General features: G+C 34.3%; 1 protein-coding gene across 3 annotated transcripts; it reads left to right on the top strand.

Annotated features, from left to right (window-relative positions):
* Positions 1–25509: 25509 nt before the first annotated feature.
* On the top strand, positions 25510–128256 carry Klhl4 (kelch like family member 4). Of its 3 annotated transcripts, XM_046420856.2 has the most exons (11): positions 25512–26152; positions 81887–82054; positions 82443–82579; positions 84857–85053; positions 89168–89380; positions 91533–91719; positions 102825–103049; positions 104491–104653; positions 106685–106897; positions 124559–124730; positions 126675–128251. In XM_046420856.2, exons 1-11 carry the CDS (start codon positions 25731–25733, stop codon positions 126732–126734), a joined length of 2157 nt encoding a protein of 718 aa, XP_046276812.1. In that variant the 5' UTR covers positions 25512–25730; the 3' UTR covers positions 126735–128251. The 3 variants fall into 3 exon arrangements, with proteins under 3 accessions (XP_058427583.1, XP_046276813.1, XP_046276812.1); XM_058571600.1 differs by lacking the exon at positions 124559–124730 and having other exon boundaries at positions 25510–26152; positions 126675–128256; XM_046420857.2 differs by lacking the exons at positions 124559–124730; positions 126675–128251 and adding an exon at positions 123003–123579 and having other exon boundaries at positions 25510–26152.
* Positions 128257–144179: the final 15923 nt, after the last annotated feature.

The raw sequence follows: 144179 nt of genomic DNA, 5'->3' as shown, positions 1-144179 counted from the left end.
AGTAATGTTGAGCATATGGCCTTCCTTTGTCAAGTCTCTGACATAGTTTTCATGGAAGACGTCCATGACTGAAATAATCGTGCTGTCCATGATAACATTTGTTCTCTTCTCTGCAGCTTAGTAACTATAATGTCCATTTAGTTAAATGACCTAAGTCCTCTATGCAATTATTCATGATATTGGTGGACAATACTGTAAATAATTACTGAATTTCTATAAGGTTTACATTATTTGAAATGACTTCTGTGACTTATTTTGCTTTTTTATGTTGCATGCTTTAAAAAAAGTTTACTGCTATAATTCAGCTACCATAAAACTAATGAATTTAAAGTGTATAATTCAATAATATTAGTATATTTAAAATATATATGACATCTTCCAAAGATAGTCAATATAATTTTTACTTCATTCTATGTACATTTAATAGATAGCATAAGATGATAGAATACAACAATTTTGCTCTAAAATAGAGTATGTAAAAATTTTGCTTTTATTAATAATCCCTTTCTTGGAGGTATGTTTTTTTTAGCATCTTACCTTTTCTCCATGTATAGCATCAGTCAGACTGCTGAATTTTTAGATTTAACTTTTACTTTGAGCATATTGGCAAATAAGGCTTTCCACCATGCTTTGCTTTGTTTCATATGTTGATAAATTGTATAGTGAAATATTACCAGCTCATTTCAAAATGGATAATCAACATCTGTCATACATATAGAAACATATATTATAGTACACTAAAATTTGATTTGGATCAGTGACCTAGAGAAGCAATGGGGCCTACTACCAAGGGTGTGAATCATTTATGTTCCTATAGACAGATGTATACCCAAATCATGATGGGTTGACTTATGAGACTTTTTTTTTTGACTTTACAGTTGTTCAAAAGTAATACCCAGGGCTGGGTTTGTGGCTCTGTGGTAGAGTGCTTGTCTGGCATATTGAGGCATTGGGTTCACTCCTCAGCACCACAAAAAATAAATAGATAAAATAAAGGCATTGTGTTAATCTAAAACTAAAAAATATTTAAAAAATGATACCCATTCTATGAAAAACATATTTTTAATTTTGAACTTTTACCATCTGAGTTTTATGCATGCATGATATACTCTTATGACATGGGGCAATGGCAGTGAAGCACAGCTTCCAGTCAGCCATGTGATCACAAGAGTAAACAACCAATATGCTACAATATACTGTGTAGTTAAGCTATAATGTTCAGTAGATTAGATATTGGATGCATTCTAAACTTAAAATATTTTCACCTTATAATGGGTTTATTGGGATGTAACCCTATTGTAAGTCAAGGAGCATCTATAGTTATGGTGTTTGAATAATAAGTTTATTTCTGAGCAACCTATAATTTACTATTAATTCAGCAATTCCAACATTTTTGAAATTATCATGTCCTATATTTAATTCCTTAATGCTCACTGCCTCCTCCTAAGAAGTGCTCTACAATATATGTGTTATTTTTAGGTGGAAGGAAATGCAAATTCACTTTATTTTGAGAACTTCAATATATTCCTTGAGAAAAAATCAGAAGCATAGGATTGTTCTATCCCCAGTAGCACTCAAAAAAGGACAAATTAGGTTATGTCACTATTTATTTCACAGAATGAGAAGGTTTATTTTTTTGTTTATAAAATTAAGTTCTTGAAATCTATAGTATATCTGAATGATATTTGTTCAGAGTTTGGCATTGTCTCAAAAATAAATACATACAGACATATAACAAGCACATTTTTAAAAATTTTTGTCAGGACAGAAAAAAAGTTCTAAATTTAAAAATGCTCTATGATGGGAGAAATTTCCGCAAACATTCTTATGAGAGCACAGTGCAACAAAAGGATAAAGAATAATTCAATCAAAACAATAGTGAGAGTCAAGTAGGCAGGAAGGAGAAGATAAGGGGAAGAGAGCAGGAGAACAAAGGAAGCCTATGACATTATAAAAAAGGCTGCATGCTTCACTTCTTGGGATACCAGGATACCCCTTCTTCCTCCTGGGAGAAGTCTATGTTACCCCCTTTTAAGTAAACCCTGCTTTATATGCTAAAAAAAGAAAACAAAACAATAGTGAGAAGAATATCTTATTTTTAAAAGGTACAATCTATAGCATAAGAGTAGTAAACACAACAAGTTTCACCTAAAAGCTATTTCTAGTCCAAATAAATAAACCAAAGTAAACAGGGAATGGTTTGTACTGAACCTTATGTTCAGTATAGAAACTTATTGCTAAAAAGTTATTTCATATACTGATATGCAAAAGCTATTATAGTAATTATGCATATGTGTATGCTTTTTGCTTGGGTATCTTTAAGAGAACATTAGCTTTACTTTCATTTTCACACACATTATTACTTTCATTATTGTAATGTGATAATTTTCTTCATGAGGCTCTAATTCTTCAGTACTTAATGCTTTTGAAAGCAGCTTTACAAAGAACATTAAAGAAATTCCAATGATAGAGATGGTTCAGATTACCAAATGCACTGTTCAAGAATAACTGTCTCTTGAAAGGTAGGGTAGAAAATGTCCTCTAAATAAGTTAGAGTACTGAAAATTGTGAAAGATAGTTTAAAAAATTGGTGGCGATGATGAAAGGAGACTAAGAATAGAAGTGTGCCTTATGTTGTGGCATATTCTACAACAAAACCCCAAAATAGAATAAATGCTACTATTTAGTCAAAATGTGCTTTATAGGAGTGGGGCTGTCGCTCAGTGGTAGAGCACTTGCTTTGCATGCATGAGGCACTGGGCTCCATCCTTAGCACCACATAAAAATAAATAAATAAATATATTGTGTCCATCTACAAGTAAAGAAATATTTTTAAAAATGTGTTTGATAACATTTATCACCCCCTCCTCTTCTATGCCAAATAGAGAAATAATTAACTCAATTTAGTATTATCTAGTCAATCATAATCCGTACTATTTAAGCATAGTCACTTAGTGTGAATAGATTTTTTTTGAGAAAATAATAATCCATAAGTATTTTTTACTAATACTAAATATGTGTGTATACACACACACATGATTGTGTGCATATATTTGAAATATTATGAAATTTGCTAAAATGAGACATAGAAATATGAGTTGAGCACCAGCCATTGGGAATATGTCTCCAATAGAATTACTTGATATAGAATTGAAACAAACATTCAGTTTGTTAAAATGCAGTATCCGTGAAGTGTGATAAAGTGAAGTTCAGTAACACAATATATGCCTATGTTCTCTATCCAAATGTGAACTTAGTTAAAAAGAAAAACAATCTCTTCTTTGATCTAGTTTTTCTCATCTTCAAGATTATTGATGTCTTGGGCTGGGGTTATTGTAGTGATTGTCATGTGTGTTTGTATGGTGCTTAGCAGAATATCTGATCTCAATCTTATAGTTGCCTTGTAGTTACCAGTACCAATCTCTTTTCATTTGTCTACAAAATATGTCTTCAGAAACAATCAAAATCTACTAGGTTGTCAAAGATACCCCAGTTGAGCACCATTTATTAGAGTGACTATTAGGAAGTGGGAAACTAGGTCAAGATGACTGGTGACACTGTATTAGAACTGGAACTATCATTTTAAATCAACCATTCAACATACATTTATGTATTGCTTTTGATCCAGGAGGCATTTTAGTGAATTTTTTGGGCTACAGTGATGAACAAATAAACAGGGTCACTGTTCACGTAAAGTGGATGATACAACATTAAATAATTATAATATTATGTAGCAATGATTCCCACTAAGTGCTATGAAGGAAGTACCATGTGGAGAAATATTTTAAAACTACCTCCCCTTTTCTCTGATGCTATAGATTGCTTCCCTGAGGAAGTTATATTGAAGGAGAGAACTGAAACATTGATATGTATTAACTAAGAAGGTGGGTAGAATTTATTCTTGCCTTTAAAAAGGCATTTATATTATTGGGACACTTTTCTTAGATCATTTAACATATATAGCATGAAGTTTCCAAATTAATGGGGAACCCAATTATTTCTCTTTAAATATTACATATTGTAACTTTGAGAGAGTTTAATTTTTCATAATGTATTATTTACTATTCATTTTTTTAGAATATTTTCTCTGGATATATATTTCTGTATTAATTTTTCTTTCTTAGTCAGCATTTCAAAGATGTTTTCCCACTGTCTTTGGTCCTTCATTGTTTTTCTAATGAGAGCTTAGTGATCAAGATTCTCTGTGTTTCCTTCTTTCACTCTTTCTCTTGTTTTGGCAACTTAAGTTTGATAGGCCTGGGAATGGTTGTATTTGTATTTATTCTTCTTGGCATTACTGAGCTTCTTGAATTTGTAACTTTATGTCTCTAGTCAAATTTAGAAAATGTTTGTGTATTGACTCTTCAAATAGTTTTGTTGGCCTACTCCCTTCTTCTATACCTTTGTAATTCTAATTATGCATATATTAGACAATTTCATATCATCACACAGATACACATACACAGCCCAGTGTAGTTTTCAAAGTTTTTCTTTCTCACTGTTCTTCATATTGAATATTTTCTATGTTTCTCTTTTGAAATTACCTCTTTCTTCTCTTATCCCTTTTCATTGATAATCCCATCCAGGGAACTTTTATTTTAGATACTGTATTCTTTCCAACTCTAGAATTCCTTAGTTTGTTGTTGTTTGTTTGAACCCAAGGGTGCTCTATCACTGAGATATATTCCATGACACTTGTATTTTGAGACAGGGTCTCACTAAGTATCCCAGGCTGGCCTCAAACTTGCAATTCTCCTGCCTCAATCTCCTGAGATTACAGGCATACATTACCATTCCCAGAGACTTTCCATTTGGTTCCATTTTACGGTTGTTTTTCTTCTAAGATTTCCCACATTTATTTACATCCTTGAAAATAGTTACAATACCTGCTTTAAATTCTGATCTGATAATTCAAACATCTGGTTCATGTCTGCATTGATATTCCACAGAATATTTTTTCTGTTAAATATGTGTCATGTTTTTGTTTTTCATATGTCCAGTAAATTGAATTTTTATCTTGCACATTGTGATTATATATATATATATATATGCATAGATTATGAATTTTTATATTATTTCAAAAGTATTGATTTTTTCATGTTTTTTTTTTTTTGTAGGCTGAAATCAAACTTTGTCTCATTTCCAAGAGTAAAGAGGTTAAATCTTTGTCCAGTTTCTTTAGTCTTAACTGGGCTGCTAGATTCAACACCACACATGTATAGTTAAGCAAAATCTTTGAGTAGGATAAAATTTATATTTAGAATAATAGACCATTCTTTATGTCTGCCTTATTGGGATTTTTCTCTACTTCTGGCCGTATTATGAAGTTAATATATACCCTATTCTCAACTTCTTTAAGGCAATAAGACTTATATACAAGTTGTAGATAACCAGTAGATTTTATCCATTAAAAAAACTGTTTGTCTCATTGATATTTTGTATTTTTAAAATTTTTAATTTCATTGATTTCAGCTCTAATTCTAATAGTTTCCTGTCTTCTTCTAATTTTGGTGTTGGTTTGTTCCTTTTTTATAGGGCCTTCATATTTAATGTTAGATTATTTATTTGTTATCTTTCTATTCTTTTGAAGTATGAATTCAATGGTATAAACTTTCCTCTTAGAACATCCTTCATAGAATCCTAGGGATTTTGATGTATCAATATTTTCATTTACTTGTAAGATTTTTAAAATTCTGTCCTTCTTGTCTATTGTGCACTCATTACTAAAATCTATATTATTTAATCTCCATGTGTTGCATGGTATGTCTTTTCCCATATTTTAACCTTCAGTCAGTGAATGTACTTGCCTATGAGGTGACTCTCTTGCACAGAGAATATTATTGTCTTGCTTTTTAATCCAATTTGCCAATCTGTATCATTGGGTTGTAGAGAATAAACCATTTATATTCAATGTTTTTATGGAAGTAATTTTATTTTCTGCCATTTTTGATTTGTTTCTAATGTTTAAGTTGGACTTCATTCTCCTTTAATTCACTATTCTTCTAATGTAATTCCTTTCCAAGCTGTTGTTTTCATTTCTTCTTCATGAAATATTGAGTATGTTTTATAATGTAGGCTTTCTAGTTATGAATTCTTTTATCTTCTGTTTATCATGGAAGGCTTTTATTTCATTTTCAATCCTGAAGCATAATTTTGCTGTGTACAGTATTCTTTGTTAGTACCCGTTTTCTTTCAGAGCTTGGTATATATTATTCCAAGTCCCAGCTTTTAGGATCTGGGTTGACGAGTCAGTGGAAATCCAGGTTGATTTACCTCTAAATTTGATAATCCATTTTTCTCTTATAGCATTTAAAACTTTATCCTCATTCAGTATTTTAGGCATTTCCATTATAATGTTTCTTAGAGTGGATCTATTATCATTTTGTATATTTAGAATATTATATGTCTCTTGTTTTTGAATTTCAATCTTCAGTTTTGAAAATTTTTCTCATATTATTTCATTGAAAAGATTGTGCATACTTTTTTCTTGTATTTCAAAGCCTATATCTATTACAGTCATTCTTAAATTTGGCTTCTTGATGTTATATCCAAATTTATGGAATATGCTCTTCATGTTTTCTTAACAACTTTTCTTTATGGCCAACCTTATTTTTAAGATTATATACTTGTCTTAAAAGCCTGAAAATCTGTCTTCAAAGTGGTCTAATCTATCAGTGATGCTTTCTGTTGAATTTATAATTTTGTTTATTGAGTCATTTCCAGGATTTCTGTTTGGTTCTATTTCATAATCTCTACCTCTTTATTAAAGTGATCTTTCACTCCCTGTATTTTCTCTCTTATTTGACTTCTTACATCTTCTTTTAGGTCATTGAACATTTTAACTATGAACATTCTAGATTCTTTCTCTTACATTTGCTTTACTGTGGTGTTGATGGATCCAGCAATTTAAGTACTATGAGCTCTTTGAGGTGATTTGTTCCCTTGCATTTTCATATTGTTTGTATGTAAATCTATCTTTTGGGATAGTCATCACTTCTTTTATGCAAAGGACTACTTCATGAGCTTAAGAACACTGGGTTGGGTGACTATTCAGATATTGACATTTTAAGTCAATATGTGATCTCTGATGTTCTCAGTATCAGCACCACTTTGAGAGATTCCACTGAACCCTATTTACTATAATCACTTCAGAGCCAAGCCACATCCTATTCAACCTTATGAGAAACAATAAGCTTTTTGATATTGTTCTCCAGAGATCTTCAAATAAAGACATAAACTTGTAGAGAAGTTCTGGAATAGGTAAAAAAGTAGTTATTAAATTTAGTAAAATTGCTATAACCTTAAATAAGGAATAAAAGGGGAAAAGAAGAAATATTGGGCAAAAAGGAGAGGGAGAAAGAAAAAAGAAAAGAAAAGCAAGCAAGCAAGCGAGAAAGAAAGACTGATGGATTGATTGACACCAAGGTAGAAAGGAGAAATGGATGGGAAGTATTTGAGGTAATAGCAGATAGTGCAAGAGGATGAGTAGGCAGTAAGAGGAGCAGGTATAAACTAGAGGAAAACAAAGATAGGAAGATTGATTCCGATTAATGCTTTAAACCATTAGGTGCAATATATTCAAAAGGATTGAAGGCGCAATTTTGGCTATTAGTGTAACAAATGTCTATCAAGTTAAAGAGTGATTTATATGATAAAAACTGACATTAGAATTATTTATAGTAAATCATGCCCAGGGGAAGAAAATTCTTGTTGAATTTTGGTTTGGATTTCATTAGGGTTTGGGACATTTATCAGATATCCGTCATTCTTCTGCTGAGGATCCCTTCAGAGTTGCTGGGGCATAAGAGCCACTTCACTAGCCGCCATTGACCTACCACTGGCCAGTTCTGGTTTGTCAGCACAGAGGCTTGCAACTCACTGCTTTGAGGATACAGGGTTGTGGCTTTGTTGTTTCTATTGTGTGCAGAAGTTCAGAATGCAGGCTCTGGAGTGTCTCATACTTGCTGTGGTCACTGTGTACTTGTTCCTCTCTACAGGATCCTTTTAATGGTAATGTAGATCCTGGTGGTTGTCTGTGAGTACAGGATCTCTAGTTGTGGGTTTTCTGAAGGTGTTTTGTTTTGCAGAATTGATAACTGCACTCTGGAGTACTGTAGCAGAGGAATTCAGGTAATTTACCTGGGTTCTAGTTTCCACTGCCCCACGTTGTGAATGGCAGACATTGATTCCCTCTGTTGATTATGACTGATACAAGGTCCAGCTATTGTCCAAACAATGCCCTTTCACTTGCCAGTTGTGACTACAAGGTAAGGCTGGGAGCAGTCACTTCCTATTGCCTTGGATCAAGCAATTTTCTGCCTTAACTGATCACATTCTGGCTATGTTTGTGGGTGCCTTCTGCTTCAGTTTCCTGGGTGTCTTCAGGGAATTTCACTTAGCAGACTTCTGCCAGCAGCTGCTACCATCCAGGAACTGGATGTCTATGTCACTGCATATTCAGAGAACTTCCTTCCAGTATAGCTCTATGATTGAGGGGACAGTCCCTGAGCTTCCCAAGGTGCCTCCCTCCAGTGTCAGTGGTCAGACCTGGCACAGTCCTGATGGATCCACTTTCTCCTGTTTGGAGTCAAAGCTGCTTTACTGTTCTATAACTATTTGTCTTGTTTAAGCTGTCTGTTGCTTTCTGCCTTTGTAAGGGATATTACAGAGCCTGTATCCTGAACTCTTACACACAACAGGCTGAGCAAAGTGCCAGGTTAGGTGCACATTCCTGACAGATCCACTCTACTGCAATCCCTGTGCTTGTGGTGAGATGGGGGGAGGTTTTCAGAAATTTTTGGCAAGTATCGCACCCTCTAGAAGTTTTTTTCTAGCTGGATTCTTAAGAGGTTCCAATTTAAGGGACTTCCCACTGGTTTAATTTGCAGCTCTCTGGATGTGGGAACATGCTATGTTGAATTAAGAGGTGACTGGTTGGGAGAGAGCTCCACAAAATGGCTGTGGATCCCCCAGCTCAGGTTTCCTGTCATGATTTGGTATTTAGCTGTTTGATCTATTTGGAGACACTGCTATTCCTGCCATGCCGTCATGTGGGGTCTCTGACCCAGGAAACAAGGCTTGAAGATCCTGCAGTCAAAAGAAAATGTGAAGCATGGTGGGAATACTGGTCATCCTTTATTTGGAGGTGGCCACAGCCATTAGCCAGCCCCCTGAGCTGTTTTCACAGGTCCTTTTTTGTATATAATCCAAAGAAATCACATTGCCAACAGGTTACCTAAGAGGAGGGTGCATACTCACAAGTTAATGTTTATGACCTTGAGTCTATACACTGAATCAGAGTGTTTCTTGCCTTGACTAACCATAACGTAGCTAGTTACCAGCCTTGTCTGCACACTAAACACGTAACAGCCCACTGGAAGTCTTGGTGAGGGAGCCTAACTACAGCCATTTTGGAGCCTGCCCCAACAATCCACCTATTTTAGGACTCCTCACCATACAATCTAGGCATCTGAAACTTTCCACAATGTTCCCTTAGCGAGGAGAGCAAGTCCTGTATCCAAAGACCGGAACGATATAAGCTGCAACATCCTACAACCAGGAAGAAAGCACTACCACCTAATATTACCAGGAGCCCCCTCCACGTGGTGCTTAAACTAGCTTACCATTCCTGTAAAGGATCACTAGTTAGCTCCTGTATGGCTTCTACTTCAGAAGTCATATATGCTAAAGCCTTTCTAATATTTCTGCAGTGATCTGGAAGGTATAAACAGCATTCAGTACTAAGCATGGCACATACCCCTCCCTGAGATGCTGTTAACAAATCAAGTGTCATATGATTTTGCAGCACAACTTTACATATTTGATACATTTTTTTTAAACAGAGACAGAGACTGTATTATGATTTATATCTCAGGCTGTGTGCTCAGCCAAGGCAGCATCTGCATCTCAGCCCCCAAAGATACCCCTTGTGGGAAGAAAAAAGCCAAAGGATAATACCACTATAGCATCCAGAACAATCTGTAACTTGTTCTTATAGTCTCCCATTTAGTATATCTCTGAGGCAATGTTTGGTGTATGGATGCTGCGGGGTATGGATGTGCAGTGCCATAATTCAGTGGGAAGTATGGCCATCCATGAGTGCCACAAACCTACAAGGTGCCATGGGACACTGGAATAACAATCATACCTGTTCTATGACATCAGATTGGATAGCCTGATAAAAGCCTCTAGGGATCCAATCCTTAGAAGATTCTGTACCTTTAATTTTCTGCAAACATCAGGGTACCAGGCTCCTTAATTCTACATTTTCAGCAGGGAGCCAGGCTATTCCATCCCAAATGCGGTACCCCAACCATGGGAGGGAAGCATTAAGTTGTGTCCAGGCTGCTGTCATATGGTTGCCTTAGTTTCATCCAACATTGGAGCATTAGTAAAAGTCTTTTCCAGCCATGTCCATTTGTCTAGTGACATAGTCTGAATTTTCCAGGGCAGTCTAGCAGAAGAACTCACAGGCACTTCAGTGCATACCCAGCAGGTAGAAGTGTTTGCTATTCTGATGTAGGTGTGTGCCCAGTCCACGATGGTATTGGAGGGAACACATCTAAGGACAAAAGGACAAGATAGTTGCTGACACTAGCACAGGTAAATCATGTCTGTCTGAGATAATGCATCACAGCTTTGAATCTCTAGAAAGCACAATGACCACCTGTAGTGGCTTTCCTGGGTGGTGATACCACATTCATACAGGTTGTTCCTGAACTATGGGCTCAGTGTGCACCAGAACCAGGGAACTCATAATTGGGCAAAAGGAAATAACAAATGTGCCCTTTAAAATCTGTGTCCCACTTGAGGGATCTGACCCAGTCACATGTACTCAGGAGGGCATTCACTAGTTACCCATGGCATTATAGGGAGATCACATTCCAAGCCTCTTCCCCATGGGTTAACGGGGATACCCAATGAAGGTAGGGGACCTTTATTGTCCAGGGCCATGTCTAATCCAAAATTCACCCCTTATTTAATCTAGTGGGAGCGGCAAAATAATATTCCCTTGCTTCCCAGACCCAGGCTTAAGTATGACATCTTGTTGTCATCTGGAACTGTATTGGTGCTACTGTGCCATGCAGCAAATCTCTCACAGGAGTTGGTACCCCTTACCAGGTACATTCATTTAGAGCTCTCACAACTGCCCATAGGCTCTGTGCCCACCCCTTCATAGAAGATGGGTTGACTGCACTCCTAAGCCCTTGCTTAAGCAGGCCATCCTATCCCTGTATCATGCCTGCAGCCTGTGGGTGATATGGAACATGAAGCTTCCATTGAATCTGTAACTGATTTGTCCATAGCTGCATATCCTGATCTGTGAAATGGGTATCTGTGAAATGGCTGTACAAGGCCATCAACATGGTCAGGGCATGAATCATATAACATGCTGATTCGCTTGACCACTAGGCCAGGCAAATAACAAGTCTGTAGCCATATCAAGTGCTATCAAGGCAAACGTGATCCCTTCTGACTTCAGTAAAGGGCCAGTGTAGTAAACCTGCCATCTTGTCAAAGGGATGCATTCCTGCATTACCTGGCCATCTGTGGCTCCAAGGTTTTGGGGGTGTGGATATTCTTGAATGCAGACCAAAAATGCCTGGCAAGCCTCTACCAGGACATCCCAAATTAAAGACAGACCCCACTGTTTCACTACATTCTACAGTCTTCACACCTGCATATTGTAGCTGGCAGTGCTACCAAGCTGCCAAGTTGGTTGGGGGGCACCTTCTCTAACCACCACATCCTAGCCAAAGCATCTGCTTCATCATTCCCTGGGCTAGTCAGCAGTGCATGGCCAGTAACATTCCCTATATTAACCTGTTCCTGGTGGCTTAGCTCCCAAAGCTCTTGCCACAAAGCCTCTCCTATTACATAGCACAATTGTCAGTAGATATCACTATGGGGAATGCTTCATTTGCTATCAACATTCAGCTCAGTTTGCTAGCTTCCTTGTCTTATACATGTATCAAACCAGATAATGTCTGTTTCTGACTCCACAGCCACTGCCATCCACACAGGCAGCTGTCCACGACTGGAGTCATCAGTGCACCAAACACTGAACAGTATAGGTGCCTTTTCTCCAAGGTGTGGGCTTATTTCTTGTTTACCTACATAGGTAATAGGCCCTAGCACTTCTGTCTTTTTTGGCCCCTGCTGGGTCTTAATACACTTGGGCTTTCTCCTGGCCTCAACCAGACTCTAGCATATCTGAGCCCTCTTGGCCCTCGCCAGCTTCTATACACTAGGCTTTCCTGGTCCCTCCTGGCCTCCATCACATCTGGGCTCTCTTGGCCCCTTGTGGATCTCAGCACACTTGGGCTCTCTCTTGTCCCTTGCTGGCTCCTAGCATACTTGAGTTCTGTTGGCCCCTACTAGCTCCTGGCACATCTGGACTTTCTGGTACTTGCCAGCTTCTAGTGTACTGGACTCTCTTGGCACCTACTGGCCTCCAGCACATGTAAGTCACAAGGTTATGCAGGATCAGTAACAGAGCATATAGAGGGTCTTGCTTCTGTCAGTTAACAGTAACCCTAAATCTCACAGGCACAACAGAAAAGCAGCCAGAGGTCTCTTGGCCTCTGTTCAAATTATTTTTTCAAGTCCTCCAACTCTCCTTGACAGGAAGAACATGGTTATCTTTGTTACCTGGGTGGGCCCTTCTGGCAGCTGCCCATTGGAATCAACTGTCGCGACCCCTTGCCCGCAAGGAAGACGCAACTCAGGAATCTTCTTTCAGCAGTTTATTCAGGCCCTTGATATTTCTTCTTCTCTCCCTCGGATGCCCCTCCCAGCCTTAATAAAGCATCTCAAGCCCCAATGCGAAGCTGCCACGTGGAGCTTTCTCATAGGGTGGTGAAAAACCACGCGCCAACTCTCCCAAATAAGGAGTTGTTTGTCACAGACCACAGCGGAGCCAGCGCCATCTTGTAATGGCGATCATAGTCTGCAGAAACGGCAGAAGTGGCTCACCACAATCAACAGCTGCTACTTTTTCATTTTCTGTGTTACTACTGGCTGGGCTTGCAGGCATTAATCTTCCTCCTCCTCCTGGGACTCCATCTGCACTATCAGGGAGGCAAAGGTACAGAGATCCTCCTCCAGTGACTGTACTCTGGCTCTCAAGGCCTCTTCCTTGTAACTCCCTCATCTTGGCAGTCTCTGGTAAAGCTGCATCAACTTTTACTCTCAGAGCTCTAAGAAACACTCATTCCATGTCCCCAGCAGCTATGTGTGCAGCTTCTCAGTCCATTTCTCTGTCTCATTAGCAACCCTGTTGCCATCTTGGTCATTGGCTCCATGGTGGTGCATGGGCTTCCCTGCTAAGTTAACAATCTGCTCTGGCGGGTCCATGTTCACCACAGGGAAATAAGAGATCTTCTCTATGCTCACAGGGCACCCATCCATCATATCCCAACTCTACACAGGCATTCATGCTAATAGGAGCTTGGCAAATGAGTGCTACATGCTGCTTGGTGGTCACAGGTCCCTCCCATTCACTAAGGTTAAGGCATCTCTCACCTGTGGAATATCCTGCCAACTACACCAACTGTAATGTGGGTGCTCTGACCCAGGAAACAAGGCTTGAGGATCCAGCAGTTGAAAGGAGATGTGAGGCACAGTGGGAATATTGGTCATATTTTATTCGGAGGTGGCCATAGCCATTAGCCAACCCCTGAGTCTTTTTTATAGGCCCTTTTTTAAAAATATATATATATATTTTATAACTTTATTATTTACTTTTTATGTGGTGCTGAGGATTGAATCCAGTGCCTCACATGTACAAGGCAAGCGCTCAACCACTGAGCTACAGCTTCAGTCCCTTCATAGGCCATTTTGATATACAGTTCAAAAAAATCACATTGCAAACAGGTTACATATGGGAGGGATGCATGCTCACAAGTTAATGTTTGAGTCTATACACTGAATCAGAGTGAGTTTCTGGCCTTGAGTAACTATGTTACATTTTGGTCAGGTCCCTCCCCCTCCCAATGGATATCTAGTTGTTGTGGTTTTATTTTTTGAAAGGATTGTCCTTTCTCCATTAGAATGCTTTTTAATTTGTGTGTGTGCGTGTGTTGCTGTGGATTGAACCCAGGGCCTTGTACATGCAAAGCAAGGACTCTACTATCTGAGCTATATCCCCAGCCCTTAAAATTATTTAATTCTTTTATTTTATTAGATGAACACAATATTATTTATTTTTATGTGGTTCTGAGGGTCAAATCCAATTCCTCACACCTGCTAGCTAAGTGCTCTACCACTGAGCTACAACCCCTGCCCTATTTCCAAAAATTAGTTGAACATGCTTGTGTAGGTCAATTTCTAGGTTCCCTATATATGTATTTTTTTTTTCATTTATACATTTGTAATCCTGGTTACCAGGATTACTTGAATACTGTAGCTATATAGGAAGCCTTACTGTTAGATATCAAGTAGCATGATTTCTCCCACTGTGTTCTTATTTTCAATGTTTCTTTTCATTCATTTTTTAAAATATTTTTTTTAGTTATCCATGGAAACAATATATTTTGTTTATTTATTTTTATGTGGTGCTGAGGATCAAACCCAGTGCCTCACATGTGAGAGGCAAGTGCTCTGCCACTGAGCCACAACCCCAGCCCTCTTTTATCTATTCTTTGGCCTGAGTCTTTCCTACAGAATTTAGAAAACAGTTTGTCTATAACTACAAAAATTTTTGTTGGAGTTTATAATGATTTCAATTAAACTATGTAGCATTAGTGCATGTGTATATCCAAAATATATGTATACATAAACATATTTCCTAATTAAACACATGTGTCAATTATATAATATATATCCCAAATGTACATATATACACTTGTATATACATTGGGTATGTGAAATTTAAATTTTATTCACATATATAATAAATATATGTGTATACACACATATTTATTTCAATTTTCCTTGCTTAAACTATGCAGTCTTAAGATTTTAACTTACTATTTTACTATGCAGCTTTTTTACTCTCCTTTGTGCTCTTTTTCTTCTAACTGAAAGTGAGATATCATAAAGGAAAATTCCTTCCATATCCTTCCATAGTATTCTTTTTGTACATACTATCTTGTGACTGAACAAATATTTTATTCAACAGTTTTTCTTTTTTTAATTTTTTATTTGTTCTAATTAGTTATATATGATAGTAGAATGTATTTTTACATATTATACATATATGGAATATAACTTTTCATTCCTCTGGTTGTACATTATGTAGAATTACACTGGTAGTGTAATTGAAATCATATATGCAAATAGGAGAGTACTATACACTTCAGCATTTTGCTTTTTAGATTTATCACCATGGTGATTAATTTATTTCTAGTTAATTTCTAAATTTTATTTATAGCTATAATTATATTTTATAATTATGTCAAGACATATTTTTGTATTCCCATTCTAAAAGTATTTTTTTTCTAGTTTCATTCAATTAAAAATAATTCTGCAGTAAATATTTTTGTGTGTGTATTTTCATATGTAAGTGTGAAAATTTCTCATGGTCATATTATTTGTCAGTGAAATACCTAGTCATTGGGTATGTGCAATTTCGATTTTATTCCCTTTTGCCCAAATTTTCTTAATGTATACCCCTAGTATAAATGGGAGTAACTTCCTGTTACTCCCATGTATAAAAAGCCATATTCTAGCCACTGTTCCACATTTTAAAGCAATTTAATGTGTTTCAGTTTAATGGACATGAAATTGTATTTAGCTATTATTTTTATTTTCATTTTTGATCACTCACGTTTTTTTTTTCATTTTATATTGGACATTCAGTTTTTATCTTCTGTGTATTATCTCTTCACATACATTACCCACGTTTCAAATGGTTCTTTAATCTATATTTTGCAAAGCAATTGTAAATAGTGTAGATTACCAAAATAGAAAAAAAAAACTGTGTATTTTTGTATGGGGAGGTAAGAGAGAGAGCAGATTTATGAGACTAAAGTTAACATTAAAATGAAGTTTAGTGAAGGTTTTAATAAAACAAATATTTTTTTTTCTAACAGAAAAATTCTAAGTATCAATTATAGTTCCAAGTATCAGAAATAAAATGCTATCCTTTCATGTTTATGACTATGAAAAACTAGCATATTTTTTTCACAGCAGAAATACTGCACTTCTCTACATTTTTTGTTACTTGCTTTGATCACTCTAAACTGGCAACCATGCTTATGGGATTAGTTAGAATAGATAAATGACCTTATTTCCCTGAACTCTTAACTCTAGGAAGAATATTTATCATATTTTTGTAGAAGTGCAACAATTTTTAACTATTACAATTCTTAACAATCCTTCCAATCATCCCAATATTTCTGTTCATCCCATAATATAGTAATTTTGTTAACATAGTAGCCTGTGGATTTTCTTGGTTTGTCATCACAATACATGAAACAAGGATGCATCAAAAGAAATCTTTCTAACAACAAAAAAGCTCTGAAGTAATATTTTTGCAATGAGAAAATTTACTTCTACATTGTCTATTTCTAACTGGCTATAAAAACCCTGTAGATTAAATTGTCTTTCTTCCTATCTCATAAACTAATTAATAGGCATTTATTTACCTTTATAAAAGGGAAATCTGAGGCACAAAACAGCTTTTATGACTTTTTTCATACACGAAATCAGTAAGGGAACAGAGATAATAAGATCAGTTCAAAGATTTCCCTTTAGATATCATTTTGGCTTAGATATGCATTGTCCCCCCCACCCCGCCAAATTCATATGAAACAATGCAAGAAAGTTTAGAGGTTAGAAGACTGGATTAGGATAGTTTTGACCTAATCAGTGCATTCCTTCCCAGATAGGGATTAACTGGGTGGTAACTGTAGGCCAGTGGAATATGACTGGAGGAGGTAGGTCCCTGGGGGTATCCCTTGGAAGTATATATTTTGTCCTTGTTGATTCCTTGTTGAGTGGAGTTGTCTGTCTGCTTCTTGATCATCACATCTTGCTGCTTTCCTTGTCCACACACTTCTGCCATGATGTTCTGCCTTATATCAGGCCCCATTTATGGACTGAGACCTCTGCACTTGTGAGCCCCTGGGTCCCTGGGGCATGCCTTCAGGGAATGTATGTTTTCCTTGTTGGATTGAGCCTTCTTTCTGCTTCCTGGTGCCATGTTCCCAGCTGTGTTCCTCTGCCACACCGTTTTATCTTGATATTCTGCCTCCCCCTCTAGCTAAGAGCAACAGTGTCAACTATCTATGGACTGAGACCTCTGAAACCCTAAGCCAGCCCCAAAATACACTTTCCCCACTCTAATTGTTCTTGTTGGGTCTTTTGGTCACAGCAGTGAAAAACTAGCAGAAGTCTAGGATTATTCTAATTCTAGAATTGATCCAGCAACCAGGTGCCCTCATGAACCTAGGCTGTTCTTTTCAAATATAATTTTATTCCAAATATCTCAAGTAGAATCTGTAAGCCTTTCATGGGACTCATCATTTCTACATGACCAAGGGGGTACTAATCAGATTTGAAAGAAATAAAATTGTAAATTTAGCTCTTAAATTACTTCAATATATACTTGTTCACTCAATCTTGCCATTAATTGAGATTTCAAGTTAACCTGTGGAAAGTGTCAGTTAAGCATATGTATTTTGTGAGCAGGTTCACCTGTTGTCACAATTCATATCTCCAGGACATCTAGAAATGCTGACTAATGCTTATCTTTTAAATTTCTGCATCTTGCACTCTGCATTAATAAGTAATTAGTATAAAATGATTTGAGATATGCTCTACCTGTAACTATTTAGATGAAACAATGTGATATCTAAGCAGATACTGAACAGAATGGTCTTTAAAGCCTCTGACCGATAACCATGAGCTCAGTTCTGTCCTATATAGCATTATAATTTTAAATTATGCTAAAATTATTTGGAGTTTAATTATATTTAGTTCATCTAAGTTTTGGTGTAACAACTTTATTTTGTTGTGTTCTTAATTTTGCTTTCATTTAACAATATAACCTAAAAGCCTTTCCTTAACTCGTACCTCTCTGTACCTCAATTTTCTCTTTGCCCTGTTACAGCCAAGTCTATTTGAGCTGATCAATGATCAACTCATAAAGTTTTTTACAAACTTTTATTTTGCTTTCAACTGACAGTTTATATATATATATATATATATATATATATATATATATATATATATATATTTTTTTTTTTTACAATGTTGTGCTGTGATACATGTTTACACTGTAGAATGAGCAAATTAGGCTAATTAGCATATCCATAACTTCAGCCATTTATCATTTATTTCTGAGGAGAACATTTACAATCTTCTTTTTTAACTATTTTGAAATATACAATGCATTATTTATAGCCACCATACCATGCAATAGAACACCAACATTTATCCCTCTTATCTAACTGAATTTTTGTACCCAATGACCCATCTCCCCTTTCCCAGTTGACCCACTATTTTGAGCCCCTGTTAGTCACTTTATTCTGTACCTCTATTAGTTTGACATTTATTGATTTCACATATGAGCCAATACTGTATTTGTCTCTCTTGCCTGACCAATTCCACTTAATATAACATCATCTAGATTCATACATGTTGTCACAAATGGCAGAATTCTTGTTTTTTTTTTACATTTTTGATGACTGAATAGTATTCCATTTAAAATATATTCCACATTTTAAATTCAATTATCTACTGATAAATTTATAGGTTATTTACATATCCTGGCTATTGTGAATAATGCTACAATGAACATGGGAGTGCAGAGGTCCTTTCAACACTCTGATTTCAATTCTTTTGTGTATATTGCCAGTAGTAGGAGTGCTAGATACATGTGATGCTGAGTTCAATTTTAATTTTTGAGGAATCTTCCTACTGGTTTCTGTAATGGATATACCAGTATATTCCTAACAACAGTGTTTAAAGGATCTTTTTTCTCCACATCCTAATCAACACTTGCTATCTTTTATCATTTTTATAAATAACAGGTTTGAAGTGATATCACATTGTGGTTTTAATTTCATTTCTCTGAAGATTGGAAATGTTGAACCTTTTCTCATATATCTGATTACAATGCTACATTGAAAATTCCCAAGTCTTCATCTCTAAACTTGATCTCAGTATTGAGATTTAGATATAAATTTGTAAAAACAAGCTCAACTTATCTGTGCCAGTATTTCATTATGATATCAAAACAAAACCTATTTCAAATTGAAATAATCATTACACCTCTACTCTTCCATTTAACCTGAAAATTTGTTCCTATTTTTCTGTTTCCCACTTCCTCATCAACCTTTCAGTTAAGTTCAGAGGTCACATATTTATTTGTGATTCATGTCTTTGTGTCAGCATTCATGTTTAATTAGTCATCAGATTTTGTCCATGCTATCTCATGAATTCCTTCATGTTTTTCTCCAACTTCTATTTCCATCAATCTGTCCCAGGCCCCATCATCTCTTATCTACATTATTGCAGCAACCTCCTGATTTTCAGTTTTCCTCTCTTTTCTCTGTAATTCATCCTCTACATAATTGCTATATATATCCTGCTAAAATTCAAATTCAAGCCTTTCTAAAATTTTATTCAAAGTTTTACTATAGTTCTTATTTCATCTTGCCTTTTATTACAGCTATTGTTCATGTATGTTTTTGCATACAGATCATAAACCTTTTGAAGTAAATGAAGTATAAATGTCTGCCATTATGTAGCAATACTTTGTTCATAGTAGGTAGGTAATATTTCCTCTCTTGAATGGTCTTTGCAATTCTATATGTAGTAACTTCTGAAAATTCATGGAATGGAAATATTTACATAGTGAATAGATTTATATTGAAAACTTTTTCTGAAGTTGTTTTTGGTAAACATTTATTCTTAATACAACTAGAAAATCTAAATCAAGTCATTATAGCCAGCATATATTTTGAGGAAGTACTTGCAAAAAACTGATTACCTACCAGAGACAAGTGGCATATTAAGTTGCTTCTATGTGTATTCTTATAAGAATGTAGTGCATGTGCATATGTATATAAACATTCTTTTGAATAAATTTCTGAGCCAAAAACCAAAGTATGTTGCTCATCAGATAAGTGCAATTTTATAGTCTAATTTTCATGTTCATACAGTTGAGATTGATTTAATAGAAATTGTAGTGAGTTCTTTACTTTGTGAGACTTCTAACAATGTGAAATCAGTGTGTATATCTGAGAATATATGCATGACCATCAGCATAGGAATGTGCCTGTGTACCTCTGCCAGGTTCCATGTGCTTATCTGAGTACTATTGTATTGATGGGAAATGGAGAAACTATCTTACTGCTTGAAGTTTTTAATTCTGTGAGACATGATTTAGTTCATGGTATGTGTGTGTGTGTATGTATTAGTGTTCTCTAGAGGAACATAACCAACAGGAGTTGTTATTATAAAAATGGGATTTATTATATTGGGGCTCACAACCAGAAAGTAGATAGTCCACAATGGCCGTCTGCAGGATAGAGAGCTGGAGGAAAACAATAACTGTGCAGTCCAAGATGCTGAAGCCTCAAGACAAGAAGGATAAATGATGCTATCCCAGTCCAAGACCAAAAGCTTCTGGAAACTCCCTGGAGAATCACTGGCTGAGTCCACAGTGAAAGAGTGAAGACGCAAGTCTGAGAAACTAAGTTGATCATAGCAGCAATCAAGAACCTGTTCAAGAAGAATCAAGATGTCATCTGCTGCTGCTTCCTTGCTTTTCCAATTTTTATTCCATCCAAGCCTCTAACCTACTGGATGGTGCCATCCATGCTTAGGGAGGGTCTCTAGTTTATTATCCCACATGCCAGTCATTCCTAGACACACCCTCATTGACAAGCCCTAATTGACACACACAGAAGCCTCTTAAACTTCAGCATATCTTAATTCAATCAGATTGACAGTTGAAATTAACCATTACATGTCTACCTCTTGTCAACTTGATATCCAAACATGACTCCTTACATCATACTTAATATCCAAATAAACACAGTAACAAGGTCATAATTCAACCTCATGTAACTATCCTTTATACAACTGAAAACACAATAGTTCTTTCCCTAGAATGTAAGGAAAACCAAAAACATTTTAGGCATCTCTTAATCCAATCAAGTCGAAAGTTCAAATTGACATATATATATATATATATATATCTGAATCTCTGCAGTTTTACAAACACAATCTGCATTGTACAATTCATGTTTATGAAACACTATACTATCCTATACTCAAAATTGTGTTTTGTTTTTATGTTGAAATTTCTGAACTGTTTTTTCTAGGTATTTTTTACTAAAATTTTAGAAATTAAATTTAATTAAAAATCCTCATGGAAATTAAATTTTTATATTGGTACCTATACACATACATGTTATTGTTAATTCAGTCTAGACTTTGCCTGCTTCTGTTAGATCACATCTTATTTCTTCACCATTAATGAAGTATCTGATATTTGTAATTGAACTTCTAAATGGGGAAAGACCAGTCTCTAAGGGAAAGTGTTCTGTTGAAAATACCATATGACCACACACACACACCAAGACACTTCTGCTACTGTATTCTCTTTTTTTAAGTTTATCATTGTGAAGTGAGGAGATAGACTTCAGCTTAAAATGTTAACAGTTGCCAAGGTTTAATTACATATCATTGAATATAGTTTGTACAGTTAAATTTTTAATGAATTCATTCATGATGATAACTAATTTTGCATAATTTTGATATTCTTTCCTCCATATTGGTTTATAATGTCATTTGATCTTGCAAATGAATTTAAATAACTTAATATGAATTTTTATCTCAGCAAATCAAAATTTTCACACTTTAGTTCTTTAAAACCAAGTAAGAATGATTTTTGTCTATTTAATATTTAGGCATTTAGAAAGGTTAGAAATAAAGGATTAATTTTACTAAATTTTAGAACAATGTATGAGCACATATACAAATTTTTATGATATTGTAAATATTTATGTTGGTGAACATTAACATGTCTTAATTTCATATAATTAAAGATTAGTTTCAGTCAGGATCACTCTGCTAAAAACAAAATAATTTTTAAAAACACTTTTTTTAGGGGTAATATCTTGATCCTCAAAACACTAAACCCAGTTTTGTTCAATTGAAAGATAGAAAAAAATTTAACTCAGGGTAATCAGCTTATAAAATAACCAACACTTTTTTCTCTTATACACTGCATAATGACAGAGATAAACACTTCTTTATATAGTAAGATTTTATAGGCAGCTAGAGATCTGGAACTGAAGTAGACTTGAGAGAATTTTGTAGGAGAAAGATTTAGAAATCACTGATGTAGACATCACTGCTCAAACCTGGGAGCAACTAAAGTTTATATGAGAGCTAATATAAATGAACAAATGTAGTGAAACAAGACTGAAACCTGGTGCCTGCTCATATGTAAATGCCTGGCTGGAAAGGTGAGAGTGATGGATATAAAGGCATAGACAGGAAGAGGGAGATGGCAGATTATATTAGATAAAGAGGAGACTTCAAAAAAGAATGGGATGGTTAAGGGTTTATAAAAGATATGACTTTTGTGGGCAAAGCAATGCAATTTTGCATCCTCATAGCCTGCACATAGTAGGACTCAGTGTTTTTGTCATATAAATTAATGAAAAACTTGTCAAAAGAAAGTTATATTTAACACCAAGAAACACATCATTAGTTACTTAAAAACACTGTTTCTTAAATTGTCTCTTGCCTGCCTACAGTTGTCATTTAAAGGCAGATTTAAATGACAAACTCCTGTTTGTCTCCAAACTGCTGAATTAGAAAATGCATTTGTAATAAGTAACAGATGTAAATTCTTATCTCAGGGAAGTTTGAGAACAGTTGCATTTGAATTTGTATAAAGGGTGAGTGATGGCAGTTACATGTATGGGGATTAAGGGGGGAATATATGCAGAGGATGTATAAAATGCTTCTGTAGGTTGCCTTTAATTAGCTAAATAGATAGAGGGAAGGAGGGACTAAAATCAAGTGGTGATCTTTCAAAGATGTGTATTAGCATACAAACTTGAAATCAGACACCACACATATTTTGATCATTTTAGTGCAGCCTATTATATCTCATAGCAAGTGAATAGTTCCATATTGGGACCATAATAGGTTGTTGACATGCAGCTTTTATTTCCTGGAAGTCTGTGACTATGTTATTTTTATTTAAGTTGTGTAATCAGTTAATTATGGGAAAGAAATCCAGTATTCCCAAGTACATTTGATTAATGTTAATTATTCTGGTGTCTTGGGGGCTAATTTCCTGAATAGGTTTGTTCTCAGAGTACTACAGCAAGACAGCTCATGGTTAAGTTGCCCAGAATAATCAACTGACTTGCAGTCTTATTTCTTCACCTCTATAATCAGTAATTATTTAGACAGGTATTTTTGTTCCCTGAATATCCCTGTACTAAATCACTGCACAGATCCTAACTCTGAGGATCTTTACTTAGAATGCTACCTGCTAGATAGCAAGAAGATAATTCATGTTTACTTGCCAGTACTGATATGCCTTGAGTTTATCAAAAGAACTATTTGATATTTTCTACAATTATTTAAATGCTGAATGCTTGTAATAAACCAAAGAGAGATAATGATACTAACACTGGAGTTAAGAAATTGGTTGGAAAATAGATCAGAAAGGTAGAAATGAAAATAACTTGTTGATAATTCACGTTAAACTGAAGTATGTATCTTATCAGTGTCTATTTAATAACTTCCAAGTATGAGAAAAAAAAGAACAACTGTACAGAACCAAGAGGATGGCTGTGTGTTTGTGGAGAGAGAGAAAGCCAGAAAGGAAAAGAGAGAAGGAAGAATGGTTAGGGGGGAGGGGGAGGGAGAAAGAGAAGGAGGGGGGGAGAGGAGGAGGAAGAGGAGGAGGAAGAAGAGGAAGAAGTAGGTGGAGGAAGAAGAGGAAGAAGAAGGAGGTGGAGGAAGAAGAGGAAGAAGAAGAAAAAGGAGGAGTTGGAGGAGGAGGAGGAGGAGGAAGAAGAGGAAAGAAGAAAAGGGAAGAGAGAGAAAAGAGGAAAGATTTATTACAAGAAATTAATTCACAGGATTACAAAGGTTGGCAAACTTCAAAATCTGCTGTTGGCAAGCTACAGACCCAGATGAGCCAATGGTATATAGTGCCACCCTAAATGCCATCAAACTTTAGACACACAAAAAGCCAATGTTTCAATTCAAGTTAGAATATGGGAAAATAGAATCCATGTTCCAGTTTAAAGGCAGTCCAGCAAAAGATGGAATAGTTTTACTCAGTGGAGAGTCAGTGATTTCTTCTATTTAGGCCTTCAGATCAGATGAGTCACATAATCAGATGAATCCCACCAAATTAGAGAGAACATTCTACTTTTCTCAGTCTGTCAATTTAAATGCTTAACTCATCCAAAAACATCCTTACAGAAATAATTAAATTAATGTTTAATCAACTACCTGGGCACCTCATATAACCCACACAAATTGACACATAAGTTAACCATCACACCTAAAAAACAAGAGGGGGAAAAAAGGGAAAGATATAGTTGCATTTATGAAAAACTCAAGGAAAAATGCCAGCCAAAAAGAAGAGTTCATTTCTCATTCTCTAAGTTCTTTTAAAATCTATTGTATGTTGGTGCTAGTGGAAATAATTAACACTGCACAGATTAGTGATTCTGATTCAGATTTCAATGCACTTTGGCACACTATAGAACAGTGTGGTGATATTAAATTAATGCAAAACATACCCTATTACATCCGTTCATACAGGCTTCTGAACAAAGAAAATTAAACATTAGGGTTGCCTGTAATAGTAAAGGATATGATAAGGAGGTGTTTACATAGGATGAAACCAGAATGGACTATTCATTTTCAACCTTTGGTCACTGAAAGAAAACATCTCTTTAATATAACCCATTTAGAAAAGCACACGTAAGCTTAAAATTCCTACATCCCATAGTGGGGTGTGTATGAGTGTATAGGTGTTTATTTGTTTTTGTGTGTGTAGTAATGGGTAATTGACACTTTCTTAGGTTTCTATAATTGTTCAAAATTTCAAGTAAATGTTTATATAGAAACATTCACATTTTTCGATGAACTTTGGATATAACTACAGATCTGCCTGGGGGGATTTGTGACATGATGCTTTTCCTTAATGAACTACTTTCAAAATTTTCACAAGAGGAATCCAAAATAGATTATAATTAATTCCCCTGTCACATATTCTCCTAGGATAAAGTGACATATTTTCAGAAGTGGGCTACCCAAAAATTAATCTGGCAGGGGGATGGGTGAGGAAATACAGAAGGAAGTGTGTTTTAAATACTTTTCTGTAATTCACTTGCTTAGGTTTAGGCTGCAGCTATTGGGCTTTGGTAGGAAAGAAGCTGGGCTAGACATTTGCAAGTCCAGACAGAGGGCTTGTGAGCTTGAAAATCTAGCAGCTGGGGTGTGTTGTGGTAGCTGCTTTCCTGTGCTAAGCTGATTTACTTGTTTAAGGTCTGACCTCATCATCCTGTCAGTATGGGTTCCCACCTACACTGTTAGCAGCAGCTTTCTGCTTCAGCTAGAAGGCTAGAAGTATTCACAGCGTATCACAGGCAGAGGGGGAGGGGAGAGAAAGCAAGAAAGACTGCTCTCTTGTGCTTTTGTTAGTTTTGCAGAAGAGGCAGAGAAACAAGAGATAACAAAGGCTCGGTTTCCTTTCTGTTAGAGAAGGCTTTGTCTTTCCTTTTGCAACAATGTCTGTGTCCGGCAAGAAAGAATTTGATGTGAAACAAATCTTAAGGCTGCGCTGGAGGTGGTTCAGTCACCCTTCTCAAGGTTCGCCTAACACTGGAAGCTGCCTTCAGCAGGAAGGATATGAGCATAGAGGGACCCCGGTTCAGGGAAGGTTGAAGAACCACTCTCGGGACAGAAACGGACTGAAGAAAGGCAACAGTCCTGTCCACTACAATATACTGACACCAGTGTCGGGACCGGCCGCTGCTCATCAAAGAGCCCTTCAGAATTGGCACCAGCAAAACCTAATAGAACACCTTCAATCAAATAAAAATAGTCCTAAAGGAGGATCAGAGGAGAATTTGATCAAAGAAGATTGTGATAAACATTCACAAAATTTGAAGATGAAGCCTGATAACCACAAAGAAGATTCTAAAGCAAGGTAGGAGTTTTGGGTTATATAAGTGAAAGTCAGACTATTTTAACTTATTCTCTAAAACTTTCAGGTTTAAATAGAAGGTGTTATAATAATCTCTGAGTTTTTATGTAGCCAGTCAAGGTCTCCAAAAAACTCCCTCCTCTAAGTTTATAAAGGAAAACTGTAATAACGCATCTATTTTGATAATTAATGAAATTAATTTTAGGGTAGTGAGTTTATTTCTCCTGTTCCATCCCCACTCCAATAAGAATTGTTCCAGTTCTAAGAGATATTTTTATAATTTTTAATTTTTAAAAAATATCTCTGTGGTTCAGATGCTCAGATAGTTGTGATTCTTTGAGCAAGTGTGATAAATTACGAGAATTCTTCCTGATTTTGTGAGTTAGACTAACTTTGACAAAATAAAGGCTCTGGCTGCTCAGCATATCCTTATCTATTGCTTAATACACAGTTATAATAAGGACTTACAAAATTATGTTATTGTATATGAGGATATGAAAACTTTCTTTGGCATTGACATTCAAGTTATGCTACTTTCACAATTAGTTTGCAATCATGAAAATATTCTGCATAAAGCAAGTAACAAGATGTTGCTTACAAGGCTGAGACTGTAGCTCAGGGGCAGAGTGTCTCCCTCACACTTACGAGGTACTGGGTTTGATCCTCAGCACCACATAAAAAATAAATAAAGATAGTGTGTCTAAACCTACAACTAAAAAAAAAAAATTAAAAAACAAGATGTTGCTTACAACAATGAGATCTTAAAGTAGGAAATGGAATATGTCAGCTATTTAGGACATTAAAATGAAAGAAGAAATAATATATTGTGTTTGGGTATAGTCCAGAAACAAATTGATTTTATGTTTACGTTTGTGTCCATTGGGCCTATTTGAGTTGAAAAAATATATATTGTGCCCTCTAATATTGTCAAATATAATTTAATATAGTGAATTTTTATGTTTCTATTTCTTCTCTTATTCATTATCAGAAATTTTTATATTAATATATTTTAGACACAGATGAAGACCCTTGCAATGTAATTAAGTTTTGAAAATGCTATAGAGCAAGACATATTTTGATCTGCTTAAAATAACAGTTCAGGACTGGGGTTGTGACTCAATGGTAGAATGCTTACCTAGCATGTTTGAGGCACTGGGTTAAATTCTCAGCACCACATAAAAATAAATAAAGGTCCACCAACAACTCATAAAATATTTTAAAAAATAACAGTTTAACAAAAAGCTATGCAATTTTATTTTGAAATCTGGAAACTTGGCATACTGTGTCTCTGTGGAGGATGCAGAGTTACTCCTTGATAAAAGTTGTCCCAAATGTGTTTTAAGAACACTGTCTTGCTTCCATAAATTGAAAAGAGAAACTCTAAAAATAACGTAACATTATGACAAAAGACAAATCAAATGTGCCAACTGACACCTTTATAAGAACTAAGTTTTGTTGAAATGTAAACACATAGAAGATTTTTTGAAATGACTTTAGTTTACTGTGATATAGGCTTCTTAAGAAATGAAGCATGCACGTGTGTATTTTCTAATATATTTTGTGTTTACCCGAGGAAATGCTATGTAAATACTGAGATTGAAAGTTGCATTTGGTACACCTAACAGGACTTTCACAATAATATAAAGCCTATATTATTAGACTCAGCAATTTCTCAAATTATGTATCCTTACTGTGAACAATATTTTTAAAAATGTTGAATTTGGAGATTAATGAAAGCATTTAACACACAGTAGACAAACTGAAATTGTTCGCTGTGCTCCCCTGACAAAATTCTCTGAGTACTCATGAATTGATTTTACCTCATGGAAATGTTTACAAAAAATTAGATGCTATAAGAAAATGCTGGCTAAGGTGTTGAATGCAAAGTATCACCATGTGATATATTTAAAAAAATAGTCTCTCTTTTGATTTTTCTGACTGATGATATTTTTTTATCTTTTAAAAATTATTCTGTTGGGGCTGGGATTGTGGCTCAGTGGCAGAGTGCTTGCCTCACGCATGTGGGTTACTGAGTTCAATCCTTAGCACCACATAAAAATAAATAAACAAAATAAAGATATGTCCATGTGTAACTAAAAAAAAATTAAAAACATTATTCTGTTAATTATCCAGTGGTTTCAGAGGAAAACAAATATTTTCTTAAAAGAGGAAGTGGTTTTGTAAATATGCTAAGTATATCTTAGGCAGAAGGGAAGGACTAAGTTAAATGAAATATGATGCTTTATTACTCTCTCATTACCCAATTTGAATCTCTCTGTCTTGCCCCAGGAAAGACTAAGAAGCAGTTGTCTGATGTCTTGACTCTCTAATGCCTTTCTTCTTCAGCAAGATTGGGGAGCAGGATAAAAGGATTGTGGCAGTAGCCTGTATCCCCAAAATATAACGCCTCTGGTTTTAAAAAGAAAACAGTAATAAGTATGTAGAATTATCACATTAGTTTGAGATGAGCTCTGACACTTATGCAAAGTAAGGATATTTAACTATTCTATATTCTATAAATATTACAGGGAATGAATAAAGAATGGGATAAGTTTGAAATACACAATATAAAATATGAAATACCACAGTTAGTATCTCAAGAGGTATTAAATCTAACATATTAAAATTATATATTGTTTTTGAAATTTAAAAATTCAGGTACATTTCTGTAGCATTGTATTATAAATATGTAGTATATCTGAGAAAAGCTCTACATCCTGATTCAACATTGTTAAGTATGCACATACCAATATGCTTTACTATTAGAGACCTAGGTTCAATTATCATTTTCTTTTTGTCCTAGTTATCTACAGACTCTGCATCTTTTCTTCTCTGTAACTACCTTGCTCAAGTGTTCTTTTTTTAGTTTAACTATAACTTCCAACAAAACATTTTAGTAGTACATTATGATTATACTTTCTGTGACACAATACATGGTTATGAATCCATATATTTATATATTTATTTTATTTTTTTTCATTTTTTGCAGTTGTTAATAAATAAACAATTGCATAAGTACTCAGGTAGATGCCACAATGTTAACACTAGGCAACATTTTTCAAAACTGAATTGGCTAAGTCAAATGTTTGATGATATTGACTAAAATGCAACTGACCTATTTATGGTCCAAGAATATGTCTTAGTACAAAATTTGAGGTTCTCAAAACTGCTTATTTGAAAAGAATTGGCAGAAATGGGGATCATGATCTCATTCTATCCGTTAAGGATTCAGGCTTTTGCATACCCTGCCAACTTTACTGATATATTAGTTTGTATATCTTTGCCAGTGCTGCACTGTTAGAAAAGACTCCAAATTCCCTCTCCACTTGAGCTCTTTTGAATTTTCAAGTGAAAATTTCCTAGGAAAAAAGAGCAAGTATCACTGTTTATGTTGATATCCCAAAGGAAGGTGGCAAGATATAGAATTCATTAGTAATTCATTCCACATCTATTGAGCACCCATTGTGTCAGGTACTCTTCTAGTTTCCAGGAATAAAATCAGATTAAATCAGTTGTTTTCATGGAATAAACATTTTAATTGAGAGGGGCATTAACATAACCAAAAATATAATATTTAAGTTGTAATAATTAGTATGAAGAAAAATTAACTAGAGGGAAGAGAGTGAATGGGATATGCTCCTTTGGATAGGGAAGGCTTTTCTGATGAGGAGATATATGAGCAGAATTATATGAAATGATGGAAGAAGCCAAGATGGCTGACTCAAGAATTTGAAGCAAATGAGAGGTTAGTGCATCTATTCTGCAAAAAAGTTCGTAACTACCATACATCTTGTTCTATACAAATCTTTGCCAATTGCCCCCCACACAATCTATTAATTAATGCCTAAAATATACCTTAATTTACTTAATAAAAGTTTTTCATTTCTGCATTTGCAAACAAGAATAAAATATGCCCTGTCCTTTTGTTCATTAGTGATTTTAGGATCATGTACATGGCCCCTGGCCTCAGAGGTAACTTTTCAGTCATCCTTTAATAATGCTGCCATTTTTTCTGTGGGCATCTTTGTATTCAACCAACAGATCATATGTTTCATTTACAGAGGCTTATGCCCTTTGTGAGACATTGCCACATGGTAGTTTACTTCCTTTTTATGAAAACTTTTCAGATAGAGACAAATCCATTGTGGATCTTCATCCTTCACAGAAACCCATCTGTGACATGGAATCTGGGAAATGTTTATGCATGAGGGAAATCCTGAATTGAAAATAGTGAAACTTACTATAATATTCTTTTCTCATAAAATAAAAATGAGCTTTGTTGCTACTTGAAGGAAGAGCTTTCCAGGAAGAATGAACAGCAATTTCCACTACCTTGATATGGGACTGTGCATGTTATGTTCAAATGCAAGAAAGTCAGTGCATATGGAATAGAGGGTTCAATAGAAAGAATGGAAGAAAGTGATTTTGGAAAGATAACAATAATAAAGCAATAATAATGGAACTACAAAAATTAAAGGTATCATTTATCAACATTTACTATGTGTCAGGCACAAAGTACTTTACATGTCTTTTCTCATGCTTTTAAGAAAAAATTTTGAAGGTGAAGATGGTGATCACATCTATGATTTATCACATGACAATGTCAGAATAAATCTCTTGGAATTATTTTGTTGTTGTTGCTAGTCTTCATACAAGGCAAAAATAATGTGATTTTTTTTCAGATTTAGGCCTACTTTATACTGAATTATTTCATAGAGACTGTTTCAGAAAAATAGATAAGGAACAAACTACAATTTTATTGTTTATAGAAAGATTGAGGTTAAATTTTCTTGCTTGTGCATTAGAACATGTTGTACAAAGTTATATAAGTAGTTAAATTATTTTACTAAATTTGTAACATTTCAACAAATAGTTTGAATTTAATGCAGTGGTTTCTAATGTTTGTTTAGGAATGGAGCTTCATTTGGTTGATCTTAAATTCTCATTAATTGTAGCTTGTGTCTTTGGAGTGAAATACTCTGGCCCTCCTCTCTCATTTGGGGCACACAATTTAAGTTAGGATTTCATAACATATATTTAATATTTGAAAAATTTAGGACTCCCTTCCATTTAAGAATCTGATAATATTTTGTGGCCATGTTTCTTTAAATATTATGATTAAACACCTGTAGTCATTATTTCTGATATTTGAAATAAGTTTTTCATTTCTGCATTTGCAAATAAGAATAAATTATACAAAATATTTTATACTATTTAATATGTGATTCAAGAGCAATATATCACATTATCCTGTTGAAAATTGTGGAAGTATTTAGTTATCATAGTACTTTAGTTTGAAGTTTATTTCTTAAACTTTCATGTCTTCTTTATGACTCCTCTAAAATGTCTGCCCCTTGATGCTAATTTTTTTTATACCAGGGATTGAACCCAGGAACACTTAACCACTGAGCCACATACCCAGCACATTTTGTATTTTGTTCAGAGACAGGGCCTCACTGAGTGGCTTAGGGCCTGACTAATTTGCTGAGGCTGGCTTTGAATTTGCTATCCTCCTGAATCAGCCTCCTGAGCTGCTGGGATTACAAGAGTCCACCATGCCTGGCTCTTAATGCTAATTTTGTTGATTTATTTCTTTTGATATTCTAAGCAAAAATAGTCGCATGTTGTGTGTGTATGTATATATATATGCATATACACATGTGTATATATATTAATGTACATCTTTATCAGTGTCACATTATTTTATCTAAAGAAAATGTAAACTGAAATCAAGGGGGAGGATTAGAGAGTGCTGCATCCTCAATAAATATACTTAATTCAAAACATAATATACTGCAGGATGAACCTGGAATACCTTGCAGTTTCAGAAAAAAAGAAGTGCTGAAATATAATAGTGGATATGTGTCAAATGAACACAGGAATGACTTAAAGAGCCTCCCCCAATAGATAAAACTGGAACAATATGAAAAGCAAAATAGAGTAGCATTAGTTTATGAACCGAAGTATAAAACAAACATTCATGAGTCCACATGGATATAAATAAATGGTTGAATAATTAGAGAGATAAAGATAGGTCTCTTGAAGTGTAATTCCAAATAATTTACTTAGAAACTCTGCTCCCAAGGAGGTGAGGCAGAATACTTAGCTTTAAGAGTGAGTTGCACATATTGACTTCATTTCAAAGAGTGATTACTGAGTTGAAAAAGGACAGGAAAAATACATTTAAATTGTTAATGGTAGAGCACTTGCTTAGCATGTGTGAGGCACTAGGTTCCATCCTCAGCACCACATAAATGAATAAAATAAAGACATTGTGTTCATCTACAATTAAGCAATATCTATTTAAAAATTGTCAATGGAGAAAAATAACAAACATTACATTAATTGTATAATCAGGGTTAATATCAAAACTGTTCAATTACATCAAATATACACAAAATGTACGTAGTGATGAGAATGATATTTTATCTGTCTTCCTCCTCCTCAAAACCTATCACCCCAATTTAATTATGAAAAAAAAATCAGACAAATCCAAATAGGAGGACATTCTACAAAATACCCACTTATTTATCTTGTTGTCTTGTAATCAAGAGGAAAAAAAAAAGCCTGAAATACACTCATGACCAAGAGGAGCTTAAGAAGAAATGGCAATTCTATTTCTAGTTTTTTGAGGAATCTCTATACTGGTTTCCAGAGTGGTTAAACCAATCTGCAGTCCCACCAGCAATGTATGAGTGTACTTTTTTCCCAACATTCTTGCCAACATTTACTGTTGCTTTTATTTTTATGGTGGGGGGGATGCATTGGGGATTGAACTCAGGGGCACTTGATCACTGAGCCACATCCCCAGCACTGTTTTGTATTTTATTTAGAGATAGGGTCTCACTGAATTGCTTAGCACCTTACTTTTGCTGAGACTGGCTTTGAACCCACCATTCTCCCGTCTTAGCCTCCTGAGCTGCAAGGATTAAGGCATGCGCCACCACACCTGACTTGCTTGTATTCTTGATTGTTGTCACTCTGACTGGAGTGAGATGAAATCTCAGTGTAGTTTTCATTTGCACTTCTCTAATTGCTAGAAATGTTGAACATTTTTTCATATATTTGTTGATCATTTGTATTTCTTCTTTTGTTAAGCATCTGTTCAGTTCCTTTGTCCATTTATTGATTGGGTTATTTGATTTTTTGGTGTTAAGTGTTTTGAATTCTTTATATATCCTAGAGATTAATGCTCTATCTGATGTTCAGGTGGCAAAGACTTTCTCTTATTCTGTGGGTTCTTTCTGCATGCTCATTTCCTTTGTTGTGAAGAAGATTTTTTGATAGCATCCTATTTATTAATTCTTGATTATACTTGTTGTGCTTTAAGAGACTCATTGAGGAATTTTGTTCCTAAACTGACATTATGGGCCTACTTTTTCTTTTAGTAGGTCCAGGGTCTCTGTTCTAATTAATATCTAGATTCTTGATCCATTTTGAGTTGAATTTTGTACAGGGTGAGAGATAGGATATAAATTTCTTTCGGCTATGTATGAATTTTCAGTTTTTCCAGTACCATTTGATGAAGAGGCTATCTTTTCTTCAGTGTATGTTTATGCCATCTTTGTCTAGTATGAGATTACCTTATTTATGTGGGTTTGTCTCTGTGTATTTTCCAATGTACATATATGGATACACCACAGTGAATCATCCTATCATGTACATCCACAAGACTGGATCCTAACTAGAATAAGACATAATTCATGTTTATATGTATATGTCAAAATATATTATATTGTCATGTATAATTAGAAGGCATAAAATAAAATACAAAGGAAAAGAAGATATTCTGAATATGTATAATGAGAAACAAAAAAGGAACCTTTGGTAAAAACTTAGAAATCTGAATGAAGATGGACTTTATTTATTAATAAAATATCAACATTGGTTGCTTAACTATAAAATTTTTATTATACTAATATAAGAAATAGGAAACTGGGTGGAGGTATATGGGGACACTCTGTACAATAACTAAGCTATAATTTCACTATTTTAGCAAGTGGTATCTTAGCAAAGAAATTTCCTAAATAAACACTAGAGGACCATCCAATTGTGAAAACTTGGTGTTTTCTTTTTTTGTTTTTTGTTTTTCTTGTGCTTTTTGGCAACTGATTAAAAGGATACCTGCAATATTAAGTCTTATCCAGATGACATTATCTGTGGCTGTCAGTTGGTGTACTAACTTTAAGGGCCTAATGACTAATAAGGTCACAGTAAAGTAACTCCTTTTGATGCCATCTAAAACAAAAATTATTTTTACTCACTGATAATATCATGGATACCAATGAAGTGACATATATTTATTTCAAATAAAAGTGGCCTGCCACTTTTAAAAAAATAATTAGTTGCAATTCCATTTCTGTTTTATCTTTGAGGAAGAAAACAGTGGAACATATAAGACAGGCTTTCTTATATAAAAATGTTTATTTTCTTATGCAAAATGATACATATATCCATTAAGTATATTTCATTTCTTGTGAATCTTTTTCATGCCCGCCTAGTGATATAGCAAGAATATTTTCTAAGTAGACTAAAAACTACCTAAGAAAAGGTAACTAGAAGTGAGAAAATGCAAAACAAATTGTTTTGAGTCATATGAAAACTTACAATGGAACAGGTACTTTTTAACAAAAAGAATTATGGATGGTTTACTTTGGAAACACTGTTAAACATGTATTTCTTAACTAAATACATAAATATAATACTTATACTATAATTTCCATTTGAAAATGCAATGTGGATGGTAATGTTTATTGCAGGTAACAAGTGAATCTATAAGTTTTTATTAATCCTGGTAAATTTTCTCATATTTCTCCATTACTCACAGGGATTTATCACTTACATACTTTCAAATGTATTGTACGGAATGTACCTCTTACCCTATTTACTCCCTGTCTACTCCTGTTGCTTCCTCAGTACCTATACTAAACATCCTACAATGTTTTCCAACAGTTCTTTAACCTAAGTTATTTGTACTTAATCGTGCTACTGCTAAGTTACTAAATGGAAGCTGTCTGCTAAATCTCTTTCCTAATTTTTCCCTGCTGACAGCACAGTTAGACTTAGGTGTACTTTTCTGGGTAATGTTATTTACAGTACTTGTTAAAAGACCTAATAAACAACTGTATGGATAACAGAGTTTTACATAAAAATTTAAGCAACACAACTATTCATATTAGTCTGAAGTCTGCTGCAGCACTGAACAAGCCAGTTGCTTAACTGAGATGTTGGCATTATTTATTATCTTATTTTTTTTCTTCCATTCAAGAAATAAGCCTTACACATTAAAAGGCAAACAAACAAACAAAACAAAACAAAAACAAAACAAAAAAAAAACCTTCTGGCCAGAGAAACCTTGGAACACTTCACAGAAGAGATATTATTTGAAATAAACTTTGAGGAACAGGTAGCATCTTGATACAGATGTTGGATCCTTTATTATTTTTGCCTCCAAATTGTATCAGCAAATAAACTGTAAAATCAAAACATACTATAATTAATTAATTCAAGCTTCTTTTAAAATTTATTTGGTTAATAAAACATCAAGTTACTTATTCTTGCTAGTGATGTTAGTGTATTTTTCCCCCAGAAGGTTTACTTTGATACTCGTCTGTGATCAAAGATATAAAACACAGAGAATTTATCATATCCAGTAGAGTAATCTGTCTCCTCCTTCTTACCTCTATCATTCTGAAAAGAAGATAGTTCTGAGATTTACAATAATAGTACTTACATAAGTAACAAACTGGCTGTGTTTAAGTTTGCATATACCATGCTTGAAAAAAATAAAGTACATTTAAAAGTAAAAGAGTAAACTAAATATATCTCAATATTTCCCTGGTATTTTTCCTTCAGTTAACATGTGAGAACCAAGAAATTGTTGATTTGGAGTAAATTATCCTTTAAAAACATATGTATTTGACTGCATCAAGATATGGTAAAACACAGATGATTTTTATTTTAGAACACTTATATGAATTCTAAAGAATGTTTTCTCTATATATTTGTCTTTATATTAGTGTTTCAATGTTATATGATTTTGTAGTTTTTCAACTTTAACTGAAATACAAAATGACACTATGATTTTATCTCAAGCTCCATGATACCATACAACCAATTTTATAGACATATAAATATAGATATACACACATATATACATTTTTCCTATAAAAGGTCAAACTTTCAAAACCTGTGTCTTGTTTCTAAAGTGTAACTAACTAAATATGTTTTGTTTTCCAGAAGAAATGCTTAAATAAACCTTAACTAGATTAAATATCAAGGCATCTTAATTTTTAAATTTTATTTCAGTTTTTTCCTACTTTCTTGTTTTTTAAATTATTTATGCCAGTAGCTATATTCTTGTTCCCATTTAATGAAAAGTAAAAACGTGTAGTTAGAAGAGGAGGGGCATGTTAAACAATATATTGATTTGGTCCTTATATTTAATGTCAGCTATTCTAAAACTGACTAGAAGACAACTTCAAACCATTTATTTGGTATTTCATTAAGAAATGTTTATGAGGGCACACATTAACTGAAGATGAGTCTGGGCTTCAACAATACTAAACAACTTGTTTTTATGTTTATTTTTCCATTTTTTGCAGTTTGAGATTATTATTTTATGCATGCAACTTTTTTCACATCATATGACTGTGATGTTAAGTCATAGTCCTGTACTTAACATCAAATAATAATATAGGGATTAAAAGGATGATAATCTCGCTTCAGATTCCATTTTATGCCAGGTAAAAATTGTGTTTAAGTTCCCATTATTTTCTTTTTAATTTCCCTTCATTTTTATCTTCATCTTTTTCTTAACTCTCTGTTCTTTTCTATTTAATTCCTTTCCAAAGAGTGGATACACAGAAATAAGAATTGATTTATGGAGGAACATCTCAGCTATAGTTTTTGTCCAAAAGAGTGACTTTATGATGCAGAAGTCAACATTATTGACATGAGAATGATAAAGAAGAGTGTTAATCTGTGCTCCATATGTGTTAGTGTTGACTGTGTCATAAATTCAAGATTGCATTAGAAACTGTGTTCTAACGATCATTTCTATGTAGCTGAGTGTATAGTATGAGGATGATTAAGATTATTAATATTTCCTTTTAGAAGCTACCAAATTTATACTAATAATTTTTGCTAGTTGGGTTAATTTTATTAGCAGAGGAAAATCATAATTTAAAGTGAGTTAATTGGCCTTGAAAAGATGATAAGCTTTTTAAAAATACCTTCGTTTTATTTATTTATTTTTATGTGGTGCTGATAATCAAACCCAGTGCTTCACACATGCTAGGCAAGTGTTTTACCACTGAGCTACAACCCAAGCCTAAGATGAGAAACATTTTAGAAATATATTACTATAGTTAGAACATCTAATATATGCAAAAATGTTCTTTTGAAGTTTCTGTTTAATAAATTGCACTCAGAATCATACTGGGAAATCTCAACTAGGTCACTTTGTTATTTATTTTTTATTTTCTATTTTTAAGTTGCACATGACACAATCTTTCTTATTTATTTATTTATTTGTTTTTATGTGGTGTTGAGGATCGAACCCAGTGCCTCATGCATGCAAGGCAAGCGCTCAACCACTCTGCTACAACCTCAGCCCCACTTTGTTAGTTTTTTTTAAGGAAGAGCTTTATTTTGATGTAGCTAGTGTAATACCACGGTGAAACATAAGGAAAATTCCCAAATTCTGCTATTGTATATCATTCATGAAATTTGAAGCATTAGCTTCACCTAGCTCTGTAACTTTTACCTCAATTCCTTTGCCTTTCTTCACTTAAATTTTAAGTATTTACTGTGAGAAAACTTGGAAAGGACAGAGAACACCATGGACCTCATGTTACACCTAATCTTGTATTCGAGTTATTTTGCTCACTGGACATTTTTGCCAAAACCTTTTGACTTTTTTGTATTTTATTTAAGAGTATAGACCATTTAAATATGACATAAAGCAAACCACATGAGAATAACTTCATTTTCGTATTTTATGAATCTTTATAGCTGCAATAGTCATTAGCATTTGGAAAGAAAGTTACACATGAGGTGCAATAATTTGTAATTTTCATGAGATTAGCAATTTTAAATACTCAAGAATATAGAAATTGTATTATCTATATTATAAATAGAAAAAAATTAATATTAGATATGTAAATATGTATGGTAATAAGGATTTTGAGTCATTTTGAGTTTAGGCTGTTACCGTGCTAGTGTCTGTGGAATTGTCCAGTTCAGAGACTTCTCATTATCATGTAGTATCTGCTGCATTTCATGGACTGCAGTAAGGAGGACATAAAACTAATTTTTCTCCATTCAATCTTCCTGTCATTTTTTAAATGTAAAAGGTAGTCCAGTTTTTTTTTTTTTCTTGGAGAATCCAATTCTTTTAATATGTCCTCAATATCTGGAAAGTTAAGTTCATCTCTTCTACTAAAAGATCATGTTCTTCATAATTTCTTTATCATTTTTCAGCTTAACATAGTGGACTTTTAGGCTTAATTTTTTTCCTGGGCTTCAACAATACTAAACAACTTATTTTTATGTTTATTTTTCCATTTTTTGCAGTTTGAGATTATTATTTTATGCATGCAACTTTTTTCACATAGAAAATTCACATTGTGACAGAGTGTTCTATATAAGTTGTTAATTGCTGTAAACTTCCTCACATACAGCATTGCAAATCTACTAAAATTCTTGTAATCTCCACCCATATTTCAATCATTCAAGAGACATTTTCTTATTGCTAAACACTCAACTTTGGTTTCCTTGACATGAGTAGTAACTATGAGTTGGCTGGTAATTCAAGCTAAACTTGACCAGTGTTTTTAGAGAAGAGACTAGAAAAAAAAACCAGAAAAATGTAAGTAAATACATTCATGTTCTTTAAAAAAGATATATATATATATATATATATATATATATAGATAGATAGATAGATAGATAGATAGATAGATTGAACCCAGTGCCTCACACATGCCTCTACCACTGAGCTAAAACCCCAGCCCCTGCATTCATGTTCTTGAAGTTTACCAGTACAGTTAAGGAAATGATTCTCATACTTTGGCTCAGTGTAATCTAAAAAATATTACTTTATGATTACTTAATGAAACTTTATACTATACAGTCAGTTACAAATGCTCTTTCTTCATTTGCTAAATTGAATTTATGGAGTGGTAATGTTCAAAAGCTAACACTTTCTCTTAGTTGAAACGATGGATGGAATAAGAGAAATTTACAAAAATATTTAAAATCCACCTAATACATCATTGCTTTGTTTGGATTGTATAAATCAGTATAACAAAATGTAGGAAATAGGATGATAAAAACTTTTTTAAGTCTTTGCTGGATATTCTAGAAGCATATTGTGAGGCATGAATGTGATGACTGTTTTAGAATAAGGGTAGGTGAACATTTTCAATAAAGGGACTCAGAGTAAATATTAAGATTGTGTAGTCCATATGTTCTCTATTACAACTACTTAACTTTGACATTAGCTTGAAAGCTACCATAATATGTACATAAATGAGTGTGACAGTGTTCTAATAAAACCAAATTTATGGACATTGAATTTTGAATTTATAATTTTCAATTCCTCTTTTTATTTTAACCGTTAAAAAAGTAAAATGTAGTCCTAATTCAAAGGCATACAAAATTGATGGATGACAAGATTTGGCCCACATGCTATAGTTTGTCAATCTCTTTTATAGAAGCACTCTGTAAGATATGAAATGAATGCTTTCTACAAACAAAAACCATGAGAGTGTTTTCATTTTGACCAGCCTTAGTTGAGAAACTTATAGCTTTGAACCTTGTCACTGACTGATTCTTGCTTATTTTTCAGAAGTGTTTTGATTTTGCACTCTATTTAGACTCAGTTTTATATGTCACGATGCTAACACAACTGTTAAAGAAGCTAAAGTAAATCTGACTGCAAGTTTTTTATACTGATACAAAACAAAATAAGAAACAAGAGAATTAATATAAATTTCTCTCATATCTAGAAAACAAAAATCCCATGAAAGTAAAAATTTTCCCCAAACTATACTTCCAGTTTTAAGTTTAGTTGACATTTAGAATATATAATAAATGCAAAGCACTTTGAAACAGAGAAAGATGTATCAAATAACTGCTTTCAATTGCTTATAATATATGAGAATATAGAATATTTATACTAACAACTGTAATGCAGTATAGAATGTAACAAGTAATATAATAGTAGTATAGCCAATAATCCATAAATAATGTAATTTTAAAGTGAATTAGAAAAAGACCCTTACACAAACCTTTCCCTTTATTTCAATATATTAACTACTGATATACAGTGTGTTTATATGTGGGAGATTTACTTGTTCCTTTGGGCAATAACTGGGTAACTAATAGGTTCATATATAGCTAGCTCTTTCTCTGTACATACAGGGGAGATATTTATTTTAAGGTAAGGTCCAGATACCTAAAGGGAGATAGAATTTATTTGTAAAGCCCTTTAACAATGATATTTCACTCTTGCTTTAAGACTCCTTAAGGTGTATCCCTTAAGTAGGCAGAATGAAATTGAAGGAATACTAGAAAAAATAAACACCTCATGGTCCAAATATGTTTTTCTTATACGTTTTGCCAATTTCCACATTTATTTTTGGAGATTACATCCTCTTTTTCAAGGCTGCCATTGTCCTTTGTTTAACCATAAATAGCCATGGCTTCTCTGCTATTGCTTTGAAGGGGGACACATTCATTTTCAGGCCTCTAATAAAATTTTCCACATAAACTTGGTTTATTTTTAATTTTAGTGTGGCAAGAATGTTTAAAGAGAGACCTGCCGTATTAACAATTACACCTAGAATAATGTCTTTCAGGTTCATTCATGTTCCTGCATATACAGTTTGTTTGTTTTCTAAGACTAAATAGTATTTAATTGTATGTATGTACCACACTTTCTTTATCCATTCAACTGTACTTGGTGATTTAGATGTTTACTCCAAAATAATGAGAGCTGGTGAGCTTTTTTAATATATATCTATTAGACATTTGTATAACTTTAAAAAAGAAAAGTCTATTCAAGTCATTTACCTATTTTAATTATTTTAATATATATTGGTATAATAACTCTCTTTTAGATATAAGGCTTGCCTTTTTTTTCTCTCATTTTACAGGCTATCCTAGCATTCTATTGATTGTTTCCTTTGTGGGAAGAAAACTTATAGTTTAATATATTACCACTTGTCTACTTGCTTTTGGTGTCATATCTAAGAAAACATTTGCTGGATCATGGGCACAAAAATTTTGTCCTTTATTTTTTCTTTATTGCTTCCTAGGGAACTCAAGTGTTATATTTAAATAATTGATCGATTTGAATTAAATTTTGTGCTATGTGTAAGATATTCAGTTTCATTTTTTTGCATGTGGGTATCCACTTTTCTCAGTACATTTATCAAAGGGACTATCCTTTGTTATTGTGTATTCTTGGCTCCCTGTGGAAGATCAGTAGATCCCATATGTATGGGTTTATTTCTGATCTGCCTTTTCTGTTCCGAGGTCTATGTATATGGTTTTATGCTAGCAACATACCACTTCTTAAACTATATTGTTATTTATGTATTTTTTTAATGTGGTGCTAAGGATTGAACCCAGTGCCTCACATGTGCTAGGCAAGCACTCCTCCATTGAGCCACAACCCCAGCCCCAACATGCTGTTTTAATTACTATCACTTTATTTTAAAACCAAGAAACATGCCAGTGTCACCTTTTTTTTCCCATTAAGATTTCTTGGATATAATCTTGAGTATTTTTTAAATCTATATGAATTTTGATTTTTTTCTATGATTGTAACAGTGCCACTGAGATTTCAATGGAATTGGAAGTTAATCTACATATGGCTTTGGATATTATTGACCTTTCAAAATATTAAGACTTGAAATCCATAAGTACAGGTTTCTTTCCATTGCTTTGTGTTTTCTTGAATTTCTTTCATCTATATTATGTGGCTTTGAATATACAAGCGTTTCATCTCCTCGCTTTAGTTAATTCCCAAATATTTGATTCCTACTTATGCTATTCAGAAAAAAAGATTTATTTCATTTCTGGGTAGTTCATTGTTAGTTGCATGATGATTATATATCTTGTAACATTATTGAATATGTTCATTCTATCAGTTTTTGTGGCTTTATTAGAGTTTTCAACATGTAATATCATGCTATCTGCAAATAGAAATGGTTTTGCATCTTTTTTTCCTGAATTAAATGATGTTTATTTATTTTTCTTGCCAATTTCTCCAATTTAGGGTTCCAGTGTGATGTCAAATAAAATAGGGAAAATCTTTGATTTTTAACCCTTGGGTATTATGTTACTTATGGACTTTCATATATGTCCTTAATGATGCTGAGGCAAATTCCTTCTCTGCTTAGTTTAGTAAGAATTTTTATCATAGAGGAATGTTGAATTTTTTAAGTACTATTTGGCATATAATAATATGATCTTATTCTTTATTTTTAAATTTGTTGTATCACAGTAATTGCACATCACAGAACATCCTTGCAACTCAATGATAAATACCATTCATATTTGATATTTTAATGTGATGTTAAATTTGGTTCCTCTGGTGTTTTGCTGAAGATTTTTTCATCTACTAATAGGAATGTTGGTCTTTAGTTTTCTTTATTTATAATGCGTTTATTTGGCTTTTCATATTAGTGTAATACCTCAGAAAGTGAGTTTGTAAATGTTCCCTCTTCATCAATTCTTTGAAAAGTTTTAAGAAGATTCGTGTTAATCATTCTTGAATGTTTGGGATAATGAACCAGTAAAGCTATCTGGTCATGAGATTATTATTTTTTAGTTAGATAGGTTTTGATTGCTGAATAAAACTTCTTTTTAATTATTATTCTGCTCAGATTATCTATTTCTCCAGAATTAAATCTTGCCAGGATTTATTACTAGTTTTTGTAGGCCATTCAATTTGTTTGCATTCACTTGTTTGTGGTAGTGTTTGATGAACTTTTTGTACATCCATGATATAAGAAAAAATATCTCATTTTTCATTTTAGATTTTATTTATTTGAATCTTCTCTTTTTTCTTAGTTTAATTAAGAGTTTATTAATTTTATTGATTTCTCATTGTTTTCTACACTCAATTATATTTGATTCTGCTCTAATTTTATTGTTTCCTTTCTTATGCTAACTACGTGTTTTGTTTTTGTTTTTGTTTGTACTGAGTATTAAACCCAGGGCCACCATGCTAGACAGTCCCTCTACCACTGAATTAAAATCCCAGGTTTTTTTTTTAATTCTTTGAAGTATAAAGTTAGGTTGTTTATTTGAGATTTTTCTTCTGTAATGTACCTGCTAATAGCTATAAAATTCCTTCTTGATATTGCTTTAGATGCATCCCCTATGTTTTGGTTTGTAATGTTTCCATTTTGACTAATCTTGAGATATTTAAAATATTACCATTCCAAAAAACCCCTCTGTAAATGAAGTAAGGATATTTGTATTTAATTCTGAGATAGGGATACGCTGGAAATACAATTCAAACAGAAAAAAAAACAGGAAAGAAACATTGTCAAAAAGATTAAATTCCAGAAATTACCATTACATTTAAAAAAAATTTATTTATAGTTATAAATGGACAGAATGCCTTTATTTTATTTGTTTATTTTTATGAAGATTGAACCCAGTGCCTCACCCATGCTAGACAAGCCCTCTGCTGCTGAGCTACAGCCCCAGCCCTTACCATTACATTTTGAATATTAAAACATTATATTAAAAGCATGTAAAATTGTGATGTAATTGAAATACAGATACTGTGCATAGGTACTCTATCAAAATTATCATTAGGTTTCACTGCATTGGCAATCAAATGACAGACATAAATATTACCATTTTATGGGATATTTCAAATATAACTTTTATAATCATATTATAAAGGTCTGTTGAGTTCTTGATTAAGACCATTGATTGTGTAATGTAAGTGCTATTATAGTGTTCACTTGTTGAAAACACAGCCTTATATTTCTTTTAAAAAAGTAATGCAAGAAGAAACTTTTAAGATATTTAAGCTAGGAGAAGAAAGGCAGTTGTAAAATGAGGTAAAGCATAACTCTATTATTTGAAAACAGCTGGAATTATTTATTATACTGTTTTAACAAGATAATTTTAAGTATGTTCAATAATGTAGCCTAACATGGATGTTTTAGCATTTTTCACATATGCCTACCTATATTTTGAAATCTGATGCAGTATAGTATACTTAGCCATTAAACTCTAACTCTAAATAAGATGACATTGAAAAGCATATCCCTATCTCAGAATTAAATTTGTAGGAATAAACAAACTTCTCTCAATAATAATAGTGAATATAAGTTGCAGAAGCTAGGCCCAAGCTTGTGATCCTCCTGCCTCAGCTTCCTGAATCACTGGAATTACACTAGATGGTACCACACCTAGTGCTGAGGATTTCATTTTGTACATCTCCCTTTTAATCTAAAACATGTTGCATGTTTGGAAAATAAATGATATAGTTAACCATATTTCACTTCTCTAAGTTCCATGAGCCTACTGTGTTCAATTAGGGCCTTATGACTCTTTGTTTCCAGAATGTTTGTTCCCATCATCCCCACTAAGCTTCAGGAATAGATGTAGTCACTCTCCTATATTCAGAGAGCCAACTATATTATTTTTCATAGTATGTCATATTTGTTAATGTTTAATTAACATCATTAGACTTCCAAGACAGAATGTCAGCTAGAGAGATGTCTCTTGTACTTACTAATGTATTATTAGAAGGTAGCATCCTACCTTTTTTACAACAGGAAGCAGTCTACACATATTTATTGACTGATTGATCACACATATACCTGATATATGCCTACAAATTAATTAGTACATTTTTGAGGGTCATGTAACTGTTACCTCCTTTTTTTTTTTCCTTTTGTGCCAAGTATTGAACATAGGGGCACTTAAACACGAAGATACATCTCTAGCCATTTATTTATATTTTATTTAGAGACAGGGTCTCCCTGAGTTGTTTAGGACCTCACTAAGTTGCTGAGGCTGGCTTTGAACTCACAATCCTCCTGCCTTAGCCTCCTGAGCCACTGGGCTTTACCTCCTTATTGAAGAATTTCCCAGTAATTCTAATTTGTACATGATATCTTCTTCCTCTGAAACCTATCTGTTTTGTTTGTACATTTTTAATATTTTTTTTAACTTACCTTAAGTTTAAATAAATTTCTTTAGGAAAGTGACAATGTCTCAGCCTGTTCTCCTTTTCAATGTATTTAGCAGGATAATTAAGCATAACAAGTGAGAATAGTGAAAATTTCTTATTCATATTAGATTAACTCAAAAAAACAACAATATATGATTGACAATTTTAACCACTTAATAGTGTAAAATTCAAGAGTATTTAAGACAGTCACACTCATCAGTAAATGTCACCAGGTAGGGTATGGCTGAATAAGGAAGGTTACTGGGAGCATGACTTTAGGGTTTATATTTTGTCTCTGGTAAGTAAGACCTCTCTATCTCTGCTTTCCAATGGCCATGTCCTGAGCTGCTTTCCTCCATCATACTTTCCTTCCATAATGTTCTACCTCACCTTAGACCCAGAAGAATGGATCTGGCCATCTATGGACTGAGACCTCAGGAATCAGGGGAAAAAAGAAAATTTTCTTCCTCTAAAATTATTGTAGCCAGGATTTTTAATCTCAGTGATGGAATAGCTGAATAATATTCAGAGGAATTCCAAAACAAACCTGAAATCTCTCAAATAGGTGAAGCTCACAAACTCAACCACCTAAATGAGAGTCAGGACAGAATTAAATATAGCAAATCAACCAGAATTGTAGGAAAAAACAAACATCTCTCAATAATAATAGTGAATATAATTTTTCTCAACTCCCCAATTGAAAGACACAGATTAGGGGCTAGGGCTGGGGCTTAGTGGTAGCGCACTTGCCTGGCATGTGTGAGGCACTGAGTTTGATTCTCAGCACTGCATATAAATAAATGATATGAGCATCTATCAACAACTAAAAAAAATTTTAAAACAGAAAGACACAGATTAGCAGAACGTATTAAAAAGCAAGATCCAAATAAATGATATTTTCAAAAGACTTATAGGCAAAGTTTTCTATAAGCTGAAAGTAAAAGAATGAAGAGAGACATTCCATGCAAATGGATTCCAAATACTATTCTCATCCCTGAAAAAAACATATTTCAAGCAAAAATTATACATAAAAATCAAAGAAGGCCACTACATATTGGTAAAGGGAACAATCCAACAAGAGGTTATAATGATAGTAAATATATATGTACTAAACAGCAGTGCTTCTAATTGCATTAAAAATAGTTTTTGACATTAAATCCCAGATGGACCCCAGTATGACAATACTGGATGATTTTAGCACATCCTTGTTCTGAATAGACAAGTAATCCAAATGTAAAGTCAAAAAATATATTTCACATGTAAGTAATACTATAAATCAAATGGACCAAATATACGGATACAGAATTTTTTCATCCTCAAATACTAGAATTTACTTTCTTCTTAGCAGCTCATTTAACCTTTTCCAATATAGACAGTATTCTAAGTCCCAATGTATGTGTTAGTATATACAAAAAATAGATCTAATCCTGTGCATTCTAACAGATCATAATGGAACAAAACTGAAAACTTACATCAGTAAAAGTAATAGCAATAAGGGCTGGAGTTGTGGCTCAGTGGTATAGCGCTTGCCTAGCATGCATACATGAGGCACTGGGTTCAATCCCTGGCACCATATAAACACAAAAACATATAAAATAAAGGTATTGTGTCCATCTACAACTAAAAAAAATTTAAAAAGGAATATATATATATATATATATATATATATATATATATATAAAATAGACTTTGTAACTTATAAATCAAACATAAGGAGATTGAAATGTATATATATATGACACATGTGTGTGTGTGTGTGTGTGTGTGTGTGTATTTTGGTGCTGGGAAGTAAGCCCTGGGGTGCTTTACTACTGAGTTACATACCCATCCCCTTTCTTTTTTTCTTTCTTTTTTTGTGATACTGTCTTGCCTAGTTGCTGAAGGTAGCCTTGAATCTGTGATACTTTTATCTTATCCTCACAAGTTACTTAGATTATAGGTATGTGCCACAATTCCCAGCTTGAAAAATACTCTTTTATATGAAGAATGCCATCATAGAAGAAATGAGAGAAGAAATCAAGAAATTCTTAGAAACAAATGTGAACAGAGGTACAACATATCAAAATCTTTGGTACACTGTGAAACCAGTTCTAAGAAAAAAACGTACAGCATTCAGTACCTACATTTAAAAAAAACAGATCTCAAGTAAATAAGCTTATGCCTCACCTCAAGGCCTTAAAAAAGGAAGAGTGTATTAATTCCCAAATCAGTAGAAAACAGGAAATAATCAAAACCAGAAGGCCAAATTGATGAAATATAGAATTAAAAAACAAAGGATCAATGCAGCAAAGAGTTGGTACTTCCAAAAGATAAATAAGATTGATAATCCCTTAGTGAAAGTAATCACAAGAGAGAGAAGATGCAAATCAACAAAATTAGAGGTGAAAAATGAAATATCATCAGAGACACTTCCAAAATTCAGAGTATCATTAGAAATCATTTTGAAAATTTATATTCTGAAAAACTGGAAATTCTAGAAGATATTAGCAGATTTCTAGATACACATGACCTTCCCACATTGAATTAGGCAAATATAGAAAACCTAAACAGATTAATATCATACAATGAAATTTAAAAAGCAATTGAAAGCCTTACAACAAAGAAAAGACCAGGACCAGATATATTACCAGATGAGCCCTACCAAACATTTAAAGAACTAGCACAAGTTTTCCTCAAATTATTTCATGAAACTTAAGGGGAAGGAACACTCCTAAATTCATTTTATGAATTTAGCTAGTGTGATCTGATACCAAAATGAGACAAAGAAATAAAAAAGAAAAACTGTAGACAAATGTCCCCAGTGAACATATGTGCCAAATGCCTTACTGACATATTAGCAAACTGCATTCAAATACACATCAAGAAGGTAATACTCCATAACCAAGTGGATGTGATCTCAGGGATATACTAGTCCCTTCATATCTGTTCTTTCTCAATCCAATGTTTTTGTACCATATTTACCGTGGGTGCCATGGAAAGAGAAATATACCTACTTCTACTCTACTGGTATTCCCTACATCTTTATTATATCCAATCCCCATTTTTACCTTTTTTCCAGTTCCCACATATGAGAGAAAATATCCAAACCTTAATTTTATGAATTACTTTTTGGTAGACAGAGTAAGGGGAGGAACCAGATCTGATGTGGTATAAATCAAACTCCATGAATGTATGATTTTGTGAAAATGAAAAAGTTAATTTTATATAACTATAAATACTCTGATAAAAAATGTGTTATTCCATCAAATGGACTAAGCTCTTAATGAGGTCAGATCCCTCATGGTCTAATTATGGCCTAAATGCTCCATTTCTGAACCTTGCCACATTGGGGATCATGTTTATAGCACATGAGTTTTGTGGGACAATCTATGTCCAAGCCTTAATGCCAGCTGGGGGGGGAGATGACCTGGGCTCCAATTGCTGGTTCTGAGCTGCCAATGTCACCAACGCTTTCTTCAGTTTGTCAGAGCTAAACTATTCTGACAGGTTCAGACACTGCAATCAACAGATTTTGGTTGTATCTGATGTAGCTTGATAAGATATCAGGCTCTGATCTAGTGCAGCCCCTGCAATACAGCAAATGGGCCTGCTTTGAATAATCACAAGACTGTCTGTACAGGGCTTGTCTCTTTGTTGGCCACATCAAATTCCTGTATATAAAGCACAAGTCCTCAATAAAATCTATACTCAGGACCTGAATCTGGGGGGCATGAGCTGCAGAGCTTGCTATAACAGCCATCTAGGCCAGCCCAGAACACTCCCATTAAAAAATAGTTCTGTGGCACTTAGACCCTCACTACTGTCCTAAACTAGAATTTTTCAATGATCCCCAAATGAAATCTATACTCAATAAGAAAGCCCCATTTCCTCCTCTTATCAGTACCAAAAAAATACCTTTATAAACTAAAAAATAAAGCACAATTTCCTTCTCCTCTTAGTCCCTTTATACTATCCATTGCTATAATTTTGTCTTTTCTAAGTACCTTATATAAATGGAATAATAGAATGAGGTCCCTTTTGTCTGGCTTATTTTAATTAATGTAATGTCTTCAAGATTCATCTATGTTGTAAGAGTTTTCAGAATTACAGGCAGTTTTAAGGCTTCATAACATTTCATTTTATGTTTAAATTAACTATTCTTTATACAGTTCATCAGTTGATGGATGTGTTTTTCTACTTTTTGTTTATTGTGACTAATTCTTCTGAGATTATTTTTGTACAAATATCAAAACATTACTTTCACTTGTTTGGGTATATACCCAGAATTATAATTACTAAAACATACAGAAATTCTTTGTAAATTATTTGAGGAGCTGCCATAGTGTTTTCCACAAAGGAATTGTTTTACCTATTTACCAGTAATTCACAGGAGTTCTAATGTCTCCACATCCCTACCAACACTTATTACTTCTTTTTTGTTTATTTTCTTGAGTTTTCTTCTGTTGTAATAACCACTGTTAATGGGCACAAAGTGATATCTCATTGTGTTTTCATTTGTATTTAAGTATAATGTTGCCTGTTGTTTCTCACAAATCCCCTTTATCAAGTTTGTACTCCTGGTTTATTTTAATCATTATTTTAGCAAATTCTTTTCTGCATCAAGATTGTCATATGTTTTCTTCCTCCTTATTACATTAATATAGTTTGCCACAGTGGCTGAATTTTAAATATTGAATCAATTTTTCCAAGATAAATATCACTTGGTCTTTTTGTGTAATCTTTTAATATATTACTGGATTTGGATTTGTAGTGTTTTGTTGATGATTTTTATATTCATGATGAACTTTTAAATTTTTTTCTTTTTAAATTTTTTTTGTCAACATAGTGGTATAACCCCATATAATAATTGTGAAGTGTTGTCCCCTATTTTTTAGATAAAACTGAGAAGGATTAATATAAATTTTTAATGTTTTGGTAGATTTTACCAGTTAAGCCATGTGATCCTGGCTTTTTCTTTTTCTTTTTAATTGTTTTTATTTTTTTAAATACATGACAGCGGAATGCATTACAATTCTCATTACACATACAGAGCACAATTTTTCATATCTTTGTATATAAAGTATGTTCATACCAATTCATGTCTTATACATGTACTTTTTTGTTATATTACAATTCTTATTACATATGTATTCCACAGTTTTTCATATCTCTGTATATAAAGTAAGTTGACACCCAATTTGTGTCTTCATACATGTAATTTGGATAATGAAGTCCATCACATTCCACCATCCTTGCTAATCCCCTGCCCCCTCCCTTTCCTTCCTACCCCTCTTCCCTATCTAGAATTCATCTATTCCTCCCATGCTCCCCCTCCCTACTCCACTATGAATCCTGGATTTTTCTTTGTGGGGAAATATTAATATTCAACTTTTTGTAACAGGGTTGTCCAGATTTTTAAAAATTTCCTATTGGGTCTGCTTGAAAATTTGGTATTTCTACAGATTTGTACTTTTTATCTAGGGAATCAAATTTGTTGGCATACAATTGTTCATAGTCTAATAATCACTTATATTTTATATGATAAATGGTAATACCATGTTTAATTTCTGAATTTAATGAAGTTTGATTTCCTTCTTCAGTCTGTCTAGCCAAATGTTTGTAAATTTTATTGATCTTTCCAAAGAACCAACTCTTTGTTCTATTGTTTACCATTATTTATTGTGTTTCTTGCTCTTACTGGATTTGTATTCTCATTGCTTTTTCTTTTCTATTTAAGGTGTAAAGTTTTTCTTTTATAATGTATGTGTATATGACTATATAATCTCACCTAGTCACTGCTCTCCCTGCATCACATAAATTTAAGTATGTCATCTTTTTTAAATTCATCTAAAAGCATTTTCTAATTTCTATTTAATTACTTTTATTCATTGGTTAAGTGTGTATTCTTTAATTTCTACATATTGGTGGATCTGACTCTTTTAATTTTATTATTTATTTCTAATTTATTTCATTGTATTCTGAGAACAAGTTTACTGTATTGTCATTTAAATTCATCAGGTCTTCTTTTTCGGCATAAGATATGATATTTTCTGGAGAATGTTCTATGTGCATTTGAGATGAGTGAGTATTTTCCAATTTATGGGTAGAGAATTCTGTGTAGTTATGTTAGATATTGTCGGTTTATAGTGTTTTTCATGTTACTTAGATTTGTTTTGTCTTATTGTTCTCTCATTGAAAGTTGATGGTGAAATCTCAAGCTATTAATATTTAATTGTCTGTATCTGTTCAATTCTGTTAGTTTTTGCTTCTTATGATTTGTTGTTATGTTGATAGGTATGTATATATTTATAATGTTATGTCTTCTTGATAGATTATCCCTTTTTTCCAATATGTAATGTCCTTTGTCCTTGTAGCAATGTTTTTACTTAGGTATATTTGTTTGATATACTAGTCCCTTCATATCTGTTGTTTCTCTTTACATGGAACCCATGGTAAATATTGTACCAAAACATTGGATTGAAAATTCCAGAAGCAATTTATAATTTTTAAATTGTGTTTCATTCAGAGTACTATGATAAAATTTGGACTGCCCTACTCTGCCCCAGCTGGAAAGTGAATCATCCTTTTTCCAGCACATCCAGTCTGTATACCCTGCCCTTCCATTAGTCAGTTACCAGATCAGATATTGTGATTTTTGCAGTGCTTGTTTTACATAGTAGTATTATGTTATATTGTGATGCCTATATCATTCTTATTCTCATCATATAAGCATTATATCATCTCATATAATCATGAGCAAAAGAAGAATGTGTGGACTACAGAAAGATATATTGATAAGGGGAGAGGAAGACTTCATTTGCATAATTTATTACACTATATTGTTATATTTGTTAAATTTTATTATTAGTTATTATTTATCTCTAATGTGCCTAATTCATAAGTTAAACTTCATCATATGCATGTGTATATATAGGAAAACATGTTATGTACACACACACACACACACACACACATATATATATATATATATATATATATATATATATATATATATATAAATGATTCTCTATTGCCTGCTATTTCTGCTACCCATTATGTGTATTGGAATGTATCCCCCATGGATAAGGAGGTATTTATTACTATAATCATGCCCGTTCTTTTGGGGTTTGATTTTAGTTGAATTTTTTTTTCTATTCACTTTCAAACTGGTTGTATCTTTGCATCTAAACTGTAAGGATTCTGACCATGGAAATGTACAGGGAAGCATTCCCCTGGTGAGCAAACTCCTTAGGGGTAACAGACAGGAGTTTGTAGTCTCTCTTAGGATCTAATAATATAGCTAATATATGTGCAATATCTAGCTGGTATGGCAGTGCCCAGAGATGCCTCTGTGTTAGAGCCTCATCAAGCCTCGACCTTGATTCCAGGCACATAGCTCCTGGGAATAGAAGAACTTGTTTGGTAGATAACTACAGTGTTTCACAAAGCTCTGGTGCTCCTGGAGCTGCCCACCTATCAGTAACTTCAGACAATGGACTTTCTTGAGAATTGCACAAAGCTCCTAATATTGCATATTGTAACTATGAAATGTAACTGCAGAATAAGCAACTTTACTGATACTCTAAACAATAATGTGGTTATGGTACTAATGACCTAATGTAACCTATGGTATAAATAAACTTGGCCATTTGGACAAGGAGCCACTCTGCCACCTACCCTGCCTCTGCACCTTGTCTCTGTCTCCTCTTTATTATTATTTCCTTACACTAAATTGTGCCTTTTTTAGAAAAAAAATGTATATAGCTTTTAAAAGAATCCATGCTATAATCTCTGCCATTTAATAGGAGATATTATTCCATTCACATTTAAAGTAATGTTCCCATTTTGCTAATTTCCTATATGCATTATATCATTTTATTTTCAATTTCTCAATTACATTTTTCATTTGTGTTTGATTTTCTCAAGTATGCCATTTAGATTTCCTTCTCATTTCTTTTCATGTATTCTTTTCTCATTTTATTACAGGTTTCTCTGGTGATTATATTTGACATCTGAAAATACATAACAATCTAATTTTAATAGCATTTTACCTTCAGTAGTATAAAAAACACTATTTGTATACATGTCCCTCTTTATAATATTATCATCACAAATCATCTTTATGTGTAGTGCTTTCACTAATATAGGTTTAAAATTATTTCATGAACTTGACTTTTAAATTATATAGATATAAATAAGAATTACAAACTAAGAATACAATAAAACCATATCCATTTAATATTGATAATTACCTTTACCAGGGTTTTTATTCCTTTGTATGTCTTCAGGTTATTATCTAGGGTTCTTACAATTCAGACTGAATAATTTCCTTTTGGAATTGTTGTACATCAGGATTACTAGTGACTAATTCTATTCACTTTTATTTTTCTGGAAATGTCTTAATTTCCTCCTTGTTTTTAAAGAATGATTTCAAAAGTAGAGAATTCTTGTTCAATTATTTTTCTTTCAGCATTTTAAGTATATCATTCCACTGTCATTTGTCTCCAGCCTTTTCTAAAGAGAAGTTTGCTAGTAATCATTTTTAGGAATACTTGTATGTTATGAGTTAAGTCTCTCTCAATGCTTCCAAGATTCTCTATTTGTTTCTGATTTTTGGCATTTTGGTATTATATCATAGAATCTTAGATAATCCTATTGGGAATTTGTTGAGTTCCTTATATGTGTAGATTCAGATCTCTAATCAACTTTTGAAATTGTTTTAATGAATATTTTTACTAATATCTTGTCTGTGTAACCACATAAGCCTTTTTTGGATTTAAATTATGCATTTTTAGTATGCTTAGGGATACTCTTAGAATATTCATATTTCTTAATTATTTTAACTTTCTGCTCTCAGAATAGATCATCTCAATTCAGATTCAGTTTTTTCTCCTGCTTGCTATCACCATTAATCCAATGTAGTAAATTTTTCATTTTTGTTATGCTTTCAGCTACAAAATTTCACTGGAATCTCATTAGAATTTATTTGAGTCCATTTTACAAGCTCTATCACTATATTCATGTTTTGTATTTGGTAGACTATTTCCTCTAGCTTCCTTTAATTCTTTGAATATATTTAAAGCTGTTGATTTAAAGTCTTTGTTCAATGTCTGGTCTTAATCCCAATGTCTAGGCTTCCTTAGACAATTTGTATTGATAATCTACCAACAACATAAGTGGATCATACTTTCTTATTTCCTTGTTTGCCTCATAATATTTTGTTAGAAAATGTCACTTTAAGTTTTAAAATGTGACAACTCTGAAAATCAAATCACCCCTCTCCAGTGTTTCTTTTTTGCTGTTTTTTTTGTGTTGTATTTTTTCTTAGTGAATTTCTTAACTCAATTTTAACTTATAGTTCATGCATGGTCACTGAAGTCTGTATTCTGTTTGCTTTGTGGTTAATTAGTAATTTAACAGAGATCCTTAAACTCCTGGGAAAAAAATGAATTCTATTCCATTGCTCTTTGCAGATTAGCTTTGGGTTGATATCCTCTTTCACCAGTTAGCAAGTCCATTTACAACTTTGTTTTATCCTACATTGCCTGCTTTTACAGAGCCCCTGTGTCACCCACAGTTGAAAGCTTAAGGTTTTCTGACACCTTTTCTGAGTAGGTATTCAGCCCAGACTTTGTGAGATGTGTGCTATATTTCTAAGTGTATGTACAAAGTCCTTTTTATGTGTCTTCTTGCCTCTTCATTCTTACACTGTTTGAATTTTATGCTGCTTGTCCTCTTATCCTTTGCCATAGGAAAATACTGCTAGTGTATTTTCCCTTTAAATGACTTAAATAATCAATAACCAAGTGACTGACCCATTCCTAAAAACCCATTGAGATAGGCATAACAAAGATAAGCCCCTGAGCCCATGCTATAAGGAGCCATCAGAGAGGTCCATATCTACAACCACAATTCTCAGAGATCAATGTCCATACTGTCCTTTGTGTTACCAGCACTTCCCACCAAGAATGTGTGCTATCATCTTCATATCCATCATCTTGGGAGAGAGTTAGAAGCTGTTTTGAAATAATGCCAATTGTCTATGTTTCATAAAATTATATCTCAAAGCTTATGGACAATGCATTCATTCACTTAAATATTAGAAACACTTGGTTTTTAAAATATATATCTTACCTGTTTAATAATTATAAAAATAAAATATCCATTAAAATAAATATTTTATTGGTTATATAACCAATGAGATCCTGCAATCTGTACACGTGGAAAAATGAGAATTCATACCCTATTTGAATCAAATGTATGATATGTCAAGATCTTTGTATTGTTTTGAGCAACTAATAAAAAAATGAAGGTGAACCAAAAAATATATATATGTAAATAAATATTTTATTTCTCTGAAAATGAGAGAGTGGTAGAATATAAATGGTATATTTAATCTCTCTGTGTAGCTGAAGGAATTGTTATTGTTTCAGTATAAAGTATTTCATAAAATCTCATGTGAGATAGTGCAAGAATTTTCAGATTTCCAATGATTAGACTATAAGTAGTGTAGCCTGTTCAATAGATTAAAAGTGATTACCTGGGCAGTAACTATAGGCAGGTAGAGTGGCACTGGTAGAAGTAGGTCAGATGAAGTGTGCCTTTAGGTTTATATGTTTTTCCTGGTGAGCAGAAGTCCCAGCTTCTTGTTTGTCATATTCGGATCTGCTTTTCTTCCCCATGTCCTTTGGCCCTGATATTCTGCCTTACCTTAGGCCCACAGCTAAGGAGTTCTCGGCTAATCATGGGCTGAACCTCTGAAACTGTGAATCAGAATAAAGATTTCCTCATTTTTATTGTTCTTGTTGGATTTTCTGATCACAATGATGAAAAGCTGACTAAAAAAGATTATGATACCTTTATGTGATCTACATCATTCTGGATACTTGTGAACAGAATGCATTTGTTCGAGTAGTTAAGCAAACTTTTCCAGTTTGAATTATTTACATTACATCTTCACATAAAAGGAGATGCAGATTTTTGCATGCTATTTTATAGAGTGTTTATAAAGGAAATATTAGTAGGAAAATTTAATGATGATCTTATTACTATATATTCATTTTCAAAGGCCACTGCATGAAGTTGAATTTATAATAAAATTATTACCTAGTCTCAATGCACCTGTGAATGATCCAGTGAAGCAACTTCCAAATCAGGCTGGCATTGTTTTATTTTTTCCTCTTGTGAATTCAACAGTATTTTATGGAGCCTTTCATTTCATTTCTACTCATTCATTTCTTCCTATGCCCTTCTTACTATGATTATTTCCAAGAGACTACATGAGACTGATCTCTTTCAACACAGTCAAGTAAAAAGGTCCATCCCTTTATTTTACCACCTTCGTTGTGGGATGTCACAAACAAGTTTGTGTGATCTGCAAGCCTACTCCCTTCTATCAAAGACTACATGTTGTTGTTGCAGTAGAAATCCATTAGAATCAATTGGTGTTGATTCTATCCAGGCTATTCCATTATTATTTTTTCTTATTATATTTCAAAACCACCAGAAAAATCTCTTCTGGTGGGACCTAGTTCTCTTGTCCCACCTGTAAGTAAAATAAACGGAGACACAGAGACAAGGTGCAGATGTAGGAAAATGGCTGCTAATCCAAGTGGCCACATTTGTTTATACCAATAGTTTACATTAGGACATTAGTGCCACAACTACATTATTGCTTATAGTATCAGTAATGTTGCTTATTCTTCAGTTACATTCTGCAGTTACAATATGCAATGTTAGGAGCTTTGTGCAGTTATCAAGAAAGTCCATTGTCTGAAGTTACTGTTAGGTGGGCAGATCTGAGAACATGGGAGCTTGATGAAACATTGTAGTTATGTAGCAAGCAAGTTCCTTTACAACCAGGAACTATGTGCCTGTAATCAAGGTCGAGGCTGATGAGGCTCCAGCACAATGGCTTCTCAAGCAGGTCATTGCATACCAACTAGAAGTTGCACATATATTTAGTTATTTTACTAGAGCCTAGGAGAGATTGCAGGGCATTCTAAGGGTGGGGGACAGAGCACCTGTTACTCCACCCCCCCTCAAGAGTTTACTCCCGAGGGGAATGCTTCCCCATATATTTCCATGATCAGAATTGCTACACCACCAGAAGAAATTTTCTTGGTTTATGCTTAAAACATTTCCACATGATTTCTAGGAACCTCCGGGCTTTTAAATATTTTATTCAGAACAAGGAGTGAAAACCTGTATATTTCACAATGTCATATTATGAGAGTAAGCTATGTTCCAGTGTCCAGTAAAATGTTATCATACATTTTATCTCCACCTCTCCTTTCTTTCAGCCTCTCTTTAGGTGATCTTTAGTGCTAAATTCTCAACTTAGCTTAAGAGGGTCGCAAACATTCTTCAAACGTGTTTATTTGGAGAGATTCACTTAGGCATTTCTACTTATACCTTCTGAAACACTCTACCCCTATACAGTAGTATGTGTGTGTAGTCTTTGTGATTATGGAGCAGAGTTTAAATAAGCCCCAAAGTTCAGCCTATACATACTTAATTGAAAATTGTTAGTGCAAGGATAAATTCTATCCTAGTCTGAATTCTTAGTAGTGTCATACATTATTTTATCTGTGATGCATCATACCCATAAATATAGTCACACTTTCTCCACCTCCTTTTTCTGGAAGACAGAAATCCTTCATTTTTCATCAGATCCTGTCCAGCACATTCTATGTACTTGTTTCCATGTTTACAGTATCAGAAATTATAAAAATACATCCAGAATACTACCCAATTAGATTTCTGTGGAGAAAGTTTAATCTATTGCAAACTAATAAAACTAAATACATATATGTAAACTTTAATGTACATAATATTTTATTTTAAAAATGTACATATATGTAAATTATATTCTGAAATTATTCACGGGTTATTCACAAAAACATGAATTTTTGTGTCACTTAATTTTATATGGCACAATATTTTGTCACATAAAACCATGGATGGAGGAAGACCTTATATATATTTCTTCATTTTTTGTGTATATTCAATAAATATTTGTTAAAGGCATGAATACATTTCTACATTTGGTTTAGAAAATAATTATAAGTTAGAGCCTAGTTTATTTTCAAATACAGTATGGTATGGATTCATTATCACTTCCTTTGCAATTGACTTAAAATTTGGCTACAGGAAGGCAAGATACAACTGGTAGGACTTTTAAAATTTGACTTTTTGTGTATTGTTGAAATTATAATTTTTAATCTCTCTGTAAGAGTCTCTTGGGCAACCTAAAAAGTTCTGAGGTAGCTGAAAGACTCTTGCATGTGCTAGCTATTACATTTATTTAGATCCTGGCAAAATTTGAAATATTTTTAGTCATTATTGATTTGCATTTAATCTCCAAAACCACCAAGAAAAAGGCAAATTAGAGAAGAAATTCTAGAAAGATAAGTGTTATTTATCTTCTTTTTTTTTTAGTTATTAAGACTCTGGCCCTCTAGAGAGACTACCTAAATTCAAATCCCAATTGTGACTTTGAGTGGCTTTTCCACCTTTCAGCAAGTTACATATTTACTCTGCATGGCTTATTTCTGCATCAATAAAATCAGTATGATGATGTAGTTAGTTGTTGAGAGGGTTGAATGAGGTACTTTATATCAACTATTCTGAAAAGTACCTGTCATACAGCAATCGATTGAACTGTTGAAATGACAATTATTATTGATATTCACACACTATAGTTCATTCCAGAACAGAAACATTGCTTGCTATGGTTTGAATATAGATTGCATCCCCAAACATTCATGTGTTGGTAGCTTAGTCCTTCCTCAGTATGGTGATATTAAGGAGTTGTGGGATCTTTAAGAAGTGGGACTTAGCCAGCATGGTGGTATATGCCTGTAATCCCTATGGCTTGGGAGGCTGAGGCAGGAGGATTGCAAGTTCAAAGCCAGCCTCAGCAATGGTGAGGCACTAAGGAACTCAGTGAGATCCTTTCTCTAAATAAAATACAATATAGGGCAGGGGATGTGGCTCAGTGGTCAAGTGCCCCTGAGTTCATTTCCCAGTACCAAAAAAAAAAAAAAAAAAAAAAAAAGAACTGGGATGTAGAGGAGGTCATTAGGTCATTGATAGCATATCATTGGAAGGGATTAATGTAGCCCTCATGGGACCAGAGTCTTTCTGTGATTCTCTAGCAACATAGGTCTCTTTCTTCCTCTCACATGTGCTTCCACAGTGACACCCTCTGCCATGATGTCAAAGAGGCCCTCACCGGAGTTGGTGCCATGCTGTTTGGATTTTCAGTCTTCCAAAATGTGAACTAAATCAACTTCTTTTTTTCATAAAGAGTCCAGCATTGAGTTTGTTTTGTTTTGTTTTAAAAAAAGGAATGGAAAATGGACTAATACATTGTCTTAACACAAGGAATTGACATTCTCATTTCTGCACCTCACCTTACTTTCTTTAGGAAAAAAAATACCATCTAGGTTTGTCCAGAAGTCTCTGCTTATATTTCCAGTTGGCCCAAGTATTAACACAGAATTTTCTGCTATAAAACTTCTTTAAATGTGCCATTTCAATTCTAGGCTTTAACTTTATCTAACTTTGTTAATCTTGTATTTGTTACTAATATTAAAAAAAATGTTTTAATGGACGTTCAGTGAGGAAAATAAATTTTGGTGAGTTTAAGGCTTATAAATTATAGAAATGGGCACAATACAGTACTTACTTCAAGATATCAGTATTCCCTTTGATTTATATTTGTTTTAGTATATGCATAAACTGAAGATAATATTATTTCTTAGGAATCTGACTACAGAAAGTGATGGACTGTTCACATATATCATGGTACATTGTGTGTCAGTGCAGTGTTTTGTGTATACTGGCTATTGAATATTTGCTGAATTGAGTAGAACAGTGTTTTAGCTCTTATTTTCTACTAGTATTTATAAAGTAACATCTTTCTACCAATTGTTATTTTGTGCAGAAGTATCATCCCCATACACTTTATAGTGTTTTTCAAGAATAGAAAAAGTCTGTTCAGGTTTGATTCTTTTCACTAATTGGCCTTAGATGGTAAAACAATGTAGTAAAGGAATTATAATTTCTTTTGAAAAGAAAGGAAATTACATTAAATGCATGTTTTCTACTAGGAATATTAATTTAACATCTAGTCTAGGGTTCTTTTTTAATTAGTATATCGAAACCTAAACTATTGTCTGCTGATACAAGTATTACATTTTTGTTAATGTAAATTAACATTCCTAATGTCCATTTAAGCATTGTTTTCTCTTTATTTGGAGTTTTCCTTTCCCTTACTTAATTTCTTTAGGAAACTCTTTTCAACATTAACAATATACCACCTATTTCAAGTATTACAAAATCTGAATTAGTGTACATCAAATTAATGAATTTTAACAGGATAATAATAATAGTTAATGTGCTTATATAATCAGACTATAGAATGTACAGATATTTTTGACAGTCTGTTTTAGTAAAAACAAATGGTGATACACTGTTTTTAGTGCCAACATAAATAAAGTACAACAATTCAACATTCTAATGGAAATGAGATAATAAAATTTTCTTATTTATATACATAAATTAATTTTTGATAAAGAGATTGAAAGAGGATTATATACCAGTCTATGGAAGAAATAGAAGATAGTTAAATCACTAAGCAATGCCAGGCATGGTGGTGCAAACCTGTAATCTCAGCAGTTTGGGAGTCTGAGACAGGAGGATCACAAGTTCAAAACCAGCAAAGCGCATTGATAAGAAAAAATGTATTATTATTATTTTTGGTGGTGATGAAGATTGAACCCAGGGGTTGTACATAGTAGACAAGCACACTACCACCAAGCTATATCCCCAATCCACAAAATAGATTATTTTGAGAACTGTTGAAACTCTCAGATTAGCTTTTGACTGAATCAAGAAATGAGACCCTAAATTTAAATCCTCACAATGATGTTGAATTTTAAAAAAATATATATTAAATTAATATATTCTGATAGTTTAATTTAATTTTAATTTTTTTTTTGCATTTGAAACTAGGAAATTAGAAAATCACTCTTTGCCTTGTCTTTCCATAAAGTTCTGTCTGCTTTATTCTTATCTATCTTTCTGGATAGCTGACCCTATTATTTCTGAGATTTACATTTAACATGTTCTCCTGGGGTTCCTACTGCCTAACTAGATTGTGCTGTATTGCCTTACCTAGATATTGAAGTGCCAAATTCAGAAATACTATGAAAGGAAAAATATTCAAGGAATACTCAAATCAAAATACAGCCTACTAATGTATTTTGCTTTACTAGATTCATATTCAATCCACCACTGAGAACATAAATAATGCATTATTATGATTTTGCAAAAACATATGTACCATGTATGAATTACATTTACCTTTTATTCTATTCAGAAAATATTTCTGAAAAAAATACTATTTGTGTTTCTTTACTACAGTTATAGATCCTGAGTATTTTTAACATCTGAAGTAAACATATTATCAGACACACTTGATTCTGTAAATGGTTTGTAAATCTGAGAAGCATAAGTAGCAAACAAAATAATGATGTGATTCTTAAGAGATTGCCAACCACAGACTTGTGCTGCTTTTAATAGAACATTTTCATGTCACTGAGAAAATGTGATTATTTTAGCTCAGCTTTTCTACTTCTGTTACTTCCCCATTAGAGGCTCTACTTTGGATTTGGCAATTGCCCTACCACTTGAAAAAAGAATTGATGCAAGTGTATGTGGTTCAAGTGCCCAAATAAACCATATGTGGAGATGTAATAAATCTATCCCTCTTAGAATATGAGTTGGCCCATTATTTTGCTTTTGTTTCTTCTTATTATTCCTACTTTACAAGTAAACTACAAATCCAAGGCTTAACACAGGAGTCTAAAAATAGAAATGAAAATTAAAAATCCTCATCATTAATATGAAAATATTATTTCAATGAAAAACACTATTTCTTCTTTTCATGTGTCTCTTCTAAAATCTGATAGTGAAGAATACATTATTTTTCTTTAAAATATCAATAGAAAGGATTAGATTAATTTTAGATAAGAAAGAGGGCTGAGAGGGAAAGGGAGGAGGAAGGGGATTAGCAAGGATGGTGGAAAGTGATGGTCATCATTATACAAAGTACATGTATGAAGACTTGAATTGGGTGTCAACACACCTTATATACAAACAGAGATATATAATAACTATGGTATATATGTGTATTAAGAATTATAATGCGAAAAAGTACATGTATAATGGCATAAATTGATATGAACATACTTTATATACAGAGATATGAAAAATTGTACTCTATATGTTTCATAAGGGTTGTAATGCATTCCACTGTTGTTGTGTATTTAAAAAAATAATAAAAGCAATTAAAAAGGATACAATATTTCAGTTAGATAGAAGGAATAGGTTCTGGTGATGTGATGCACAGAATAGTGAGTATAGTTAATGATAATATATTGTATGTTTCAAAACAACTAAAAAGAGGAATTTCAAAGTTCTCACCACAAAGAAATGATATTTGAAGCTATTGATACACTGATTAAACTTGTTTGATCATTTCACAATCTTATCAATATATATATATATATATATATATATATATATATATATATATGTATCAAAGTACACATTGTAACCCATAAATACGTACAAACATTTTTGCTAATTACAAAGATAAGTAGTGTTAAGATATATAGGTGAAAGTAAAACTATTCAAAATTATGATATTTTTTAGAAAATAAAGAGATCCCCCTTCCTAAACCAACTTTTACATGTAAAATTCTAAAATGCTAAAATTAGTAGGTCAGTAAAGGAAACTAGTATATTTCTCAAATGACTTCTAAGCCAAGTGATCCTTAAATCCCTTGTCTTCCTACCTTCAATTAGATTGAGGTAAAAATATGATTTCCAAGTCACTAACTTATCATGCTTATATTTTGTCATTGTAATAAACAATTTAAGCAGCTTTCATAAGTTCATTCTAATTAAAGTTTTTTAATTAAAGTTTTTCTAATTAAAGTTTTTCTAAGGTTTTCTTTTAAGTAAGTATGCATTTATCAGTAACAGCATAACTTAGATCTGTTTAGAAGACAGTACAAAGATTCAAAAATACTATTAATTAAATGAGCAACTTAATGTAAGTATTTAAATGGTAGTGTGAAATAATGCAAAGTCCACAGCCTTAGGATTAGACAGACCTTGATTCAAAACCCAATGTATTTACCAGCTCTCTAATATTGGGCAGGTTTATATCTTTCTGAGCCTGAGTTTCCATACATGAGAAGTGGTGATAAAATTTAACTCAAAGACTGAAGATTAAATGTATTAATACCTAAGGAATTATGCATATTGCCTGGCTTCTAAGTAAAATTCAATAGCCTATTATTATTAAATTAGTAATATAGAAGGATGAGTAAGTCTGTCTTTCTTGGCAACTGCAAACAAAAGTAAAAGATTGTATTATATTTTTATTAGAATTTTTTTTAATATTTATTTTTTAGTTGTAGCTGGACATAATACATTTATTTTATTTTTTTTATTTTTATGTGGTGCTGAGGATCGAACCCAGGGCCTCACACGTGCTAGGTGAGCGCTCTACCGCTGAGCCACAACCCCAGCCCCAGAATGTTTTTGATAACTGAAGTAAGTTATAAAGTATACAGTTAATTATAGAATGGATTTATATAGACTGCTATTAAATTATATCTCCTAAATCATAGCAACTCTGAAAAATATGAAGCCATGAGAGAGATATGCCATAAGGAAAATGTGAGTTATGTCAGCCCCCAGTCCAGCCTTATGATAGGGTATTTATTTGATTATAATGGCCAAAGTTCTTTATATAAACATAACTTTTAATTTACCCATAATCCATTTAGGCATATAAAATGAATCAAAAATCTTCAACTGTGTCCCAAAATGAAAATAGAGGGGTCACAAGTGCAAGATGAAAAACAAGACTTTAAGAACCAACATTTTTTATAGTATTTTATTATTAAAATGTACTATCAATAGCTTTCCTTACTTGTCCTGAATTTTTCTCTTAGATTAAGTATTATTTCAGAGCTAACAAAGACAATAGCATAAAGCAAGTCGTATTTAGAAAACAAGCCAAATTGAGGATTTACTTTGATTAGGTGATAGTACTTATGTTTCCACATTCTCCTTAGAAATTTTTAAAAATATTATATTTTTGTCTTTATTTGATGATTTGTGAGGCCTTAGTATTGTTTACCCCAAATATGGCTTTATTGCATTTTCCATCTAATCTTTGACTTAATCTAGATGTAGATTGCTAATAATTGGTATTATGTTTTAACTTAATATAAATAGAACTGTGATGTATGCATCTGTATACACATCAACACAAAGGTCTAATCATTTTCATAATGTAACATTAAGTTTATACTTAAAAAAGTATGGGAAAAGAGATGTTAATGAATCCTTTTACATAATGGATATGAAAAATAACCTGCATCTTAGGATAGCCACAAAGAAAATAATTACATGCACACATGGGAGATTCATAAACATATTTGAAACAAGAATATTTCTTCAAATTTGAAAGACTTTAATATGTTCTATTTTCAGTTCTAAAAATTTTTGTGGTTAATATGACATTGAATACTTTATAGACTTTATAGATCTACTATATTACAGGAACTGTGGAAAATATGCTTCAATTATAAGAATGTATCCAAAATGAATTTTGTACATTCATGTAGTGATATTTAGTGATTTTTTCTTATAACATAAATTATTATATTAGATTTTATAAATTATTAATCAGTACTACTTAATTGTTATTTTGTCAGTAATTTAAAATTGTTATTTTGGGTAGAAATATACTCATATATAATTGTAATGGTTTGGATGTGAGGTGTCCCCCAAAAGCTCTTGTGTGAGATAATGAAAGAAGGTTCAGTGGAGAAATTATTGGGTTATAAGAGCCTTAACCCAATCAATGAATTAATTTCCCTGTAGGGATTAACTGAGAGGTAATTAAAGTGGTAGGGTGTGGCTGGAGGAGGTGGGAATTGGATCTTTGGGGTATATATTTGGATATCTGGATAGTGGACTCTTTCTCTCTGCTTCCTGATTGCAATGTGAGCTGCTTTCCTCTGCCACACTCTTTCACCATGATGTCCTGCCTCACCTTGCATCCCATGGAATGGATCTGGCCTTCTATGGACTAAGACCTCTGAAACTCTGAGCCCTCAAATAAACTTTTCTTCCCATAAAATTGTTCTAATCTGTTCATTTAGTCACAGTAGGAAAACAGCTTACTAAAACATTACTGTAATCTTGGGTAGAAGTATAGATGTAATTTCTGTAAACAAAATTGATGTATTAAGATTTGGTCAGTCAAAATAAAATGTTAGGTCTTTTAAAAAGTCCTATTAAAGGAATTTTGTTTTTCTTTTTTCTTTTTTTTTTATGCTGGGGGGGTGGTTTACCAGGCATTGAACTCAAGGGCACTCAACTAGAGCCACATCCTCAGTCCTATTTTTGTATTTTATTTAGAGACAAGGTCTCAATGAGTTGCTTAGCACCTCACTTTTGCTGAGGCTGGCTTTGAACTTGTGATCCTAATGTCCCAGATCTTCTAGGATTACAGGCATGTGCCACCATGTTCCGCTTGTTTTTCTTTTTCTTTCTTTCTTTCTGTTTTTTTTTCTTTTTCTTTTTTTTTTTTTTGTGTGTGTGTTGCTGGGGATCAAACCCAGACTCTCTTGCATGTTAGTCATGTATCTCACCACCGAGTTAAATCCTCAGCCCAGAAATCCTAGTTTTAATGTAGAAAATTGGCATCTGTTTTAAAGGAAAAACAGTCACAAATTTCTTGAATTTTATAAAATAGATGAAAAATGATAGCATTAAAACATTCTCAGCAGTGTTTAGAAAAGCAGTAAGTGTGTTGTATTTAAAATGTTGTCACATTAAACAATAAGTAAGAAAACATTTTAATAGTACTTTAAATCTGGTTGGAGAATTGCAGCTTCCTTTTACTTCTACCTTTGTAAGACCCAAAGCTTTACAAATTGCTACAGTAGACTTTCAGAAACTTCAGCCAGGTTAATGAATCCATCTTCATATTTAATGAGCTGTTATTTATGTATAGATTGTGTGAAATTTGATCTTTTAGATTCAGTAACCTTGTTTCAGATACTTTTGTCCCAACAAAGTGTAATCAAAAATTCATGAGGTTTCCTGCAGTTAAAATTCTCCCAAATTAACAACAACAAACAAAAAGTGGTTGCATGATTTCTATTGACCCTTCATCTGTTTAAATTGCAAATTTGACATCTTCTTTCTCATTAAATCCAATACTTGATTATTATTTGTTGCTCTCATTTTTGTGACACATAAAAGTATATAAAATTGATAAAATGCTGGTGCTAAACATACTGTACACATTTTTTTCTTCCAGGCATCTGGTTCATAATTTTCTAATTTTACTCAGGGATGACCTTCAGCCCACTGAAGGCAAGTGCAAACTACTTTCACTCTCTTTCTTTCATGGTCAAATTCCTGTCAGTTTTAATTTCAAAGACCCCTTAGAATAACTAATTCTGAGCATCCCTTCTTGTTGGCTCAATTCCTCATCCCAGATTTTATGGTTTTTTCTTTCTTTTTTTTTCTGTTGTCACTTGTCCATAAATGTTTGCTAAGTGGCCTGTGATTTTCCTGTGTTTAGCTTTGTTAATAATCTATTTTTGACTCTGCTACTTCCAAGTTTCTTGTGTCATCTATAAGTAGCCTAGCTGGGACAAATACCAACACCATTTATAATAGGTACACATTCGTTCACCCTATTCTTCATTCCTTACATATTTTTCTCACACTGTACTATTAATGCAGGCTATGCATGTTCTTTAAGACTAAACTTATCTGTTTTTTTCTCCATCCTTCTAAGGATACTTGGTAGTTTATCTTTGCTTTCACAATTAATGCCAGCTCTGGTGATGATGATATCTCATTTTTAAGGAGTGCTTTTTGTTTCATTAAAGAAATTCATATGTGGAAACTAAAAATGCCAAAGTCATGGAAACAGAGAGTTAGAATGGTGATTACCAGAGGCTAAGGACAAAGGATCAGGGGTCATGGAAGGGAAAGGGGTGATGGTGGTCAAAGTTCAGTTTCATTTCAGAAGAAATAGATTCCAGTGATCATATTCCAGTGATTATATAGCATAGTGTTTATAGTTAATAATGATGCATTTTATATTTTTAAAGAGCTAAAAGAATGGTCTTTAAGAGGCTGGGGTTGTGGCTCAGTGGTAGAGCACTCACCTAGTTCTTGCAAGGCACTAGGTTTGATCCTCAGCACCACATAAAAATAAATAAATAAAATAAAGGTATTGTGTCCAACTATAACTAAGAAATTTTTTTAAAAAGAATGGTCTTTAAATGTTCTTACCGCAAAGAAAAAAAGAATTTGAGGTTATGAATATGATAATTAGCCCGATTTGTTTATTCCATAATGTATACTTGCACCAAACATTACACTGTACCCCATAATACATGAAAAATTATTTCTCAACTAAATATAAAATAAAACTTTAAAAATCCCCCTTGACACTTTTTTAGAGATGGAAGGAGTTGATAATAAGGGAAATGAACTTCTTAGTCACTTAATTTACATGTTGGAAGTAAATTAATTATCTGAATCCGAACCTAAGCTCACAACAACTATACCATACTGCCTCCTCTTGAATTTTATTTTTATTTTACAATACAATTAAGGTAACATTTAATAATTTTTTTTACATTTCTTGTGATGTTACAGTATATTTTTATTAAGTACATATATTTACTTTCAGTAAGTATTTATAAGCTAATGGGAAAATTTACCTTGAAAAAATATATATATGAAAGTTTCCCCTCTCAAGACAAAAGGAAAAGAATGAAACATGTTGCCAAACTCCTGGTTTGTCATGAGCTACTTAAAGGACTGGTTTCAATATTGCCTGACTTACAGTTCAGAAGAAAACAGCAGCATAATTTAAATCTCTGATTGAAAATCACAGTAGGAAGTAATGGGAGTGTAACTTAAGTGAAAACTGCTGGGGAACTGCTGACTCTTGGCAAATTAGGGCTAGAGATTATATGTAAAACAATACAATGGACTATCTCAGGCACCTAGTAGAAACAGAATTGAGATTTAGGAAAATTGATGCATTTGAAAGAAACCTGTATATTGTATAAAAACCTGTATATTGCATAAAAGCCTACACATAGGTTCACAGAAGTTGCGTAAACCGAAAAGTCCTGAAATCACATAAAGCCTTCTTGTTAGCAAGATAAGAAAAATACTTTTCCCACATATAGCCATTGTCCCAAGGCTGGAAGATGAGTTTTTTTTTCCCCCTAAGTACAAAATTTTCAATGAAACATATAATAAAAACAAAATAGAACAGTGACGCATGTTTTATTAAAAGGGGAAAAATAAATATCCACAAATAGACCCTAAAGAAGCACAAGTTTCAGATTTACTAGACAAAGAATTTGTTTAGAAATCTTTCACAAATATGCTCAAAGAGCTAATGGAAAACAGAAAACATTAAAGGAAATCAGAGAAGCAATATATGAACAAAATTGAAATATCAAAGAGGAGATGACAATTACAAAAAGAATAAATCAGAACTTCTGGGGTGTAAAAATACAATAACCTAAATGAAAAATACACTACAGGGTTCAACAATAAAGTTTTAAGTAGTGCAAGAAAGTCTGTGATCTTAAGAGTATGCATATTAAGCAGACCAGTGTTCATACAACTGGAATCTCCAAAGGAGAAATGAGAAAGGGTCACAGAGCTTCTTTAAAGTAAATGGTAGAGAGTTTCTCAAATTTGGATAAGACATATATTGACAAATACAATGAATTAATAGAACTCCAAGTTAGATAAAGCAAAATGATTCAGTTACAACCCCATCATAGTTAAGTTTTTGAAAGTCTGATATGATAAAGAGATCATCCTAAAAGCAGCAATATGAACCATAATGTAAAAAGAATCCTCAATAAAATTATTGTGTATTTTTCAGAAGAAACTTAGCAGAATAGAAAGCAGTGAGATGATATATTTAAAGTGCTGAAAATTTTTTAATCAACCATGAATTCTCTGTGAAAGAACATTGTCATTCTAAATTGAAGGATCTTTTGAAAACAGAACAGTAGCCATGTGTGGAGGTGCACATCTGTATTCCCAGTAGCTGAGGAGGCTGAGACTGGAGGCTTGCAAGTTCAAAGCCAGCCTCAACAGCTTAGTAAGGCCCCAAACAACTTAGCAAGACATTGTCTCAAAATAAAAAAAAATAAAATAAAAAGGGCTTGGAATGTGGCTCAGTGGTTAAGCATCCCTGTGTTTGATCCCTTTTACCAAAATTTAAAAAAGTAATAATAAAACAATTGGAGATGTAGCTAAGTGATCGTGCACCCCTTGTTTCAATCCCTATTACATAAAAGAATATGGTAATGAGTATACAATATATAAAAAGGAAATGTTATGTCCCTAACATTATCGGAGGGGCATAGCTATAAAATGAGTATAATTTTGCATATAAATAAACGTTAAATCAGTATTAGAGTACAATGAATTTTTATAATGTCATGATATTATAAGGAATTTCTTAGTAACTACCAAGAAAATATATATTGTGGCTCAGTGGTAGAGTGCTTGCCTAGCATGTATAAGGCACTGGGTTCAATCCCCAGCACCACATAGAAAACTAAATAAACAAATAAAAGTATTGTGTCTATCTATACCTAAAAATATAAAAAAGAAAATATATACATAGTACTCACAAATGAAAATGAGATGAGATTCTATATACTGCCTAACAAAGATTTGAAAAAAGAAGACTGATGAAGTAAATGAAAGACAAATCTATCTATCCATATATATATATATGACATTCAGGAAATAATACAATGAAAATGACAAATACTAATAAGTGTAAGTATAAATGAGTTAATCTCTTCAATCCCAAAGACATGCATTTGCCAGGTTCTTTAGGGAAAAAAAAATCCAAATATATCTTTGCTAAAATAAAGTCTATTCAGTATAATTTCTATGTAAATACATGGTATATATTAACAAATAGTGACATAGTGACCTGGGTTAATATACTCCTATACTTTAATCAAACAAGATATTTTTTTGTTTGTTTGTTTTTTTGTACCAAGGATTGAACCCAGGAGCACTTAACTACTGAACCACATCCCCAGACCATTTTTTTTTTATTTTAATACAAAGTCTTACTAAGTTGCCTTGAATTTGTGATCTTTCTGCCTCAGCCTCCCAAACCAACGGGACAAAATACATTTTAATGAAAAGACACCCACAAGAGACAGGGAGGGATATACTGATTAAAGGGTCATTTCACAAATAAAACAATTATGAAAGAAATATGCACAACACCACAGCTCCTAAAGAAAGTAAACAATTATTGACAGAATTGAAGGAGACTTAGATGGCTTTACTCTACTTTCAGAAGATTTAAATATCCCAATACACATAATCTACAGGAAAATCAGTTATAAGATCAATAATTTAATTACAGCCTTAGACAATATTATAATCTAGTGGACCTAAAAGATAAATACAGAACCATATACCCTGAAACTTTGCCAGCATAATGAGGGACTATATGAAAATATCTCAACTAACATCATATTGAAGGTTTTTCTTATGCTATTAGGAACAAGACAAGGATGCCTACTTTCACCATATTTTAGTCAGCTTTTTGGCTACTATGACTAAAAGACCCAACAAAAACAATTTTAGAGGAGAATAAGTTTATTTGGGGACTCATGGTTTCAGCAGTCTTAATTTGTAGACGGCCGGCTCCATTACTCTGGGCCTGAGGTGATGCAGAACATCATGGAAGACGGACATGACAGAGGAAAGCAACACAGGACATCACACCAGAAAGGAGAGAGAGAGAGAGTGCGCGCTCCACTCAACAAGCACAAAATGTATACTTCAGAGCCAATTCCCAAGGGACCCTCCTCCTCTAGCCACATTATCTGCCTATATAGTTACCACCACTTAATTCCCAACAAGAGATTAATGTACTAATAAGGTTCAGCTTCTCATAAACTAATCATTTCACCTTTAAAATTTCTCTTATTATCTCAAACATGAACATTTTGGGGACACGTAATATCTAAATCATAGCATTCAATCCTGGCCTCCAAAAAGCTCATGCTTATCTCACAATGCAAAATACATTTATTTAGTCTGTTTTCAAGAGTTCCCATATTATCAAAAGTCCAAGCATTGCTCAAAAGTCCAAGTTCAAAGTCTCCTCTGAGACTGAAGGCAAAATCTCAGTGTGAGCCTTTGTAAAACTCAAAAGCAAGGTTCATGTATCCAGTATATAAAAGCACATAGTAACATTTCCATTCCAAAATGGAGAAATAAGGGCATAGAAAGAAGGGGTGGGACCAATGTAAGACTAAAACCCAGCTGGGCAAGCAAATACTGTAGTTCTGGGTCCAGGTTCCAGGGCACATACCATCATGACAGTCTCTCCAAAGGGCTTGTATCTCCACACTTATGGTTTTCCTGATTGCAGCCCACATGACTCCTCTCTTGGCTTGTCCCTGCTCAATTCTTGCAGCTTTACTCAGCAGAAATTTCATGGTATTGGAATTTTTGATTTCAGGGAATCTCCACTGCAGTTTCTGTTTCCTTCTCACATCTTTGTGCTTAATGGCCTGCTCAGGGGCTGCCCACAGGAAATAGAACCTTACTGTCCTTTGCCTGACCTCCCAGGCCTTCCTTTGAAATCTCAGGAGACACCTCCATGACCACGTAACTCCAGCATCCTTCATTTCTACATGCAGTACTGGTACTACATAGTTGGTGCTAAGGTCTGCCACCACTTTGAGCACTAGCTAAGCCTCTATAGATGGTGACTGAAGCAGCCTATGAGTGCCTGGGTGGCTGAGTATGGTGAAACAACTTCCTAGCACCCCCTGCCCACATAGCATGTTCTACTCCTTTCTTCTCAAAAAAAATTTTTTTGGCACCCTTGAGCCTGAGATATGTGTGTCCTTGCCAATTTCAGAGATGCCCACAGCCATCTTTCCTATTGTTTCTGTGTAAAGTACTAGCAGCATATCTTTAGCGGTTGTTTTATCTTTAATTACAACAACTTCCTTAGTTCCAGTTTTACTCACAATTTACTGGGAAAATTTCAAGTTTTTCAAATCTATTTTCTTTGCTTTCTGCTCCTGATTATCACAATAATCTTGGCTACAAACTGCCAGCAATACTCATGCCACCCCTGAAGGCTCTGCTGTCTTGAAATTTCTTCTACAAGTTTAAGAAGTCTGTCAAGTTTAAATTCAGGCTTACAGAAAGTCTCAGGACATGAGCAAAATGTGGACAATTTTGCCAAACCATAACATGAGTAGTGTTTATTCCAATTTCAATTGCAATAGAGTCTTCCTTCTCTGTTGAAACCCCATGAGCCCACTTTTTACGACCTAGAGTCATATCAGCATTCTGCTATTATGAACTCTCATGAGAATCATCCACTCAGGTCAACCTATGACATTCTAAAGATTTTGTAGCTTGTATTTCTAAATTTTCCAAAATTCCTCCCACAAATTCCAAAAAGATCAAAAAGCTTTTGAATCACATGGTTAGGTTAGTCACAGCAATGACCCCACTGCTTGGTACCAATTTCTGTCCTAGTAAGCTTTTTTGCTACTGTAACTATAAGACCTGACAAGACACATTTTAGAGGAGGACAAGTTTATTTGGGGCCTCACAGTTTCAGAAGTCCTAGTTCATAGATGGCTGGCTCCATTGATCTGTGCCTGAGAGGATATAGAACATCATGGAAGAAGGACATGACAGAGGAAAGCAACACAGGGAAGAAGGGCATGACAGAGGAAAGCAACACAGGACATCACACCAGAAAGGGGGGGGGGGAGAGAGAGAGAGAGATCCAATCAACAAGCACAAAATGTATACTCCAGAGGCAATTCCCCAGGGACCCACTTCCTTTAGCCATACCATCTGCCTATATAGTTACCACCTACTTAACCCGTATCAGGTGATTGATTAATGCACTAATAAGGTTCAGCTTCTCATAACCCAATCATTTCATCTCTAAATTTTATTTAATTGTCTCACACATGAGCTTTTCGGGGACACCTAAATCTAAAACATAACACTCCTGTTCTTTTTAAAAATTTTCCTGGAAGTCTTTCCATAGTAGTTAGACCAATAAATAATCAAACATGTTTCATCTAATTGAAGAAGAAGAAAGATATATTTACTAACAAACTTAAACAGAAGTCTATTTAAAACCATTTAGGAAATGCAAATCCAAAAAACTAATGTAGCAGTTTGCATACACTAGGATGGCTATTATTAACAAAAGGGAAAAAGCCTAAAAAATAACATTTTTATTGAGCAGGTCTAGAAATGTAATTTTTTTAAGTTGGTGGGAATAAAAAATTGTGTAGCCACAGTGGAAAACAATATGGCAAGTCTTAAAAAATAGAACAGTACATTTACTCTATGATCCAGCAATTTCAATTCCAGGTATATTTATAGAATTGAAAGGAAGGATGTGAACAGATACTTGAAAATGCATGGTTATAGTGGCATTATTCATAATAGCCAAAATATGGAAACATCTGAAGGGTCCAACAATTGATGAGTGGATAAAAAAAATCTGATATTCAGTCTTAAAAAGAAGGAATTTTTACACATGCTACAATGAGGATTGACCATGTAGCCATTATGGTAGGAAAAGTATCCAATCACAAAACACAAATACTGAATGATTTCACTTATATGAGGCACTTAGAGTATTCAAATTCACAGAGGCAGAAAGTAGAATTGTGTTTGCTAGAGGAATGGAAAATGAGAGTTGGCTGTTTAATGATTATAGAGTTTCAGTTTCACAAGAAGAAAAAATCTCTAGAGATTTGTTGCAAAGTAATGTGTACATAATACCACTGACTGTTCACTCAAAATAATTAAAATGTTTTATAAGTATTTTACAATTTTTTAAGTTGAAGAAGACTAGGTGTCAGAGTAATATGATATGAAAGTCTCACAAAATTGCTAGGTTTGAATACAGGAGGGGAACATAAGCATCTAGCTCTAGATCCTTCTGAAAGTAATGTAGCTCTGCCAACACCTTTGGTTTAAATCAGTGAAATGCATTTTCAGACTTTTGTCTTCCAAGAACTATAAGAAAATAAGTTTGAGTTATTTTAAGCTAAATAAACAACAACAACAAAAAGACTAAACATAGAACTACTCTATTAGCCTGCAGATCAAGAGATCAAGTTTTAGGTATATTTAAAAATAATTAAAAGCCAAAATCTGAACAGATAATTGTGCATCGATATTTATAACATTGTTAGTTAAAAAATCTACATGTAGAAAGAACCAAAATGACCATTGACATATTCATGGGTAAACAAATTTTGGTATATTCATACAAATAACTCTTACTTGGCCATAAAAAGGAAGACCATGAATGAAATTTAAAAATACATGTTTTATGAACTAAAACCATCACAAATTGGTAAATACTATATTGTACACTTAAATGAGATACCTATAATGGTCACATTCATAGAGACAGAAAATAGAATGGAGGTTGCCAGAAGCTGGGGGGAGAAGGGAATGGTGAGTTATTATTAAATGAGTACAGAGTTTTGAATAATAAAAAATATATATTATGGACATGGACGTTAGTATTGGTTGCAAAACAATATGAATGTAATTAATGCCACTGAACCATATACTTACAATGGTGAATATGGTAAATTTTAGGTTATGTACATTTTGCTACACATTTAAAAAATCAGGAATAACATAATACAAATCCATTCTCAAGTAATACTTACAATCTATGTCAGGAAACTGAACTGATTGTGTTTTTAAAATGGTTAGGAGTTTGAAGATTCTTACCTGCATTCTGAGATTATTAAGAAACCAAATAACTGGCTTTATTCACTGTCACAGCATTCTGGGCTATGACAGTGAATAAAGCACAAAAGTTTTCCACATTAATTTTATAGAATCTGATATTTCATTGTTATTTAGTATGTTTCTTGGATAAATGCATGGATAAATCCAAATTACCTTTTTAAATTAATTTTTTAGTTGTAGTTGGACACAATACCTTTATTTTATTTACTTATTTTTATGTAGTGCTTAGGATTGAACCCAGTGTCTCGCATGTGCTAGGCGAGCACTCTACCACTGAGCCATGACCTCAGCCCCGCAAATTAACTTTTATATTACTATTCACTTGTATATTTCTTTATGTTCCTAAATTTTAGTGTTAGTTGATTGAGGACAGATACTTTGACTCTTTTTTTTTTTTAAGAGAGAGAGAGAGAGAGAGAGAGAGAGAGAGAGAGAGAGAGAGAATTTTAATATTTATTTTTCAGTTTTCAGCGGACACAACATCTTTGTTTGTATGTGGTGCTGAGGATCGAACCCGGGCCGCATGCATGCCAGGCAAGCGCGCTACCGCTTGAGCCACATCCCCAGCCTAACTTTGACTCTTTTAGTTATTTCTATAGAAGGTAAATGTAAAAAGAGTAATACAAATCATTATAAATTTTCAAATGAAGGGGAACATTACATATTTGAACTATTTGAGGCAGAAGAAACTGCCTCAGTAAATAAATATGGAGTGAGAAATTGCACAGAGACAAAAATTGAATCAGCAATGTAATGAGATAAAGTACAAGGGATAGTCAAAGAATTAGTAGAAAATAGCATACACTATGTAAAGGAAGATGTGATAGGGAGTATAAATTGAGGCTATGTTGTAGTTGTAAGGTAAGAAGTTTGTATTTAACCTGGTTAATAATTGTGAACTGTTTAATTGTTTTGAAAATCAAATGGATTCATGGAGGTATGTTTTACTAACAGTAATCCAGCAATATCTTACAGATCATTTAGAGAACAGAAAGTCATAAGTATGAATATTAATTGAAAAGCTGTAGAAAGGAATCAGAGCTTACATCAGGCTTACAACAATTCATAGAAAAAAGAAATTAGAGAAAGTAAACTAAAATTTTTGGTTGTCATTTACTTTTATATACTTTCATAAATATTTAGAACAAATCTGGAAAGTAAATTAATTATTGTTAGTTGTATAAAGAAAAAGATTTGGTGGCTGGGGATATGGCTCAGTTGGTAGAAGTTGGTAGAGTGCTTTGTTCACATGCACAAGGCCCTGGGTTCAATCCCCAGCACCATAAAAAAAAAAGAAAAAGAAAGATTGCCGCAGTCTGGCTGGGCACAATCAGGAGCCACTTGTCAAAAGAAACTAACTTTATTTTTAGAACCACACACGACAAACAAAATAGTCTCTCAGGAAAAACCCTCAGAGCCTCAAGTGCCACCACCGGCTTTCCCCAAGCCTCTCTCTCCCACAAGCTTCTCTCCACCTCCCACAATCCTCCTGCTCTTGAGGCCGATTGGCTGGGTCACGTGGGCGGAGCCAAAAAAGTCCCCCAATGAGCAGCTCCGTGGTCTGAAAGGGCAGGGAAACAGTCCAATGAGCATCACCGCAGAGGAGCCAATCAGCTAGATGTTGCTGGGGCCGAGGAGCCAATCAGCTAGATGTTGCTGGGGCCGCTGTGAGCCAATCATCAGCCAGCAGCTGGAAGTTTGCTGGCAGCTGGAAGTTTGCTGGGGCCCCTTTGGCTGTGGCTCTCAACAAAAGATTCCACGGGATTAATTAATTTGCTTAAACTCACAGACCTAGTAGTAGCAGAGGTATGGTACAAGCCTAATATTTTGTTATAAAATGCATAATCTTTTCACCATACCATACTTCATGAACCACAGTATAAAAAAATTTGAATAATTTATTATGGGTCAAATAGGAGAATGAGGTGTATCATATAACTCTTAACTTTGGAAGGAAAAGATGGAGCTACTCTTTGACATACTAAGTTTCACATACTAAGTTAAATCTTCCGGTAGAAGTGACAGACTGGCCATTGGAAATGTCTTTAGCGTAACAGAGAGGATTTTTATAAAGATTAGAATTCATAGGCATTTGATTAATAGTTAGTCATGACAGTGGATTAAATTCAAAGAGGAAAGAGAGAGCTAAAAATACAATCTTCAGGATCTGGACATTTTGGAAATTGGGAGAGAAAGAGAGGCTGGTAGAATATATATATATATATATATATATGCATGTCATAGAAACCAGAGAGGAGACAGATTCAAATAAGAGGGCACTGAAAATAATATTAAGACAATGGGATCTGATTACAGGAAGAGGGACTCTAATACACATTTTCATATAGAATTTTAACTGGGATTTCAACATGTACTCAGATATATGGTTTTAACATTTTTCCAAAGATTTTCATTAGCCTTAATTTTAATGTGTGGGACTATTACATAAACATGTTTATAGTAAGCTTTGAATTGTATCTGAAAGTGCTTAAAGCAATATTTCTAACAATGGTCTTTGGACTCTCAGTCTCTCACAAGCCCATTTAAATACAGAGCATTTCCTTAGAGGAATGTGGTTTTTAAATTTTACAACACATTTTTTGTTTGGTACTGGGAATTGAATCTAGAGCCTCTTAACCATGGAGACACATCCATTTTTACTTTTTATCTTTAGAGAAGGTCTCAATAAGTTGTTTAGGGCCTCACTAAGTTGCTGAGGCTGGCTTTGAATTTGTGATCCTCCTGCCTCAATTTCCCTAATTGCTGGGATTACAGGCATGCACCACAACCTCCGGTACACTGTGAATTTTTTAAGGATATGTTATTTTATTTTTCATTGACGTCTATGCCAAGAACACTATAGAATAATTGTATTTTGGCCATCAATTTTTGCCATATTTCAATTTTTACTTGTTTTAAAAATCTCATTGCAGTTCAATTATAGTACCATCCTGAGTTTAGACTCCAAGGGGAAAATAGTTTTTATTCAAGTTGGTGATGATCTTGTTAAGTGCTGCCTAAGAACAAACATTATAAATACCTAGTGCACTAAAGTAATATTTGAATTTTAATATTAAAACTCAAGTTATTAGGTTAGTGTATATACATGTATTCTCTTACTCTGATGAGACCCTAGAAGCAGTCATACCTAATAAATTAAGCACACCTAGTACCCAGATGTTGATTTCTAATATAATTAACCAATGAAAAGAACTTAGGATCCTTGCTGAAATGTCTGATTATACTTTAAAAAAGTAAGATTATGGCAACTTATAGTGTCAGGCAGTAAGGGAAATCTAACAATAATTCTGTGATAATAAAATATGTCAAAGGGACAGATGAGCCAGTTGTAAGAGCTGCTAATGTTTAAACCTTGAATGATTTAAGCAACAGAATGAATGAAGCAGTATTAGTTTTTAAACCAAATTATACAGGAAAAGTCCATGAGCTGATATTTATATAAATACATCATACATTTATATATATGTACATAAATATGTTTATATTATGTAATTTTATTACTCTTCCAGAGAAAAATGTATATTAACTTATAAAAATTCAATGTAAGAATTTTTAAAACATTATATATTTATGTAAGTAAATCTTGTCAGTTAACTTAAGACTTAACTTTGTACAGAAATCTTTCATTTCCATTATTTCATTTGGTTCTTAGAAGAGTCTTGTACCATAAACATAATTGCTGGTAGTCTTAATATTATTTTCATCCCCATTTTGTAGGATAAAGTTAATAATTAACAAAGATAATGTGACTTGGCTAAGATCACTCATCAAGTATATAGCAAATACTGGACTTCAATTTAAATTTAAGTATTCCGCCTCCAGATCATAGGATCTTTTTCATTCCATCATCTGCCTCCCATGTTATATCCTGTAGTTACTATACAATAAGACAATGGGACAAATATTCTCTAATGCAGTGGTTTCCATTATAACCTCTGATTTGACATTATGGTATCTAAACTGGAGACATGAGAATCATACTTTATGAGCTCTAGGTAATTACTATGATTAGATAGGCAAGTATCAATGTACTAGCTTTCCTGGTGGTGATCATTACATTCTCCTTAGATAATAACCAAGAGTATATTATAATTTTTTGCTTTATTTTGTATCTTTAGATTAATATATTTGCTGTATTTTGAATGCTAGTATTTTGATTTACTCATATCTCTGAGCACTGACTTCTTATTTTTTAAATATTTTTAATTGTAGATGGACACAGTACCTTTATTTCCTTTATTTATTTTTATGTAGTTGCTGAGGATTGAACCCAGTTTTTCACAAATGCTAAGCAAGCGCTCTACCACTGAGCTACATTCTTAGCCTTGATTTCTTATTTCTTGATTTGACAAAAGAGTTGTGTCTGTATTTTGAAGCATAAGGAACTTATGTGTGGTTCAAATTTATTGGATTTTTAGATTCTTAAAAACCTGCATTTTGATTATGAAATAAATTTCAGATATAGAATAATTTCATTGTGTCCAAATAAGAGCATCCTAAACTAGCTTTAATCCTTGTCCAAGTTAGGCTGATTAAAAAAAAAAATAAGAAAATAAAATTGTTCCGTCACCAAAACTTGCCAAACATACCTCTTCTTTAGAAAGTTTCACATAATTGCTGTATACATGATGGTAACTAAGATAACAAAACACTGAATGCTTGATTGAAAAAATTAATGTGAATTTAACCATTACAGTTGCAGAGGAAATATTAAAATAATGTGAGTTAAATATAACCTGAATGTTTTCCTTTCAGTGGTTCCAAGGGATTTTTTCCTTTCTAGAATTAGTAAAGAAGATTGCCTCTAATGGGAAAATATAGGAAATTATTAGGCTATCCATATCATATGTTAAAGAAAAAGAGTTAAATTTAGCAATGTTTATTTGAGAAAAAAAAGGTTGTAGAACAGATTAAATTCTATATGAAGATGATTTAGAATGTCTTACCTCCAATGTGGTAAGCTATATTTATAGGCAGAAAACCAGGAAAGAGCATAGAGATGTTATCTGATTGGTGTAGTTCAGCCCATTCCTCATTTGATCATAATTTTCCTGCCTTTTTTTCCTGAGATTGCCTGAAGGTCCATCCTGCTATATTTGGATAGGTCTCAGTCACTTGATTTCAAGGTTACTATTTATTTGCATAGCAAGCTATGGTTCAGTTCTCTATGAATGGAGGCCACTGTTGGGACAAAATTTATCATCAAAGTATGGAGATTGGTTTAATCCAATCTTAATTTAACACACGGTACCCTGGTTGTTAATACATTATTGTAACTTAAAAATTCTTTAAAGTCAAGAAGATTCAGAGAGGAATCATTTATTTGAGTTATATATATAGAGAGTAATATCACCGTGGATCAGTTTTCTGTAAAACAACATAGGCTGTGTTAGAGTTGGGAAATTTAAAGCTAATCCTAATTGTTGGTTGGAATATGATGCCTGGAAACAAGAAAGGTAATGAGCAATATATTTAATTCTGTTCATTCAACAATCAAATTTGTAAAACTCTACCAATTATAAGACTGTGTGTGTTTCTATAGGCATTTAGATTCCTCCACTGTGTGAAATTCAAAATACACTAGTACAGCTTACATTATTATAAATACCACAGTGATCACATTTTCCTAAATATTAAGCAATAAATAGTGGAAATACATCAAGTTTTCTCATAAGATTGACATATTGTAAAGAAAGTTACAAGGACTTTCAGGGCTAAAAAATCTTCGAGAAATATTTCTGAAGGTTAATGAGTAGCTCATAGACAAAAGTGGAATGAAAAAAATTTAATTATTTTGAAGAATGTCTAAAGGTTATGTGTCCTGTGACATAAATTTGATACCCATTTAGATTCAAAGAACAGTGGTATTTTCATGATTATATTTGTGCATATAATAGTTTTTACTAGGGTAAAGCATTCATGATTATGATTACATTCCAAATATAAATACTAACCATAACTCTTCACTTTAATGGAGAGTGAGACAGTAATCATATGAACATATTTAAGATTATAGAGCTAATTTTAATTTTACTTTAATCCAAAATATTGTTTTCTGAAGATTACATGCCTAAATTTCTACTAGTGTTGCAGGATTCTCCACAGAGAGATAGGAAACTGGTTTATTAATCCCAGCACTGGCACAGTGGATTCATATCCAGAGGCTGAACACTATGCACAGCCAGGGATTGCCTTACATACCCCCATTACATGTTAGCTGCTTTTTCTTCCCTATATGGCAACGTACATTCTGATTAAGTATTCTATACTATAGAGTTAGAACAGAATTGGACAGTGTCACCCCATAACAGAGTTGCAACAGAGTTGTGGCAGTGTTACCATAGAGTTAGAGCAGAGTTGCACATGCACATTGAATATACCATGTTGCTTTCTCTTTGTTTTTGGAGTATATGCACATAGCTACTGAGTGTGTCAAGATGCTTTCTCTTTATTCTGAGAGAGCCCTTACCACACTAGCTATGTGAATCTCTCTAGGAGAAAAAAAATGCAATTCTTATAAAATGTTATGATAAACTATATTTTCATTCTTTCTTACCTTTCAGACTGTATTCACAGTATACTGAAGAAATGAATACCTCCAGGTCTGAGGAGCAATACCACGCTAAAAACCATGCGGAGCAAACTCTCTGTAAAATGGAGAACTACTTGAAAGAGAAACAACTGTGTGATGTACTACTCATTGCTGGACACCTCAGAATTCCAGCACATCGGTAAGTATACTTATGCAGACAGAACATATGGTCAGTAGGGCCAACATGAATGAGGGAGAATAAGCAAATTGCTCATAAATTGGAACACTGGACAAATAGATTTATTTTCCCACATTGAAAAAAAAAACATTATATGATCCATTTCTTCATGCAATGTTTAGAAGAACCAAAGTTCAGAGAGATTATTGAAGGAAACAACACAAACTCTCTGAAAGAAGACCAGTTTACTTATCTGGCCTTTCTAACTTCATTACATTTTATAGAATTATGAAAGATCTATGCAAATTCCAAACTGACCAGATTTACAAACTTATTGAAGAATGAATTTCATCTTTTTGGTGAGATTATCAATTTGATTTCAGTTCTTATGAAACATTACTATTTATAGGTTGGTTCTCAGTGCAGTGTCTGATTATTTTGCTGCCATGTTCACTAATGACGTGCTTGAAGCCAAACAAGAAGAGGTCAGAATGGAAGGAGTAGATCCAAACGCACTTAACTCCTTGGTGCAATACGCTTATACAGGTAAGTTCTGACATGAATTAACTCATTATAATTCTGCATTATATAAACTGTATTATTATTATTTTCAATCTACTGAGGATAGATGAGTTAAGTAACCTTTCTAAGGTAGTAAGAAGGGAGCCTATGAGTATTGAATCATAACAGAAAACAACGAAAGGTAAATAACATGCAGTAAAGTATTTTACCATGATAGTAGAGAATTATTTTAGCCCCCAATATAAGAAGATGTCCCTCTTGAATAAAGTTAACAAATTCTTGTTTTCAAAAGAAAAGTGGAAGTAAATTTTGACTAATTCTCTACTATAAAATTATGTTCTAATTTTATAGTAGAGAATTAGTCTCTTCCTTTGGGATTATAAATTCATATTTACTCAAATTCTAAAACATGACTCTGTGGGCCAACAAAGTATTTTGATCTTTTCTCCATAATGATTTTTTCATCTTTAGGATCTCCTACTGTTTAATTACCTTTATGTAATTATATATTCATAGACTCTTCTAAAGGCTACAAGTGTGCATCTTGGCTTTCTCCAGGAGAATTGTTTTCAAACAATTTTGTTTACATTGTGCCTAAAATAAATTTGAAAAACAAAAAAAATACCCTTAAATTTTTCATTAATGACTAAAAGTTTTTGTAATTTTAAATAGTTGTAAGGTGCAAAATTCATAATATGTTGTAAATATTGATATTTTTCAAAAGTAACTATTACACTTGCATATTAAATGTATCTGGTGATATCTCCACACTTTATCAATTTAGTACCAGTAACCATTCATTTGAAAGTATATGTGTAGGGAAATTTCTCAAAAATTAAACATATTTTACTTACAACTCAGAGATTTCACTTTTAAATATATGTCCAAGAGAAATGAAAATATATGCACCCCAAAATGTGCACACAAATGTTTATAACAGCATTATTCATAATAATGAAAAAGTAGAAACAACCAAGCTGTTTATAAAATCTGAATTTGTACATCAAACTTTGTAAGTGCATAACATGTATATTAATAGGCAATACAAAAGGAATGATATTCTGATAGATGGTACAACAAGAATGTAACTTTGAAAACATCATACCACCCAAAAGACCACTTATTGTATTATTCCATCTGTCTTAGGTGTCCAAAATAGGGAAAGTCAAAGAGAAAATGCATAGTGTTTGCCAGAGTATAGGCAAAATTGGGAGTGACCATTTGCAGATATAGTTAATACTTTTTTGCATCTCATGAGATATTGTCTGGGTTTTCTTTTCAAATTTCAAGAAAAGAAATAACATAAGAAAATGTACAAATGGACCAGATTACTTTACAACATATTTCACAGACTGAATTAAATATAGAACATGTCACAAAATTCTTATGGTTGTGCAGTCATATTGGATACATATTAAGTTATGTTTAGAAAGAAAAACTTAAAGAAATAGTCACTTTGGCTAAAACATTAAAAGTGGGGGTATATCTTAAAAATAACAATTTTTGCAATAAATTATCAATAATGCTTGCTCTAAAAATTGTAGATATATCATGATAAAGGAAATGATATAAATTACTTCTGATCCCATTTTTAAAAATCATTACAGATATTTTTAAACAAAGTCTATTTTTTATAAAAGCAAATACTTATATAAGCAGTTATTTATATGTAGACCCTGTGCAACATTCTCTTCCTTTTGAGTCACTTGTAGTACTCAAGTCCATGAATAATATTTGGGCAAAGATATCTTTACCAAATAATAGATGCATATACAAAAATTTGGATATAAAGGGCTCTTCTCATTTACCAAGATCTTTATCTTCTCACAAATGACAATTATTGTGTATGGTCAGTGGTATAATCTCTGTACAAAATGACATAATGTGCCTTAACTCATAATGTAGACAGTTTTTCCAGCTTTATTTAGGTATGATTGACCATTAAAAATAATATATTTAGGGTGATGTTCTTATGAATACATTAATAATAAATGACTGAGATAAGATTTAAATTCAGACTTAAGAAAAAAACAATTTGTAGTTTTTGTAATGTTAATATTCACTGTTAATTCACCATAGTCCTTTTGATATTATACTTTGGCTCCCTTCAGTCCTATTAGTGTTTACACTCAGTCTCCCTTATGTATATCAGGCTCAAAACATATTCCTAGAGTATAACTATAGTATAGGAAAAAAACATAGCCTTAATTTGGAGGGAAATGGAAAATTCAACTAACTAGCACATTTTTTGCCATTCTTTATAGGAAACATAATCATTGTTTACTTTTACAAACAATTTAGGTGTCCTTCTATTAAAAGAAGATACCATTGAAAGTCTGCTGGCTGCAGCTTGTCTCCTGCAACTGACGCAGGTCGTTGAAGTCTGCTCCAGTTTCCTCATAAAGCAGCTCCATCCTTCAAATTGCTTAGGAATTCGATCATTTGGAGATGCCCAGGGCTGTACAGAGCTCCTCAACGTGGCACATAAGTACACCATGGTAAAGTCAATTGTTTCAAAATAACTTGTACAAGTACTATGTAAATACTGGAATAAAATTAAAAGCAATATATAAACATAATTTACAGGTGACTTGCACATAATAGATAAAAATATTTGTCTAGTTAAATTTTGTTAATCTTTGGAACCAAAAAGTTTTATTAAATCTCAAAACTTGGAAAAATGAAAATAATGCCAAAATTGAATTGTGCATGCATATATTGCAAATCAGATCTATATTATTAAGAAAAAAATATTAATTCGCTGATGCTTTTGCCTAATTATTTAAGTTCTAACATTGACATGTTATGATTTATAATGAAAGATAAATATCACTCAATAAGAAAATGCTAATATTAATAGATTAATTGAAAGAGCTTAATAATTACCAAAATTAATAACTCAGACAATTTTTTAGAGCTCTTACTTAAAATGTGCTAGGCACTGGGTTTCTACTCAGCACCACAGAAAAGCAAACCAAAACCCTCTACAATTCTACTATTAATTATATTGAATTAAATGAAAGTGTCAGAATGCTAAACAAGTGCTCTATCACTGAGCTCTGTCCCCAGCCCTATCAGTTTGTGGTAATTATTTAAAATTTCCATAGAATGAAATGATCTTTATTTAGTCAGGTGACAATCACATGAAATATGAGTTGTAAAGAGGCAAGGAAAACTGGACAGAGAATATAAAATAAGCCTTAGCATTAATGTTAATACTATCCTGATGCAAAGAAGAAAATGAACTTTTTTAACCTCTGAGAGTACTGACTGACATAAGAGATGGATCTTTCTATGAAACCTAAAAAGAATATTTTAAACAAGAAATGATTCCAGTTATTTAAGTTTTAAAAAAATGAAAGGCATGTGCTTATAAGTGAAAAAAGAGAATAGCATGTAAAATTGATTAGTAAATGTAACATTATTTTAGTGTAAAGACCATATATATATTTTCTACAGTTTTACACTGATCATAAAATTTTCAAATTTCTAAAATTTGCATTCTCTTAAAATTTCTTGTAAATTTTTCTTCTTCCTTCTTCCCACTCCATATCATTCCTAAATATTTGAAATTGCAAATATATTCCTTAAACAGTACCATTGTGTGGTAATCACATTATAATGGATTTGCATTTTAAAATGTGTCATTTAATTATGCTATTTGTATTCATGTGTCCTAAATACACATGCCACAGAATCTAAAGGAACAGCAGTTATGTAGTTCAAAGGTTAATCTTACCCACAAAAGCCAAACATGAAAACTTCCTGTTAAATTACTTAAATTCTTGAACTAAGTATTAACAGTTTCCTGCCTGGTATCTTACTCTTGCAGACAAAATAAGTTCTGATAAACAGCATGAATTATTTTTGTTACACAAAATGAACTTGTCTTCCTTTTCCTATTATGTGTCCCAAACTGAGTGTTAAAGCAGGATGTGTATAAAAATACAATGGTGTTGTCTCCCTTAATCCTCCTTTAGTATTATGTTAGTATCTATTGTGAGTACAATAAAATAGGTAAAGGGCTTGCTATAATAGTGCTTTTGTAATACTGCAAATAATTTTAGACCATATAATAATGCAAATAATTTTTTTAATATTTGTTTTTAGTTGATGTACCTTTATTTTTTATTTATTTATATGCGGTGCTGAGGATCAAAATAAGTGCCTCACACATGACAGGCAAGTGCACTGCTACTGAGCCCCAGCCCCAACCCAAATACTTTTGATATTTAAGAATAATGTTAAACAATTTAGAGATACAATTACAATCAGGTGAACTGCTAGATTGAATAAGCAGATTGTCCTCTATAATGTGGGTGGGCTTCATCCAGAAATACCCTTAGGGTGACACCCAGAAAAATATTTGGTCAAATGTCTGGGAACTCTGTGACCTAAACAAGTTTCACACATAAAATTAACCATTTCAATCATGTAAATAGTTGTCTGTACCAATGAATCATTCAGCAAGCATGCTATATTCTTTTGTTAAATTTTATAGCAATTTAAATGTAGATGTGGAAAAGAGTTTCATAGTGAATACAAGACACAAAAGAAGATTCTTGGGAAGGTACATAGAAGAAAAAATTATTTACCTTAAACAAGGAGCAAAATAATTTCAAAATCAAAAATTTAAAATCAGACTTTAGGGCTGGGGTTGTGGCTCAGTGGTAGAGTGCTTGCCTTATATGTGTGAGTCACTGGGTTCAATTCTCAGCACCACATATAAATAAATGAATAAAATAAAGGTCCATCAACACTAAAAAATATTTTTTAAAAATCAGACTTTATGCATTACTAATTATTTGTCTACATGTACTGAATACTTCAGGGTCATATGTTGATAATTTAAAATAATACATATATTTGTTATTTAGACTTATCCAGATTGCCCAGCAATTTTCAATAGTCTTATAAGACAGCAACTCGAAGTCATACAAAATTCTATCAGAAAATCAAATTTCTAATTGTATGTAGTATGAACACCAAGTAAACCATTTCTACTACTTTCTTTACTCCCTCAAATGTATAATCAAATTTAATAGACTGTAATCCACCTTTTCCATTGAGTAGGCATCTCTTTCCTTTCTTTGTTCCTTTTGTGTCATTGTAAAATAGACACAAAGGAGAATGAAACAGTGTTTTCCATTATTTACCATAGTTTCAGAGCTTATGTAAATGTTGGCTATTGGTACCCCTAAGTTTTACAGTGTTTTATGTTTTATTAACTCTTTAATAAAAATATTTTATCACTTACCAAAAAGTTTTAGCATTTAAAAAATGCAATAGACGTTATGTTAGAGGGTTACATCTAAGTCCAGATTTTGCAGCTTAATAGATCAAATAATATGTATTGCTGGCTTTCTCATCAGAGTAATTTCACTTCCTCGTAAGAACATATTTTGGATGGTTTAATGCTTGTGAAATATTTTATTAAAGTGTGAAATGCTGTATGAATGAGATATATTAGTAACACTATTGTCATCATTTTCTATGAGTGAGAGGATTTTCAATGTTTCTTTTTAATAGATGAGTTAATTTGAAACTTTATGACATCAGAGCTTCCTTAGGGGTCTATCAGCCTTGAGAATGCTGTATGGATAATTTTGTTATTAGGCTAACTCAGTTCTATAATGACTAATGTACGAGTAGATGTGAGGGATTGATTTGATTCATCCAGAGTCCCCAGTTATTCAGAGTCTGTCTTACTCTACTCTCAGAATATCTGTTTGCTGTGTAACATAAATTACCAGGTGCACATGTTTATGTCCATTTCAGAAGCATACTTTATAGCATTCAAAACTTCATATCTTCATTGTGAAAAATATTGTAGATTAAAATATTTCAAAAATATGTAATGTTTATAAACTAGAAAATATGGTGGTATTTTGATTAAAAAATGGAAACAGCTGTTTAAAAATTGATACTTGCTAAAATACATGAGAAAACATTTATAGAAGGGACATTGGAGATATAACAGAAATTGAAATATAGCCCTACTCTTGTCTGAAGGAACATTTCCTAACCCCTTTCAGATTGTCGAATCTGTTGACTGTGATGCATTAGAGAAGGATACATTTCCCTTGGTCAATAGTAGAACATTCTCTTCCATAAGAGGAAAGACTTTTTCATTTATCTCCTTTTATCATCTCAAAAAAGTACAATCAGTTGCTGCCTCAAATACATAGCTAGAGTTAACTCTCCCAGACCTTCAGGATTGCTTCCACCTCAAAACTTTTCAGCCTTTCTTTGGGTCTTTTTACTAAAGATCAACTAGGCAGTCAGTTCTGGAGTCAAAAACTCTTTTTGTCATGTAAACAGCTGGAAGAAAAAGCAGTATTATCAGCTCTGATATTCTTCATTCTTCCCATGTGATCTGTGAAGTAAAAGACTTTCCTTGTGTTCATTAAATAATTCCTAGTGGAAGCACTTGGACCCTAAGTTTCAGAAGGCTCCAATACTCCTGTCAGATAGCAATAGCACCTATTGCTATAAATGGATATATATCTATCTGACATTTTTAAAGATTAAAAAGTGAAATCCTTTGATATGCTTGTTTCCTTAAGAAAATTCTAAAATACAAAATTTCAGTAGATGACCTTTCTTTTCTAGGAACACTTCATTGAGGTAATAAAAAACCAAGAATTCCTCCTGCTTCCAGCTAATGAAATTTCAAAACTTCTGTGCAGTGATGATATTAATGTGCCTGATGAAGAAACCATTTTCCATGCTCTAATGCAGTGGGTAGGTCATGATGTTCAGACTAGGCAACAAGACCTGGCAACCCTGCTTTCTTATATCCGACTGCCATTACTTCCAGCACAGGTATGGAAATTTCCCCAGGTAATGTATATTAGAGTTCTAAACTACCTCTAGGCACCAATCCATTCTTTTTTAAATTAGTTTTTTTAGTTGTAGGTGAACATAATGCCTTTATTTATTTATTTATTTATTTATTTTTATGTGGTGCTGAGGATTGAACCCAGTGCCTCACCCATGCTAGGTGAGCACTCTACCATTTAGCCACAATCCCAGGCCACCAATCCATTCTTTGATTGCCTATTTATTCAGGGAATATTCAATTTAGTGCACTCAGTATTTATTTCACAGAAAGTCATATTCAACCTTTAATTAGAAATATTAATATGGAAAGAGAGGAAACATGGATAAAAATACAGATAATCCCTACACATCATTATATTAATTGGTTTCAGTTTCCTCTCTTGCTAAATAGCACTTGTACCAAGCAGAGAAAATAACTAGTCTGACACTTTTTCTTTTACTGCTCACCTTCTAGGCAAGGTGTTTATAATAAGTATAAGAGCCTCCCACAGGAAGGTCTAGAAAAGAATCTGATTCTGGATAATATCTACCACCATGAGTAATTATCTGCTATAATTGAAAGCATATTTTCAGATGCACTAGAGCATCATTATAATGGCATCCTCATCATGCTTGCCAAACTGAAGGAATATAGCAAGGATGCTTCTAAGCAAACAACATTGATTTAGGCCTAAGGTTGACTTATCTCTTACTGAATCTTAATATTTGCATTTTAGTGAGACTGCAGTGCAGTGCCACTGCATAATTCCATCATTGATGGTAAGCACAATTTTTTTCTTTAAAAATTTATCAAAATAGATATTATTTATACTATATATAAAAGTATATTACCCATATGCATTTCATATTTATTGGTTCTGTTAAAGTCCTCAAACAGCATCCACATCAGAAAGAGGAGTCTTGTCTAGACTTAGATAGCTTGTGATAGTTTCATAAATATTAAAATTAATCCATTTTTCAACAAAATTGTTAACTGAATGTTAATATTGAAAAAGATTGTTAATCCACTGATAGTTTCTCCATATATTACTTTTAGCTGTTAATTAAATCCCATGAAACTACATACTTGCTTTTAAGACTCCATACATGTGCAATACAATAACATTGATCACCCTTCTAACTATAGCAAATTTATCCAAAGGGCAAGGCAATGGTAACACCTAAAAAAGAAACATTAACATATATATGTAATTTTAGACCCACAGTTCTAAATCTAGAATTGATAGATTAACTTCATAAACTATAGAAATTTTATGTTTATGTGAATATATGTATGCTTATGTGTGTTATTCTCAAGTGATTTATTAGGTTCTCTTAAACGGCACCATTTAAAATGTTATTGTCCCAGAGGAGGGAGGAGGGAAGTGAAAGGAGAAATACTGGGAATGATACTGGCCAAATTATATTGTTATATTATGTGCATGTACCAATATATAACAATGAAGCCTAGGATTATTTACATCTATTTTATACTAATAAAAATATGGAAGAAAAATATGTTCCTGTCCTAGCAATATGGCATTACCTTGGTGCTTATTAGAAACAATTTCTCAGGCCCATTTAAGCAATATTTGGGGGTCATGTTGAGAAATTCATATTTTTAAAATCTCACCAGATGAATTTTAGACATGGAATTTTAAGATGCACTGGTGGGTATAATATATCAGAAGTCTTTAATTTTACATTCCTTTAAGTCTGTTTGACTTTTTTAGCAAAGTAATTTTGTTTGAAGTTATTTTATTGGCATGAAGGGAAATTTCCAGCTCAAACATACAACCAGTAGTCTTTTGTACTCTTATCTCTGAGTGTGTTCTGTACCTATAATATGGATTATTTAAATAATAATAGTAACAATAATAATTTTATAAGTCCTTTTTTATATTCCTTCAGATGATATATGTACAAATTCAAATGGAACAAAGTTGCAATAGATCATTGATACTACTATGAAACTTCTAGTCATTTACATGATAAGTGAAAATAAAAATATCTTACTAATAAGAAACTTAAACTAAAAATAACAAAAATTATACACTTGAATTAGCTTCAGTTATCTTCAAATTTATATAAACTTAAATATTTTCTTTGTAATGGTGGACTCTTCACTTATATGCCATGCATCATTACTTTTCAGTTACTGGCAGATCTAGAAAATAGTTCCATGTTTGCTGGTGATCTTGAGTGTCAGAAGTTACTCATGGAAGCTATGAAGTATCATCTCTTACCTGAAAGAAGACCCATGATGCAAAGCCCTAGAACAAAGCCTAGAAAATCAACTGTGGGATCTCTTTATGCTGTGGGAGGCATGGATGCTATGAAAGGTAAAAGAGAGAAATAGAAAGTGCCTTCATTCCAGAAAGAAAAGATATAGTAAACATTCTCCAAATCAAGAAGGTGGTACTAAAGCCATGTTAAATGAGTGTATATATTTATGTGTGTGTGTATGTGTGTATGTATATATGTATATATATATATATATATATATATATATATATATACATATATATATATATAAATTTTCATAAATAAGTTATTTAATGTAATTCTGTGACTTATTTTTTTCCTTTTCATATGAGATATAATGCTTTCATTGATGTTGACTAAACTCCTAATAGACACTTTCAATGTATGCAAGGAATTTTCAATTTGAATATTCATATTGCTATATGAAATGTTTTCAAGGACCACTTATTTGATGTTGGTCATAAAGGAAAAGGACAAGGACCTTCAGATTTACTTTTTGAGAGAAAGAGTAGTTTCTAGATCCTGTTCTAAAATTCTTGTTAGATAGATACTCAAAGACTAGTTATAAGTAATCATGAAATGCTGGAATTCAAAACTGAAAATAATGATTTTTTATAAGAATTTCATCAAATGTTATAGGGGACAGTTCCTGAAGCCATTATATCTACCAAAACCCTTTGTAGAACTTGTTTTCTATAGTTCTGCCTCTTTACACTTGATTTCTCAGTCTTTCAATCCATATTGCTATAATAGAAAAAATATTTTTAATTGAGTTGGTTGCATATAAAATAAAACCATCAATCTACTTAAAGATAAAATTTATTATTAAATCATACATAGAATGGCTACGTTGTAGAAAATAATACAAAACTAAAAGTTTTATACTACTGGAAACATATTTTTTTCCTCTGATAAGTGTAACTGGAAATTGGAACAGTACACAGGAAATATTCTGATTAATTGTAACCTTGTTGTTTAGTTTCCTGTTTTATGTATAGGAATAAGTTAGGTAATTTTTAAAAAACAAAGTTTATTTAGTTGGAGACTGGAAGCCCAACCTGTTAGAAAAGTAAAAGGGTAAAACATGTACATGTAGAAGAGAAAAACACAACAGAAACTTTGTAATGAAGTGCTATCATGGTAACTATTCCAGTCAAGTAAGAACAGCATTAATCTATTCATAAGAAAGTGACTCATGGCCCTGACTCCTTTTTGATGTCCAACTACCTCTCCATATTACCACCCTGGGGACTAATTTCTCAACAAATATATTTCAGAGAATATGTTAAAATCTCAGAATCTATTTAAAAACAGGAGGCTGAAAACACAATTATTTTCAATGTTAAAGGATTATTTTACAGGTGTTTGTGCTTCAGAATTTACCAAATTACAATGGGATCCTATCATAAGTTTTAAGCCTGGCAACTGTGTATTTTCTTGCATTTTGTTGAATAGAATGAATTTATTAGCATGTTAGAAGTTTTTTGTTATTTAAATTGAAAGGTAATAAATACAAAATTCAAATGTGGTTATCTTTAGTTTCTGATATTATTAATGGAGTCATATTTAATATGAGAATGGAAACTTTTATGTTTATTTTTGTTTGTTTTTCTTATTTTTCAGGTTCTTCTTACATTATTCTTATATAAATGAATGTTTTTAGATAATAGTTATAAGTATCTATAACTCCTTTTCAGTTTCTCTACTTTATATAAGGAAAATTTAATGAAATAGAGCACAAATTAAAAATCAGTACACTTATACAATTAAATACAACATTTTGGGAAGTCTAATAAAATAGTTGTCTGATATATCAGATAAAGGAATAAGGGTAGTAAAATAACTTCATTAATTGTGGTTTGGGTAGAATGAGCCTAAGAATTTTTATCACACAAAAATATGGGGAACTTTCTGTAATCATCAGGATTCCCCAGAGAAACAAAACCAAATAGATTTGGTTCATGTGGAATTGAGTTATGTATTGTGGATGGTTGGCACATCCAAAGTATGTCAAACAGGCTAGCAGGAAGAGTTTCAGTTAGTTTGAGTCCAAGGGCAACATGCAGGCAAAACTCTTTCTTCTTGGGGAGATCGAACTTTTATTTCCATTGATGTCTTCAACTAATTGAACGAGGCCTCCATATATTTTTTAGGGTAATCATATTTACTGAGTCTACTGTTCTGTTAATCTCATTTTTTAAAATACCTTCACAAAAGTATCTGGAAGAATGAATGTTTGATCAAACATCTGGTTGCTTTGGATTAGCCAATTTGAATCATAAAATAGACATCACAACAGGCCCTGTCAATTTGGCACCCATACACATCTCCTAAAACCATGTTTAATTTCCAAATTACCAAGGTCATACTTCCACCTAACATGATACAAGTATGTGCTGCAAACAATGCACTAGAAGATAATATGGAATCATTGGGTGGTATTTACTCTTTTTCTTGATATCCTTTGATGTCTAATTGATGACTTAAATATTAAAATGTAAAGTAAACAATGTTATAATATTGTGATATAAAATCAATTGATCCTATAACAGGAAAAAGGGATAATAGAAGAAAAAAGAAAATTACAGTGCTCATTTATGTAACTCATCTTGTGTTTGTAGCTGGTGTTTTTAATGATCTTCTTCTACTACCCATTCTTTGTTTTCTTTCTCCTCAATAAGCATTTCAGCTGGGCTTAGTTTTTTTTTTTTTTTTTTTTTTTTGAAGGATAACAGGGATTGAACTCATGAGCACTTGACCACTGAGTCACATCCTCAGTCCTATTTTGTATTTTATTTAGAGACAGGGTCTCACTGAGTTGCTTAGCCCCTCACTTTTGCTGAGACTGGCTTTGAACTCACGATCATTCTCTCTCAGGCTCCTCTGCCGCTGGGATTACAGTTGTGCACCCCAGTGCCCAGCAGCTTCTTTTTAAAATTAGTTCATTATAGTCATGAATAATATTGTGGGTATTTTGACCTACTCATAAACGCATAGAACATAACTTGCACCAATTTAATCCCCAGTACTTCCCCTTTCCTACCTCTCTTCCCTCCTACTGATTCACTTGCCCTACTATTTTTCCATTTATTTGTTGTTTTTATACTTGGTGCATTATAGTTATACATAAAGTGGAATTCATTCATTATAATGTATTCATACATGCACATAACATGTATTCACTTTAACTCCATAGTTACTCCCCTTTCACATTTGTCCTCCTTCCTCTTCAATCTCTTTCCTCTACCCCACTGTTCTCCCTTCTATTTTCATGACCTTCCTCATTTTTTTCCTTATGTCTATCTAGCTTCAGCAGATGAGAGAAAACATTAAATTCTTGACATTCTAAGTCTGGCTTATTTCACTTAGCATGATCCTCTCCAGATTCACCCATTTTATCAGCAAATGACATAATTTATTTTTCTTTATTGCTGAGTAAAACTCCATTGATTGTATGTATATATCACAATCACTTTATACATTTATCTATTTATGGGTACCTATTCTGGTTCCATGACTTGGCTATTGTGAATTACACTGCTATTAATATTGCTATGCATGTATCATTATAAATGCTTATTCTAGTTATTGTGGATAAATACCAAGGAGTGCAATACTTGGATCATTTGGTAGTGATATTCCTAGTCTTTTGAAGAATCTCCATATTGCTTTCCAAAGTGGTTGTACTAATTTGCAGTCCCACCAAAAATGCATGAGTGTACTTTTCCCCCCACATCTTCACCAGCAATTATTTTATTCTTGATGATTGCTGTTCTAACTGTAGTGAGGTAAAATTTTAGTGTTATTTTTAGTTGTATTTCCCTCATGGATGTCAAAATGTTTTCAAATATTTGTAGATCACATGCATTTATTTATTTTTGAGAAGTGTCTATTTAGTTCATTTGCACATTTATTGATTTGGTTATTTTTTTTGCTTTAAGTTTTTGAATTTCTATATATCCAGGTTATTAATTCCCCAATGAAATAGTATCTGCCAAAGATTTTCTTCCATTCTGTAGGCTCTGTCTTCACACATTTATTTCCTTTATTGTGCAGAAGCTTTTTAATTTGATGCCATTCCACTTATTGATTCTAGGTCTTATTTCTTGAACTTCCAGGAGTCTTAGTCTTTAGGAAGTTGGTCCCTGTGCCAGTATGTTGGAGTGTTGACCTATGTTTTCTTTTAGCAGTTGCTTTTTTCTTGTCTAATTCCTAGGTCTTAGGTCTACTTTGTATTGATTTTTGTGCAGGGTGAGGTCTAAATATCTAGTTTCATCATTCTACATATAGATAGCCAGTTTTTCCAGCAGTATTTGTTAAAAAGTCTACCTTTTCTCCAATGTATGTTTTTGGCACCTTTGTCAAGGTTAAGATGACTGTTAATATGTGAGTTTTTCTATGTCTTTCATTCAATTCCACTGATCTCCATGCCTGTTTTTATGCCAATACCATGCTCTTTTGTTATTTTATCTCTGTAGTAAAATTTGAGATTTGATATTGTCATGCCTCCAGCATCACTCTTATGGCTTAGTATTGCTTTGATTATTCTGGGTCTTTTATTTTTCCAAATGAATTTTAGAATTGTTTCTTCTAGTTCTGTGCTAAATGTCATTGGTATTTTTATGGCAATCACATTGAATCTATAGATCACTTTTGGTAATATTGCCACTTTAACAATATTAATTCTGCCTATACAAAAATATGGGAGGTATTTCCATCTTCTGAGACCTACAATTTCTTTTTCCTGATGTTCCATAGTTTTTATTGTAGAGGTACTTCACATCCTTGGTTAGATTTGGTATCAAGTGTGTTATACACTTCTTAGAATAAATTTGGGAGTGTCCCTTCCCTTTCTATTGCATTTCTTGTATTGAGACTATTGTGAATGTAATTATTTTCCTAATTTCTCTCTCAGCAGAATCATTGTTGGGGTACAGGGAAGTCATTGACTTATTTATTTTGATCTTGCATCCTTCTATTTTACTGAATTTGTTTATTGCCTCTGTATATCTTCTGGTGTTTTTTGTAGTCTTCTACATATATTATCATGTAATCAGCAAACAGATACTTCTACTTATTTTTTTTCCTATATGTAATCCTTTTATTTCAGTCTGTTCCCTGAATTCTCTAAAGTTTCAAGAAATATATTGAATAGAAGTGATGAGAGTGGACATCTTTGTCTTGTTTCCTGATTTTAGAGTATATTCTTTTAGTTTCTCTCCATTCAATATGATGTTTGCATTGGCTTTAGATTTGTTGTATATAGTTTTTATGATGTTCAGATAAGTTCTTTGTATTCCTAGTTTCTTCAGTGTTTTTAGCAAGAATGTGTCCTGGACTTTGTTGACTTTTCTGCATCTATTGATAAGACCATGTGTTTTTTTTTGTCTAATTCTATTTATGTGGTGAATCACATTTATTGATTTGTATATGTTTGACCAACTATGCATCTCTTCAGTGAAATGAGCCTCATTATTATGTACGATCATTAATATGTTTTTTGAGAGAGAGAGAGAGAGAGAGAGAGAGAGAGAGAGAGAGAATTTTTTAATATTTATTTTTTAGTTTCTGGTGGACACAGCATCTTTATTTTACTTTTATGTGGTGCTGAGAATCAAACCCAGTGCCCCGCACATGCCAGGCAAGCACACTACCGCTTGAGCTACATCCCCAGCCCCATTAATATGTTTTTTAATGTGGAATGCTAATATTTTATTAAGAATTTTTATATCTAAGTTCATCAGGGATATTTGTCTGTAGTTTTTTTTTTCTTTACATTTCTTAATATGGTTTTGGTATCAAGTGTGTTACACACTTCTTAGAATAAATTTGGGAGTGTCCCTTCCCTTTCTATTGCATGGAATAATTTGAGGGTTATTGGTATTAGTTCTTCTTTACAGATCTGCTAGAACTCAGCTGAGAATCCACCTGGTTATGGAGTTTTCTTAACTGGAAGGCTTCTAATTATTGATTCAATCTCATTTCTTGATATTGGTGTGCTTAGGTTTTCTATATCCTCCTGGTTCAGTTTGGGTAAGACATATGTAACTAGCAATACCCTCTAGATTTTCCAGTCTTTATTGGAGTATAAATTTTCAAAATTGTCCCTAATAATCCTCTTGATTTTACAAATGTTTGTGATATCGTCTTTTACATTTCTACATTTATTGATTGGGTTATCTCTTTTTCTTTTGGCTAGTTTGGCTAAGTATTTATCAATTTTGTTCATCTTTTCAAAGAACCAATACTTTCTTTCATTGATCCTTTGTATTTTTTATTCTCAATTTCATTACTTTTGACTCTTAATTATATCCTGTCTTCTGTTGGTCTCAGAATTAGTTTGTTCTTGCTTTTCTAGGGCTTTGAGGTCTTTCTCTTTTTTATGTAGACACTCAGTATTATAAACTTTCCTCTTAAAACTGCTTCATAATGTCCTGGAGATTATGTTTTATCTCTATTCTTGTTTCTAATAATTGGTTTGGTTTCCCTCCTGATTTCTACTATGAACCATTTCTCCTTCAAAAGTACAATATTCAAATTCCATATATTAAAATTATTTCTTTTTATCTTGTAATTGATTTCTAATTTTATTTCATTATTTTCTCACAATATGAAAAATTATCTCTATTTTTTATATGTTAAGTCTTGCTTTGTGTCGTAAAATATGGTATATTTTGGAGGAGATTCCATATGTATCTGAAAAGAAGGTGACCTCTGTTGGAGATGAATGAAATATTATATAAATGACTGATAGGTCTGTTTATTTAATATTATTTTGTAGGTCTGAAGAAACTTGATTTTTTTTATGTGGATGAGCTATCTGTTGGTGAAAGAAGTCTGTTGAAACAACCCAGTAGTATTGTATTTGGGGATAACTAAGTCATCATATATTGAGTAGGGTTTGTTTTATGTTAGTAAGTGTGCTAATATTTGAGGCAGAAATATTCACAATCATTATTCTTGCTGAATAGTTCCTTCACCAGTATAATATTGTAAAGACTTTTTATAATGTATATAAAAGAATGATGACAATGAATAGAATGTTCTAAGCAGGATCAAGGTTGAAATTTAAAAATGGTAAAATGATAAACTTTGTTTATCTTGTACATACAAGCTACTCATTAATGTTTTATTTATTAAAATAATGAATTATCTGTCTTTTATTATTAATTTTTACTCTAAGTCAGCTTTGTCAGTTATGAGAATAGCTACCCTGGTTTGTCTTTGTACTATGTTTGCATTATATATCTTTTATTATCCTTTCATCTTTAGTCTATGGCTCTCTTTGCCTGTAAGGTGAGTCTTCTGTAAACAATACATGGGTACATCTTGTTTTCTAGTTCATTCTGCCAGTCTATATCTTGTAATTTGAGATTTGAGACCAGTTTTCATTTAGTGTTATTATAGAGAGATGATTACCATATTATGCTATTTTAATTTACTTCTAATATCTAATTCTTTTATTTGGCTATACTTGTAATATTCATCCATTTGCTGGCTCTAACATTTGTTTTTCATTATATCTACATGTAATATTTTATTGAATATTTTGAATAGTACTTAATTTGTAGTCAAAATTCTTTTAGTTTCTGCCTATATTAGAGGGTTTTTTTCTCATTTTCAATTCTGAAGGATAGCTTTGCTTGATATAGAAATCCTGGTTGTCAAGCATTACCTCTCAGGACTTGGTATGTACTGTTCTAATCCCTCCTGGCTTTTAGAGACTGAACTGAAAATGAGGAGTATTTTGTATTTGCCTCTAAATATGATCTGCTATTTTTCTCTTGTGGATTCTAAAATGTTGTCCTTTTTCTGTGTAATAGGTGTTTTAATGTGTCATGAAGAGAATCATTTCTGATCTTATTTATTTGGGATTCTAAAGGGTTCACATATTTGGATTTCCCTTTCGTTCCCAAGCTTTGAAAAATATTTTGATATTATTTCACTGAAAGTATGGTAAATTCCCTTAGTTTGTATCTCAGTATCTTTTTCTAAGCTAATATTCTAAGATTTGGTTTCTTAATACTATCTCATTTTTCTTGAACACTCTGGCCATAGTCACTTATCATGTTTTCATTTTTGTTTACTGGGTTTCAAGATTATATTCCTCATTTGATGCCTGAAAATCTGTGTTATACATAGTCTAATCTCTTGGCTATAGTTTCAAACAAAATTTTTAATTTGATTTATTGAATATTTCATTTTCAGTATTTCTACTTAGTTCTTCTCCATAACCTCCATCTGTTTATTGCAGTGTTTTTCCCTTTCTGTATTTTCTTAGTTCATTCCTTAGATTATTTTTTAGTTCATTTATCATTTTAATTATCAACTCAATTTCATAAAATGAGTAAAATGGGAGCCTATAATCCCTAGTCTCTGTTACCACAGTTTGTTATGGAAAGTAGAGACCATTATTTTGAGACCCTTTGAGTTCCTACTATGTGGAGACACTATAAATGTCTCTATGGGATGTTGCAGATTGCTAGAAGAATACTTAAAGTTCCAATTTTTGAGTACCCAATCCTTGATTGTCATTTTCAAACATCATTTCTAATCCTTACAACCATACTGCAAAAGAAGTTTTATTACTTCTAATTTGCACATATTAATATTAGTTAGCCAACCCAAGGACAAACATGGAGAAAGTCTAGAAATTGAATTCTGACTCAAATTCTGTGTGTGTCTTTTTATACTACCACTATTCTAAAAGTAAGAACAATAGCAAAACACTCTATTTCTTATATGCCTTAGAATCTCTTGAAAAATAAAAAGTGGGGTAAAGAAAGAAATATAACAAAGAACATTAAAATGTAACATATTTATATAAACCAATATTATATCGAAAAATGTCAATTACCATTCTTTCATAAAACTATAAAAATATTATCTATAATTAGAGTTTTTATTGTGTGTTATTTCAGTTATTTTTAAAAGATATAATATTTTCAGCTTTCACCTTTTGATGTCTATTAAATATAGTACTTCCTCTGTTTTTAATTTCCTCTCTGACTCATGCAATAAACTCAGAATTAATTGCTAAATATAGATACCACACAAATTAATAATAACTTTTAGAATGTATCTGAAAGAATAATCAGAAAAGTTCTATGTGTGAACAAGGTTGAAATTTTACAATGGTCCAATGATAAACTTTGTACATATAAACTATTTAGTAATGATTTATTCATTAAAAGCAATGAATTCTGAGAGACAATACCACATATGATAAAGGAAATGTGATTATAGTCACTTTTAGTTCATTTTAAAAATAAATAAAGGAAATCATTAATTCATATATATTCACAACTGCAGGAATTATTGTGTTCCCAGCAGTATTACAAAGTTTAATGGGATTTGTTCATTCTTGCTAAGATTATAATTAACAAATTGAGCTTCAAAATGCCTTGAGAAACAGTATTTGTAACATTCTCAGCAAAAGAGTGATCTCCACAGAAAAAATACAAAAAAGCCAAAATATAATTTATGATTTTTTTCCATGAAATGTGGAGCTATCATAATAAACTAGCTAGAGAATTTACATCTTAATTAGTTGGCACATTAGTGGGTATGGGCAAATGGGATAGGGAATTCTCCTGAATTCAAGATACCAAACTACTGGTTCATAAACATTCATGTTGGTAACAGAGAAGTGAGAAATAAACTTATTTGACAGTTAATATAATTCCTGGAAATATTAATCTGGCATAAGGCAAATGTCTGCAACTTTCAGTGTAAACCTTCTGTATACAGATAATTAATGTAGCTTTGTACAGTTTCCTACCTAATTACTTCAACATGAATATCACCATGATATCAATAATTAATACAGCCTAGCTTTTGTGTCCTAATCTAAATTGGCTAGCTTGTAAAGTCCACTAATGGAAAGAGTTAGAAGTAAAGAAGTTAACATTTACAAATGTATTCATGTATATGTATGTATGTATATGTATGAATATATGTACATATACATATATGGAGAAAGATTTTGGAAAATTGGAAGAAGGAAATATGAAAACATTCAGAGAAAACTAGTTGAAAGAAACAGGAGTGAAACTAGATGTGTTTGTAGATATTCAAGTTTGAACAGTGTCATCTGAATATGTTTAGTGCAGAAATGATAATCTAATAAAAAATGTAACCCAACAAAAATATTCAGATTTAACAAAATATCTAAAATGTACTATGATCAAATTTTGACTTGATGTTACCCCATACCATAGCCTTATAACTGCCATAGAATAAACTTCAGATATTAATTTTTTCCATAATAACTGATGGATTTTTTTCTCCACAAATCTCTCAGTAAAGGGACAATTAGAAAATGTAATTTTCATATCTCTGTTCTTGGCTTTGTGCAATTGGTATGAAGATTCCTAAACTTTCCACATAGTATATTAGGAACACTATTGGTTTGAATAATAATTTTAGCATTTTCCATCATAGTTAGTACTGAAAGAAGGCTCTATTTTGTGCAAAATCTTCTTTTACTGTATCAGCAGCAATTATGACTGAATGATAATCAAGAATTGTCTGCAGAAGTTACAATTTATTATTACTTATAATGATGGTAGTGATAATTTCCCATGGCCATAAAAATTTTTAGTAATAGGGTAGAAAATGAAATTTTATTAAAATCTAAAGTAATACCTCAGATTTCTATAGTCTTAACCATGATTTGTGATACTACCATGAAACATTGTGTGTATCAGTTCCTTGTTCTTTAGTCATTTGTCTTTTAAAACACACATGCACACACCTTACAACCTGAACAGTGGAGCAGAAATCAACATACCCAATGCTCATACGTAACTAAAACTGTAAAAGACGTGTAAATATTGAATAATAGAATCCAAGGTATGTTTTATAAAATATAATATTTCACACATGTATTAGTACTACCAATAGCACAATATTGCCAAATGAGGTATAAATATATAATATATATGCCATATGTATTATTTTATTCTGACTTTTCCATTTTGACCCAAAAGTGGTAAGTAAATATTTTACCCTTTGCTTTATCTGTCATGTTGTAGTGTCATCTGGGCTACTTAGTGCAGTATGAGCTGCAATCCTTGATAATTTACTATAAGTTGTGGATATAAAAATATAATGTGAATTATGTCAACTTAAAATTTTTAATATAAATGATTTTTACCATTGTCAAATATCCCTTTAACAGGTACCACTACAATTGAAAAATATGACCTCAGAACCAACAATTGGCTGCATATTGGCACCATGAGTGGCCGTAGGCTTCAGTTTGGTGTTGCAGTTATTGATAATAAGCTTTATGTTGTGGGAGGAAGAGATGGTCTAAAAACTTTGAATACTGTCGAATGTTTTAATCCTGTTGCCAAAATCTGGATTGTCATGCCTCCCATGTCAACACACAGGCATGGCTTAGGTAAGAATTAATGCTATATAATTCATTAAGAATGTATAGTAAATTTTTTTTAAATGAACCATAGTTTTACATTTTTGGACTTTAGTCAAACTCTAGGTCAAAATGATTCCAAATGCTGAAAAGCTTAAGCAAATATTAAAAACCCATGAAACTCTTTAAATGTAATAGATTACATACTTGTTAATCCTGCTTCCTTTATACCATTTTTAAAAGAGGATTATATTTTAACAAAGATAGCAACTTTAGGTAGGTTATATTATTGAGGAACCTAAAATTACAACAGGAAGTTTTCTCCTTAGCTCAATATAGAGAGGAGACCATTTGATGATAGAGAGATATTATGTTTCTAGTTAGATGAATTATGTATCTTCCCACAAGAATCAAATCTATATTTCTTCAAAACTCTTAGGATGCAGGTCCAAGGTAAAGTTGTTTCAGAGAAACACTTTGGTTGAAAACAATTTTAACTTATACATTGCCCAGCAGTTTCCAAGAAGTTTAAGATAAATGAAGTAAGGACTTATGGAATAGTGGGACATATTTATTCTCCTGAATATCTGTCAGGATACATCTTTCTTCATACTAGATTCCATATGTTTGAGATGTCATAGTGTTGATTAAAAAACACCACTAGAATTGGCTTTTTTAATAATGAACTTTTTATAGCTGAAGTATGGCAGATCCAGGACTGGTATCACCTCTACCAATTATCCAGATAAATTGTTTCTGTCACATATGCACTATGTGATTATTAAGATTGGTTATGTCAGTATAGTTCTTACAGATAAGAAATCATGTCCTGTAGAAAAAAAAATCAGAGCAAGTTTGTTTTCAATATAATTAATGTTATTAAAGAGGTAGGAAAGAAGATGAAGATACATCACTGAAAGGGGGATTGATATGATGAATAAAGTGTAGAAAAACTCAATGATATGATTTCTGAGAACAGATAGGAAGCAGAGAACAAACTACTAATTAAATCTTAAAACTCAATGTCTGGTTAATTATCTCACAGTACTCTTTTTTATCTATATATTAAATAACAAGAGTTAAAACGATATGGTACATTCAGTCTAGAATTCCAGGTTTTTCTAAGATTGAATATTTTATCTACCTCTTGCATTAAAATAACACATTGACTTTATGCCAGAAAGAAAACAGTTTCCCATTTTTTTATTGCATACCTAGAAATGGTGCATTCTGTGTCTTCTTTGACTTCAGTAGCAACAATACCCTTCTATGGTAAAGTAGCTATAACTAAAAGTTTTCTAGGTTTAGAAGACTATATTTAGCCTGGGATCAAATTGAGTAAATTATTTCTATGAAGGCAAAACCATTTGAGAAGTATAGCAATTTTTGAGTAGTAGGTTGCTTGTGAAATGAAACAGTGCATATTGTGAATGACACTTAGTTGAATTCTAACACTATATTTATCTTATAGGTGTAGCCACACTTGAAGGACCAATGTATGCTGTAGGTGGTCATGATGGGTGGAGTTATCTAAATACTGTAGAAAGATGGGATCCTGAGGGACGCCAGTGGAATTATGTGGCCAGTATGTCTACTCCTAGAAGCACAGTTGGTGTTGTTGCATTAAACAATAAGTAAGTCCAGACATACATATTCTTTGTTCCCAAGTCATGTAATACAGAACTTCATAAACATGATCCATCAATAAATAAGCCTTTTAAGTGTTCAGAACATGTTTGTTATCTATCATAAAAACATTTTGTTGTAACTTTCCAGTCATTAAAATGAAAGTATTTGTTTAAAATAGATATGTGGTAAAATATTCTGTAGACCCTTGATATTCAGAGTGTGGTCCTAGGACAGGCAACATCAGCATTTCTTGAGGTCCATTCAGTAGTGCTGAATCTTTGCGTCAGAATCTATATGTAACCCAGATCCTCAGTAGAGGTATAGGAACATATATCTGACACTTTTGCAGCAATCAGGTCTATTTTTACTCTTAAGAAGCTAACACTTTTATATTAATATTTACTCTTTTAAAAAATATTTTTATTTGTAGATGGACACAACCAATACCTTTTTTCATGTGGTGCAGAGAATCAAATCCAGTTCCTCAGATGTGCTAGGCAAGAGCTCTACCAATGGGCTACAATTCCAGCCCTAATATTTAATCTTGATTTATCAAAATTTTGTCTGCCTCTGTTTGTACAAAAGTATTTTTGTAGTTGTTTTGTTTCTTTGGGGTTTTTTTGGTTCTACAGTTGCTTTCCTGAGTGTTCAGCATTTCCAACAATGGAAGCCCACCTAGTTTCACTCTTCCTCAATATTTGCCTTTTCCCCAAGAGAGCAAGCCAATATACTTAAAACTGATAATGTTAAAGGTTTTCAAGTGATTGAATTGTTACCAGATAGTTACAGGCTTTTTGAGATGGAACCTTTGGAGACAAATGATAAGCATATAGAAAGGGTTTGCATGATAATGTGTAATAAGAATTGTAATGCAAAAAAAAGTACATGTATAAAGACATGAATTGGCATGAACATACTTTATATACAAAGATATGAAAAGTTGTGTTCTATATGTATAATAAGAATTATAATCATTCCGCTGTTGTGTATTTTTAAAAATGAAATCAATTAAATTAAAAAAAAGAAATTGAAAATATTAAAATAAAAAAAAGAATTTCAAACAATAGGGTGGATCAGTGGCAGGAGACAGCCTTGTCTCTCTGTACTAATTATTCATAAAGCCAATACCTCAACATATAAATGATTTCAATGAAATTTCAACACAAATGGATTTTAAAATATTGCACAAAAAGATACAGGAAATTTTTATATGTTAAAGGAGATCCATATTTAAAATGTTTTAGAGCTTAAATTACATCTAAATCTATCTCTGGTATGACCCAAATGATGTCAGGTGATTCAGTAATACAATCTTCTATAGAGAACAGGTTGAAATTATCAACTTTGATTCATTTAATTTTGTTTTGATTAGTTGCTGTTATTTAAAACTCATTATGAAGGGTATTTATACACATATGGTTCTATAAATGTTTATCATCTTTATTGTTACAAGAATAAATTGGATTAAAAATACTGTTCATCAAAAGAATTGACATTTTAAAGTTAATGGGAGAAATACTATAGTCTAGTTATTTTCCAAGCTAGAAAAATCCAGCTTATGTGTTCTCTCCTATCCTTTTAATTATTTATTAAGTTAATAGCTTCTTAGTGATAGATATTTTCATAATAAATAAAATGCTTCATGACAGGGATTCTGATACTGAGCAATTGGACCTAACTAAAATTGCAAGTTTACTAAGGTTGGTCTTTGGAACCATTTTCCCAAAACTTTTGGTATCTCCCTCCCTTTTCTGTTAATTTCCCATGGGTTCTTTTATCTATTTGTTAAAGTTATTTTGATGAAAATGGTGAAGGAGAGAGGATTAGGGTAGGATAGACCTTTATAGTTGCCCCCAGATAACTATCCATTCACAAATTCTGTTACAAAATATTTAGGGACTTTAGAATATGAAAGCAGAAATGTCAGAAAATTGAATTACTTTATATGAGGTTATTTTGCTTTCATTTCTAGGCATGTGCTTTGTTTATACACACACACACACACACACACGTATGTACAATTATATTTTTTCTAGGTTATATGCTATTGGTGGACGTGATGGAAGTTCCTGCCTCAAATCAATGGAATATTTTGACCCACATACTAACAAGTGGAGTCTGTGTTCTCCAATGTCCAAAAGACGAGGAGGTGTGGGAGTTGCAACATACAATGGATTCTTATATGTTGTAGGGGGTCATGATGCCCCTGCTTCTAACCATTGCTCCAGGCTTTCTGACTGTGTGGAAAGGTAAATTGTTTCTATTTATTTTTGTGTGGGATCATTTGGTTATTTCATTGTTTCAGAAATAAAAAAGATTTTTAAACTATAAGAAAGTAATTTTCCAAATAATTGTTAATCTTTTTTTTATTTTTTCCCAGTGGATTAGTCCTTTTTCGGCACTGGGGATTGAACCCAGGGGCACTTAACTACTAAGACACATCCCCAGCCCTTTTTTTATATTTTATTTAGAGACAGGGTCTCACTGTGTTACTAGGGTCTTACTAAATTGCTGAGGCTAGCTTTAAACTCACCATCCTTCTGACTCAGTGTCCCGAGACACTGGGATTACAGGCATGTGCCACTCTGGCTGGCTTCTACTTGCTCTTACACTCAAAATATTTTGGAAAAAAATCCTCCTCATGCATTTTGTAGTCAGCGTAAAAACTTAAAAGTATGATATCTTACTGTGTGATAATCACACAAATAGAGACAAAAGTGATGAAAGAATAAGGAAATTGTATCCTAAGCTACATCAGTCAATTCATTTACCAGAATCAAATGAAATTAAGTTTATAATTTCTAAAATCAGATCAGTCATCAAAAGTATAAAGACTTTACTTCCTCAAAATATACAGGGAAAACTCCAGTAGAAAGGTGTTAATAGTTTTCAGAATGTTGATTCTATTGCAATAAATATTTCCTTTCCCATAGGTAAGTTCTTTGAATGGGAGACATTCATTGGGTGAATAGTGTGGTATGTTGCTGAAAATAACCTGTACTTTGTAGTTCTACCAAAGTAGGTGGGAATTTCTGGTCTAGAAAAAGGCCAAGGAGGTAAAAGGAGAAAGTTTTGTAAATGAGAGCATAAAGTTTGGGTTGAAATATAATTTGAAAAGGCAATTTGTTAATAGCAGATTGTTATATGACCTAAAATAACAAAGTAGACATTTTGGGACTTGATCTTGTAGACAAAGGAATATTTAAATGTGAGGGAATTGAAATATCATAAAGAAAGCAGTTTGGATGAAATTTATCCAACTATGGTATTGAAGCATAAACTGTAGTAAGAAAAGACTTAAGGAAGAAAACTAATATTTTACTTGTGGAAAGCATTAATATTGAATCATAATAAGTAATTATATCTAATAGTTTCTTACTTACATATTATTTATTAAACAATAGCCATCCCAAAGTTTGTGAAGTATCGTCTCATTGTGGTGTAATTTCTATTTTCCTAAGGATTATTGATTTTGAGCATCTTATCAGATGCTATTAGACTTTGGGGTATTTTTTTTTTTAGAGTAATGTCTGTTGAAGTGCTTTGCAATTTTAAAAATAAGGATGTTTATTTTTGTTATTCAGGTAAAAGAATTCTTTACATATTGTTGAAATTAATTGCCTGTCTGATATGTGATTTTCAAATAATTTCTCCATTGTATTTCCTTTTCATCATATTGATAATGTTTGTGATGCAAAACATTTTAAATTTTGATGGAATCCTATTTATCTATTTGTATTCTTTTAAACTATATTTTTGGTGCCATATCTAAGAATTGCTTGCCAAATACAATGTCAGTAAGCTTTTCATCTATGTTTTCCTCTTAGAATTTTATAGTTTTTGGCTCTTTGATCCATTTAAGCTAATTTTCATGTGCAGAATAGAAGTCCAACTTTATTTTTGCATTCTTATATCCTGTTTTCCCATCAGAATTTGCTGAAAAATCTCCCCTTCCTCATTAGATGGTCTTGGCTCTATTGCACAAAATTATTTGACTATGAATGTGGGGATTGTTTTCTGAGATCTCCATTCTGTTCCACTGGTCTTTTTTTTTTTTTTTTTTTTTTTAATTTTTTATTGTTGGCTGTTCAAAACATTACATAGTTCTTGATATATCATATTTCACAATTTGATTCAAGTGGGTTATGAGCTCCCATTTTTACCCCATATACAGATTGCAGAATCACATCAGTTACACATCCATTGATTTACATATTGCCATACTAGTGTCTGTTGTATTCTGCTGCCTTTCCTATCCTCTACTATCCCCCCTCCCCTCGCCTCCCCTCCCCTCCCCTCCCCTCCCCTCCCCTCCCCTCTTCTCTCTCTGCTCCCTCTACTGACATTCGTTTGTCCCCCTTATATTATTTTTCCCCTTCCCCTCACTTCCTCTTGTATGTACTTTTGTATAACTCTGAGGGTCTCCTTCCATTTCCATGCATTTTCCCTTCTCTCTCCCTTTCCCTCCCACCTCTCATCCCTGTTTAATGTTAATCTTCTTCTCCTGCTCTTCGACCCTACTCTGTTCTTAGTTACTCTCCTTATATCAAAGAAGACATTTGGCATTTGTTTTTTAGGGATTGGCTAGCTTCACTTAGCATAATCTGCTCTAATGCCATCCATTTCCCTGTAAATTCTATGATTTTGTCATTTTTTAATGCAGAGTAATACTCCATTGTGTATAAATGCCACATTTTTTTTTTTTTTTTTATCCATTCATCCATTGAAGGGCATCTAGGTTGGTTCCACAGTCTAGCTATTGTGAATTGTGCTGCTATGAACATAGATGTAGCAGTGTCCCTGTAGCATGCTCTTTTTAGGTCTTTAGGGAATAGACCGAGAAGGGGAATAGCTGGGTCAAATGGTGGATCCATTCCCAGCTTTCCAAGAAATCTCCATACTGCTTTCCAAATTGGCTGCACCAATTTGCAGTCCCACCAGCAATGTACAAGTGTACCCTTTTCCCCACATCCTCGCCAGCACTTGTTGTTGTTTGACTTCATAATGGCTGCCAGTCTAACTGGAGTGAGATGGTATCTTAGGGTGGTTTTGATTTGCATTTCTCTGACTGCTAGAGATGGTGAGCATTTTTTCATGTACTTGTTGATTGATTGTATGTCCTCCTCTGAGAAGTGTCTGTTCAGGTCCTTGGCCCATTTGTTGATTGGGTTGTTTGTTCTCTTATTGTCTAATTTTTTGAGTTCTTTGTATACTCTGGATATTAGGGCTCTATCTGAAGTGTGAGGAGTAAAGATTTGTTCCCAGGATGTAGGCTCCCTATTTACCTCTCTTATTGTTTCTTTTGCTGAGAAAAAACTTTTTAGTTTGAGTAAGTCCCATTTGTTGATTCTAGATATTAACTTTTGTGCTATGGGTGTCCTATTGAGGAATTTGGAGCCCGACCCCACAGTATGTAGATCGTAGCCAACTTTTTCTTCTATCAGACGGCGTGTCTCTGATTTGATATCAAGCTCCTTGATCCATTTTGAATTCACTTTTGTGCATGGCGAGAGAAAGGGATTCAGTTTCATTTTGTTGCATATGGATTTCCAGTTTTCCCAGCACCATTTGTTGAAGATGCTATCCTTCCTCCATTGCATGCTTTTAGCCCCTTTATCAAATATAAGGTAGTTGTAGTTTTGTGGATTGGTTTCTGTGTCCTCTATTCTGTACCATTGGTCCACCCGCCTGTTTTGGTACCAGTACCATGCTGTTTTTGTTACTATTGCTCTGTAGTATAGTTTGAAGTCTGGTATCACTATACCGCCTGATTCACCCTTCCTGCTTAGCATTGTTTTTGCTATTCTGGGTCTTTTGTTTTTCCATATGAATTTCATGATTGCTTTCTCTATTTCTACAAGAAATGCCGTTGGGATTTTGATTGGCATTGCATTAAACCTGTAGAGAACTTTTGGTAATATCGCCATTTTGATGATGTTAGTTCTGCCTATCCATGAACAGGGTATATTTTTCCATCTTCTAAGATCTTCTTCTATTTCTCTCTTTAGGGTTCTGTAGTTTTCATTGTATAAGTCTTTCACCTCTTTTGTTAGGTTGATTCCCAAGTATTTTATTTTTTTTGAAGATATTGTGAATGGAGTGGTTGTCCTCATTTCCATTTCAGAGGATTTGTCGCTGATATACAGGAATGCCTTTGATTTATGCGTGTTGATTTTATATCCTGCCACTTTGCTGAATTCATTTATTAGCTCTAATAGTTTCTTTGTAGACCCTTTTGGGTCTGCTAGGTATAGAATCATGTCATCTGCAAATAGTGATAATTTAAGTTCTTCTTTTCCTATTTTGATGCCTTTAATTTCTTTCGTCTGTCTAATTGCTCTGGCCAGTGTTTCGAGAACTATGTTGAACAGAAGTGGAGAGAGAGGGCATCCCTGTCTTGTTCCAGATTTTAGAGGGAATGCCTTCAATTTTTCTCCATTCAGAATGATGCTAGCCTGAGGCTTAGCATAGATTGCTTTTACAATATTGAGGTATGTTCCTGTTATCCCTAGTTTTTCTAGAGTTTTGAACATAAAGGGATGCTGTACTTTGTCAAATGCTTTTTCCGCATCTATCGAGATGATCATATGATTCTTATTTTTAAGTCTATTGATGTGGTGAATAACATTTATTGATTTCCGTATATTGAACCAGCCTTGCATCCCAGGGATGAATCCTACTTGATCATGGTGCACAATTTTTTTGATAAGTTTTTGTATCCGAGTGGCCAGAATTTTATTGAGGATTTTTGCATCTAGGTTCATTAGAGATATTGGTCTGTAGTTTTCTTTCTTTGAAGTGTCTTTGTCTGGTTTAGGTATCAGGGTGATGTTGGCCTCGTAGAATGAATTTGGAAGTTCTCCCTCTTTTTCTATTTCCCGAAGTAGCTTGAAAAGTATTGGTATTAGTTCCTCTTTAAAGGTTTTGTAAAACTCTGCTGTATACCCATCCGGTCCTGGGCTTTTCTTAGTTGGTAGTCTTTTGATGGTTTCTTCTATTTCCTCAATTGATATTGGTCTGTTTAGGTTGTCTATATCCTCCTGACTCAATCTGGGCAGATCATATGACTTAAGAAATTTGTCTATGCCTTCACTATCTTCTAATTTATTGGAGTATAAGGATTCAAAATAATTTTTGATTATCTTCTGTATTTCTGAAGTGTCTGTTGTGATATTGCCTCTTTCATCCCGTATGTTAGTAATTTGAGTTCTCTCTCTTCTTCTCTTCGCTAGCATGGCTAAGGGTCTGTCGATTTTGTTTATTTTTTCAAAGAACCAACTTTTAGTTTTGTCAATTTTTTCAATTGTTTCTTTTGTTTCGATTTCATTAATTTCAGCTCTGATTTTAATTATTTCTTGCCTTCTACTTCTTTTGCTGTTGTTTTGCTCTTCTTTTTCTAGGATTTTGAGATGAAGTATGAGATCATTTATTTGTTGGTTTCTTCTTTTTTTAAGGAATGAACTCCAAGCAATGAATTTTCCTCTTAGAACTGCTTTCAATGTGTCCCATAGATTCCGATATGTTGTGTCTGTGTTTTCATTAATCTCTAAGAATTTTTTAATTTCTTCCTTGATGTCTTCTATAACCCATTGATCATTCAGTAACCTATTGTTCATTCTCCAAGTGATGTATTCTTTTCCCTTCCTTCTTTTATCGTTGATTTTCAGTTCCATTCCATTATGATCAGATAGGATGCATGGTATTATCTCTACTCCTTTATATTGTCTAAGAGTTTCCCTGTGACATAATATATGATCTATTTTTGAGAAGGATCCATGTGCTGCTGAGAAAAAAGTGTAACTGCTTGATGTTGGGTGGTATACTCTATATATGTCAATTAAGTCTAGGTTATTAATTGTGTTATTGAGTTCTATAGTTTCCTTATTCAACTTTTGTTTGGAAGATCTGTCCAGTGGTGATAGAGGTGTGTTGAAGTCTCCCATGATTATTGTATGGTGGTCTATTAGACTCTTGAACTTGAGAAGAGTTTGTTTGATGAACATAGCTGCACCATTGTTTGGGGCATATATATTTATGATTGTTATGTCTTGTTGGTGTATGGTTCCCTTGAGCAGTATGTAGTATCCCTCTTTATCCCTTTTGATTAACTTTGGCTTGAAATCTATTTTATTTGATATGAGTATGGATACTCCTGCTTGTTTCCGAAGTCCATATGAGTGATATGATTTTTCCCAACCTTTCACCTTCAGCCTATGTATGTCTTTTCCTATCAAATGCGTCTCCTGTAGGCAGCATATTGTTGGGTCTTGTTTTGTGACCCATTCTACTAGCCTGTGTCTCTTGATTGGTGAGTTTAAGCCATTAACATTTAGGGTTATTATTGAGATATGGGTTGTTCTTCCAGCCATATTTGTTTATTTATGTTACTAAACATGGTTTGTTTTCCTCTTTGATTATTTTCCCCCCTTTAGTGTCCTACCTCCCACTGTTGGTTTTCATTGTTATTTTCCATTTCCTCTTCCTGTAATGTTTTGCCAAGGATGTTTTGAAGAGATGGTTTTCTAGCTGCAAATTCTTTTAACTTTTGTTTATCGTGGAAGGTTTTAATTTCATCTTCCATCCTGAAGCTTAATTTCGCTGGAAACACAATTCTTGGTTGGAACCCATTTTCTTTCAGTGTTTGAAATATGTTATTCCAGGATCTTCTAGCTTTCAGAGTCTGTGTTGAAAGATCAGCTGTTATCCTGATTGGCTTACCCCTAAATGTGATCTGCTTCCTTTCTCTTGTAGCTTTTAAAATTCTCTCCTTATTCTGTATGTTGGGCATCTTCATTATAATGTGTCTAGGTGTGGGTCTCTTATGATTTTGCACATTCGGCGTCCTGTAGGCTTCTAGGATTTGGGGTTCTGTCTCATTCTTCAAGTCTGGGAAGTTTTCTCGTATTATTTCATTGAATAGATTGCTCAATCCTTTGGTTTGAAACTCTGTCCCTTCCTGTATCCCAATGACTCTTAAATTTGGTCTCTTGATGTTATCCCATATTTCTTGGATGTTCTGCTCATGGTTTCTTAACAGTCTTGCTGAGCTGTCTATGTTCTTTTCAAGTTGAAATACTTTATCTTCATTGTCTGATGTTCTGTCTTCTAAGTGTTCTACTCTGCTGGTAGTATTCTCAATTGAGTTTTTAAGTTGGCTTATTGCTTCCTGCATTTCTAGGATTTCTGTTTGTTTGTTTTTTATAACCTCTATTTCCCTGTGTAGTTGATCTTTTGCTTCTTGGATTTGTTTATGTAATTCATTGTTGAAGTGATCTTTCATTGTCTGATTTTGCTGTCTGATGTCTTCCTTGAGACTCCAGATCATCTGAAGCATGTATATCCTGAATTCTTTATCTGACATTCCATCTGCTGCAGCTATTACCTCTTCTAATGTTGAGTTGACCTGCATTGCTTGTGGTCCTTTCTTTCCTTGTCTCTTCATACTGTTTGCGTTCCTTTCTACTTAGTGAAACTGTTGTGTTATTGAATTTTCGCCCTATATATTTATATTGGTCTTGTATAGTTGCAAAGTCTCCCTCGCAGGCGCGGGCGGCGGCTCTGTCCCTCTGCGGGCCGCTAGGCTTGTTCTGTGGGTGGTCAGAGTTTTGTCTACTTTGCAGGTGCAGGCAGCGGCACTGCCCCTCTGCAGGCCTCTGGGGCTGTACTGCCAGTGGGTCGCAGGTCCGCCTACCTTGCAGGTGCGGGGGGGGGGGCGGCTCTACCCTTCCTCAGGCCACTGGGCCTGTTCTGTCTCTCGGTTGCAGGTCTGGCCTGTTCTGATGGTGGTCACAGTTCCACCTACCTGGCAGGCGCGGGGGGTGGGGGGCGGCTCTGCCCCCCAGCAGGCCCCTGGGCCTGCTCTGTGCGTGGTCACAGTTCCCTCTACCTTGCCGGTGCAGGGGGAGGGGGCGGCTCTGCCTCTCAGCAGGTCGCTGCTCCTCTTCTGCAGGTGGGTCGCAGGCCCGCCTACCTTGCAGGAGTGATTGGAAGCTCTGTCCCACCGCGGGCCACTGGGCCTTTTCTGTCGGTGGTCACCTGGCAGGGGCGGGGGATGGGGGGTGGCTCTGCTCCTCAGCAGGCCGCTGGGCCTGCTCTGTGCGTGGTCACAGTTCCCTCTACTTTGCCGGCGCAGGGGGAGGGGGCGACTCTGCCTCTCAGCAGGTCGCTGCTCCTCCTCTGCTGGTGGGTCGCAGGTCCGCCTACCTTGCAGGAGTGATTGGAAGCTCTGTCCCGCCAAGGTCCGCTGGGCCTTTTCTGTCCGTGGTCACAGTTCCCCTACCTGGCAGGCGCGGGGGGTGGGGGGCGGCTCTGCCCCTCAGCAGGCCGCTGGGCCTGCTCTGTGCGTGGTCACAGTTCCCTCTACTTTGCCGGCGCAGGGGGAGGGGGCGGCTCTGCCTCTCAGCAGGTCGCTGCTCCTCTTCTGCCGGTGGGTCGCAGGCCCGCCCACCTTGCAGGAGTGATTGGAAGCTCTGTCCCACCGCGGGCCACTGGGCCTTTTCTGTCGGTGGTCACCTGGCAGGGGCGGGGGGTGGGGGGTGGCTCTGCCCCTCAGCAGGCCGCTGGGCCTGCTCTGTGCGTGGTCACAGTTCCCTCTACCTTGCCGGTGCAGGGGGAGGGGGCGGCTCTGCCTCTCAGCAGGCCGCTGCTCCTCTTCTGCAGGTGGGTCGCAGGCCCGCCTACCTTGCAGGAGTGATTGGAAGCTCTGCCCCGCCGCGGGCCACTGGGCCTTTTCTGTCCGTGGTCACAGTTCCCCTACCTGGCAGGCGCGAGGGGTGGGGGGCGGCTCTGCCCCTCAGCAGGCCGCTGGGCCTGCTCTGTGCATGGTCACAGTTCCCTCTACCTTGCCGGTGCAGGGGGAGGGGGCGGCTCTGCCTCTCAGCAGGTCGCTGCTCCTCCTCTGCTGGTGGTTCGCAGGTCCGCCTACCTTGCAGGAGTGATTGGAAGCTCTGTCCCGCCAAGGGCCGCTGGGCCTTTTCTGTCCGTGGTCACAGTTCCCCTACCTGGCAGGCGCGGGGGGTGGGGGGCGGCTCTGCCCCTCAGCAGGCCGCTGGGCCTGCTCTGTGCGTGGTCACAGTTCCCTCTACTTTGCCGGCGCAGGGGGAGGGGGCGGCTCTGCCTCTCAGCAGGTCGCTGCTCCTCTTTTGCAGGTGGGTCGCAGGCCCGCCTACCTTGCAGGAGTGATTGGAAGCTCTGTCCCACCGCGGGCCACTGGGCCTTTTCTGTCGGTGGTCACCTGGCAGGGGCGTGGGGTGGGGGGTGGCTCTGCCCCTCAGCAGGCCGCTGGGCCTGCTCTGTCCATGGTCACAGTTCACCTACCTGGCAGGCGCGAGGGGTGGGGGGCAGCTCTGCCCCTCAGCAGGCCGCTGGGCCTGCTCTGTGCGTGGTCACAGTTCCCTCTACCTTGCCGGTGCAGGGGGAGGGGGCGGCTCTGCCTCTCAGCAGGCCGCTGCTCCTCTTCTGCAGGTGGGTCGCAGGCCCGCCTACCTTGCAGGAGTGATTGGAAGCTCTGTCCCGCCAAGGGCCGCTGGGCCTTTTCTGTCCGTGGTCACAGTTCCCCTACCTGGCAGGCGCGGGGGGTGGGGGGCGGCTCTGCCCCTCAGCAGGCCGCTGGGCCTGCTCTGTGCGTGGTCACAGTTCCGTCTACTTTGCCGGCGCAGGGGGAGGGGGCGGCTCTGCCTCTCAGCAGGCCGCTGCTCCTCTTCTGCCGGTGGGTCGCAGGCCCGCCCTCCTTGCAGGAGTGATTGGAAGCTCTGTCCCACCGCAGGCCACTGGGCCTTTTCTGTCGGTGGTCACCTGGCAGGGGCGGGGGGTGGGGGGTGGCTCTGCCCCTCAGCAGGCCGCTGGGCCTGCTCTGTGCGTGGTCACAGTTCCCTCTACCTTGCCGGTGCAGGGGGAGGGGGCGGCTCTGCCTCTCAGCAGGCCGCTGCTCCTCCTCTGCTGGTGGGTCGCAGGCCCGCCTACCTTGCAGGAGTGATTGGAAGCTCTGTCCCGCCGCGGGCCACTGGGCCTTTTCTGTCCGTGGTCACAGTTCCCCTACCTGGCAGGCGCGGTGGGTGGGGGGCGGCTCTGCCCCTCAGCAGGCCGCTGGGCCTGCTCTGTGCGTGGTCACAGTTCCCTCTACTTTGCCGGCGCAGGGGGAGGGGGCGGCTCTGCCTCTCAGCAGGTCGCTGCTCCTCTTCTGCCGGTGGGTCGCAGGCCCGCCCACCTTGCAGGAGTGATTGGAAGCTCTGTCCCACCGCGGGCCACTGGGCCTTTTCTGTCGGTGGTCACCTGGCAGGGGCGGGGGGTGGGGGGTGGCTCTGCCCCTCAGCAGGCCGCTGGGCCTGCTCTGTGCGTGGTCACAGTTCCCTCTACCTTGCCGGTGCAGGGGGAGGGGGCGGCTCTGCCTCTCAGCAGGCCGCTGCTCCTCTTCTGCAGGTGGGTCGCAGGCCCGCCTACCTTGCAGGAGTGATTGGAAGCTCTGCCCCGCCGCGGGCCACTGGGCCTTTTCTGTCCTTGGTCACAGTTCCCCTACCTGGCAGGCGCGAGGGGTGGGGGGCGGCTCTGCCCCTCAGCAGGCCGCTGGGCCTGCTCTGTGCATGGTCACAGTTCCCTCTACCTTGCCGGTGCAGGGGGAGGGGGCGGCTCTGCCTCTCAGCAGGTCGCTGCTCCTCCTCTGCTGGTGGTTCGCAGGTCCGCCTACCTTGCAGGAGTGATTGGAAGCTCTGTCCCGCCAAGGGCCGCTGGGCCTTTTCTGTCCGTGGTCACAGTTCCCCTACCTGGCAGGCGGGGGGGGTGGGGGGCGGCTCTGCCCCTCAGCAGGCCGCTGGGCCTGCTCTGTGCGTGGTCACAGTTCCCTCTACTTTGCCGGCGCAGGGGGAGGGGGCGGCTCTGCCTCTCAGCAGGTCGCTGCTCCTCTTTTGCAGGTGGGTCGCAGGCCCGCCTACCTTGCAGGAGTGATTGGAAGCTCTGTCCCACCGCGGGCCACTGGGCCTTTTCTGTCGGTGGTCACCTGGCAGGGGCGTGGGGTGGGGGGTGGCTCTGCCCCTCAGCAGGCCGCTGGGCCTGCTCTGTCCATGGTCACAGTTCACCTACCTGGCAGGCGCGAGGGGTGGGGGGCAGCTCTGCCCCTCAGCAGGCCGCTGGGCCTGCTCTGTGCGTGGTCACAGTTCCCTCTCCCTTGCCGGTGCAGGGGGAGGGGGCGGCTCTGCCTCTCAGCAGGCCGCTGCTCCTCTTCTGCAGGTGGGTCGCAGGCCCGCCTACCTTGCAGGAGTGATTGGAAGCTCTGTCCCGCCAAGGGCCGCTGGGCCTTTTCTGTCCGTGGTCACAGTTCCCCTACCTGGCAGGCGCGGGGGGTGGGGGGCGGCTCTGCCCCTCAGCAGGCCGCTGGGCCTGCTCTGTGCGTGGTCACAGTTCCCTCTACTTTGCCGGCGCAGGGGGAGGGGGCGGCTCTGCCTCTCAGCAGGTCGCTGCTCCTCTTCTGCCGGTGGGTCGCAGGCCCGCCCACCTTGCAGGAGTGATTGGAAGCTCTGTCCCACCGCGGGCCACTGGGCCTTTTCTGTCGGTGGTCACCTGGCAGGGGCGGGGGGTGGGGGGTGGCTCTGCCCCTCAGCAGGCCGCTGGGCCTGCTCTGTGCGTGGTCACAGTTCCCTCTACCTTGCCGGTGCAGGGGGAGGGGGCGGCTCTGCCTCTCAGCAGGCCGCTGCTCCTCTTCTGCAGGTGGGTCGCAGGCCCGCCTACCTTGCAGGAGTGATTGGAAGCTCTGCCCCGCCGCGGGCCACTGGGCCTTTTCTGTCCGTGGTCACAGTTCCCCTACCTGGCAGGCGCGAGGGGTGGGGGGCGGCTCTGCCCCTCAGCAGGCCGCTGGGCCTGCTCTGTGCATGGTCACAGTTCCCTCTACCTTGCCGGTGCAGGGGGGCCCACTGGTCTTTTATGTATTTATAGCAACACCACACTGACTGCATTAGTGTAACTTTACAGAGAATTTTGAAATCATAATGTGTGAGATTTCCAACTTTGTTTTTCAGTATTATGAATCATCCCTTGTTATCTCATGTGGAGTTATAATGCATTATTATATTTCTGCAAAAAATGTCATTCATGATTTGTAAGGGATTGTAATTGATCTGTTGTTCAAACTGTGTACTTTGGCATCATAAACAATATTAACTCCTCCAATCCAGAAGCATGAGGTATCTTTTCATTCATTTGTAATTTCTTATTTTCCAGTTTGGATGCCTTTTCTCCTTCTCCTCCCCCTCCCCCTCCCCTCCCCCTCCTCCTCCTCCTTCTCCTTCTTCTTCTCCTTCTCATGCTCTGGCTAAAATTTCCAGAAATGCAGTGAGCAGAACTGTTGAAAATGAGCACCTTTTCTTGTTCCTGACCATATAAGAAATTCATTTTATAATTAAATACAATATTACCTCTGGGTTTTCCATATATAGTCTTTATTATATTGTGGTGTATTTCTTCTGGTTTTATGAGTATGTTATCATGAAAATGTGATTAATTTTGACCCATACTTTTTTCTACATCAATTGAGATGATCATGTATATATTTTCCTTCATTTTTGGTATACTGGGAGTTTTTTGTATATTAAAACATCTTGAAGTCCAGAAATAAATTTCACTTGGTTACAGTTATTCAATAGGTTGTATAATTTGGTTTCCTAGTATCATGTTGAAAATTTTACATCAATATTTATTAGAGATATTGTTCTGTAGTTTTCTTTCCTTGTAGGGTATTTTTGATTTCATAAAACTTATGTAGAACTGATAGATATTAGAATTATTACTTTTTATTCAGTTTTTTTGGGCATTTGAGGATTAATGTTAAATTCCTTTAAATTTTCAGAAAGCAATATAATCCTAGAGATTTCTTTGTTGAAAAATTTTTGATTATTTGCTGAGTCTCATTTTGTTGTTAATCTATTCATATTTTCTACTTCTGCATGATGCAATTTCAGTGGGTTGTATATTTCTAGGAATTTTCCCATTTCATCTAATTTATCCAAATTATTGGAGTAAAAGCATTCATACTAATTTCATTTATTAATGTATTTTTGTATTTATCAATGGACCTTTATTTTATTTATTTATATGTGGTGCTGAGAATAGAATGCAGTGCCTCACACATGCTAAGCAAGCACTCTATTACTGAGCCATAACCCCAGCCCCTCCTAGTAATTTTTTATTATTTTATTTTTCTGTAAAATTAGTATTGATGTCACTTATTTCACTGATTCTAGTGAATATTTTCTCTATTTGCTTATTATAAAAGAATTAAAATTAATAAACATTTTTATCATTTCAATGAACCAACACTTGCCAAGCATGGTAGCATACATCTGTAATCCCACTTACTCAGGAGGCAGAGGCAGGAGGATTTCAAGTTTGAGGCCAGATTTAGCAACTTAGTGAGACCCTGACTTAAAATAAAAAGGACTGCGGATGGAGACCAGTGATAACACACCCCTAAGTTGGATCCTTAGTGCCAAAAGGAAAAATAATAAAAAAAGAAACAACTTTTTGTTTCATTCATTATTAATATTCTTTAGTTTTTCTGTTGGCTATATTATTTATTTCTGCTCTATATTATTTCCTTACTTCTGTGCTTTGGGTTTAGTTTGCTTACTTTTTTTCTAGTTTTTAAATGTAAAGTTTGTTGATTTGCAAACTTTGGTTTAAATATAGCATTTTTAGTTATAAATTTTCCTTCCACATAGCACTGTTTTCATTGTATCACATAGGATTTGTATATCATGTTTTCCTTTTCATTTCTATTAAAGTATTTTATAGTTCTTGTTGTGATTACTTTGGTTTATGGCACTGGGGATTGAATCCAGTGGTGCTTTATCACTGAGTAACATTTCCAATACTTTTTGTTGTTTATTTTGAGACATGGTTGCTTAGGGCCTTGCTAAATTGCTGAAGCTGAGCTGGCTTTGAACTTGTGATCTTCCTGCCTCAATCTCCCAAACCACAGGTATTACAGGTGTGCACCACCACACCTGGCTCTTTGTGACTTTTGGTTTGACTCATTTGTTCCACAGGTTCATGGATTTTTCAGTTTTATTTTTTACTTTGCAGTTTATTTTCTTTGTGACCAGAAAAGAATATCTTGGAAATTTTTAATGTTTTCGACTTATTAATATCTACTTCATCTCCTAAAACATACTCTATTCTGTATGATATTCCATGTTCACTTACATGTCCTGCTATTGTTGGCTGGAGTGGTACATAGATGATAGATAGATAGATTTCCTACCAAATTACTGACATCAATTTTTAATGATAATACATATCAAGATTAAAAAATTACAAAAATGTCACACTGAATATTCTTTATATTTAAGGATGAGGCTTATGTCTGTGTTCATTGTTTAAATCCATCAGCAACAACACTGGAATTATTATAGTTTCAAGTGGAAAAGACCTTTAAGATCTAGTGTATCCCTATCACTTTATAGATGTAGAAGCTGAGGCCTTCTCTTGTTAAATAAGAAACAGTAGCAGAAGGATTTTTCATACATGTGGAGTTTGTAAATGTATGAAACTAATCATATTTGACTTTCCATTTTGGTGTAAAATCAAATTTGTTATATTGCATTAGGACATTTGACAGAATTCAAGTCAATAATTTCTTCTTTTATTCATACAGAATTTCATGATAAAATTATCAAATTTTAGGAATTGTGTGTATGCATTGTGTGTGTGTGTGGCTAGAAGGAATCATGGTCTCCTTTTAGAAAGACCCAAAATATATAGTAGATACAGTTGTTAAAGGAATATTGAAATAAATTAAAATAAGTGTAGAAATTTTAAATTACCTGGATAATTTATGGATTCCTTTTGTAAACCTCAAAAAGTTAAATACATCTACAATTCATAATTTCTGCCTGTCAGAAAATTTACATATACATATATGTAATATATGTATATATGAAAAATACATATACAAACTTGTCATAAAATATATATCTCTAGTTTTTTATTTTAGCTGTACTGAGGAATTGGATTATATTTTTATGTAAAATGTTTATGATTCTGTACTTAAGAACCACGTGTCTGCAAATTTTTAAAGTAGTTTTTAGTTGTAGATGGATACAATACCTATATTTTATTTATTTATTTTTATGTGGTGCTGAGAATCTAAATCCAGTGCCTCACATGTGCTAGGCAAGCACTCTATCACTGAGGCACAACTCTAGCCCTCTATAGTCTTTTTATGACATTGTAGACAACACTAAAACATCTATAATATAATCATAATATTAATATAATATTAGGGAAAACATTGATCCAAAGTACAAGCGAATCCATGCAAAATGATTGTTATTTTAAAATTTTATTAGTGCTTAAAAACTATGGTGAAATGTGTATTAGCAATATCCAGATAATAATAACATGAGCAAGATTTGGGTTATTAGTTATAAACATGCAGAAAAGTCTTAGGTTGTTGGATGCAAATCTGTAAGGAATTCCTTTAGTGAGTTCTGGTTCACCATTCCTACATGTTTTTACATTGAGTGTTACTGAATGCAGCCTCAGTTAATAATAGCTGGTGTTTCGAAGATCCACACTAGCTAAAGCAAATAACTATGGATATTCTGGTTGTGGGTCATCTTATATCAGAAATCAAGTTGATATACTACATAACAATAAATTTTAATGGGTATTGAAATTGTCTTAGTTACTTACTGTTTTCTAATTGTATTAATTATATTCTTGGATATGAGGTCAACTTCAGATAGAAGCTGATATCAGATGATTTAGAATATAATTAAAGGGCTGGGGATGTGGCTCAAGCGGTAGCGCGCTCACCTGGCATGAGTGCGGCCCGGGTTCGATCCTCAGCACCACATACAAACAAAGATGTTGTGTCCACTGAAAAACTAAAAAAATAAATATTAAAATTCTCTCTCTCTCTCTCTCTCTCTCTCTCTCTCTCTCTCTCTCTCTCTCCCTCTCTCTCTCTTAAAAAAAAGAATATAATTAAAGGTGCAGGGCATGGTAGTGCACATCCCAGTGACTCCAGAGACTAGGCAGGGGGATTTAAGTTCAAAGCTAGACTCAGTAAATTAGTGAGGCCCTAGACAACTTAGTGAAACCCTGTCTCAAAACATAAAAAATAAAATAAAATAATAAAAATAGCTATGGATGTAGCTCAGCAATCCTCTCAGAATGGCAATTATTAAGAATACAAGTAACAATAAATATTGGTGAGGATGTGGGGGAAAAAGGTTCACTCATATATTGCTGGTGGGACTGCAAATTGGTGCAACCAATCTGGAAAGCAGTATAGAGATTCCTTAGAAAGCTTGGAATGGAACACGATTTGACCCAGTTAACCAACTCCTCCGTCTATACCCAAAGGACTTAAAAACAGCATACTACAGTGATTCAGCCACATCAATGTTTATAACAGCTCAATTCACAATAACCAAGCAATGGAAACAACAAACATCAATGGATGAATGGATGAAGAAAATGTGGTATATGTCCACAATGTAATATTGCTCAGCCATAAAGAAGAATGAAATTATGGTATTTGCCAGTGAAAGGATGGAACTGGAAACTATCATGCTAAGTGAAATATTCTAATTCTAAACAAAGGCCAAATGTTCTCTAATTTGTGGATACTAACCCCAAACAGGGGAGGTTGGGGAGAAGGATAAGAGTAAAACATTGGATTAAACAAAAGAAAATGTATATAAGGGTGGGAAAGGGGATTAGGAAACACTGAATTAATAGGTCATAACTTTCCTAGCCTTGTATTTGAATACATGACCAGGGTAACTCCACATCATGTGCAACCACAAGAGTCTGATCCTAAATAGAATAAATTATAAACTGTATATGTACAATCTGTCAAAATGCATTCTGTCATGTATAACTAAAAATAACAAATAAAAATTAAAACAAACATAAAAATATAAATAAAAAGGGCATGGTATCTCTCTCTCTCTCTCTGTATATATATATATATATATATATATATATATATATATATATATATATAATATTAAAAGAGGAGACAATATGAATATATAAATACATTAATAGATGATAAATGAAAGTTTAGTTTATAAAATAAACCATAAATAAATCTTTCATTGGGCCTTTATAACTAGGTCAACATAAAATTAGAGAATTCCCAAGTATAGTTTTGTGAATTTTCTTAATTTTTATCCCTTTTAAGTCTTAGTGTTATGCGTGTTTTAAACAGGCTTTAAAGTTTAAGAAACAATTCCTAGAAAGTATTTTAATTAATATTACTTACTGAATTCTCGTTTGCATACTGAAAATGTCTTGATATAGGGGTTAGACTAAAATGGAAGCAAACAAACAAAAAAGCTCCTAGAATCCTGTATAGTTGACTAAGTACCCTCAGAAGAAAAAAAAACAGGATTAAAATTATACTCATTCTAAGTGTAAATAATATTAAAAGCAAGGTACTACATTTTATTCAGCAAAAGTAAAATTTTTAAAAAACAACAGTTGTCTTTAGGTTTACTTTGAAATGTGAGCTTTCATGTAATCAGGATTAGTTTCTCAAGATTAATTTTCATGAACAAAGAATATGAAATTAAATATCTCCCCAACCAAAACACTAAATGAGAGAGTGGGCAATTTTTATATATGCTATGATTCCAACATGTGAATTTTCTTCAAAGATAATCTGAGTACAGAATAAAGAAATTCATGGTATTTAGGAAACACTTCTCTGATATGCTTTGAGAGACCTCTGGTGGCTGATGAGAATTCTGTTATGTATGTATCCTTAACACTAATAGCAAACTAACACTTGATATTTATAATGTGTTTTTAATTTTGTGTTTTAGATAAATGTGCATTTTATTAATGCCCATTATTTTATATTTTAACAATATTGCATTTTCTCTCTGAATTGTCTTCCTAAATCTCTTAAGATATGATCCAAAACATGATTCATGGTCAACAGTGGCACCTCTGAGTGTCCCTCGAGATGCTGTTGCTGTCTGTCCCCTTGGAGACAAACTGTATGTGGTTGGAGGATATGATGGACACACTTATTTGAACACTGTTGAGTCATATGATGCTCAGAAAAATGAATGGACAGAGGTACTCTCATAAAAATATTCAAATTAGTATGTTTCGATTTTAGTAAATTAATTTAAAATTTGTTTTTGGAATTAATTTCATTCTTTTCCTTTCTAAGACCTAACCTGGCCTTTTGTTGAGATTGATAGTATGTGTTTTATCTATGTCTTAGAGAACTTATAGTTGATTTAGAGAATTGCTAGTTGCTTTAGCAGATCATTACTAGGATACAGCAGCACTTATATGAAAGAGAAAAGGCTTGACTCAACGGAAGCATTACTCTCACAGATAGGAAGTGAATCAGCTGGGCACGGTGGTACATGCCTGTAATTCCAGTGGCTCTGGAGGATGAGACAAGAGGATCACAAGTTCAAAGACAGCATCAGCAATTTAGCAAGGCCCTAAGCAACTTCGACTCTGTCTCTAAATAAGATATGAAAAAGGACAAGGGATGTGGCTCAGTGGCTAAGCATCCCTGGCTTCAGTCCCTGGTACTGGGGGGAAAAAAGAAAATAAGGGAGTGAATCAGATTGAATAATTCAAGAGCTTCACTCTGGTTAACGTTTTATGTTTGTATTTTAGGTTGAGAAACAATGATCAATATCTTTTTTTTTATTGGTTGTTCAAAACATTACAAAGCTCATGACATATCATCTTCCATACATTTGATTCAAGTGGGTTATGAACTCCCATTTTTTACCCCAAATACAAGTTGCAGAATCACATCGGTTACACATCCACATTTTTACATAATACCATATTAATAACTGTTGTATTCTGCTACCTTTCCTATCCCCTACTATCCCCCCTCCCCTTCCCTCTCATCTTCCCTCTCTACCCCATCTGATGTTGTTTAATTCTCTCCCAATATCTTATTCCACAATGCCTGCCCTAATAAGACAGTTGGTGACTAGAAGAAAAGCTTTCAATCTTCTCCTCATAGAGACTGTGTAAATGGCAATACTCCTAACTTCAGTCATTCAAGGAATTTAGTACACAGCAAGAGACCTGAATTAAACTCCTCAAAAGAGCTGAGGATCTAATAGAACAAATTCCACGGATGCAAAAAAGAAAACTGAAAGTACATCTTGGAGATTGTAAAGAAAAATGTGACTCTTTTGACCATTTTGCCAGTGACTAGCCCTAAATTGATCCCAAAATATATTTTTATATGCTGCCAAGTAAATTGTGGGTTGATAAAAATTATATAGGATTAACTCTTTACCATCAATGCAAACTGGCAAATCTCCTATTTAGAACTCAACTTTACCTTGCATGAAACTGACTTCATGCCACATTGCATTTTGTTGTGCTTTAAATAAATATTTGTTGATATAATGACAACTGATAATGGGTTTTCTTCTCCTTCCTCCAAAAATTTGAAGAGTCTCACACTCTACCATGTAGGTAACTTCTTATTTTAGCAAAGCTTGGTACCAATCAGAGATGGAAAAAAAGTAGCAAATAAGGTTTTAGTTCAAATACAATAATCACAATGTTTGACTAAACTTATGGAATTGAATTTCCTGAAGATAATAGACCAGTAGCTAAGAGAACCCCATTCTGTTTCTGGTTGTCACTGTTATATTGTGTGATAATGAAAATAGGGAAATAAATACCAGGGAGTAGATTTACAAATATATATGATACATTATTTTCATTAATAATTTTATTAACCCTTCAAAAACATTGAAGTGTTAGTGTTATTCTCAGCAAGTTTTCAAGTATGAAAATTATCAGAGAGGTGAAACTTACCCAAGATCACTTAATCCACAAACTCAGGTTTATGCCATTCTAAAATCTATTTTATTTTCCCTACGCTACACTGTTGTCTGGTCTATAGTTTCTCTTATCTTTCTGTAAGGTGAAAGTTGGATCAAAATAATCGCTTTTCTCAGTCCCAACATTCTATGTTATGCTAAAGACAGAATTCAAACCTTATTTCTTTTCATGTTTTTGTTTTAGGAGGTGCCTGTTAATATTGGAAGAGCTGGTGCATGTGTTGTGGTGGTGAAGCTGCCCTAAAGCTATCTTTATCAAATAGAATGAAACTGGATAACTGCAAGAAGCATAGTAGGAAAAAAAGGGAGAAAGAAGTAATATTTTTTTTTCTAAAATTAATAAGCAAACTCGAAATTTGTTTTGTCAGTCTAATATATACTTAGAATTGCTCTCATTTTTGAAGATGACATAAGTTTTAAATATGAATTGTAGACAAATATTAAGTGCATATTTTGTAATAGTTAATAATATAGAGAAATCCAATAGGCTTGGTTTAACTTCATTAGTATAAAATGGTAAAATACTTAATGAAAATTGTTAGTGATCAAAGTGTGAAGATAATATAAGCATTAAGAATTTTCAAATTAAGAGCCTGACAAGTGAAAAACACTTTATTTTTTAAAAAGGTACTCTATTATCCAAAATATAACAATATAAAATAATGCCTGAAGCTTAAAATACAGAATATGATTTTCATCAAGACACTAGTCTTATTCAAACCACACTGAAATAATGATATTATATCTTACATTTGTCAAGATGAAAATATTTCCTGTGTCAAGTCTAAAAAATGGTGCACTGTTATAATTTGTTATGCTGATCACAGTATGTCAAAATTTTCACAAGCTTCATTACTCTTTTCAGTAACTATTTACCAGAAAATGCATTCAGATTTGATAGTTCTTACCATACTGTGATATTAATTTAGTTACTAGTAAAATATTATTGTGATGTTACATATATAATTGACATCATAAAACAGTGAATGTTTATCATATTGATACCAATTGTGACTTCAGCTTCAGTATATCAGGTCCTCCCTTACAAGAAAAGTATTATTCTCCTCAAATATTTATGTAAACTCAGTAAACACATACCATTAAGTTAAATGGGTTTCAAAACCAACAATTTTAAGTGCATTAAAATTGAGAAAATGTTACACAATATTCACACATGGAAACATCAAAATGTTTTATATGCATAGTCCATGGTCCATTTTGTAGCTATCTTTTATGCACCAACACATGCTTTTCTGTTAACATTATATTTATCCAACTGAAAAAAGGATAATTGTAGTAAAACACTTTTTTCAAATTAATATAGAGTAACAAAAATGGCTATTTGAATAGTATTTTAGATCTAAATTTTTATTTCCAATTAGTCCATTTAAATATAAAGCTATTAAGGGAAATTTTGGAAAAACTCTTTATGAAAGCAACTTTTCAGGTAAATGTTCAATTTTAGAATTTCTACAATATGTTCTTTTAAAATGGCTTTGTATTGTAGATTATGAAAGCAGCAAATAAAAATCCAGAGAAATACTTATAAAATGTACTACTACCTATTAAATTTTTAAAAACAACCACATAAGTTGTACAAAATATTTGTACTTTGACAAGTTGAATTTAAATAAAACAAATTTCCTCTGGTTATAAAGAGTGTGCCTTTAGAATATGTCAATGTGTCCTAAATATTCCTTTGATGTTATATTGCCACAGTAGCTGAAATATTTAAATTCAAAAATAAAATCCCCTTCCTTTGCTTCTCACACTTACCGTTGTCTCTAATCTAAATACAGGATTGTAGACTTTTCCAGTTCTAGAGGGGAAGATGGAGACATAAAGAAGCCTTAAAGCACACATGCAGCCCATTGGATCTTCTGAATTAACATTTTATCCAAACCAATACTAAAGTAAAGTTAAACATTTATACATAGCACACTAGTTGGCCTATCAAGTTAAATGAGTTCAGTAAGTAAGGGACAGAACAAAAGACCTATTACAGCCTGGTTGTAATAGGTCCAGAAACAGTTATGTGGCACCAATATGCATACTGTGCCATGCCTGGTTAAGCAAACTGAGATTGAATATCATCTTCTTGATGGTCGAGATGGGCTTGCTTCAGTTTAAGCATATTGACTTGTAGGAGACAAACATATGTTACCCAGGGCTACCACTAAACAGCTGCATTTGAAAGTCACATTCAGGCTACTGAGGTCTACAGTGAGATTCCAAAATCTGAGATTTTTGAGCAAAAGGAATGGAGAGCTGCAGAGGCCCAGGGCACCAAAGCATAACTGTACTTGTGTTAGTCAAGGTTAAGTGGTAAAAGGAGGAATAGGGACAAGGCACTTGCTGCCATGCCTTAGTTGATAGTTTAATCACACAAATATAGGAAATGGAGTTATTAATTTATATAATTTTCAACAAGTATAGGGGTTGACACATTTAGAAACTATGATTAGAAAATGCTGTTTCTTGATTTAATCACTATGACCATGTTCAGAATCCCCTGGGCATCATCTGATCAACACCATGATTAATATCTCTATTTCTACAGAGTATACAGGAACTTCTAAATACCTTATATGCCATACAGCTGTGGCACTAAACTCTAGTCATACCTTGCATAACTATGCCATCCATCAAGTGGATAGATGTGGCTCAAATGTGGCTGCTTCCTCGTTTTGATGTGGAGGGAACACTAAAAGACAATTTCTTCTGAAGTCACAAATGCAGTTGTAATATTGTAAAATATATGTTGTGTTTGTCTCCATTTCCTTACATACCAATCCTAAAATTCTTTGAATCTCCACAGTGATGATGGATGACTGTTTTTTTTGTGTGATAATAAGGTAACTGATGGCTGGAAGCCTCTAGGAAACTTCGGGATGGATCCTCTCACAAAGACCAAAGCATCAGAAGGTTGAGAATTTTCAGCCCCATCTCCAACAAGTAGTGGAGGGTCTAAAGTTTATCACTAATGGTCAATGATTTAATCAATTATATATATATATATATATATATATATATATATATATATATATATATATATATATATATACACATACATACACACACACACACACACACCACCCAAGACGGGTTTGAGGATACTTGTTGACTTCTGATCACATGGAGGTTCCTGGATGGTGCTTGCTCAGAGAGGGCCTAGGAGTTCCATACTTCTTCCATATCTTACCCTACCTATCTCTTCATCTGATATTCATCAGTATCTGTGAACGTCTAGAGCGTTCGGGTCCCTGGGTAAGGGTCGCGAGATAACCAGGACACAGGGGATGCAGAGCAAAGGCAGCAATTGCAACTGCATGCTGAGGGTCATTTGCAAGTTCCTTTTATCTACTTCTTCTAACAAAGCAAGCAATTCTTCAATATCACGTTACCCACATTGCCCAAATATCATGCCTCAGCGGATACACAGAGCTAAATTCAGATCGTTCCTGTTTATTTGATAAGTACCCTCTTAAAGTTCTTTGTAGACATTATCTAATCCCCTGAGGATGCATTTGTTTCTTTAGAATGTACTGTTCCCAGGATAAGTATGCAGGAAGCTTCTTCCTCTTGGCCAAACCATGCAGAACTTGTGACTTGCGATAAGGGGAAGAGAACTTTTCCTCCTCCTAACTGAAGTTTGCCTCAGCTGACCTAAATCACAACCACAGCTCTTGCAAAATGTCAGGCCTGAGGGAGCTAAACTCTGCACACTCAAACCCCAACAAGTATCCTTTGTCATATCCTTTATAATAAGCTAGTGAATGTAAGTAACAATTTCCCTGAGTTCCGAGAGTCATATAGAAAATTAATGGAACTTGAGGAGACACTAATAGGAATTCTAATTTACTGCCCGCAGCCAGCGCAGGCAGCTAAACTAGAGGTCATTCCAGTGAATTTCCTAAGGTATCAAATAAAACACAGACACACAATTTACCTTTAAAATCAAGCCCCAGGATGGCTTCTCTGCACTCGGCCTCAAGCTCCCCAGATGGGAGAGCGAGGAATGTCACAAGAGGCTGGTGAGAGAGAACTAGCACGTTTTGGAGTGGTCTTTTATTGGGGGGACTCTGGTTCTTAGAAATTTCCATCCAGAAAAGGTCAAGAGGGGCAGGGTTACAAGGATAGGTAAGGTAACTCGATCCCTGGGGATGTAGGAAGGCACGCCCACACATGAAGACACATTTGTCTGCATTTTTACTACTCTCAAGATTGGAGCCACCATCTACAGCCACTTGAAAGTGGCCAGACCACTGGAAGTGACCAACAGGGCCTCAACCAATCAAGAAAACGCTGGTCACATGACTAATTTATATCCAGTGGCTCAGAAACGTGAGTGAAACAACTTAGAGCTTGTAATTGATTTCTAAAAGTGGGGACAGAGTACTGAGAACATAGACCTCCAACTGTGAGAGTTGATGCTGTCAACTGTGAGATGCTGTCAAAGTTTAATTGAATTAGAGGACACAGAGTTGGTGTGTCCACTGCAGATGTGATCACTTGCTTGGTTTCTTTGGGGGGAAACCCTCCACATTTGATAGCAGCAGCATTTTGTGTTGTGAGATTACAGTGGGGAGAAACTAAGTTTTTTTTTTCTATATCCACAGAGTGATATAGAACAAAAACCCATTGATTTTAGATTTGCTCTTGTTTTAGTCATTTCTTTTTTCTGTGCTATGACTAAGAGGACCCAATCAGAACAATTACAGAAGAGGAAAAGTTTATTTGAGGGCTCACAGTTTCAGAGGTCTCAATCCATAGACAGCAGCCTCCATTCCTCAGAGCCCAAGGTGAGGCAGAACACCACAGCAGAGGGAAGCAACAGAGAGAAGTGGCTCACATCATGATCAGAAACCAGGGAGAGACTCCATTTGCCAGATACAAATATGTATCCAAAGCCATGCCTCAATTCCCACCTCCTCCAACTTAGTCTTACCACTTCAGTTACCAATCAGTTAATCCCTATCAGGGGGATTAATGCACTGATTGGGCTAAGACTCTTACAACCAATCATTTCTCCTCTGAACCTTCTTGCATTGTATCACACGTGAGCTTTTGAGGAACACCCCACGTCCAAACCATAACATTTCTTGAGTTCTCAAATAAGATTTGGACCCTACGGTCTTATTCCAGGGAAAGAAAAAGACTATGAAACATGTTTTCTCAGCAGTCACCATTATTTGTCCACTTTGTCTTGCCACATTCATCTGAGGTGAAAGGGACAGGTTTTCTAATTAATTTTCCTCTTGGTTACCAATTTTCTTTACATCATATCCCCGTTGCTGGAGACACTATGCCTCTCAACAGATTTCAGGCATGTGCCACCACCAACAACTGGAAAGATTATAGTTAAAACGAAGAAAATTATGTGTGTCTACTGAATCACACCTTCTCTCACTAGGGAAAGTTAATTGGCTTTGCACTGGCCAGGAGTCTCATATGAACTCAGATGGATTTCCAAGCCTAATTGACTCTTTTTTTAGCCTCTTTCAGATTTGACAAAACTGACATAAGTCTAAGTGAATTTATGAAGGTATATATTTCAAAGAGCTCTGTCTGATTTTATCCCTCCAGGCCTGTTTTAAAATAATATGAAGTGTGCTCTGATGACTAGATTTTCTGTTATCACTAATTAATATTGTGGTATATGAATTGATACCAAAATAAGAATGTAAAAAAGTAAAACCTGTACAATGCTTACATTGAAAAACCTAGAAATGTTCTCTTTCTTATTGTTTTGGAAATATTAGCCAAAATCCCTAAATGCTGATGCCCTTTCTCACTAACCTGACTTGTTAACTCAGAAATCTATTCCACTCACTAATTTTGTTAGAAGGGAAACACCTTTACTGCTACTTGTGTGCCAGTGTAATGAACTGACATTTGAGCTGGGGTTTTCCTTCTTTTTTTTAAATTTTTTGATTCTTTTTTATTATTAGTTGTTAAAAACATTACAAAGCTCTTGACATATCATATTTCATACATTTGATTCAAGCAGATTATGAACTCCCATTTTTACCCCATATACATATTGCAGATTCACATCGATTCCACATCCACTTTTTTAGATACTGCCATACTAGTGTATGTTGTATTCTGCTGCCTTTCCTATCCTCTACTATCCCCCCTCCCCTCCCCTCCCCTCCCCTCCACACCCATCTTCTCTCTCTACCCCATCTACTGTAATTCATTTCTCTCTCTTGTTTTTTTCCCCTTTCCCCTCACTTCCTCTTATATGTAATTTTGTGTAACAATTAGGGTCTCCTTCCTTTACCATGCAATTTCCCTTCTCTCTCTCTTTCCCTCGCCCCTCTTGACCCTGTTTAATGGTGATCTTCTTCTCATGCTCTTCCTCCCTATTCTGTTCTTAGTTGCTCTCCTTATATCAAAGATGACATTAGCATTTGTTTTTTAGGGATTGGCTAGCTTCACTTAGCATAATCTGCTCTAGTGCCATCCATTTCCCTGCAAATTCCATGATTTTGTCATTTTTTAGTGCAGAGTAATACTCCATTGTGTATAAATGCCACATTTTTTTTATCCATTCATCTATTGAAGGGCATCTAGGTTGGTTCCATAGTCTAGCTATTGTAAATTGTGCTGCTATGAATATTGATGTAGCAGTATCCCTATAGTATGCTCTTCTAAGGTCTTCAGGGAATAGTCCGAGAAGGGCAATAGCTGGGTCAAATGGTGGTTCCATTCCCAGCTTTCCCAGGAATCTCCATACTGCTTTCCAAATTGGCCGCACCAATTTGCAGTCCCACCAGCAATGTACAAGTGTATACTTTTTCCCACATCCTCGCCAGCACTTGTTGTTGTTTGACTTCATAATGGCTGCCAATCTTACTGGAGTGAGATGGTATCTTAGGGTGGTTTTGATTTGCATTTCTCTGACTGCTAGAGATGGTGAGCATTTTTTCATGTACTTGTTGATTGATTGTATGTCCTCCGCTGAGAAGTGTCTGTTCAGGTCCTTGGCCCATTTGTTGATTGGGTTATTTGTTATCTTATTGTCTAATTTTTTGAGTTCTTTGTATACTCTGGAAATGAGGGCTCTATCTGAAGTGTGAGGAGTAAAAATTTGTTCCCATGATGTAGGCTCCCTATTTACCTCTCTTATTGTTTCTCTTGCTGAGAAAAAACTTTTTAGTTTGAGTAAGTCCCATTTGTTGATTCTTGTTATTAACTCTTATGCTATGGGTGTCCTATTAAGGAATTTGGAGCCCGACCCCACAGTATGTAGGTCAGAGCCAACTTTTTCTTCTATCAGATGTAGAGACTCTGATTTGATATCAAGCTCCTTGATCTATTTTGAGTTAACTTTTGTGCATGGCGAGAGAAGGGGATTCAGTTTCATTTTGTTGCATATGGATTTCCAGTTTTCCCAGCACCATTTGTTGAAGATGCTATCCTTCCTTTATTGCATGCTTTTAGCCCCTTTATCAAATATAAGATAGTTGTAACTTTGTGGATTAATCTCTGTGTCCTCTATTCTGTACCATTGGTCCACCCGCCTGTTTTGGTACCAGTACCATGCTGCTTTTGTTACTATTGCTCTGTAGTATAGTTTGAAATCTGGTATCGCTATGCCACCTGATTCACAGTTCCTGCTTAGAGTTGCTTTTGCTATTCTGGGTCTTTTATTTTTCCATATGAATTTCATGATTGCTTTATCTATTTCTACAAGAAATGCCATTGGGATTTTGATTGGCATTGCATTAAACCTATAGAGAACTTTGGGTAATATCGCCATTTTGATGATGTTAGTTCTGCCTATCCATGAACAGGGTATAATTTCCATCTTCTAAGATCTTCTTCTATTTCTCTCTTTAGGGTTCTGTAGTTTTCATTGTATAAGTCTTTCACCTCTTTTGTTAGGTTGATTCCCAAGTATTTTATTTTTTTTTTAAGATATTGTGAATGGGGTGTTTTTCCTCATTTCCGTTTCAGAAGTTTTGTCGCTGATATACAGAAATGCCTTTGATTTATGCATGTTAATTTTATATCCTGCCACTTTGCTGAATTCATTTATTAGTTCTAGTAGTTTCTTTGTAGACCCTTTTGGGTCTTCTAGGTATAGAATCATGTCAACTGCAAATAGTGATAATTTAAGTTCTTCTTTTCCTATTTTTATGCCTTTAATTTCTTTTGTCTGTCTAATTGCTCTGGCCAGTGTTTCGAGAACTATGTTGAATAGAAGTGGTGATAGAGGGCATCCCTGTCTTGTTCCAGATTTTAGAGGGAATGCCTTCAATTTTTCTCCATTCAGAATGATGCTAGCCTGAGGCTTAGCATAGATAGCTTTTACAATGTTGAGGTAAGTTCCTGTTATCCCTAGTCTTTCTAATGTTTTGAACATAAAGGGATGCTGTACTTTGTCAAATGCTTTTTCTGCATCTATCGAGATAATCATATTGTTCTTATCTTTAAGTCTATTGATGTGGTGAATAACATTTATTGATTTCCGTATATTGAACCATCCTTGCATCCCAGGGATGAATCCTACTTGATCATGGTGCACATTTTTTTTGATGTGTTTTTGTATCCGATTCGCCAGAATTTTATTGAGGATTTTTGCATCTAGGTTCATTAGAGATATTGGTCTGTAGTTTTCTTTCTTTGAAGTGTCTTTGTCTGGTTTCGGAATCAGGGTGATGTTGGCCTCATAGAATGAATTTGGAAGAGCTCCCTCTTTTTCTATTTCCTGTAATAACTTGAAAAGTATTGGTATTAATTCTTCTTTAAAGGTTTTGTAAAACTCCGCTGTATACCCATTTGGTCCTGGGCTTTTCTTGGTTGGTAGTCTTTTGATTGCTTCTTCTATTTCATCCATTGATATTGGTCTGTTCAAATTATGTGTATCCTCCTGACTCAGTCTGGGCAAATCATATGACTTAAGAAATTTATCGATGTCTTCACGATCTTCTATTTTATTGGAATATAGGTTCTCAAAATAATTTCTAATTGTCTTCTGTATTTCTGTAGCATCTCTTGTGATATTTCCTTTTTCAACCCGTATGTTAGTAATTTGAGTTCTCTCTCTTCTTCTCTTCGTTAGCATGGCTAAGGGTCTGTCGATCTTATATATTTTTTCGAAGAACCAACTTTTTGTTTTGTCAATTTTTTCAATAGTTTCTTTTGTTTCAATTTCGTTGATTTCCGCTCTGATTTTAATTATTTCTTGCCTTCTGCTACATTTGCTGTTGTTTTCTTCTTCCTTTTCTAGGGCTTTGAGATGAAGTTTGAGCTCATTTATTTGTTTTTTTTTTTTTTTTTTGAGGAATGGCCTCCAGGTGATGAATTTCCCTCTTAAAACTGCTTTCACTGTGTCCCATAGATTCCGATATGTTGTGTCTGTGTTTTCATTTATCTCTAAGAATTTTTTGATTTCCTCCTTTATGTCTTCTGTAACCCAATGATTATTCAGTAACATATTGTTCATTTTCCATGTGATGTAGGATTTTTCCTTCCTCCTTTTATCATTGATTTCCACTTTCATTCCATTATGATCAGATAAAATGCATGGTATTATCTCCACCCCTTTATATTTACTGAGGGTTGCCCTATGGCATAATATATGGTCTATTTTTGAGAAGGATCCATGTGCTACTGAGAAAAAAGTATATCCACTTGATGATGGTTGATATATTCTATATATGTCAGTTAAGTCTAGGTTATTGATTGTTATATTGAGTTCTATAGTTTCTTTATTCAACTTTTGTTTGGAGTATCTGTCCAATGGTGAGAGAGGTGTGTTAAAGTCACCCATAATTATTGTGTTGTGGTCTATTTGATTCTTGAACTTGAGGAGAGTTTGTTTTATGAACATCGCAGCACCCTTATTTGGTGCATAAATATTGGTAATTGTTATGTCTTGTTGGTGAATGGTTCCTTTTAACAGTATATAATGTCCTTCCTTATCCCTTTTGATTAACTTAGTCTTGAAGTCGATTTTATTTGATATTAGGATGGCCACCCCTGCTTGCTTATGAGGACCATGTGCGCGGTATATTTTTTCCCAACCTTTCACCTTCAGCCTGTGTATGTCTTTTCCAATCACATGTGTCTCCTGGAGGCAGTATATTGTTGGATTTGTTTTTTTTTTAATCCATGTTGCCAGCCTATGTCACTTTATTGGAGAGTTTAAGCCATTAACGTTTAGAGTTACTATTGATATATGGTTTGTACTTCCAGCCATGTTTGATTATTTATCTTTTTTTTTTTTTTTAATTTGGTTTGTTTCTCCATGATTAGCTTTCCCCCCGCCGTCTGTCTTTACTGAGGAACTTCCTACTGTTGGTTTTGGTTATTGTTTTTCGTTTCTTCCTCGTATAGTGTTTTGGTCAAAATGCTTCGCAATGCTGGTTTTCTGGCTGCAAATTCTTTTAACTTTTGTTTATCATGAAATATTTTTATTTCGTTGTCATACCTGAAGCTTAATTTTGATGGATATGAAATTCTTGGTTGGCATCCATTGTCTTTCAGTGTTTGAAATATGTTGTTCCAGGATCTTCTCGCTTTCAGCATCTGTGATGAAAAATCCGTTGTTAACCTTATTGGTTTACCCCTGAATGTAATCTGCCTCCTTTCTCTTGTAGCTTTTAATATTTTCTCTTTGTTCTCTATATTGGATATCTTCATAACAATGTGTCTTGGCGTTGGTTTACTGTGATTTTGTATGCTCGGTGTTCTGTATGCATCTACAATTTGTACATCCATTTCCTTTTTTATTTCTGGAAAGTTTTCTATAATTATTTCATTCAGCAGGTTGCTCATTCCCTTTGTTAGAACCTCTATACCTTCCACTATCCCGATGACTCTTAAGTTCAGTTTTTTTTATGTTATCCCATATCTCTTGGATGTTTTTCTCGTGATTTTTTACCAGCCTTTCTGAGTTGGCTAGACTCTTTTCAAGATGATATATTTTGTCTTCATTATCTGACGTTCTGGCTTCTACTTGTTCCACTCTGTTAGTGATACTCTCATTTGAGTTTTTAATTTGGTTTATAGTTTCCTTCATTTTTAGAATTATTGTTTGATTTTTTTTATAATCTCTATTTTCTGATAAAGATGCTTATTTGCTTCTTTTATCTGTTTATGTAATTCATTTTCAATGTGTTCTTTCATTGTTTGAATTTGCTGTCTCATATCCTCTTTAAGATTCCATTCCATCTGTCTAAGGTATTCCTTGAGTGCTTTATTTGACCATTTTTCTGATGCCTCTAGGTCCTCCTGAATATTTAGGCTGTCCTGCATTGTTTGTATTCCTTTTCTTCCTTGCTTCTTCATGCTGCTCATGTTACTTCTTGTTCTGTTTGACTGCTGAGTTACTGTTTACTCCTATTAATTCATTTGATACTTGGGAGGAAAGGTCATAGAAGGGAAGAAGTCACTAAAGAGAATGAGAGTAAGCAGGTAGAATTCAAGGAAGGGGGAATAAGGAAATTGTAAAGAAATGAAAAGTCAAAAGAAAAAAATAGAAAATAAAAAAAGAAAAAAATTTAAAAAATAATCAAAAAAATAAAAATAAAAAATAAAAAATAATAAAAAATATTTAAAAAATGAAAAAAATGAAAATGAAAAAAAAACCAAATAATAATAAAAAAATTAATAAATGCAGTCTTAGAGTTTGATTAACTTCTCTTCCAGTAGGTGGAGCTGTGCCCACCGGGCCATACTTCTCCTCTCAATACGCAGGAACCAATCACTGTGCAGTAGCTCCTCCTCCCAGACTGGGAGGGTCTCCAATCCTGAGAGCCTAGGGCCTTTTCTTGTGTCTAGTCACTTCCCCACTTTTCCTCCAGCCAGGCCCCTCTCACCTGTGATGCTCACCACAATACTGGCTACACGCCAGGTTTGCTGCACCCGGGAGCCCTGTTTTCTTGAACGACTGGGCACACTCTCCCTGTTTGCCATTCCCTCAGACTCTAAGTTTTTGGAGCTTGGGGATGAGAACCCTCAGTGTATTTTGCTTGCCCTCCGGTAGCCACGCCCCCAGTAGCTGGTGCAAGAGACCTCAGTTGTCAGCACTGGTGGGAGTGGTAGCCGGGGGTTCCGCGCCGCGGGTCCCGCGCCACTCCTGATTCCCTCTGTCTTACTATCGCACTCACGGGAGAGCTGGGAGGGGCCTTTAAGGTTTCCCCGTTGTGTGGAGAGGGAGGGCTAGGGGTTTACACACCTGTCGCCGCCGGTTTCAAAGAAGTTATCTCCTCTGCCGCATTCTGGTGACATCAGTTCTCTGCCATGGTGGTATCCCATGCAAATGGCGACAATTTGTTCCCTTTGCCGGGTGTCCAATGCAATGGGTGGGTCCTGACTGTCTCTCCCAAGCCCCGTCTCAATCCTGTGGCCACTGCCTATGAAGGCTAGGTTGGTATTAACCTCCACAGGTTCAGAAGGGCTGACCAGTTGTTTCAGCGGGATCGTTTAGTGCTGAGTCACAGCGGTCTGTCTGCGAGACACAGGCGAACGGGAGCTTGAATTCAGCTGATCTGGGCTCAGTGTGTGTTCGGAGAGGGCCAGACTGTTCTCCCCAGATTCACGTCAGCTCAGCATTGCCTAGTGATTCTGAGCAACAGCATTTAGATGGTTTAAGACTCCCTATGTCCACACAGCTGAAAAGGTCAGAGACTTGATCTCTCTGCGCCGGCTGCCATGTTGGATCTCTGGTTTTCCTTACTTTTGGTTTACTGTTATCCTGTAACCATTTCCACTTTAGGCCATTATAGTTCCATTCAAAAGTACTAAAACTAAAATCTTAAAAATTTTGAAGGTTGTAAGCATAAAAAAGTTTCAATAAAATATTTTAATGAAAATGTATATTAAGTTAAAAGCAGGTATTTATGCTTCCCTACTAAAAATACATAAAGATACCATGGGCTTGGAGGGAATGTGCCTTGGGAAGAAGATTGATGACAAAGCAAGATAGACAAGAATGTATGTGGGGCATAGGAAGAACTTGTCGTATCCCCATCATCGTTGACTAAGTGCTAGATGCAAATAAATCTCCTGGTAAATTTCCCAGAAATTTTCTAACATCAAAACTAGGGTGACAGCAAGCCTTATTTTTTAAGATCAAAACTAGGGTGACAGCAAGCTTTAGCACTATGTAGAAGTAGATGTAAAATAAAAATAATTGTGTAGCATGTATAGGTGAAAAAGGACTGAAAATCACCTCTTAGTTTCTTGTGATAATAAGTGGGGTAGAGGAAAGTCCAGGAATTTACCTGGCCCCCTAAATAGATGTAAATATACCTATAGACCTGCAGGGTGGTCTTGTAGCTGGAACAATAGTTTTCCTGATACAGAGTATATGGAATGGAACAACAAAAAATGACAATTAGAAAAAGAGGACTTTATATTTATGTACATTTGACAGAATAGTAACACAGAGAAGCCCAGATGGACAGAGAGTTTCTCAAAATGATTGAGATCATATGATTCATTTCTGTATACTTTAAAAAATCATTATATGTATATGTGAAAATACAAAACAATGAACTGCAAGGATATACATGAACCTCATAGTAATGGCTGATTCATACACACACACACACTCCTCCAACCACACACAAAGATCTGGAATAAGTATGGCAAAATTATCAGAATTATGCTGATATCAGAATTCAATATCTTGTAGTGTTTCATTCAGAAAGAGGAGTGGGGCTAACCCTTTAATTTTTGCAGGAATCAAATAATATGTTTTGTTATGAATTGCAAAATCTGAAATAAGTAATTACATATGTGTTATAGTTAATATATAGACTTTGCATTCATAAAGTCAGAAGGCATGTTCATTTTTTTTAAAGTAAATCAATAGATACAAAGTTGGGATATTTATTTTCATGTCTCTCTTCCTGCCATGATACATTTTGGCATTGGAGTGTTTTATAGAAAACTAAAGCTTTTGATAAGCATCCCTTTCTCATAACTGTGTATTTATTTGAATTTCAGTAACTATTTCTTCCTCTTATCTTTCAGGTTTAGGGATACTTCAGATTACCTACCATTACCAGTTCTTGGATCCTTCGTTAAACATTTTTTTTTTCTAAATATGGTGTCTATCTTTCATTTGAGCTGCCTTCCATACAAAATAGACTTTGGATGGATTCATCTGCATCAGATGCTTCTTAGAATAGCGATTTTTCTATCATTATGTTAGAATAAGGCAGAGTAGGGACCAAGGTCAAAATCATCAAATACACTGGGTACAGAAAGTGGTACAGGATATCGTCTTCTACACTGAGCTGATAGCTAAATTGTAGTAAATGCATACTATTTTCTAGATATTACATTAAATAATCTCCATGCATTACTTCATTTTAATCCCATTACATCACTAGAGAGATTGATTTTAGTCACATCTTACAGATGAGATAACTGAAATTTGGATATTAAATGACTAGAGAACTACTAAGCATCAGAGCCCTGTTTGGCTCTTAAGAACATGAAAATGATATTAAGTACCTTAGAGATTTATTATCTGGAAATGATAGTTGAGAGGCTAAAAAAAATCAATAAGATAGAAATAGATGGCCATATGTGAATAACCCACATAAAATATTATACTCAATAGTGAAATACTAAAAGCTTTCTATGGTATGAGTTCAAAACCAAGATACAAATGCATGATTATATTCAAAATATATACTGGAAAACTGGACTACAATTCAGTGGGGAAGTGTTTCCCTATATGTGCAAGGCCCAGAGTTTAAACTCCATCAGAGAAAAAACAAATCAAATGAACAAAAACATAGCACTAAAAGTCCTAACCAGAATAATTATGCAAAACAAAAATAATAAATAAGTAAAATAAAAGCTACCCAAATTGTAATGAAAGAAGTAAAATTGTCTTTGTGTGAAAAAAAGGTTATCTTATATGTAGACATCCCTAAAATGTTCCAATACTACAGGGACACAGCCACATCAATGTTTATAGCAGCACAATTCACAATAGCTAAACTGTGGAGGCAACCTAGATGCTCTTCAGTGGATGAATGGATAAAAAAAATTGTGGCATATATACACAATAGAATTTTACTCAGCAATAAAAGAGAATAAAATCATGGCATTTGCAGGTAAATGGATGGAGTTAGAAAAGATAATGCTAAGTGAAGTTAGCCAATCCCTAAAAAACAAATGCAGAATGTTTTCTCTGATATAAGGAGGCCGACTCATAGTGGGGTAGGAATAGATTTAGGAGGAGGGGGTCATGGGAGGTATAAATGAAATCTAGATAGGGAAAAGGGGTGGGAAGGCAAGGAACGGGGCAGGGGATTAGCAAGGATGGTGGAATGTAATGGAAATCATTATCCAAAGTACATGTATAAAGACATGAATTGGGTGTCAACATACTTTATATGCAAACAGATACATGAAAAATTGTGGCATATAAGTGTAATAAGAATTGTAATGCATTCTGCTGTCATATTTAAAAAAATAAAATCAATTAAAAACTAACTGGTATAACTAATGCACAAATATAGCAAAATTGTAGAACACAAAAACCAGTGTCACTTCTATACACTAATAATGGAACAATATGGAATGAAGTTTTGGAAAGTTGTTATATTTTCAATACCATCAAATGAATAAAATACTTGGGAATGAATTTAAGCAAGTAGGTGAATCATTTATAAGCTAAAAACTATAAAATATTGTAGAATGAAATTATATGAGACACAATAAATGAAAAAAATATTCCATGCACATGGAACTGAAAACCAAATATTGTTAAGATATCAATAATACTTAAGGCAATCTCCAAATTATATGAGATCTCTATCAAAATCCCAATGATTTTTTCTTGCAGAAATAACAAAATTCATAGCCATTCAAATGACCCTGAATAGCAAAAGCAGTCTTCAGCAAAAGCAAAGCTGGAGGTGTTAAATTCCTGACTTCAAACTTCCATAAATGTAAAGTAATAAAAATAATGTGGTACTAGCCTAAATGCATCCATATAAGTCAATACAATGGATTGAAGTCTACAAATAAGACTTCACTTATTTATATGGAAACATATTTTTTTATATGAATTACAAGTCTATGCAATGGGAAAGGACAGTCCTTTCAATGAGTAATGCTGGGAAAATGGTATATTTACATTGAAAGAACAAAATTAAATGTACATCTTAATCCTTACATAAAATAACCTCAATGTTAACTAAAAACTCAATGTGCTAAAACTATGAAATTTTTATTAAAAATATAGAAGAAAAGCTTCATGGAATTAGATTTCAAAATGGTTTGTTTTGGATATGATATATAAAAAAACTATTAGTGTGAGATATAGAGAACATATGGAAAAAGATGTTAAGGTCATGGGTGAAGAAACAATGTTGAATCAGGCTAAATTTAGTGGTATGAACTCACTAAGCAGATATCCTATATTTGATACTAACTAATGATGAGTTAGAAAAGGCTTTAGTAGTTGATTTAGTTGGTTGACTCAAACGTGGACCAAAAGATGGCCCTCCATAAACAAATTCTTTCATTGTTTGTAGATTTTCAAATTAAGTGATTGACATTCCCATTGTAATGCTTGGCCTGAAAAGAAGACCAGTAAGAAGAATGCTATGATTCCTCTTACAAATTTATTTATCAAAATTAATAAATCTTGTGTCTTTTGGAGCCTTCTAATTTGGGCAAAAGGTCTTAAATGACAAATCAGTTTGAAATCCCAACCTCCTTAAGCTTTTGAATCCCTTCCTCAACATTAAGCCAATAGAGGTCAAGCACTACCAATTTTCCTATGTGATTTTGGAGGCTGGGAAGTTCCATGATCTTCCATTTTCAAGATAAAGATTTAAAGATATCAGTAGTGCGGGTCCTGTCCAAGTCTGAGGGCCTGAAAACCAAAAAGCCAATGGTATAAATATAAGACTAAGAACAGGGGAAGACCGAACTCTCAGATCAAGCAGTTAGGAAGAAGGTGTGAACTCTCCCTTCCTATGCCTTTTGTTCTATAAAGACCCTCAGTGGATTTTATGATGCCCACCTACATTGGCAGGAAATCTCTTTTACTGAGCCCACTGATGCAAACGGAAATTTCACCCAGAGCACCCTTGCAGACACTCTCCAAAATAATGTTTAACCAAATATCTGGGTACTCTTAAATATGACAAAAATAGCAGATAAAATTACACATCACAAATATATGCCAAATAATGATATGAGGTAATAATTTCAAACAAACATGTAATGTTTTGGTAAAAATACATCACACAGTACTTGAAACATAAGTATAATGAAAAAAAATGCATTGTCTATCTGAAATTCAAATCTAATTTTTGGCAAATGGAACTTTAGCCCTCAAGGACAGTCATATATTGACTTTTATGCTGCCTTAGTCTCTTCCTTACTAGTTTCTGGTTTCAATTCACAGGGCATCATCATTCCACTCATTCTCTATGGTATCTTCTTACACTTTCTGACCATATAGCATCAAGGAATATATTGATACAAATATGTGGTTCATATTCTAACTGGTCTAGCGACAATTGTTCCCCTTACAACCATTGTCCATTGGCACAGTTTTAAAAAGATTTATATAGTTGTCTAATTTTATAAATTTTTTCCAAGATCTATATTGCCAAGAAACACAGGCCTGGAGACAAGGCCATCAGGAAAACCATGTTCCAAATTTCAGGAGAAGAGCAAGAAGAAGGACTGA

Source organism: Marmota monax, unplaced genomic scaffold (genome assembly GCF_021218885.2).
Source record: "Marmota monax isolate L192 unplaced genomic scaffold, Marmota_monax_Labrador192_F-V1.1 WCK01_AAM20220418_F8-fsc00050, whole genome shotgun sequence".
In the NCBI taxonomy this organism is placed as follows: Eukaryota; Metazoa; Chordata; class Mammalia; order Rodentia; family Sciuridae; genus Marmota; species Marmota monax.
The sequence above is the reverse complement of the archived record's forward strand: the minus strand, read 5'-3'. Positions and strand labels throughout refer to the sequence as shown.

Bases quoted from the DNA above. Each gene is read 5' to 3' on its own strand.
- Klhl4 (XM_046420856.2), top strand. From the start codon at position 25,731: ATGTCTGTGTCCGGCAAGAAAGAATTTGATGTGAAACAAATCTTAAGG. The intron at 91,720-102,824 runs GTAAAAGAGAGA...TCCCTTTAACAG, and splicing joins AGGCATGGATGCTATGAAAG to GTACCACTACAATTGAAAAA. The intron at 124,731-126,674 runs GTACTCTCATAA...TTTTTGTTTTAG, and splicing joins AGAAAAATGAATGGACAGAG to GAGGTGCCTGTTAATATTGG.